Consider the following 135182-nt stretch of genomic DNA (forward strand, 5'->3'; position numbering starts at 1 on the left):
TTCAAAATGGTTACTTTCTTTTCTCCCTGCTGGCAGCATGAAGGGATTTTTCTGACATTTACCGTGAGAACCTAGTCAAGTTCCCGCAGGTTAAACTCACAAAAGTGTGGGGGTCTGTGCAAAGTTTGAGAGTATTCACACTGAGCCTCCAGCATTCATCAGCTCCTGTTTAGGTCTGCCTGTTCCCCAGGACTGGTCCCCACAGAGGTTTCTGCTCCTGGTTTTCTGCTCCAATAAGTTGTGATTTTCTACCTCTGCCTGTCTCTCTAATATTGAGGGCACCAGTTTATCTGTGACCTCACTTCTCTTACAAATCTAAGAAGAGTTATTGACTTTTCATTTTCCTCAGTTTTAAGTTTTTTTGTTAGTACAAATGACAGATTCCTAGCTCCTTGAATTTCAGATCAGAAAGTTTTATTGTTTCTTTGGTAATATTTTTACTGATGCTTCTAAATAAAAATAAATAACAATATTTTGTCCTTTCTGATCTTTTTGCACAGTGAAAAATTGTATATTGTTTTCAAGTGTCCAGCTGAATTTATTTTTTAGTTTTTAAAGATTTGATATTTCTTCTGGCTAAAACCAATATATTATCTATATTTCACAATAGCCACAGTTTTTGATTATAACAATATAAGAAAAGTGTATATCACTACAAATAATTGTGTGATATAAAGAAGTATTACAATATAACTTTTATAAAATTATTAATGGTAATCTCAGTTTACATTCTGGGAATGGTAATTACTGATCATAAATGCATGCAACTCTGTAAAAAGTCTAAGTACTATTTTCCTTTCAAATATTCTTTTGGACACAGTGTTTAAACTATTCAATCTGGTCTCCAAGTGCCTCCCAACCCTCAGCACCACCTGCTTGACCCAGCATGCTCTTGCTCCTTAATAAAGGCTGATTTTTCCCTCTCCTTTGATCTCATTCTGAGTCATCACTATTCACATAGGTTGTCCTTGGGACAGGCTGTGGCAAAATTCTATTTCCTTCAAATAGATTAAATCCTACTCACAACTTAAATCATACTTCTTCAAAGAAGACATCTTGGACAGAGAAAAATAAAATAAAATTACCTTTCTGCTAATGTCTCCTTATATAATGCCCTTAAATGTTTTATGTGTTTGTAATATATCATCAAATATTAAACTGTCTCAATTATATAGTACTGTAAATTTTATAGAGAGCTTTCAAAAGTGTTTTTATGCATTCCTGACAATAGTTCTATAGTTGGTTGGATTTCTATTCCAACAGATGTAGAAACTGAGAATGTGGAATATAGAGTAAACTACTCTGAATTACAGAGCCCCATAAAACTAGAAACTAAATATAGTCCCTATCTTCTGATGATCTGACCTCTGTAAATATCTCTTTCTTGTTTTCTTCATGTTGTATACATTTGGACCTATTTTTCATTTAACTCGATAAATGGATATTTTCATGGAATGTAAGAGGAAATCCTTGGAAAAACTCTGATGCTTTAAAAGTATCATACCACTTATCACTAGAGCTCATTCCATCACTGGGAAATATACAATTGATTAAATTAACTGACTCTGTCAGAAATCCCTTGTTCAATCACTTTGCAGAGAATTCTCATTGACATAGTTGCTGTATTTAGTTGACACTGACTAGTTACTAATTTAGCAGTGATTTGAGAGAATGGGTTAAAGGCTATGCATGTCATGATAGAGGAGAAGAAAGTTAGGTCAGGATTTGGCGATACTATTATCAGTGGCACAGCAAAGTGAGGTTTTGTGCAAGTGGCATCTAGAAAATATGAAGTCCTGGTTGGTAGAAGAAAAAATAAAGCAAAGCCATGGGAAAGGATGTTAAGAATAAAACATACACATGTTAAAAAACACATTATGTATGCAATATTTACAGGTGATTGATATATTAATATATACTTAATGAATACATTTACATGCAATTATATGTCATATGTTTTATATATTACAAAAGAATCAAAGTAACAAGATTTAGTCTGTTGTAGAATTTTAAGCAAATATTTTGAAATGAATAAGATAGTAGAAAATCGAGCTGAAAGAAATTCTAAAGGCCTTTTTTATTTTCATCATTTCCCAGAAAAGCCCCTGTTTCTGCCAAATAAAGCTAAGTACCTTTTTTTTCAAGGTGAGAGACAGAATAAGAAGCAAGGGTTACCTTATTCCCATTTATACTGTACATATTAGCCAAGTTGAATGACTTGCAGTTCATTGTTTACTTCATGATTTTCACATTCCTCTGCCTTTGCACTTGCCTCACCCTTAAATGGATGGTGTGCGTGTGGCTCCTGTCTATCCTTTATCTGTATTTGCCTATTTGCTTTTCTGTTTTTCAAGCCTACTTGAATTATGCAAGAAATGAAACTGTATCCCTTTCATTTTCACATCTCTCAGTGGCTAACTCACAGTGGATGCTTAATAAATATTTGTTTAAAAAATTGAATAGGTATCTGCTAGAACTGTCATTTTATACACTGTAGTTTTTCTCCCATTATTTATTTTAAATTCTAAGCATTTCTTTTATATGAATTGTGAAATTTAGATTACATTATTTTTTCTATAGATGCCACATTTTAAATACCTTGGGGTCAATGATTTTTCTCTTGACCATCTGTTATCAAGTAAATTTTATAACTACATTTCATTGTTTCTATTTTACAACTTTTGTAATACTTTAATTTTCATGCCCAGTAATGTCTCCGAAATGGGGAAGATATAGTTACAAGGAGGTACTATACTTTTCATATGTCATATTAAATTCCTTTATTCCAATAGCTAAACAGTGTCCAACTCTCTATTTTAACAGCTTCGGTTAAACAGAATATTTCTGGTTTCATCTATTATTCTTTTACATCTTTTAGGTGTTTCTGTAAATTCAGAGTACATCAAGAAAATTAGGCATTCTGTGTTGTTTTAGCTGTTTTGCATTGAACAAAAACATGTTAATCAAATTGTGACAGACAGTCAGAAGTAAAATGGAGCAATATGAGACTATGCAGAAAAAAAAAGAATAACTAAAATTTCATGTGGAAAGGAACATTTTATAAAAGCTTTTCCAAAGAGCATTTACTAAAAAGATATCCTAGTGCATGAGGGAATTTTAACTTTCTATCTTAACTACTTTATATAACTAATTTCACTTGGCTACTTTATATTTTTTTTTTGGTATTTGAATAATGTTTAACAATTTTATTACTGGAACATGCTATAAACCTACTTAAATATTGAGAAAAACTTGTTCCTTTTTCCACATTCTCATTATAAGGCATTCTATCTTATAAGATCATTGTCTATTTCAGATTAAATTTATGTTGTTTCATTTATTCAGAGACACAAATTCAACTTCTATCCATTTGCATCTCTATCATTTTTAAGAAAATGCTCATAAGCATCTAGATTTACACACATTTATTAGTATTTAATGATATAACATATGTAGAGTATATAAGTGTCTTTTATGCCTTTCACATAAGCACGTCTTGGGACTAAACAATATTATGAGGTTATGAGTATCCTTCTTTACTCTCTTTTTTTTTTTTTTTTTTGAGAGTTTCTCTCTGCAGCCTCCACGTCCCAGGTTCAAGCTATTCTCCTGCCTCAGCCTCCTGAGTAGCAGGGATTACAGGTGTGCACCACCAAGCCTGGCTAACTTTTGTATTTTTCATAGAGACAGGGTTTCACCATGTTGGTCAGGCTGGTCTTGAACTCCTGACCTCAGGTGTTCTGCCCACCTTGGCCTCCCAAAGTGCTGGGATTACAGGCGTGAGCCACAGCGCCCGGCCATCCCTCTTTACTCTTAATTCAAAGGGTCATTTTCAGCTAACTAAAGTAAGAGTTGCTAGGCATAAATCAGGACAGGAATTAGAGAATCAGAATTTATAGGAGTGTATCCTGGATCAGAATGTTAACAAGTAGCACAGAAAAAGCATATATATACATATATAGAAATTATATATACGTGTATATATAATTTCTATATATGTATATATAATATATGTGTGTGTATATATAATTTGAAAGTTAGTGGTTCACTAGGTCAAGTAAGCAGGATAATGACAGTAGAGGCCATAACAAGTTCTGAATGATAAAAAAAAATCTGAAGTAAAAAGAGTGGCCAACAGAATTGAATAGATGAATTAGAAAAATAGAAAAGGAACTTATTATGAATGCAAATATTCCCATTTATTCAGTGGCTTAACACTTTCTTCTATGGTGTAAACCTACTTGACAGGAAGGTAGCTTTAGCTAGTAAATAGGCTTACTGTAGCACAGCATATTTCAATAGTTTTCTGAAGAACTCTGGGACCTTGGAGAGAGGACAGAAAGAGGAAGAGATAAATGAAGGATATGTGAAAGTAATAATAAAAACTAAGTAGTAATCTGAGGTATGCAAAGGAGGCAACCAATAGAAAGAGAAATATGAATATTGCTGACTGCATAAACATGACATCATTTTTATTTCTATTTGTATTTCATCTCTGTCTATATTATCTATATGACATGGTAGGAAGTAGACACCCTGAGGAGTGAGACAGGGTAAGGGTGGGAGAGCGATTTAAATCCTTATGTGATTGATAAAATGTATTATTTGGCCAGTGAAACACTGTAGTTTGGAATAATAATTCAACTTGTGCAAATTGCTTCTAGTGTCATGTTACTTACTAAATCAAAAACATTGTTTACTATATTAATCTCTAGTGCAAAGTCTATTTGGGTTCATCATGTGTTTATTAATTTTTTGTTAAATAATATCATATTAGGATAATGTCATTAATAAATTACTGATGATAAAGAAAATTATTTAATGTGCTTAAATGATCATATTACTATAATGAACTACTTGTGTATAAACAACTGAACATATTCCTGATTTCTCTTTTATGATAAACATGTCTTAAGAAATAAAAAAGTGAGAAAATATTTAATTTTATTAATTGTTTGTTACTATGTTTTAATGCATAATTTCACCAATAACTTATTTTTTTCTCATCTGGGTATGCTTAAGAAACTGAGGAATAATGTAAAAATAACAAAAATTATCAGAAATGCCTTAATTAATTAGAATTTAAACACTGAAAATATTGATCCATTTTATGTTTAGAAAATTATTCAAAGAATAAAATCTCATATAGAATATCATTTATATTTAGATTATCTTACTTGAAACTTGAAACTGCAACATATTATATCTGACATTTTATGCTGATTATCTTTTTAAAAATGATCACACCAGACAGCTAACAGTTTTCAGGTTCAACATTATTTATAAATAAAATGAGGAAACATTCATAATAAGTTAACTTTAATCTTGGGAAAAAAAGCAACTAGGTGATTATGAACCAACATCCCTCATTAAATTAATTGGTTTACCTAATTCTTATGTTTGCTAAATGCAGCTTATTAAGCTTCATGCTCTTTTACATTTATTACAGTAACATCTTGTGAATTTTGTGTTATTTTTCTTTATAATCATCTTATAAATCATTTGATAGTTGAAGAAGCTTAACCTACTTTGCTAAGGAGAAAAATATCTTCAAATTGCTGGTTCAACAATATAATCTTGAAAATAATCTCTGCTAGGGCCTAGATGGTTTGTATGGACTTCAGGTAATGTATCAGTTAGCTTGAACTACCATAATAAAACACCACAGACTGTAGCTTAAACAACAGAGATTTATTTTCTCACAGTTTAGAGGCTGGAAGTACCATATCAGAGTGCCAGCATGATTAGATTCTAATGAAGGATCTCTTGCTGGGTTGCAGATAGCTATCATCTTGCAATGTACTCATATGGCTCTGCCTCAATCTATGTGCATGGAGAGAGAAAGAGAACAAGATCTTTGGTGTCGCTTCTTACAAGGACCATAAGTGTATCAGATTACAGTGGCATGCTTATGATCTTACTTAATCACATATGTAAAGGCCCTATGCCCATTACAGTCACATGAAGGGTTAGGGCTTCAATATATGAATTGTGGGGTAAGAAATTAAATTCATAGCACTCTACCCCTGGCTAGCCCAAATTCATGTCCTTATCATGGGCAAGATGTATTTTTTTCATCCCAACAATCTCAAGATGTTTTTAGTCATTCCATCTAAACTCTAAATTTGAAAGTCCAAAGCATCATCTAAATATCATCAAATCAGATGAAGGGAAGACTCAAACTATGATTTATTCTGATGTAAATTTCTTTCTGGCTATAAAACTGTAAAACCAGACAAAGTATGTGTTTCCAAAATGCAGTGGTTGGTCAGGCATAGAATCGACATTATTATTCCAAAAGGCAAAAATAAGGAGAAAAACGTGTGGGCGAAAGGTCTCAACCAACTCAGAAATTTAGAAAGATAATTTTCCGTAGATCTTAAGGCTTTAATAATACTCTTTGGCTTAATACTCTGCTATCCAGGACTGCTGGAGACAGAGTCACCCCCACAGCTGTACAAGGAAGCCTCACTCCTTCCGTCCTCTGTGAGAAATCTACCCATGTGGCTTCCTATGGGACAGCTCCACTCCTTAAGCCCTGGATGTGGTCCTGCTGTCCCACAGAAAAAAGGGAACCTGATCCTGCCCTTTGAAATGGAGGAGGAAACAGCCTTTCCCTCTAAGCCTGTGGCAGGAATGGTATCTCTGATGCTCTCAGAATCACCTTTAGGATTTTTTTTTTCAAAACTGTATTCTGGTTCTCATCTAATGTTCCACTTGCTCATCAAGATCTCATCCATTCCATAGCTTAGAATACTATTCATAATCTGACCATGCCTACATTTACATATTTGGAATAGAATTATGTAATTCCCTTCTATATTTTGTATTTTATTTATATAGTCATGCCCTTCATAATGACATTACGGTCAACAATGAATTGCATACATGATGGGACTCCCATAAGCTTATAAGGTTATCATATCATATTTTTACTGTACCTTTTCTATGTTTAGATATGTTTAGATACACAAATGCTTACCATTTGTTACAATTGCCTACAGAATTCAGTACAGTACTATGCTGTACAGGTTGGTAGCCTGGGAACAACAGACCATATCATCTAGCCTAGGTGTGTAGTAGGCAATACTCTCTAGGTTTGAATAAGTACACTCTACGATGTTTAAACAATGATGAAATTGCCTGATGACACATTTCTCAGAATGTTTTCCCATTGTTAAGCAACAGGACACTCTCTCTCTCTGTTTATGTACATATATGCCATCTCTATTGAATATTCTTATGTGTGATTTAAATTTAACTATCTAAAATTAAACTGAAATTTTTGCTTTGTGAGCTTAATATGTAATGAATATTTTTAAACCTCAATTCAGAATCATAACATTTTCATCGAAATCACCCCTCTCTTGACTTTTAGTTTAGGCTGATTGTTTCTCTTCTAGCTGATTTCTATAGGTTGGAGTTTTTTTGGGGATTACTTTTCCTTTCTTTGAAGAACAGTCTGCACTTCCAGCCTAATAGCTCTGTGATCTATTGTGGTAGTACCCAAAAAGCTGAAAGTTTTTCTTTGTTCTTCCCACATTCTCTGTCTTTTTTAATTCAAACTGGCAGCACTTGCCAGTGGTTAATCCCATTTCTATTCCTGGCTTCTGCTGAAATGGTTTACTCCATGAGTTGAACCCATAATGTCTTTATCAAATGATTGCTCAGCCACACCTTAGTGTTGTCTCTCAGAACAAGCTTTCTCATTTTGTTCAATATAGATAGGCTGAAACATTCCCAAATATTTTTGTTCTGTCTTTTGTTGTCATTGCTAACAATGTTCTCTTCAATTCATCTCTCTCCTTTTGCATTTTACTATTAATAGTCAGAAGGAACCAAGTTGCTCCTTCAACACTTCCTTACAAATCTCCATAGCTAACTACCCTACTTCATTGCTTGCTAGTTCTACTTCCACAAAACACTAGAACACAGTTCAGCCATGTTCTTTGCCACTTTATAACAAAGATCACATTTTCTCTAGTTTCCATAACCTATTCTTCATTTCCATGTGAGACCTCACCAGAATCACCATTAACATCCATATTTCTGGCATGTATTTCAAAACTCTTCTAGCCTCTACCCACTATCCAGTTCAAAGACTGCTTCCACAGCAGTAACCCATTTCTCAGTACCAAAACCTATCTGGGTTAGTTCAGACTGCTATCACAAAACACCATAGACTGTGTGGCCTAAACAACAGAAATTCATTACCTTATAGCCTAGAGACTGGAAGTTCCAAGATCATTGTGCCAGCCTGGTCAAGTTCCAGTGAAATTTTTCATTCTTGTTTACAGGTCACTGCCATCTTATTGGATACATCTTTGTGCATATGAGGAGAGACAGCAAGTTCATCTCTTCTGATAACGACAATCTTTATATTAGATGAAGTTTCCACCTTTACGATGCTACTTAATGTTAATAACTTTTTTTTTTTTTTGAGTTGGAGTCTTGCACCATCGCTCAGGCTGGAGTGCAGTGGTGCAATCTCGGCTCACCGCAACCTCCACCTCCCGGGTTCAAGCTGGGACTTTCTCAGTCTCCCGAGTAGCTGGGACTACAGGCACCTGCCACCACGCCCAGCTAATTTTTCTATTTTTAGTAGAGATGAGATTTCATCTTGTTGGTCAGGCTGGTCTCGAACTCCTGACCTAAGGGAATCTACCCGCCTCAGCCTCCCAAAGTGCTGGGATTACAGGCGTGAGTCACCGCGCCTGGCCTGTTAATCACCTTTTTTAAAGACCCTGCCTCCATTGTAGTCACAAAGGCGGTATTAAAGCTTCAACATATGAATTTGTCTATTCAGTCTACAGCAGATAACCATCTGACTGTATTTGTAAAATTTGAAAAATTATGTATCACATAATGACTGAGAAATCATCCTAGATGTCTTTTTCTAGGCATTCAATAAATAATGACCTCATACTATTAATTAAACAAAGAATTGTTGTTCTAGATACTGTGTTAGGGGCCAGATATAAGTGAACAAATGAGAGCTAATTGTTGCTCACTTATATTTGGTATAATAAATACTAATAAATGAAAAACTCCCAGTGTAAGAAAAAGTGTGGGATTAGCAAAGGGTTCCCTGAGAAAATTAAAGGTAAATTGAAATCTAGATGCAGAATTGAAGTCCTGGAAGGGTTCCAGGAAAGAACAGCTCTGATAGTAATCAGCATGTGCAAAGGTGAAAAGACTAAAGCATATTAAATGACCTGAAAGAACACTGAATTAGAAATGACTAATTTAATTTTTAAATTCATTACTTTGGTTTTTCAAGGAAAAATAGTTTGGAATGGGACAGCGGAAGCAAAGAAACAACTTAGGAAACCATCTCCTCGACCAGCAGAGAAGGCATGGTCACTCAAAATGGGGGAGCAGAAAGATTGGGGATATAGTAAGAATGTAGTATAATATTATATGGTAATAAATTGAATATTTATGGCATAATGGAAGTAATATTATTAATGACTTCCAGATTTATGGTACTCAAAACGTGCATGGAGTGGTGACTTACTGTATGTAAGAGGTGCAGAATTGAAACTTTTCAGTTTAATTTTAGATAGTTAAATTTAAATCACACATAAGAACATTCAATAGAGATGGCATATATGTACATAAACATAGAGAGAGGGTCTTCTGTTGCTTAACAATGGGAAAACATTCTGAGAAATGTGTCATTAGGCGATTTTATCATTGTTTAGACATCATAGAGTGTACTTATTCAAACCTAGAGAGTATTGCCTACTACACACCTAGGCTAGATGATATGGTCTATTGTTCCTCGACTACAAACCTGTATAGCATAGTACTGTACTGAATTCTGTAGGCAATTGTAACACAATGGTAAGTATTTGTGTATCTAAACATATCTAAACATAGAAAAGGTACAGTAAAAATATGATATGATAACTTTATAACCTTATGGGAGCACCATCGTCTATATAGTTCATTGTTGACTGTAATGTCATTATGAAGGGCATGACTATATAAATAAAATACAAAATATGGAAGAGAATTATATAATTCTATTCCAAATATGTAAATGTAGGCATGGTCAGATTATGAATAGTATTCTAAGCTATGGAGTAGACGAGATCTTGAAGAACAAGTGGAATGTTAGATGAGAAACAGAATAAAGTTTTGGAAAAAAAAACTCCAACTTATAGAAATCAGCTAGAGGAGAAACAATCAGCCTAAACTAAAAGTCAAGACAAGTGTGATTTAGATAAAAATGTTATGATTCTGAACTGATGTTTAAAAGTATTCATTATATATTAAGCTCACAAAGCAAAAAGTAAAATATCATATCTTTAATAGATTATTAGTTTCAAATCTATACATGTATTGAAATAATAAATTTAAGAAAAATAGTAATGCTGATACTTGTAGGTGTTGAATTGTGAGACTTTTTTTGTTTTTTTAAATTTTTTTGTTAAACTTATTTTCTTCATTTTCTCTACAGAATATACTTTTTTTTGTAATATAAACATCAAATTTATATTGAATCTAAAAATATATTAAATGCTTGTATCTCTTATGAAAAGAGGAAAGGCAAATATTGTAAGCTACTATGAAATATATAATTTAGTAAACTTTACATAAATTAGGGTCTCTCTAATTAAATATATTAATAGGTCAGTGACATACTCAGTATCTTTCTTTTAGGCTGTAATGTACATTTCTATATATACTATTGTTTATTTGAAAGGAAATACATTTTAATTAAAAATAATCAATTGTTTGCTGTCCAGTAAACTTTTTTTTATCTCCTGGATCAAGTAATACCAGTTTTAAAATACAAGATCAACACACAATTTTGGATAGGTAATGATATGGTTTGGCTGTGTCCCCACCGAAATCTCATCTTGAATTGTAATAATCCCCACATGTCAAGGATGGGGCCAGATGAAGATAATTGAATTATGAGGTAGGTTCTCCATACTGTTCTTGTGGTAGTGAACAAGTCTTACAAGATCTGACAGTTTTAAAAATGGGAGTTCCCCTGCACAAGCTCTCTTGCCTGCTGCCATGTAAGATGTCCTGTTGTTCTTCCTTCATCTTCCACCATGATTGTGAGGCCTCCCCAGTCATGTGAAACTGAGTCCATTAAAACTATTTTCTTTATAAGTTACCCAGTCTCAGATATGCCTTTATTAGCAGCATGAGAATGGACTAATATAGGTAAGTTTAAGGATTTTTACATATTATTTTTATCACTAGTCTACAATACAATGGAAAATGAGAATTTATAGGAAAAGAATGTTTTTCACATCCCTGCACTAAAAAGTATGTGCAAATAAAACACATGGTTTCAAAATGTTATTTATAATAATTATTGGAAAAAATAGAGTTTGATTCAAATATTGAATCAATATTTGAGTGTCCCAAATTTCCTCTAACCTTAGAGTTAAAATCCTTTTAGTTAAGCAGATATCAGTACCTATGGAATCCACATATGCAATAGATGGTATTGTCCCATTATTAAATTATTATATTATGAATGACTCAGGATTTCTTTCTAAATATAGTATACAGTTGTGCTATTTATTTGAAATTCCGTCTAACCTGTATAGGTAAGTTGTACTGGATTTGATACAGTTAACATTTCCCTGTTTTGGAGGATTGGATTGATAATCTTTGAGTACATGGCAAGTACCAAAGTTTCAGCTGCTTAAGTCAGATAATTACATAAAAATGGAAAAAAAATGATAAAAGTGCCACAGCCTCTGTTTGCTCCTGCTCCTGAAATGACATAAGTGTTGTAAAATATGTAAAATATTCATAATGTTTAATGTCTTACTTGCTTATCTTTAGCCAGATATGAGAACAAATCCAAATTCCAAAGCAACCATTATAAAAGGCTTCAGTTTTCACTCCAGTCAGTTATTATGAAGGATGTTGACAGTATATTATCATCATATACCTTTAAATTCTGGCAAGAACTTCATTGTGAAAAGAAGAAATTGAGTTCCACAAAACCTTTATTTAACACAGTTTACTTATATGTTAGGATGAATTGATAAAAGTAATTCGTTTACTATTATCATTTAAAAAATAGTAGACAATGATAAAATGGACACAGTTCATGGTCAAGACCTCCTTTCATCTTTTCTCTCCACCCATTAGAAAGCTAAAAAACGTCACCTGGGCATTTTTTTTTTCATGCATTAAGTTTCAAACACCATTAGAGATTAAGATGCTTGGGACAGTGGCTAAGAAAAGCTATTTGGTAAATGTATTAAAGCAGGTTAGTGAAAGATCTTAGGTTCTTATCTATACAAGGAGTGAGAGGGCAATAGTTTATGCATTCTAACAACTAAAAATACATCTTCATTTGTTTTGCCAATTCCCCAGATTTATTCCTTAGAGGAGAAATTAAAATTATATGATCTGAAATATTATAAAATACAAGAATAGCTCTTTTTTAGTAACTTTCCATTAATTTGAAGGAAGATTTCACATTAGACAGTTTTTATTCTAGAATTATGGATTCTAAACATCAACTGTAAAAATAACAGAAATGCAAAATGCAGTTTTTGTCTAAACTTAATAAAATAATAAAGTGTTTCAAAAATAAGTATTTTAAGGCACAATCAGTTATATCATAATGCTTGTTTTGAAAATAAAATTTGTTGCAATGCAATTGATATATAGGAACAATTTAAGCATAACAGATTTTACATTTGCTTCTGTGTGATTTCATTCATGAGAAACCCAAAGTAATCACTGAAAACTGTACCAAGCTGAACCCAATGGCATAGCAATATGCAAACACACACACGTACAAGCTACCTCAATTCACTGCATGTGTTATGAGCCACATCCATTCACATCTGATGTTATTAATTTCATGCAACCGAACTTCAGGTAATTTTCAAGGAAAATTGATATATTTATTATAGTGTTTATGCAGTTCTTAACCTCTTAACATATACAAAACTGTACTATCATTTTTATGGGTTTCTATTTATTCCATAAACCCAGAATATTTCCTTATTCATTTTTCACAGCTGCTAATTTTTAAGACTGCATATCTAGAGTTATAGGAGAACTGACTATAGTATATTTAACGAATTAAACCAACATCATTTGTATTTGCATAAAAAGACTGAGGATAAATAAAATTTATACTGATCTTAGGCTCTCTTGGGAATTAAAGATTAATTGGCATCATTAAACCTAGCTATAATATATGTTAAGTCCTTGAGCTGCACAGTTTTCTTTAAGTAGGGTATGCGTTAGTAAAAAAGGGCAATTTATAAAAGTTTTTAGATAATGTATAATAGGCCTGACTACCTAATATTTATTTTTGTTTTTTATGAGTCAAACTAAAAAATTAAATTTAAAATGTATTAATAAAATGAAACTTTTAAAAATATTTTATTTACTTAAAATTCTTTATCCCTTAACACCTAAATATATGTTCATATGTAAATGCCTATGTAAGTTCATTATACTCACAAATGTAATTGTCTCTTTTGGTTGGTGTGATATAGTGATATTTTTATTCAGTATTTCTGTTTTAAATATCATAAGCTGCAAAAGAAACCATTCTAAAATTAGTGGCTTAAAATAACAATAATCTATTATTTATCATGATTTCGTGGGTTAGTTGGATGACTCCTCTCCTGTTTTGCCTGCATTTATCAGAGGATGAGCTAAGAGACTCACTTGTCTGGAAATCGTTGCTGAGTTATCAACTAGTAAAGATTGGTTCTTCTTCACATGGCTTGTAAAGATCCAGTGGATTAGCCAGTTACCTTACACAACACTCTCAGTGCACCCCTCCAGGAGACCAAATACAAGTCATCATAAGACCAGGGCCCAAAAGATAGGACTTTACTTCTGCCACATTCAACTGGGTCAAAGCAGACAGAAAATCAATCCAGATTCAAGGGAGAATTAAGTAGACTCCATTTCCCAATGGAAGTGTAGCAAAGTCACATAATAAAAGGTAGTAGGAGGAAATTTTTTAACCATCTGTGAAAACAATAAACCACGAAATGCATTTCAAAATTTGTAACAGGAGAAAATTTTATAAACACCTTTTAGAAACATACAACCAGAAAGATGGATCACTGTAATTAAAATAAGTAATGTGTTGAATGGTTAATGTAAACAAAACAAAATAAAAACATGAACATCTGATCTAAACTGGAATTGTGAGAACTATGATGTGAAAGAACCAATTGATGGGTGACAATTGTTTTTGTAGGAAAACATATTTCTACAAAAATACATGTATTAAGGGAGGCATGTTAGAAAAATGACAGGTATCTAGCAATAACAAATGTCTCCTGTTGAGTTATGTGGAAGGAGAATGAAGTGTCTGAAGTAAATTAGCAAAGATAATTCTGTAATGAAACAAAAGAGGTTCAACTCATTCTAAGAATACAATTCTAAACATTTTTTAATTGATAAATTATATATGCATATGTTTATGGGGGTAAAAAATAGTGTCATAATATTTGAATACAATGTTGAATGGTTAAATCAAGTGAATTAACATATTCATCACCTCAACTATTTAACAATTTTATGATAAGAACTTTTGAAATTCACTCTTTTAGTGAAATTTAAATGTACAGTATTCAGTTATTAGCTTTATTCTTCATGCTGTGTAACTGATTTCAAAAAGAAGAATATAAATGAAATGTATTTTTCCTATCTAAGTAAGGCTTCTATCATTTGACTGTATCCTCATTCTCCCCATGCCCCAGTCTCTGATAAATACCTGTATTAGTCTATTTTCACAGTGCTGATAAGGACATACCCAAGACTGAGCAATTTACCAAAGAAAGAGGTTTAATGGACTTCCATTTCCACGTGGCTGGGGAGACCTCACAATCATGGCAGAAGGCAAGAAGGGGCAAGTCACATCTTACATGGATGACAGCAGACAAAAATAGAAAGCTTGTGCAGGGAGACCCCCAATACACAAACCATCAGATCTCATGAGACCCATTAACTATCATGAGAACAGCCCAGGAAAGACCTGCCGCCATGATTCAATCATCTCTCACTGGGTCCCTCCTATAACATGTGGGAATAATAGGAATGAAAAGATGAGATTTGGGTGGGGACACAGGGCCAAACCATATCATTCTGCACCTGGCCCCTCCCAAATCTCAGATCTTCACATTTCAAAACCAATCATGCCTTCCCAACAGTCCCCCAAAGTCTCAACTCATTTTAGCATTACCTCAAAAGTCCACAGTCCAATGTGTTTTCTGAGATGAGCCAAGTTCCTTCAGCCCACGAGCCTATAAATTCAAAAGCAAGTTAATTACTTCCTAGATACAATGGGGGGTATGGGCATTGGGTAAATACAGACATTCCGAATGGGAGAAATTGGCCAAAACAAAGGGGCTACAGGCCCCATGCAAAGCCAAAATCTAGCAGGGCAGTCAAATCTAATGCAGGCGGTGAGTACCCATGGTCTTGGGCAGATTCATCCCTGGGGCTTTGCAGAGTATAGCCTCCCTCCCAGCTGTTTTCACCAGCTGATGTTGAGTGTCTGTGGCTTTTCCATGCACACGGTGCAAGCTGTTGGTGGATCTACCATTCTGGGGTCTGGAGGACAGTGGATCTCTTCTCACAGCTCCACTAGGTGGTACCCCAGTGGGAACTCTGCATAGGGGCTCTACCCCACATTTCCCTTCTGCACTGTCCTAGCATGAGAGCTCCACCCCTGCAGCAAACTTTTGCCTGGGCATCCAGGTGTTTGCATACATCTTCTGAAATCTAGGCAGAGGTTCCCAAACCTCAATTCTTGCCGTGTGTGCACTCACAGGCTCAACACCATGTGGAAACTGCCAAGGCTTGAGGCTGCACCCTCTGAAGCCATGGCTCAAGCTCTGCATTGGCCCCTTTCAGCCCCAGCTGGAGCAGCTAGGATGGGGGCACCAAGTCCCTAGGCTGAACACAGCAGAGGGATCCTGCGTCTGGCCCACAAAACCAATTTTCCCTCCTAAACCGCCAGGACTTTGATGGGCTGCCTGAAAGGTCTCTGACATACCCTGGAGACATTTTCCCAATTGCCTTGATGATTAGCATTTGGCTCCTTGTTACTTAAGCAAATATATGCAGGCTTAAATTTCACCTCAGAAAATGGGATTTTCTTTTTTTATCAATTTATAAGGCTGCAAAGTTTCCAAACTTTTATGCTCTGTTTCCCTTTTAAAACTGCATGCCTTTAATAGCACCCAACTCACCTCTTGAATGATTTGCCTCTTAAAAATTTCTACCACCAGATAACCTAAATTATCTCTCTCCAGTTCAAAGTTCCAGAAATCTCTAGGGCAGGATCAAAATGCTGCCAGTCTCTTTGCTAGAACATAACAAGAGTCACCTTTGCTCCAGTGTCCAAAAAGTTCTGAGACGACCTAAGCCTGGATTTCATTGTCCATATCATTATGAGCATTTTGGTCAAAGCCATTCAACAAGTCTCTAGGGAGTTCCAAACTTTCCCACATCTTCCTGTCTTCTTCTGAACCCTCCAAACTGTTCCAACCTCTGCCTGAAACCCAGTTCTAAAGCTGCTTACACATTTTTCAGGTATCTTTACTGCAGTACTCCACTCCTGGTACCAATTTACTATACTAGTCCATTTTCACACTGCTGTTAAGGACATACCCAAGACTGGGCAATTTACCAAAGAAAGAAGGTTAACCGGACTTACATTCCACCTGGCTGGGGAGGCCTCACAATCATGGTGGAAGGCAAGGAGGAGTAATGTCATCTTATATGGATGGTGGCAGGCAAAAAAGAGAGCTTGTGCAGGGACACTCTCGTGTTTAAAATCATCAGATCTCATGAGACCCATTCACTATCATAAGAACAACACAGGAAAGACCCACCCCCATGATTCAATCATCTTCCAACAGGTCCCTCCCACAACATGTGGGAATTATGGGAGCTACAAGATGAGATTTTGATGGGGACACAGAGCCAAACCATATCAATACTATTCTATTCCCTGCTTCCATGAGTTTAATTGTTTTAGATTTCACATGTAAGTCAGAGCATGCAGTATTAGTCTTTCTGTGTTTGACTTATTTCACTTGGCAAATGTTGTCCGATTTCATCTACATTTTTGCAAATGACATAATTTCTTTGTTTTTAATGCTGAATTTATTACAATAAAACAGCCTCATCGACTCAGAGGATTTTAATCAAGACTCAACAGATACATGTTTATGAGACAAAGTTTGAAGCCATTATTTTGGCTCAAAACTTAGTGCTTCATAGAACTGATTGTACAATTATTTTAAAACTGCAACGTATATACAAATATACTATAATAAATATAGGATAGTATGACTACACTTTTAGTAATTTGATCCTAAAACAGAAAACCATAGTATCAGAAATATTAATGAATCTAGAAACATTAGAGAACACTTGGGAAAATATCTATGTTTTATACATTGTTTAAAAAAGTCTTATGTTATTTAAAATAGAGTTTAAAACTATGTTGGGATTGTGTCATTTGATTTTCATTTTAGTTTGTTTTTTCCAAAATAATTGGTAATTATATATTTGAAAAATAAGATTTATTTGTGACTTAATTACTTTTCTTCAAGTGACATAATCAAAGATATAGTACATATTTTCTTTGTAAGATATCAAGTTTTTGATATGTCATTCTTGTGCCTAGGTAAATTTTAATTTAAATGGGTCAAAGCTGACAGTAGAGGGTCAGAAATTTCAATTCCTAACTGACATAACTGCAAATGTTTTATTAGAAGTTCAAAGATAAAAATGTATATACTTTAGACATCTCCTTGATAGGACTTAAAATTTTTTGCCTATTGCAACAAAAATTTGTGCTGGTGTTGCAAATATTTCTATAATTTATAAATGTCATTTTAGTTATATTCTTTCATACTTTGAAAATAAAAGATGATGGGTAACAATTCACTTGTGCTTGACAGCATAGGGAAAATGGAAGAGAGGCTAAACGATTCCAAGGTCAAGGGGCTAGTGCCAGACCTGGAACAATATCTATGCTACATTTTCTGTAATTTTCCCTGAATATACATTAAAACTGACAATATTGTCAAACTTTATAAATATCATGAGCCTCTGATACAGAATATAAATAACCATAATTTTTCTACCCAACTGGGCAATTATGTTCTCCATAAAGTTATATACATATGTGTTTGCCTAAATATTTATTTTAAAGTTATTTTTTTCTCAGCTTCTCTTCCTGTCTTGAATGAATCTTCCTGCGCACTTAACAAACAGAGAATTTGGACTCAAAGACAATTTTATATCCAATAAATACAAAGAAATTTTAAAATTCACTAAAATTCTTGATAATTCATTTTGAACTTAACTGCTTTTGGATTTCTTATATTTCATTATTTATGTTGAATTGTAAAGCACTTAGTAACTTTGGTCCTTACCTAATCACTCTAGCAGGTCCTTGGCTTACTTACTGTATGTAGGTCAGTGTCAGTGTTTCAACTCTATTAAATGAAACATGTTTATCATTAATATATTCAATGGCATAAAGTTGCTAGAAACTGATTCAAGATAAATTAATCTCAAAAATAATAATGTAATGTATAAGAAGAAAATGGAATGCCTACATTTGCTTTTTAGTAAAAGGCAATTTTTAATATAAGCAATGGGTGTGTTCTCTTACCAATGAGTGATCAAGCCATTCTCTCTGCATAGGACAATCTCTATTCTTAGTTTAATGAGTATTAGTTGTTTTATTTCAGTAAACCTTGCACACATTTTATTTTTCATAACAATATTTTGAGTCCTTAAGAACATCCCACCATTTTTCTATTATTGTTAAGAGTGACCAATCCAATTTCCCAGATTCAAGAGTGAATCATTTACCTAGACTTGGACAGTAATATTTTAAATTTTATCCCTTACAAAAATATTTATGGAGTGCCTACAATGTGAAAAGCAGTTTTTTAAGATGTTTGGGGTACAGTGCTGTAAAAAGATATGACCACTGATCTCATGAAGATTATGTGTATTGTATTAGATGTGCATCTTACTCTTTTTGCCAATTTCCAACCCTAGCTGTAGTTTCCAGAATGGGCATTTGATTCAAGCTAGGCAAATGAGATGAAACCCTGAAATTTGTAATGGAAACATGGGAAAATGAGATGACCTTGGTCATTACATTTATTGTTTGTACGACAGAATATAAGCCAATGTTCTTACAGCCACACAGTAAGAGGCTGGCTAAATGGAGACAACTGGAGAACAGTCAACTGGATCTAGCTTTTCCTGAAAACTAAAATTCAGCTCTGTTCTCTAAGACATTGTTTTCTTCTCCTCCTTCTTCTTTCTTTTTAGCAAAAAGCAGTTGAATTAAACTATATTTACTTGAAACTGACACATTTGGTGAGTATAGAAGCAGAGCAAAAAGGATTTAATGACATAATTTCAGTGTGGAATGACCCCAAGTACAACAACTAAATGTGCCCAGTCTTAGAGTCTTGTTTTTTGCAAATGCCCATTGCACAGACTCTCCTCTGCACGGTACAGGAAGCAAATGCTATTATTTGTCTCTGCACACTTGCCTTTTCTATGCTTTTTTCCCTGACTGAATCCTTTCAATTCCCAGATAACTTAATCTTCATTAAGACATATAAATCATTTCATATTAAATTTGAAGTCACTTAAAGTTTTATATTTTTTAATATTTTATTTTCCCCCATACTACACAGATATATTAATGTTTTAAAGTTTCATATTTAATGTGATTTTGCACTTTATGCTCTTGTTTCTATTGTACTTATTTCTTAGTTTAACTCATTAATCGTATATATTTGTTGTCAGAGTTTGCAAGCCTTTTCAAGGGATGACATTTCCTATAACCCTTATAGCAACTTCAACACTCTTTATTTTCCAGCTTTATTGAGGTATTACAGACAAATTAAATCATATGTAAGATTTCCAACATGATGGTTTGATGTGTGTGTACATTGTGAAATGATAACCACAGTCACACTAACATGACCAACGTACCTACCTTTATATTTGAGTCAGAGACCATGGTTTAAAAGAAATTGATCAGCAATTCACATGTAGAGATACAAACAGGCATCTAGAGAGTAATATTTAATTAAATATCTTCATATAAACTCGGAATATTTGGAATAACTAGTAAAGGAGAAATCATAAGAGACATTTGTGAGCAGTTTTTTCATCTTACTGGCTATGGGAGAAAAAAAAAAAACACCAAGTCCTCTCCCACTTGTATTTATTTTAAGAACAGTGTACTACTAAGGATGTCTTTTTTTCTTCACTTGGTAAGGAAATATATTCCTTCAAGTTGGAGATGATGATGTAGATATTACTGAATTCAATTTGGTTAGTTAGAGTTTTTAGAGATAATAATATTGAGACTCTAAATAAATAATTCCACTTTGTTTTTATAAAGTGGGCATTTTCACTAGACTGAGGGAAAAACTATACACAGTGAAGAATAAACGTAATTTTATTATACAGAGTACAGAATGTAATTATATTAGAAATAGTAATTATTTATTATTGATTAAAATATGAGTTCAATTGTTATCATTGGCTTTAATTAAAATGTGAAAATTGAAATACATTATATATCATTAGTAGAGAAAAATGAACTAAAGCTGTTGAAATTCATTTTCCTGAATTAATACATAGGCTTCCCAAAATCAATGAACAGGAAACTCTGGTTACCTATTTATCTTGATAGTATTATGGTTAGTAAAGATTGGCCTGGACATGATCTTTCTTTTGAATGTAAAAAACTGATTATTGGGAGGGCTATATCTAGGTAATATATGCATATAAATATCAGTATTCAAAATATTTATGCGACCAAATTTATTTTAAAAATTGCAAGTTCTGTCTTTAGGTCTTTGAGGAATCACCACACTGTCTTCCATAATGGTTGAAGTAATTTACACTCCCACCAACAGTGTGTGAGTCCCTTTTTCTCCACAACCTCACCAGAATCTGTTATTTTTTGTTTTTAATAATAGCCATTGTGACTGGTATTAGATTGTATCTCATTTTGGTTTTGATTTGTATTTCTCTAGTGATCAGTCATGTTGAGCTTTCTTTCATATGATTTTTGGCCACATGTATGTCTTCTTTTGAGAAGCGTCTGTTCATGTCTTTTCCCACTTTTTAATGGGGTTGATTTTTTTCTGTAACTTTGTTTAAGTTCCTTTTAGATTGTGGATATTACACCTCTGTCAGATGTATAGTTATCCTATTACTGGGTAGATACCCAAAAGAATATAAATCATTATATTATAAAGACACATGCACACGTCTATTCATTGCAGCACTATTCACACTAGCAAAGACATGGAATCTACCTAAATTCCAATCAATGATAGACTGGATAAATAAAATGTGGAACATATACTCTGTGGAATACTATTCAATTATAAAAAAGAATGCTATCAAGTCCTTTGCAGGGCATGGATGGAACTGAAGGCCATTATTCTTAGCAAACTAACACAGGGACAGAAAACCAAATACTGCATGTCCTTACTTATAAGTGGGAGATAAATGATGAGAACACATGGACACATAGAGGGGAACAACATACACTGGGGCCTATCAGAGAGTAGAGGGTTGGAGGAAAGAGAGGATCAGAAAAAAATAACTAATAGGTAATAGGCTTAATACCTGGGTGATGAAATATTAATAATCTGTACAACAAACTCCTCTGACACAAATTTACCTATGTAACAAACCTGTACATGTATCCCTGAACATCAAATACAAGTTAAAAAAAACTGCAAATTATACTATTTTAAAGGTCTATTGAATAATTTAAAAATCAGGTTTGTAAAGGCAGATTTTCATTTTCATTGTGTTTTAGAAGCAGTCAAAAGCAAGCAAGTCAACACTTCAAATTTTTCTAGTAGCTAGGGAATATATCAGCACTTCATTTTGGTATCACTGATGAGAAAAATAAAAGCAAAACCAAAAAATTCTTATCACATTTCATTTAGAGACAAAATAAAGATAACTATTATGTTTTCTGTTAGAATTTATTTTACCTTGACTAATTTCCTCTTAATTCTATTCAACTCAAATCACTGGGACATCTTCAGCACTTGATGAAATGCAATAATAAGAGTCTCTGCTTACAGGAACATTATTTTAGGTTTATAATTTAATTTGTAAAATGAATTTATTTTTGCTCAATATAACTTATGTTTATATCTTGTTTTAGCAATTTCCACATTTATTTTATCCTGCTGTTTATATTTTTCTTCATAATATTTTATTTGAAAATTCAACTGTCTACTTGAAATTGATAGAATGAATACATATTGATGTATTCATGAAATTGATGGAATGAATATTTATGCCCACTTCCTCCCACTGTCACCTATATTTTTCTTCAGTACTTTTGTAGGTAAAAAACAGGTTGAGAAAGCTACTATTCATCTGGAAACATGGGTCATTTCTTTCTGAAAATGAAGGATTACTCAGAGGTCAAGCTGGTCATCTTGAAGAACAATTCTCTGGCGATAGATCTGTGCCTGAAAAAAAAAAAAAAAAAAGCTGATGACTGCTTTTCAGAATCCTTATGAACCAACTGCTACAGGTGCCCTGTTGTCTGCCATTTTGAATGGAACTACATATTTTTGTCCTTGTCACTGGCTCAACATTTTATTTTGTATTTCTGGAAGGCAGATTAATTTTCTCCTAAGTTCACTGGCCATTAAGTCAAAAGAATCTGTGCTTGAGGAACTTTCTCTGATACCTGTACTTGATTTAGATGATATCACAGGCCTCAAGCTGGAGCTGATACCATAATGAAATGGTACTTTGAGGATATTGGAAAGAAGGTAAGAAAAACATGAATCATTAGGGGCTGTATCTTAGCCTGAAATAAACTTGTTTTGTTGGCCCCTAAGAAAACATGCTTCCTGGTCTTCACACAATAGTTTAAACCATCCCCTGGATAAGTGACTTCTTTAACCAATAGCAAATAGCACAAACAATATTGTACAAGTTTCTAAAGTAAGTCTTAAGAAAGACTTACTTAGAATTACTTAGTCCAACAGCTTGTTTTTGCTTTCTATGGGCAACCACTTAATATAAGTTTAGTTATCCAGAGACAGTTATGCAGTGAGAATCTTAAATTACCCACATATATAGTCCTTGTGCAAAAGAAGCTCAGAACAAGCCTAAGGTTACATCCCACTCATCAGCCAGAACCAACTTGTCAACCGTATGAGTGAACTCACTTAGAAAGTGGATCCTATAGCTTCAGTTGAGCCACGCTTGATAAGGCAAAGTGAAGCAGTGACAAGGTAGCTCCATAGAACCCTGACACATTTCTATAATAATGAGCTAGTAGATAAAATGGTTGTTATAAAGCCATTGAGCATAGTGGTGGTTAATTACACAGCAAGAGTTAACCAAACCACTATTTTAAATTCTTTGTCTGTACTTATGTCCATTTATCTATTTGGTTGTTAATAGACAATATTTCAGACAAAAAACATGAGAAATAATTGGTAGATAGTCTATCCTCTATCACTCAATTATGACTTACAGATTATCTTACTTCTGACATACACACATGCACACACACTAATGTAGATAAATATATGCATATATATTTTTGAAAATTAAATATCTGATACTTTAAAAATAAATTTAATTATTTGTTAATTCAGTAGCAACTATGTAGTTACATAGTTAGAAGGCTAGGATATTTTTATGAAATAAGAAATGACATTTGGAATAATATACAAGTGACAAATGTAATTGGTTTTGCTACTTAAGAGTCAACACTTGTATTTATGCAAAGTGGTTTGCTGGAAATAATTTGTCACCAATATTTTCCAAAATAAAGCATCACATTACAGATTCATAGAGTTGACAGAGGACTTTGAGAGTCCTCATACATATCTGTGCTTTTTTGAAGAACTATATATAACCTCTCTACCTTCTGACAACCCAGGCAATTTAAATCCTTCAATAATGGCATTATGTAGAAGCTTACAGAATATTAATTGAAAATGATTTTGTAAATTATTAATGGGGATTTGGATATATATTTACCATATGTGATAAAAATTCTGTGAATATTTTTATTCACATAATACATGTGAGTTTGGCAATATACTTTTTTAAGACAAGACATTGAAATAAAGCATTTAATTCTGTGTAATCTTATGCCTTATTTGCCCAATTCATCTCTAAAAGATGTTTCATCATTAACTACTGGATTGCTTAGGTTTATTAGATTGTAAAATGATAGAATCCTTCAACTAATTTGAATACACATGGTGAATATTAGTTGAATATACCTTTCTACAATAAGATTGAATAAAACTACATATTCAATAAATGAACCCATCATAGGGAGATGTCCCAATTAAACTGCAGCTCTAGGTATCTGAGAAGCAAGCATTTTTTGGCAGGTCTTTATATTTGTTTTCAAATATGCCATTTTGTGTTTTCCTTTTTTCGTTTTTTAATATATTTTTATTTGTTCATATTCGGAGGGACGGCCAGTTTGTTACATGGATATACTGTGTAGTGGTAGGGTTCGGGCTTCTAGCGTACCCATCATTTGAATAGTAAACATTGTACCCAAAAGGTACCTTTTCAACCCTCACCCTTTCCAGTCCTCTTCCCTTTTGATTCCCGAGTGTCTTTTACTTCCATGTTGATGTCCATGTGGGCTCACTGTTTAGCTCTGACATAAGTCAGATGAGGTATTTGGTTTTCTGCTTCTGACTTATTTCACTTAAGATAACAACATCCAGCTTCATCTATGTTGCTGCAAAGACAATCCCATTCTTTTTTATAATTGCATGGTATTCCATAGTGTCTGCATACCACTTTTTCTTAATCCAATCATCTGTTGATAGAACATGGTTGTTTCTTTGACTTTGCTGATGTGAATAGTGCTGCAATAAACATATGAGTTCAGGTGTCTTTTTATTATACTGATTTCTTTTTCTTTGGAAATACCTATGAGTGGAATTACCAGGTTGAATGGTAGTTCTATTTTCAGTTCTTTGAGAAATCTGCATCCTGTTTTTCATAAAAGTTGTCCTAATTTACATTTCCACCAAACATGTATAAATGTTACCTTTTCTCTGTATCTTTCCTAACATCTGCTGTTTTTGACATTTTGTTTGTTTGTTTTATTTTTTGAGACAGAGTGTTGCTCTGTTGCCCAAGCTGGAGTGCAGTGGCGCGATCAAGGCTCACTGCAAACTCCACCTCCCAGGTTCAATCGATTCTCCCCCTCAGGCTTCCAAATTGCTGATATTATAGCATGGGCTACCATGTCCAGCCAATTTTTTTTTTTTTTTATTTTTTAGATGGAGTCTTGCTCTGTCACCCAGGCTGGAGTGCAATGGTGCGATCTCAGCTCACTGCAGCCTCTGCCTCCCAAATTCAAGTGATTCTCCTGCCTCAGCCTCAAAACTACCTGGGAATACAGGTGCTCTCCACCACACTCGGCTAATTTTTGTATTTTTAATAGAGACAGGGTTTCACCATGTTGGTCAGGCTGGTCTCGAACCCTTGACCTCAGGTGATCCCCCACCTCAGCCTCCCAAAGTGCTGGAATTACAGGCATGAGCCACTGTGCCTGGCCCTAATTTCTGTACTTTCAATACAAATAGGATTTCACCATGTTGGCCAGGCTGGTCTTGAACTCCAGACCTCAGGTAATCCACCCGCCTCGGCCTCCCAAAATGCTGGGATTACAGGGGTGAGCCACTGCACCTGGCCAACTTTTTAAAAATAATCATTCTGACTGGTGTGAGATAGTACCTTATGATGGTTTTACATTTCTCTGATGACAAGTGATTTTTACCATTTTACCACGTATTTGTTGACTTCTTGGATGAATGAAACCACTGGTTCTACAATATGCCATCCTTTACGCCATAGTACAGCTTTTGTTTATTTAATGATAAGTTTTGATATTTGTTAGTGTAAGTACTCCAGATTTGATGTCCTTCCTCAAGGCTGTCCTGCCAACTTTTGCCTTTTACAATGCATATTCATTTAAAAATAATTTTATAATATCTGTGAAAAAACCTGCTGAGATCTACATTGAAATTGCATTGGAGCTGAAGAACAATTATGAGAGAGTTATTACCATTATTTTACTAAATCTTCTAATTTATAAACATGGTTTATTCTCCCATTTATTTAGGTCTCTAATTTTTCTCAATAATATTTTGTGACTTTTTTTAGTGTAAATATCTTACACATTTTTGAAAAATTTAGAGGAATGCAATGTTTTAAATATAATTGTATATAGTATTTTAATTTTACCTTTTCTTATACAAACATGGAAATAATTTCAGAATTTGCTGACCTTGTTAAAGTATGGATTGATTTTAATATTGTATAAATACTTCTGTATTTAGTATGTTGAAAATCATTCAAAAAAATTGGAGTTTTTTCTTTTTTTTTTTTTGCTTTTGTTTTTGTTTTGTTTTGTTTTGTTTTCTGAGATGGAGTTTTGTTCTTGCTGTCCAGGCTGGAGTACAATGGTGCAATCTCAGCTCACTGCAACCTCTGCCTTCTGAGTTCAAGTGATTCTCCTGCCTCAGCCTCCAAACTAGCTGGGATTACAGGCATGTGCCACCATGCCTGGCTAATTTTGTATTTTTAGCAAAGACGGGATTTCACCACATTGGTCAGGCTGGTCTCGAACTCCTGACCTCAGGTGATCTGCCCACCTCTGCCTCCCAAAGTGCTGGGATTACAGGTGTGACTTTATTTCCTTTATGTTCACAAACTAGTGTTTCCAGGATACTGTAAAAGAAAAGTATTTTTGTCTCATTTTTAATCTCATTGTTAATTATTTTATTATTAAGTATAAAGTAGCTTCAAGTGTTCTGTTGTTAGTCTTTGGTAAATTAAAGGAATTTTCTTATATTACTAGGCTGTACAGTTTTTATCATAAATACTATTTGAAACTAAAATCAAGTATATTTTAATTAGATTATCAAATTTTTATCTCTTGCATTATCTTTTGAGTTTTTTAAAAATTCCTTATTGCGTAACAACTCTTGACTTTTTAGAATAAACCCAAATTAATTTTAGCATAATATAACTGTTATTTATCACTGGGATTAATTTGACAATATTTTCAACAGGATATTTGTATCTATATTTTTAAGTATTTGTTTTCTTACATAATTTTCAGATTTCAGATTCTAATGGATTCATAACAGTATTTGGGAAAGTTTCATTTTATTCAAATTCAATGTTTAACATTTGGAAGACTTTATGGGTAAAGCCATCAGGGTTTGAGATTTTTTTCCGAGGAAATATTTTTGAAATGGGTTTAATATTTTAAGAGATTAAAACAATTCTCATAGGTCAAATTTGTTATATTACGGCTTTCGTACTATGACTTTTCTATTTTTTCTGCCAGCTTACAAATTCTTATTTTATATTTTAAAAAGTAATTAAAAATAACTTTATTATGATGTAATTTATAGTTAATATATTAAGTGCACATGATGATGAGTTTGCGAAATGCATACACTTGTATAACTACCACTTAAATCAATATAGAACATTTCTATTACCACAAATCTTTCATTTTCCTCTTTGCCACCAAATATCATAAGCCTCAGGACCCACATAAACACTTTTCTGCTTTATTTCAATATAAATTAAGTTTTTCTTTTATATCATTTAATAAAAGTCAAATCACATAACATAAATTATTTAGTGTCTGCTTTCTTTTACCAAGCATATTTTTGAGATGCATTAAGTTCTTTCATATGTTGATTAATTTATTTCCATGTTTGTTTCTAATTTTAGCAATTATAAATATAACTTTTATGAATATTTCTGAGCAAATATTCCCATGGAGTTATAATTTCATCTCACTTTATAAATGCCTAGGGTTGGATGTTTATTTAACTTTACAAGAAATTGTCTAATCTTTTCACAACCGATTCCCCATTGTGCATTCTCACTAAGAAATAACAAGAATTCCAGGTACTCTACATATAGATCAGATGTTTAAATTTTAGTCATTCTAAAGTTTCTTTAGTGGTTTCTAAATAAAGTTTTAATTTGCATTTTTTCTGATTATTATTTTTATATGCTTATTATATTTTGTGTAACTTCTTTTGTAAAATGTTTAACTATTTCCCAAATTTTTGTCTTGTGATTTTTGAGTTTGAATTTTTTTTATCGTAGGTATAAGTCCCTTGCATGATACATGCATTGTGAATATTTTATAAAGATATGTTGTTGTGTCTACAATTTACTATTGGTCTTCTGAAAAGCAAAAATTGTAATTTGGTTAAAGTTCAATTTATCCACCCAAATAGATGTGCTCTTTCTTTCCTTAAAAACTTTGCATATTCCAAGTTTACAAGAATTTCCTCTTATGTCTTCTTCTAGCAAGTTTATCATTTCAGCTCTTACATAAATTCATAATTCGAGTTGCTTTTTGTAATGTCTGGGATTTTAAGATTAATTTTTTCCATTAATATAATTATTTTTTCCAGCACTGTTTCTACATTCTTCGGGATTTTTAATGACTTACTCCAATAAGCTGCAAATAAAGGAGAAACTGTATTCTTTGTCCTTACTTCCATGCTTTTAGTTTATTTTATAGCCTCATTGTTATATACAAGTAGTAGCACATTTTATATAAAGGATTCGAGCATCCATGGATTTTTATATCCTGGTCCCGGAACCAATCTCCCATGGATACTGAGGGATGACTGTAGGGCACATAGACTCTCAATTCCCTATTTGGAATCTCTCTGAAGAGCTTAAATAACTCAGTGCAAAACAATTCTTTCAGAGCTCTAAACAATGAGGTTACAGCACTCACTTAACTTCTCTTTTTGTCATGAGGCTTTTTCTTAATGGCAATATTCTAGGGTTCTCTTTGTCTTAAAGCTGTGTTTTCAGGCAAGTTTGATTTAGTGAGAAGCATATTCACTTTTTAACGCTGAAATTTGGGGAATTATTTAACATTCTATTTTACAATTATATTTGCAAACTGGTCACTTCTGAGAGCTCATCACGTTCTTTTAACACCTTATACAATTTGATAAAAGTCAACCCCCACTGATATTTTGCTTCAAAACTTACTTGTCCATTAGCACAAGCTTATTAAATGCATTTTTATTCCTTCTAAATTGTCAAGAGTAATATTTTTACCAATTGTTTCACCACTATGTAATATGAGTAATTAATTTTTCAATCTCTTATAACAGTTTCCTTGTTAACGCCCATCTAATTGCAAACTTAATATGGTATTTTTTTTTCATCATTTAAGTATCTCATTTGTAAGTGCCAAATCCTGTATTAATAATTTATTCCTGCAAAAATAATTGGTGAAATAAAGAACTTCAAGTATTGCAGTGATAAAACAAGATTTATATTTCATTCACATGTGTACAGAATTCTATCAAGTCAGTCAATCAAGACTGGGATCAGCTGAGATTCTCTGCTTAAGGCTATGTATTAATTGGAGTTGGTTTCATGCTGAAAATAAGGGTTTAGGACTGTTTAAAAAGAATTATTGTAACTTAATATAAAATACAAACAATCTAAACTTTAAGCAAAAATATGATATTCAATTAACTAAAATACAATTAACAAAAGATGATATATAAATGATTAATAGGCTAATTAAAAGGTGCTCACTATCATTAGTCATCAGGCAAATACGAGATAACACTACATGCTGTAACGGCTAAAATTTTTAAAGTCTGACCCCACTAACTATTAGTAGAATTCTCCTGTACTTCTTGTGAACATGTGAAAATGGACAACCATTTTAGCAGTTTTGAAGTTTCTTAAAGACAGAGACTTTACCCTTTTTACCCTTTAAATCAGCAGTTTGATGATGTGAGTTCCAGAGCTCACTCATGCTGGCCTTATGAGAGCTTTTTATACACATCTTCTCAACTCTGTCTTCAGGGATGTAATGTTTGTAGATTGATATCAGTCACGGTTAAAATATTTACACTGTGACAACCAGCAACCCCGACAAATCAAAGTTTTCTCTTTCTCTTGCCATCCAGAAAACTGGATGGTAAACATCTCCCATCATGCCTGTACTGCAATTTTACAATCAAGTATTTGCCTGATAAATGAAATATATATCCATAAAGACTGTTCACGAATATTTATTGCAGCTTTACTCATAATATCCAACTTGTAAAGAACCTATATATCCATCAAGCAATAAATGGATTAATAAATTCAGATGCAGTCCCCAGCAATAATAAATGAAATAATATTATGGCTTAGTACTCACAGTAATGAATAATGAACTATAGGTACTTGCAAATGTGTATATGTGTATATACACATATACTTTTTTTTCCTTCTCATCTCCTTTTCCTATCTCCCTTTCCTATGAGAAGACTCCTTCTCATAGGAGCAAAAATTGGGCAATATGAAAGAAATGCTCAGGCCAAAGTGAAATAAGGATAAAACTTAATGGGTAAACTATGCAACGAGGCCATGTCTGTCCTGAAGAACTTGGCAGAATCTTGCATTTTTAAATGTAAACATTTATATTGACATATAAACAGATATAACTTAAGGTATAAGTTATAAGACATATAAACAGATATAACTTAAGTAATAAAAAATTGGATAGCTTGTTGAATATTCACAAAGTTAATATACCCACATAACCGAGATTCAGATTAAGAAATTACACATACCACAACATGAGAAGCCCTCTCCTGCCACATTTCAGTCACTTCCTGGCTTACTGTTCCAACGACGATGACTTCCTAAATTCTAACACCATTTATTAATTTGGCTAACTGTTAAACATTATATAAAAAGAATAGTAAACCTGCACATGTACCCCGAACCTAAAATGAAAGTTTAAAAATAGAGAATTATGCCATAAATACTTTTTTTGTGTTTTGCTTATTGTATTTGTTGATATATGTGCCAGTTGTATTTGTAGTTGTAAATGCTTATTGTTGAAGAATATTGAGTTATGTGGATATATCATCATTCGTTTATCTATTCTATTAATACTGTAATGACATTTAGCTTATTTCTAGCTTACGTTTCCTTGGAAAGATGATTAATATGTGATTACTGTATATACAATTTGTTAAAGATGAACATATTCATGTGCACATGAATAGAATAGGTGTTTCATAGGCCAACATATTTACATTTGGCAGATACCACCAAGCAGCTTTTCAAAATGTTTGTATGATTTACAATCTCAGTAGCAACGTACTAGGGTTTGAGCTGCTCCATAATGGGTATTGCCTGTCTTTTTCACTTAGCCATTCTGGTAGGTGTCTACTAGTTCTTATTGTGGTTTTATTTTACATTTGTCTAATGATGAATGAAGATAAACATTGTTTCACTATGTTAATTTTCATCAGTTATCATCTTTGGTGAATTTTTTAGAAGTTATTTTGTCTATTTTTCTATTGATTTCTTTATTCTTTTTTATCGATTTGTAAGAAATTTCTCTTCATTGTGGATACCAATCTGTTGTATTCTATGTACCAAATATACATATTGCCAATACCTTCTTTCACTCTGTTGTTTGTTTTTTCATTGTCTGAATAGTCTTTTGATGAACAGATGTTCTAAATCAATGTAGACTATGATAACTTTTTTTCCTTCATAGCAAGGGTTTTGCTCATTTCAAGGTAACTAAAATATTCTTAAATATTTCTCCTATATTTATTCTCTTAACATTCATGTTTAGATTTGCAATCCATCTACAATTGACTTGAAAATAGTTATATGGGTTCCCATACTCTTTTTTCATATGAATATCAAAATGACACAAAATAATTTTTGACAGACTATCCTTACTTCACAGATATTAATGACACTTTTATCATAAATCAGGTGATTTTATATATATGATTTACCTCTAAATTTTCAATTTTGTTTGATTCACCCATTTCTCCATCTTTATTAATTATAATATATTTTAGCTTAATTTGAATTTCTTCATTCTTAATTATAGCATCTTTGAATAATAACCATTTTATCTATTCCCTGTCAATAATTTATTTCTTCCTCTTGACATACTGACTCTTTACTTAGTTTTACTACAGTAAAATACTTCTTCAAAAAGTGAGAGTAGAAAGAATATTTGTCACATGAGCAAACTCAGAGGGAAAACACTCAATAATTTGTCATTTTACCTAATGCCTACTAAAAAGTTCATGCTCAATAAATATGGAGACACAAATCTCCACAAAAGAATAATACTAACTAGAAATAAGTAACATATTCTGAATAAGAGAATGATGTGACTGTCAATCTTGTATCTATTATTTCCTATGTTTATGAATTAGAGGAAATTATTTTGATCCATATTTTGGTCTCAACATTTATAAAATAGATAATATTTACCTATTTCATATAACTCTAGCTATAAATGAAATGGTTAATGCATGTGAAATCTTTAGCTTAATAATTGTCTAGAATAAACACAGGTACATTAGTTTAAATATACTTGTTTTTTGTATATTTAAATACATAATTATTATTGGTTGAATATTTGAATATAGTAATCAACATTTCAAAAATGGATTATTTCATCATGAAACCCCTCTCTCATAAAAAAATTACTAGAGGTTTAAATAAAGCAAACCCAAACCAAACCAAAACAAAACAAAACATAATTGAGAAATGAGATTCTTGTAGATTCTGGATATTAGCCCTTTGTCAGATGAGTAGATTGCAAAAATTTTCTCCCATTCTGTAGGTTGCCTGTTCACTCTGATGGTGGTTTCTTTTGCTGTGCAGAAGCTCTTTAGTTGAATTAGATCCCATTTGTCAATTTTGGCTTTTGTTGCCATTGCTTTTGGTGTTTTAGACATGAAGTCCTTGCCCATGCCTATGTCCTGAATGGTATTGACTAGATTTTCTTCTAGGGTTTTTATGGTTTTAGGTCTAATATTTAAGTCTTTAATCCATCTTGAATTAATTTTTGTATAAGGTGTAAGGAAGGGATCCAGTTTCAGCTTTCTCCATATGGCTAGCCAGTTTTCCCAGCACCATTTATTAAACAGGGAATCCTTTCCCCGTTTCTTGTTTTTGTGAGGTTTGTCAAAGATCAGATAGTTGTAGATATGCAGCATTATTTCTGACGGCTCTGTTCTGTTCCATTGGTCTATATCTGTGTTTTGGTACCAGTACCGTGCTGTTTTGGTTACTGTAGCCTTGTAGTATAGTTTGAAGTCAGGTAGCGTGATGCCTCCAGCTTTGTTCTTTTGGCTTAGGATTGACTTGGCAATGCAGGCTCTTTTTAAACAAATTTACAAGAAAAAAACAAACAACCCCATCAAAAAGTGGGCAAAGGACATGAACAGACACTTCTCAAAAGAAGATATTTATGCAGCCAAAAAACACATGAAAAAATGCTCATCATCACTGGCTATCAGAGAAATGCAAATCAAAACCGCAATGTGATACCATCTCACACCAGTTAGAATGGCAATCATTAAAAAGTCAGGAAACAACAGGTGCTGGAGAGGATGTGGAGAAATAGGAACACTTTTACACTGTTGGTGGGACTGTAAACTAGTTCAACCATTGTGGAAGTCGGTGTAGTGATTCCTCAGGGATCTGGAACTAGAAATTCCATTTGACCCAGCCATCCCATAACTGGGTATATACCCAAAGGATTATAAATCATGCTGCTATAAAGACACATGCACATGTATGTTTATAGCTGCACTATTCACAATAGCAAAGACTTGGAACCAACCCAAATATCCAACAATGAGAGACTGGATCAAGAAAATGTGGCACATATACACCATGGAATACTATGCAGCCATAAAAAATGATCAGTTCATGTCTTTTGTAGGGACACGGATGAAGCTGGAAACCATCATTCTCAGGAAACTATCACAAGGACAAAAAACTAAACACCACATGTTCTCACTCATAGGTGGGAATTGAACAATGAGAACACATGGACACAGGAAGGGGAACATCACACACTGGAGCCTGTTGTGGGGTGGGGGGAGGGGGGATAGCATTTGGAGATATACCTAATGTTAAATGACAAGTTACTGGGTGCAGCACACCAACACGGCACATGTATACATATGTAACAAACCTGTACGTTGTGCACGTGTACCCTAAACCTTAAAGTATAATAAAAAAAAATTTAAAAAAAAAAGAAATGAGATCCTATTTCCCACTTCAGATTTAAACTAATTTGAATGTTTTTGAGGTAATACAAAATCTGGTCTCATTCTGCCAAGTTTCCTAGTAAATTCCTTGCTCTTAGAGAACCAGTTTCTTAGTATCTTCTTAAAATAAAAGTTGTTTACTCAGAAGACATTAATCCTACCTAGAGTACTTTCCTTTCTTCTTTTTACTTCTGCAATTTTTTAAGAAAATTATAGATTCAGGGGGTGTATGTGAAGGGTTGTTACATTAGTATATCAAGTAATGGTGAGGCTGGAGTTTCTAATACACCCATCACCCAAATAGTGAACATTGTATCCAACGGGTAATTTTTCAAGCCTCACTCTCGCTCCTGACTTCTCCCCTTTTGGAGTCCCCAGTGTCTATTATTTTATTTATGTCAATCTGTATCCATTATTTAGCTCACACTTATAAATGAAAATATGAAGTATTTGGTTTTATGTTTCTGAGTTATTTCACTTAGGTAATGGCCTCCAGATCCATCCAGGTTGCTACAAAAGACACCAAAATGTTGCTAATATAGAACAACTTTTTTAAAAAAATTAATTAATTAATTAATTTATTATTATTATACTTTAGGTTTTAGGGTACATGTGCGCAATGTGCAGGTTAGTTACATATGTATACATGTGACATGCTGGTGTGCTGCACCCACGAACTCGTCATCTAGCATTAGGTATATCCCCCAATGCTATCCCTCTCCCCTCCCCCCACACCACAACAGTCCCCAGAGTGTGATGTTCCCCTTCCTGTGTCCATGTGTTCTCATTGTTCAATTCCCACCTATGAGTGAGAATATGCGGTGTTTGGTTTTTTGTTCTTGTGATAGTTTACTGAGAATGATGATTTCCAATTTCATCCATGTCCCTACAAAGGACATGAACTCATCATTTTTTATGGCTGCGTAGTATTCCATGGTGTATATGTGACACATTTTCTTAATCCAGTCTATCATTGTTGGACATTTGGGTTGGTTCCAAGTCTTTGCTATTGTGAATAATGCCGCAATCAACATCTGTGTGCATGTGTCTTTATAGCAGCATGATTTATAGTCCTTTGGGTATATACCCAGTAATGGGATGGCTGGGTCAAATGGAATTTCTAGTTCTAGATCCCTGAGGAATCGCCACACTGACCTCCACAATGGTTGAACTAGTTTACAGTCCCACCAACAGTGTAAAAGTGCTCCTATTTCTCCACATCCTCTCCAGCACCTGTTGTTTCCTGACTTTTTAATGATTGCCATTCTAACTGGTGTGAGATGGTATCTCATTGTGGTTTTGATTTGCATTTTTCTGATGGCCAGTGATGGTGAGCATTTTCTCATGTGTTTTTTGGCTGCATAAATATCTTCTTTTGAGAAGTGTCTGCTCATGTCCTTCGCCCACTTTTTGATGGGGTTGTTTGTTTTTTTCTTGTAAATTTGTTTGAGTTCATTGTAGATTCTGGATATTAGCCCTTTGTCAGATGAGTAGGTTGCAAAAATTTTCTCCCATTTTGTAGGTTGCCTGTTCACTCTGATGGTAGTTCCTTTTGCTGTGCAGAAGCTCTTGAGTTTAATTAGATCCCATTGGTCAATTTTGGCTTTTGTTGCCATTGCTTTTGGTGTTTTAGACATGAAGTCCTTGCCCATGCCTATGTCCTGAATGGTAATGCCTAGGTTTTCTTCTAGGGTTTTTATGGTTTTAGGTCTAACATGTAAGTCTTTAATCCATCTTGAATTGATTTTTGTATAAGGTGTAAGGAAGGGATCCAGTTTCAGCTTTCTACATATGGCTAGCCAGTTTTCCAAGCAGCATTTATTAAATAGGGAATCCTTTCCCCATTTCTTGTTTTTGTCAGGTTTGTCAAAGATCAGATAGTTGTAGATATGTGGCATTATTTCTGAGGGCTCTCTTCTGTTCCATTGATCTATATCTCTGTTTTGGTACCAGTACCATGCTGTTTTGGTTACTGTAGCCTTGTAGTATAGTTTGAAGTCAGGTAGTGTGATGCCTCCAGCTTTGTTCTTTTGGCTTAGGATTGACTTGGCGATGCGGGATCTTTTTTGGTTCCATAAAGAGTTTTTTCCAATTCTGTGAAGAAAGTCATTGGTAGCTTGATGAGGATGGCATTGAATCTGTAAATTACCTTGGGCAGTATGGCCATTTTCACGATATTGATTCTTCCTACCTAGGAGCATGGAATGTTCTTCCATTTGTTTGTATCTTCTTTTATTTCCTTGAGCAGTGGTTTGTAGTTCTCCTTGAAGAGGTCCTTCACGTCCCTTGTAAGTTGGATTCCTAGGTATTTTATTCTCTTTGAAGCAATTGTGAATGGGAGTTCACTCATGATTTGGCTCTCTGTTTGTCTGTTGTTGGTGTATAAGAATGCTTGTGATTTTTGTACATTGATTTTGTATCCTGAGACTTTGCTGAAGTTGCTTATCAGCTTAAGGAGATTTTGGGCTGAGACGATGGGGTTTTCTAGATATACAATCATGTCGTCTGCAAACAGGGACAATTTGACTTCCTCTTTTCCTAATTGAATACCCTTTATTTCCTTCTCCTGCCTAATTGCCCTGGCCAGAACTTGCAACACTATGTTGAATAGGAGTGGTGAGAGAGGGCATCCCTGTCTTGTGCCAGTTTTCAAAGGGAATGCTTCCAGTGTTTACCCATTCAGTATGATATTGGCTGTGGGTTTGTCATAGATAGCTCTTATTATTTTGAGATACATCCCATCAATACCTAATTTATTGAGAGTTTTTAGCATGAAGGCTTGTTGAATTTTGTCAAAGGCCTTTTCTGCATCTATTGAGATAATCATGTGGTTTTTGTCGTTGGTTCTGTTTATATGCTGGATGACATTTATTGATTTGTGTATATTGAACCAGCCTTGCATCCCAGGGATGAAGCCCACTTGATCATGGTGGATAAGCTTTTTGATGTGCTGCTGGATTCGGTTTGCCAGTATTTTATTGAGGATTTTTGCATCAATGTTCCTCAAGGATATTGGTCTAAAATTCTCTTTTTTGGTTGTGTCTCTGCTTGGCTTTGGTATCAGGATGATGCTGGCCTCATAAAATGAGTTAGCGAGGATTCCCTCTTTTTCTATTGATTGGAATAGTTTCAGAAGAAATGGTACCAGTTCCTCCTTGTACCTCTGGTAGAATTCGGCTGTGAATCCATCTGGTCCTGGACTCTTTTTGGTTGGTAAGCTATCGATTATTGCCACAATTTCAGCTCCTGTTATTGGTCTATTAGAACAACTTTTTAAGGTTGTATAGTATTCCACAGTGTGTACGTACCACATTTTCTTTATCCAATAATCTGCTAATAGACACTTTGATTGATTTCATGACTTAGCTATCATGAATAGTGCTGCCATAAACATGCTAGTGCAGTCGCAGTTTTGATGTAATGATTTATTTTCCTTTGGGTAGATGTCTAGTAGTGGATTTACAAGGCTAAATGGTAGTTCTGTTTTTTAGGTTCTTTGAGAAATGTATATACTGTTTTCCATAGAGGTTGTACTAATTTACATTCCTACCAATAGTATATAAACATTACCTTTTCTTTCTATCCTTGCTAACATATGTTGTTTTTTGGCTCTTTAATAAGCCTTTCTGAGTGGTGTGAGATGATATCACACTGTGGTTTTAATTTACATTTTTCTGATGACTAATGATTTTGAACATTTTTTCATGTTTGTTGGCTGCTTGGCTATTTGTATGTCTTCTTTTGAGAATTGTCTATTCATGTTTTTTGCCCACTTTTTAATAGGGTTTTTTTTTTCTTATTTAGTTGTTTGAATTTGTTGTAGATCCTGGATATTAGCTCTTTTTCAGATGCATAACTTGCAAATGTCTTCTCCTTTTCTGTAGATTGTCTGTTGACTCTTGATGATTGATTTTGCTGTGCAAAAGCTTTTAAGTTTAATCCAGTCCCATTTGTCTAGATTGGTTTTTGCAGCATTCGCTCTTGAGGTCTTAGTCATAAATTCTTTCCATACTCAAATAAGATTAAGATCAACTTTTACTCTAAAACCTTCTGTAACACCTGTGATTCATAGTAAACTTTTCTATTTCCGACACTCCATTAGTGGTGGCGCAATCTCAGCTTACTGCAACTTCTGCCTCCTGGGTTCAAGTGATTCTCCTGCCTCAGCCTCCCTAGCAGCTGGGACTGCAGGCGTGCACCACCATGCCTGGCTAATTTTTGTATTTTTAGTAGAGATGGGGTTTTGCCATTTTGGCCATTCTGGTCTTGAACGCTAGACCTCAAGTGATCCGCCCACCTCGGCCTCCCAAAGTGCTGGGATTACAGGCATTAGCCACCATGCCTGGCCTTTCATAGTCTGATATCTGCTAGAACAGTAATCTCTTTCTTTGATATTAAACTTTTATTGACAGTAACTACACTTACGATGATTTAACAGAACAAATTTCAGATTCTTTATAGTTCATACATAGTCCAGAAATTTTAATAAGAAGTTAATGTTTTGTTCTGGCAAGTAGTGAGAGAAGTAAGAATTATTTAAAAAGAAATAAAGAAATCAATATATGAATAACAAAAAAATGGTTATGTCTTACTTTATCTGGTGATGTGTGGAGATTTAGATAAGAGTATGAGAAATTTTAATGACAAATGTTTTAAAGTAATTCATCAAAATATTTATGAGTTGAGTACCCTGAAGTCATTATGTTATGCTTCTGGAAATCGCATGGAATCTTGTACTCCACTTCAACATATTCCTTATGCATTAGAATAAATACATTTCTTATTACAATCTGGAGGAAGTGAATGCAAATGTACAGAACTTTTTTGATACAGGTTTCCCATAAGCTTTCATTTCAAAAAGTTAGTACATTTCAATCAAATGTAAAATAAAATCTTAGAAAAAAATGAGACACCTTTAAAGAAAATGTCTTCTTATGTAATTCTGTGTAACAGCTAAGTATGGATTTGATTAACAAAGAGCATATTATGTTCAGTACTTGGGAAACACACATTTCCTTTTACTAATTTGTGGCAATTAACATAAATATTCAAAGGATGGAATATTTGTGTTACTATTTAAAAGCAAGAAGGTATTCTCATTCATTTTATCTGTCTGTGTGTAGAAGATAACAGGATAGTACTTGTTAATAATGTCAAATTATCCTTTTGAAAAATAGATCAAACAGCTATCTTTCATAACTTTTTGGCTGACATCTTTAAAAATATTGAATGCTATCCGGTGACTATAAGTGAGAACATATAGTAACTAGTCTCTTTAGCAAGAAGGTACTATACTGACATGGTTTGGCTCTGTGTCTCCACCCAAATCTCATCTCTAATTGCAATTCCCACCTGTTGAGGGAGGGACTTGGTGGGAGGTGATTGGATCATAGGGGCAGTTTCCCCCATGCTGTTCTTGTGATAGTGACTGAATTCTCAGGATACCTGATGGTTTTATGTTTGACAGTTCCTCCTTCACATATTCTCCCTCTTCTGCTGCCTTGTGAAAAAGACGCCTGCTTCCCCTTCTGCAAAGATTGTAAGTTACCTGAGGCCTCCCAGCCATGTGAAACCGTGAGTCAATGAAACCTCTTTCCTTTATAAATTACCCAGTCTTGGGCAGTTCTTTACAGTAACATGGGAACGGGCTAACACATATATCATCCCGAAAGCCAGCTTTGGTCAGCATATAACCGTACATTGTTTTTAGGAGAAGCCATTTTTAAATTTCTTAGTTAATTTTACATTTTTCAGTAAATTGACATTTACATAGTTAAGGTCTTTGATTCATTTCCCTTTATGTGGAAATGTATTTATTCCATAAAAATAAAAGTATTTAATGCATACAATTTATCCACTTTTATAATTCAGATTATTTCATTTTTGATGTATGTAAAATTCAATTATAATACAAACAAATTACAAGACCACAAATCCTTGGTCTACCAAGGGCTGCTTAAATCTACCAATAGTTATATTTAATTTGCTCTGGGGATTGCTAGACTGCAGGAAATTAGATATCCATCTGTACCTCAGAATCTGTAAGTAACAGGATTATATCATTATTGTGTATGGATGCAAATACTATAATTATTGTATGATAGTTTGTGTTTGGTCTATCAATTTATCTTGAAAGAGAGAAATTGAGTTTTAAAGATATATACAAGACAATCAAAAAATATCAAGAAGGAAACATATTTTCACTGGTTATGATACACACCAAATCTGCTTCTTCTTCCACCTTAAAATTGACAGCAGATTTTTTTCTACTCTTTTTGCTTTTGCGTAACTGTATGTTTTCCATTCTCAATTCTTGCTTACTCAACTATCTTATCTATACTATAAATTGATATCTGAAAATATTGTTACATTACACAACTGATTTAATACCTCTATCATCTTTTCTATCAATGCCTTCATCTTACACCTTCACAGATAGCTTATTTATTTTGTAAAAGAAAAAAATGAGAAAAGAAAGAAGAGACAGTCATAGTCACATTTATTGAATGTCTCTGTGTATGGATTATCAAGTCATAGAAAGTAAATGTCATTTTAATGGTGCCCGTTATTGAGCTAGAGAATAGCTATAACAATGCAAATCTGTCAAAATAAAATTTACTCTGGTAATAAAAGTTTCTGATAGCTAGACTACTATTTAATTCAGGTAGTGTGAAAGATTTATTGTACTTTTCAAATTCTTTATCTTACTCTGTAAGAATAAGTTACAAATGGGGTAAAAGAGATTTCTTAAATTTTGAGGAACCACAGAAGAGACTTACCCAAGTTCTTTTGATTCAGAATATGATTATTGTATCTATAATTAATACGTATAATCTTTGGTTGTGTTTCAATATGAAATAAGGCACATTATAATTATTTGAAACTAGTTGCTTCTGTAATTAAAACTATCCAAACGGAAAAGCTTCCCTTTTATTTGGGAGCGTCCCCAGAGACAGTTCATACTTCTACAGGTCAGCTGCAGTCATTACATTATGCTAACTTTGACAATGCATTTTCTTTCTTACTACAGCTATTTCTTTGGCTCTGGGTTCTTTTAGAGCTAATATGAAAATTTGACAGGTGTAGGTTTTGAAGAAGTAGTTAAATATGAAATCTTCTGCAATCCAGCAAAACCTCTCCACAAAAATGTAGCAAATAGTAAAACAGTTTTATTGTTAAATTAGCATTAAATCAGACTGTGGTGCATATCACAGGCCACTTACTAGAGATTACAAAGAGAAAAATAAATCTTGTCCTTTTATATAATTAGGCAGATACAATCTATTATATATGTGTTAAGTATCTTTATCCAGAGAAAAAGTAAAACTTCTTGTATCTTTGTGACAAGTATCAGGTTATGACTCTGAGCCAGGCATCTAAGCTAAGCTAAAGTGACAGAAGACAGGGTGTCTATCACCTTGATGTTCATATTTAAAGAGACGACTCCAAGTCCCCCAAGTAAGACATTTCTGGGATGCAAAACTAGCAACAGTCTTATTTAGCTCTTAAAAAGATTTGCACAGATTTTAAGGTGACAGAGGAAAGATTCAGAATATCAAGTTATCTCAAGTAAATACGAAAAGGAATGGAGTGTTCTCTTTCTCTTTTAGCACCAGAAAAATATAAAATGTATTATTATTCATAGTAGAATTTTAGACTTCTATTTTCTCTCACATGGTCCTCTCACTATTCTGTGTTATACAGTATCAGTGGGAACGAATTTCCTCAGAATATTCATAAAATCATTTCAGTCAGTTTATGCCCTCAATTCCTTAAATTTAGAGAGTCAAATTAAGGTCACAACGTATACATTAAAGACATACCTTTCTGTGTCCTTCTTCCCCTCTTCCCTGCACCACATCCTCAACCAGGCCCTGAACATCAATGGGGTCAGGCTCTGTTGGTGGCCTTATCAAACATTCTGATTTATCAAAATTTTAAAACTAGAAACTGATGTTTCTTTTACTGTATTAATCCACTGTATTACAGACTTTGGAAATATTTGTGCCTAGTTTTCTAAAGCAACCTTTATGAGCAGTTTCATGGATCTAGCTGTCAAAATTTTTCAGTCTATGCGTGCACATGCTGTGAATAGGTGGCACTTAATGAAAGTGTTGAAATCACAAACAGCAACGAATTCACTGATCTTATGCTTTTTCCAATGCCTTGCTTGAGTCTGAAATAATTTTATAGCTATTTTTCCACTTCAGGACTTTGACAAAACAAAATAAATCCTTCAAAAATATTCTAGCAACAGAGTAAAAAATGGTAGTGTGATTTCATTTTTCATATCAGTATCACATGTATATGAAGAAGATAAATTTCAAGTTCTAAGAAAAGAAAAAATTGATCTGTAACCGAGTTAAACAAGTATGAAAATTCATGTTGAAATTTAAACTATGTATAATACAAATCAAAAATAATGATTGTGTATATTTTTCTAACATGAGTCGATATAAATATGATTTAATTATAATCAGAAGCACTATGGTTATAGGATGAAAAAAATGACATCATTTTTATCGATATTGATAAAATAATAGTTGTTGCTTTTCAATTTGGGCAGTATTCCTTTCAGTTGAATGTTGGTAATTCTGAGTAGACCCAAGACATAGAGAGGGAGTGGTTCCTCTTGCTGGCTTTCTTCTATGTAAGAGTTATATTGTGAAGCAAATGAAGTAATAATAACTCTAGACTTTCTCCTTAGAAACGAAAAGCAGAGTACTGGAAGAATACACCTGTTTTGAAGTCTGATAAATACCCTAATCTATTCAAGATCCAGAACAAAGGGTAAGATGGCACTAAGAAAGCATGAACAAATACAAGAGAAATAAGACTGAACACACACACATACACACACACACACAGAGACATACACACGCAACTTTCTATGTAAATCAATATAAATGTTAACCTAAAAGTTCACCTTAAAATTTATGTTTAATTTGTTTTTGGTTTACATTGATATCTGTAACACTTTTCTCAAGAGCATAACTATGTTCTATTTTACCTAGCATTCATTTCATTAGATGTGAACAGTGATCCTTCAAAGAAAGGAACCCAAAACAAAAATAACGTATACAGCAATATAAAATTAAGGTTATTAAAAAAGAAATTTCTTTGAGAACAGTATAGGCAATATAATCTGTAGTGAAGACTAACAAAGTCACCATTTCCTTTCCTTTTGTGCATTCAGTTTTCTGGACCTTTTTTTTTTTTTTGTAGCTGTATGGTCAAATCTAGTTATATTAAAGCACAACTGTTGTCATTTAAATCCTTGTACGTCCTCAATCTTTTCTCCTCACTGGCTGTCTTTTAACCACGGCTTTCAAATACTTGTGTACCAACATGGTTCTGTGATCTGATTCTGTACCTCCTGTCAGCTTTCAGACTAGACAAAGAGTTACCATTTTGGCCACCCTAATTGCTGCTGATATTGCTCTTCATTGTTGAAAGTTTATCCTTTCTCTACCTTCTTCCACATCTAGGACTCATCTTTAGATATTTTTAACAATAGTTTAAGTAATAGAAAAAATGCATATGTAATTGTCACCTCAGTATATTGTCTATGACAACAAGAAAGGGACTTTGTAGTTGAAATTTATAAAAGAACTAGTTTTCCAGCAAGGTCACTAGGATAACTGTCCCTCAAACTTGAGAACAAGCTTTCTACATATGATACTTCTTGGTTTCTGCCTTTCAAGACCCCTGTTCAACATCAATGAGGCAAAGCAGAACATTTAAAAGAAAATTATGATTTTTGGATACAGGAACATAAGTTTGCCACTTAACTCTTCAGTGTGTTTACTGTCTCCAAACGAAAGTGAGAAACAGTCCCAAATTTAAGATGAAAGTATCTTAAATAAAAATGTATAGTAAGCCTAAGCATACTAATATTTGGAAGCGCATTCACTATACTTAGACATTTTATTTTACTTCTACTGGAGTTAATTAAAACAAAAATTGAAAGTAGTCCCTCTATATGAAAGGACAATACTCATAATTTTGGCTTTCTTGTACTCTTTCCAAGAACAGATGACATTATGAAAAACAAAGGAAGAAAGCCAAACTTCTTCACATCTCATGAAAAATCATAGAAAGATAAACATTTAGTAAAAAAAAAAAAAATTAGAGTGAGAGAAGAAACCAATGATCAATAAATCTGACACTGTCCGTTGCCTATGAGGGAAACAAGCCACAGAGTTGTTTTTGATCTAACTAGTGCAGCACCCAAACTTTATCTTAGTTCTCTTTACCTGAGCTTGGGGATTAGAATTGACACTTTAAAAGCCCTCAGAGTTACCAGGGAATTCCACAAATTAGTTGCATGTTAGAATCACCTGAGAAACTATTTTATTTTTATTTTTGAGACAGACTTTCCCTCTGTTGCCAAGGCTGTCATGCACCCAGTTCACTGCAGCCTCTGTCCCCTGGGCTCAAGTGATCCACCTCAGCCTCCTGAACAGGTGGGATTAAAGGTGTGCCTGCCACACCTGGCTAATTTTTGTATATTTTTTGTAGAGATGACATCTGACAATGTTTCCCAGACTGGCCTTGAACTCCTGAGCTCAAGCAATCGGCCACCTCAGTGTCTCAAAGTGCTGGGATTACAGGAATGAGCCACTGCACTTGGGCAGAACTTTCAAAATTATATATGGTTAGCCCACATCCAGAAATTATTCTTCTGAAATAAGACCTGTATATCCATAGATTTCAAAAGCTCTCTTTAAAATTCAGCCAGTGTTGAGATCCATCAGCAAAGGTATCTGAAGCCTTTTTATACCAAAGCTGTCATCAGTTTAGAATTAGTGATAGACTGGCTCAAGTTTGATGTGTATAATAATTTTTTACAATCTTTAATACACCACAAATTTGTGGGAAACCAGTAATTCACTTTGATTTACTAAATTTCATTTTTAAAAATTTTCAATTTCCAATAGCTACATGACTCATCTATTTATTTACATTAAACTGTTATATGCTGGGTGAAGTTCAAAATATTTACCCATTGATAAAGATATATGGTAAATGAGACAGGCAAGAGTAACCCACACAGACAGTGAAGCATGCTAAGTTCTTTCTCTCTGTTCATAAGCAACACTGCTTCTTTTCCTAATAGATTATAAAGATATATCAAAACAATTTGCCAATAAAGTGTATCTGAATGATAAAATGTTGGCATATGGTCACATTATATTAAGAACCTAAATTTGGTTGAGAAAATTGTTATGTCCTATTCTTGGAACGTTTGCAGACTGTTGAACAATAATATAGGGCAATATTTCTTTAAAATAGCTAACAACAGTAAATAAAGTTAAATAATATAGTATATTCATAATCAGCTCTCCAGGAAAAATAAATCTGTCTGTCAATTTACTTCAAGGGAATAGTTTTGTCATATTTCCACTCTAGCTAACCTTTTAAAGCTTACCATATCTGAAATAAATAATCTACAAATCTGAAACTAGGTATCTTCTTAGAGTCCCAAAGTATATAAATATGGATACGGATATCGATGTGATTTCTTTCCTGACCCAATCTCTTTTCCAAAATGTACAACATAGTGCCCTTATCTTTTAAAACTGGAAAAACTTATAATTTATTATTTTTTGTAATTGAGGAATATTTTCTAAGTAATAAAATCAACAGATCTTGTGCTTACTTTGGCGAAATTGCTGATTAAATAGACTTATGTATGTAACATGTAAAACAAAATAAAGACTCTGCATCTCCCCAGAATTTTCCAGTGTCCCTGTATGGGTATTCTTCTCATCCTGGTCCCTCCACTGCCAACAACATTCTAACTTCTATCACCAATAATACATTTTACCAATTTTTTTATGTTTAGCTTTTTTTTTTTTTTTTTTTTTTTGAGATGGAGTCTCGCTCTGTCACTCAGGCTGGAGTGCAGTGGCGCTATCTCGGCTCACTGGAACCTCCGCCTCAAGTGATTCTCCTGCCTCAGCCTCCTGAGTAGCTGGGATTACAGGCAACTGCCACCACGCCTGGCTAATTTTTGTGGGTTTTTTTTTTTTTTTTAGTAGAGACGGGGTTTCACCACGTTGGCCAGTCTGGTCTGGAACTCCTGATCTCAAGTGATCCACCCACCTCAGCCTCACAAAGGGCTGGGATTACAGGTGTAAGCCACCACGCCTGGCTTGTTTAACTTATTTTCTTTCAAATTATGTCTTGAGGTAGCAAGATTCAGTCATCAGCAGCTCATTATTTTACACTGCTGAATAGTATTTTGTTGTATGAACACACACATGTCATTTATTCATTCTCTTATAGATAGAAAATTTTTTGTTTTATTGGTTTTGCCTTTGTTAGCTTTTGGGAACAAAGCTGCTATAAGTATACCTGTACAAGTGTTTTATTTATTTATTTATTTATTTATTTATTTATTATTTTTTGGTGTGGAGATTAATTGCAGAATCACTGTGTAAATATATACTCAAAAGAAACTGCCAAAAAGACAGCTCCAAAGTATAATATCACCATTATATTTTCAACTGCAGTATATGAGGATTCCATTTGGTCACATTTGGTATTGTCAATCTTTTTTATTTTAGGCCTGTGCTTCATGTGATGACAGGGAAAATTCTGAGTTGTTCTAATATGCTACATACGTGACTCTTCTGCATGTCTGCCTCTTCATTCAGGCATTTTTATGAAGTTAGTTTTTTTTTCCCCTTCAGCTTTGTCTATTGTCATTAGAATGCAGTACAAATGTAATGTATTTATTAAAGCAATTATTAGTTAAAAATAAATATTTCTGGTAGGATACAATTAAATTTTTGTGCATACCTTTCTTTTTAAAAATTATTAAACTAAATGAGATGTATTTTGTAAATATTTCAGACTTTATGATGTGGAGGTATATTTTCTCCGTTAGCTGTCTACAGCTCTTATTTAGTTGCTGTCATAGTTATTTGAATCAAAGCATTGAAATGAGCACATATTTTCAGAGCTGAAATACATATTTTGAAAAATATTTTTGCTTTTACCACATAGGCCACTAACTAACCAATAACATGACTAAAGCAAATAACTGTCAAAACTAGTTCAGCCTCCTTAGAAGACACATGTTTGCACTTAGGACCCTTCAAAGTTGCCCTGAAAAAGACTTACCTTGTGTACTGATATTTCTTGTCTCTATCTTCTATCCCAAAACTGCAGTTTTTTTCTGATGTTTCTCTTGGTCCAGTGTCTTTTGGCTTTTCCCTATGGCTTCAGGATTTACTTACATATCTTCACTTTTACTCTGTTCTCACACTTGTCTTTTCACTCCTCCTAAAAATAAATCCTTGGTCACAGATTTTCCATTTTTGCTTAACAGAGAGGTAAAGTATAGAGGTTTATTTCTGATGGCTGAGTTCTGTTTGGTTACTCAATTCATAAATGGCAAAAAAGGTGACCTTGATTTTTCTTACTTTCAACATTATTCACCATCTAAAGGTTTTGCACTTATAATAATATATAATCCACTTGGAGCTTTTTTTTTTAATAATATGATAGCTTTTAAAATCCACTTTCTGTCCACATTTTTAGCCTTTTGATGCAGTAATATTTATTGAAAAAATAACGATTGCTCCAACGCACTACACCATGTTATCACCTAGATCATAAATCAAGTGACTCTAGAAGCGTGGATATGCTTTTGGACACTTCAATCTGTCATACTGTTGAATTTCTTTAGCCTTGTGTCAAGGCATCACTGCCTTACTTACCATTGCATTAAGTCTTCAGCTGTGATATTTGTCACCTAAATTTTTAATGCAGCTTTTTAATTCCCATAGGGCTAACTGGCAGGATTTTGACTCAGATTGCACAACATTTTTGCATCAATTTATATAGAAGAAGCACATTTACAATTTCGCCTATTTTGTAAACTTGGCACACTCCTCAATTTATTTAGAATTTCTTTAATGGTTTTCAGTATTGTTGTTATTAAGGAAGTAGTTATGCACATTTTGCATTACATTTAGTATGAATTATTGATACCTTTGATGCTATTATGAATGGTATTTTTAATTCACTTTTTTTTCTCTTTCTGGCATACAGAGATACCACAAAGATGTATAGGTTGTCCTTGTATTCAACAATGTTGAAAAGTTCATTATTTAATTCTCAGTTTATGTGTAGATTATTTTATGGTTTCAGCATATGCAGTAATTTTGCCAAGTTACAGCTTTTTTGCTGTTTTTAAATGTTGATATCTTGTCATGCATTTTTGAGGGGCATGGCTATGGTGTCTAGGAAAATTTTGACTAGAAGGCATGCTAATGACATCCTGTGTCATTACCGACTTCAGGAGTATAACTCAATATTTTAACTTTAAGAAATCTATTCAGAGTCTTACATATACTCTATCAGACTAATAGACTTCCATTTTAAGGGAGATCTTTTCGAAGACTCTAAGCATAAAAATATAATGAGATTTTATAAACATGTTTTCCAAATTTATTTTGGTAACCAAAATATTTCTCCCATTTTTAAATTAAATTGTGACTTCTGTTGTTCAAGCTTTGCATATTAAATTATCCTTATATTATTTGAATAAACCTAACTTGGTTGTTGTGTATTGTTCTTTTTTGAGATGTCATCAGGTGTGACTTGCTATATTTAGTTTGGGAGATTTTTCAACAAAGAGCTCTGGCATGCAAGGTCATAAAAGAAACTGACATTTATTTTTCTTTCCTACAATCTGTTTGTCATAATACATCAAAAGAATAAATTTTCAATAGAGATCCCACAAATAAACTCAAGCATATACAGTCAAGTGATTTTTTAACCAGGGCGTCAATAAGACACAACGGAGAAAGAATAGTCTCTTCAATAATTTGAATTGAGAAAAGCGGATATCCACATGCAAAAGAATGAAATTAGACCTCTATATGACATCATACCACAAACATCAACTCTAAGACCTGAAACCATAAAACTCCTAAAATAAAACATAGGAGAGAAGCATCTTGATATTGGCCTTAGCACTGGTTTATTTTTAGATATCACACTAAACTCTTAGGCAAAAACAAACAAGTGGGACTACATCAAACAAACTACTTCTGCACAGCGAAGGAAACAGTTAACAAAATTAAAAGGCAGCCCATGGAATAAGAGAAAATATTTGTGAACTGTATATCCAGAGACTAATATCCAAAATATATTAGGAAGTCACACAACTCTATAGCAAAAATAAATAAACTGATTAAAAAATAGTCAAAAGCCCGAAATAGACATTTCTTGAAGGAAGACATAAAAATGTTCAACTGGTGTATGAAAAGGCCTACATATGCCTTTTCATACACCAGTTGAACAATTTTATGTTTTCATTTGAGAAATATCATCATTCATCATAAGAGAAATGCAAATCAAATCCACAGTTAGATACCACCTCACACCTGTTAGGATGACTGCTATAAAAATGACAAGAGATAACAAATTTTGGCAAGGATGTGGGGCAAGGGTAACCCTTGTACACTGTTGGTGTGGATGTAAACTAGTATAGTCAGCGTGGAAAAGAGTATGGAGGTTTCTTAAAAAATCAAAAATGAAATTATCCTATGACTCACAATTCCCTCTTCTAAGTTTAACCAAAGGAAATTAAATCAGCAGCTCATAGAGATTTTTGTGCTCTCATGTTCATGGCAGCATTATTTATAATAGCCAAGATATAAAAGATGATCTTGTTATTTGCATCAACATGGATGAACCTGGAGGATGCTATGCTTAACGAAATAAACCAGCCCAGAGAGACAAATACTGCATAATTTCACGTATATGTAGAATTTTAAAAATTGAACTCATAGAAGCAGAGAGTAGATGATGTTTTCCACGGCCTGGAGGTGAAGAATGGGGGTACTGGGGAGATGTTGGTTAAAAAGTACAAGTTACTCTTTAAGAGTTAGATAGGAGGAATAAATTCTGGAAATCTATTGTACAGCATGCTGACTATGGTAAAAAATAATGTGTTGTATATTTGAAAATTGCTAAGAGAAATTTGAAGAAACTGTGAATTTCTCTTCACAAAAAAAGATAAGTATGAGAGGTTATAGTTATATTAATAAACTTGATTTATTAATTGTACAATGTATACATATGCAAAATGCCACATTATTAGCCATAATTATATATAACTTTTATTTGTCAATTAAAATAATAATATATTTAAATGGTAACTATGTGGGATGATATGTTAATTTGCTTGGCTACAGTAGTCTTTTTTTACATATATCAAAACATCATGTTATACACATTAAATATATATAACAAAAGAAAGTTTCACATCAGTTTATTAATTTTATATTATTTTCTCTTTATTCACTTAGTTATTGAATACTAAACTATTTTTGAATTTACAGAATTAGTACCACATGGCCATGGCATATTCTCTTGTTATAACTTGATTAATATCTTATTTACTATTGTTACTTTTATCTGCATGAAAGATGTTATTTATTTCCTGATAAAAATCCTTATTATAATATTTAATAATCTAAATTGGGAAGGTCACTTCTTTGTTTTTTTTGAGACGGAGTTTTGCTCTCGTTGCTCAGGCTGGAGTGCAATGGTGCAATCTCAGCTCACTGCAAACTCTGCCTCCCAGGTTCAAGCAATTCTCCCGCCTCAGCCTCCCAAGTAGCTGGGATTACAAGCATGCACCACCACGCCCAGCTAATTTTGTATTTTTAGTAGAGATGGGGTTTCTCCATGTTTGTCAGGATGGTGTCGAACTCCCGACCTCAGGTGATCCATCTGCCTCCGCCTCCCAAAGTGCTGAGATTACAGCTGTGAGCCACCTCACCTGGCAGGAAGGTCACTTTTTTTTTTTATATTCTCTAAGGAGTTTTTTGAAAATTGGTGTTATTTCTTAAATATTTTAATATTGTATATATATTTACCAGAGAGGGCATTTTGTTCTAAATACATCTTTAGATTTTTTTTCAAAATCACAGTCATAGTTTCTATATTACTTATCAGACTGTTCAAAGCATTCACGTCTTTTTACAATTTTGATGAATTACATTTTTCTTAGATTTTGGGATTGCTGCTTTTCTGTGGGAAGCACAATTTTCTATGTAGATTTGTTTTTTTCTTTCATTAATTTTGGCAGATTTGTTATATGATTTGTCTAGTTTATTTGCTTTGAGTTTGCTTTTTTCTGACTTTTTGTGTACATACTTATATGATTAATTTTTTAAGTCTCCCTCCTTTTCTAGGGTTTTCTTATGATGATACACATTTCACTGCAACTATTTAGCCAAATTGCAGAGTTTTGATAGGCCATTTTTACATTCAGTTGAAAATGATTTTTTATTATTTTCTATTTATATTTCTTATTTGTCCTGTATATTAGTCTGTTTTCGCGCTGCTATAAAGAACTGCCTGAGACTTGGTAATTTATAAAGGAAAGAGATTTAATTGACTTACAGTTCAGCATGGCTGGGGAGGCCTCAGGAAACACAATCATGGCAAAAAGCAAAGGGGAAGCAAAGAGCCTTCTTCACAAGGCAGCAGGAAGGAGAATGAACACAAGACGAACTATCAAACACTTATAAAACCATCAACTCTCATGATAACTCACTCACTATCATAAGAAAAGCATGGGGGAACCACCCCCATGATCCAACTACCTCCACCTGGTCTTTCCCTTGACATGTGGGGAATATAGGGATTATGGGGAATATAGGGATTATGGGGATTATAATTCAAAATGAGATTTTGGTAGGGACCCAAGGCCTAACCATATCACCCTGCCATTCATTTGGAAATATGTTATTGTCACGTGTGTCTGTGTCATGAAAATCCACCAACAGGCTTTGTGTGAGCAACAAGGCTGTTTATTCACTTGGGTGCAAGTGGGCTGAGTCCAAGAAAGGAGTCAGCAAAGGGAGATAGGGGTGGGGCAATTTTATAGGATTTGGGTAGGTAGTGGAAAATTACAGTTAAAGGGGGTTCTTCTCTTGCGGGCAGGGGCGGGGGTCACAAGGTGCTCAGTGGGGAGCTCGGGAGACTTATTGTCCAGGAGAAGGAATGTCACAAGTTTAATTGATCAGTCAGGGTGGGGCAGGAACAAATTACAATGGTGGAATGTCATCAGTTAAGGCAGGAACTGCCTATTTTCACTTCTTTTGTGGTTTTTCAGTTGCTTCAGGGGATATGATGGCTTAGCTTGGGCTCAGAGGCCTGACATTACTTAATTGCCATGGCCATCATTTGGCTGAGTGATGAGATGTGAGGCTCAAAATAAGTGAGGTATGTACCACAGAAAGGCAACAAAAAGAATGAGTAATTTCTTTGACATTTGTCTTGCCAGGGTCCTGGGCTGATTTTGAAGGTTGCTCAAAAAACAGCATACTCATATTAACTGAGGCCACTCATCAGTTTTAAGTAGCTAATAGAAGAATATGTAGAGAGTTTTACCCAAACTGCAAAAGACTTACATGTAATGATTTTCACAAAATAGACTGAAGTCACTCCTAATACCTTTACAATTAGCTAATTAGTTTCAATTTTTGAAAATCTGTATAATAAATATAACTGCCATACTTGTTTGTAGATGCTCAATTAACAAGAGCAACAGAAAGTTGTTCCATCGTCGGATTACTGAGTTTGAAATATTTGCTTCTAAAGAACCCACAAGCCTATGTTTAACATGGATAATCTTTTCCCTATATGACGATTCAAATAATTTCTAATTTGCTTTGCAATTTACTGGGTCATCCTATTAAACTTTCAGCTTTTATTTTTAAAAATTATGACTTTTTTAAATTAAAGTTTTGCTTTATATATCGGGGAAATATCTAGGCCTTTTAATAGTTACATGTTATTTGAAATTTATTTTATGTTAGGATAATCTAAATAATATATAAACACAGTTCCCTTTTTAACATTTTAAAATGATCTGAAAATGTCTATATTTAGGAGATCAAAACCAGAATGAATATTTATCCATTTTCATCATTACTTTTTAAATACATCAAAGTATTGAATGGCATATGAAAAACACTAAGCAGGATTCATCATTATCATCTTTCTGCTTTATGAATAACTTAGCAAGAGAATTATTCAAATTAAGTTTCATGAATTATTATCAAAAGACTAGTCTGTTTCTAACAATAGGTTAGTAAATTACAGAATAAACTACAAAGGCATTGCTTTTAAATTATTGGTATCATCTATGGTATATTTAGATGCAGGAATTGGTTCTTTTTTTTTTTTTTAATTGAGATGGAGTCTCGCTCTGTCACCAGGCTGGATTGCAATGGTGCGATCTCAGCTCACTGCAACCTCTGCCTACCGGGTTCAAGTGATTCTCCTGCCTCAGCCTCCTGAGTAGCTGGGACTACATTGTGCACCACTATGCCCAGCTAACTTTTTGTATTTTTAGTAGAGATGAGGTTTCACCATGTTGGCCAGGATGGTCTCTATCTCTTGACCTCATGATCTGCCTGCCTCGGCCTAGAAAGTGCTGGGATTACAGGAGTGAGCCACCACACTCGGCCTAGGACTTTATTCTATTAATATATTTTCTCAAAAATTTATGAAATCAAATGTAAGGATTGTGGTCATATTGCTTTCTGTTGCATTATAAATTATTTTTCCACCTAAATAATTTTCAAAACATGCACATATGGTAAACTAATGTTAATGAGTTATTAGTTGTCATCAGTTAGCAAAATAAAATACATTAAATGTGGTAAAATGTGGGTAATATAGAAAAAGATCTCTGAAAGAAGAACATAAATATCTGTGATTCTAAAAGCTCTAAATTATAGGATATTTGAAAAAGTACATTTTTAATGCAATTGTATTTATCAGTAAATATATGCTTTATACATGATATGTAGCCCCCTAAAATATTTAGACTTTTGTTATTGTCCTAAGTGGTTTAATAAATGTTAATCTAAAGTGTGTTTATTTGTTAAGCAAAACTTTTTAAATACATAGAGTAAATCCTGATATCAATCAGCCTTGTAGTATTCTGTGCTAGTTTCCTGCTAGTAGGCCAAATTGATGCTGCTTGGCTATTTATGCAATGTTTAATCTATATTAACTATATTCTCTTAAAGTTGCTTTAGTTCTCAAGCTTATACCTTAAAGGTTATATACTTGCTATTTTGAGCTGTCCAATATTTCACAAGTACTTATTATTGAAACATAGAACAGATGAAATGGATGATTACTCTGGTAGCCCAGTGTCCAAGAACTTCAACTTGCTTGCTGATACGTAGAAAACAGTGCACTAGAAATACTACACTGGAGGTGTCCCTGGACTTTCATTTCCTAATAAAAGAGCCTCAGAGCATTTAGTAAGTGCCACTTAGAGGTCAGTGTGTGACCAATCACCATCTCTAAAATTAGTTTACTTTTTCTTTATTTTTAGAAATTTCAATCATGTGTTTAAGCAGAGTTGTTAACATTGTCTTCTAATAGTGGATTAATGAAATAGGAACAAAGCATTATTTTGTTTGTTGAACGCATTTCAGAAATCTTTCTTCAGCTTAACAAGCCCATAGATAATTACTCTTAACTCTATATTTAATTATCTAAACACCATACAAGAACAAATGTATGTCTAAATGACATGTTTTTCCTACATCTTCATTTTCTTTACTTAAGAAGCAGACATTTCTTTGAATTTTTGTATACATTCTGGCAGGCTTTAGGCCATGGATTTTATTGATTGACCGTGATCCAAAGCAGCAATTATGTTCTTAATTTTCTCTGAAGGTAAGAGGGTATATTTATCCAACTAGCAGAAAAACCAAAGTTCAGGTCAGGAGAAAATATTAAAGGTGATTTTTAAACTGGAATAATTAACAAGTTGAGAACAGAAGGATGGACAAAAAAAAGTACACTTAGGTATGTAAAAAGATCCATACTTTTTTTTAATGTCCAGATGGTTTAAATACAGCATCTTCTTGGCAGAGAGTATGAGTCAGTACTGGACATGTTCTTTAGAAAACTAAAAATAGGCTGGCATTTCTGCTAGTAAAGTCTGAAATAAGCCAAACTGTGCTTTAGCTGTCATGACAATTCTTAGACAGTAATGGCCTAGTTTGAGATCCTGCATTTAAAAAAAATATATATATATATATATACACACACACACATATATATACACACATGTATATATATACATACATATATAATATTTTGTAAATATAAAATATATATCATAATATGATGTATCATGAATAAGTATGTTTTGTAAATTTTAAAAAATAAAATTCAATTATGAGGTTCCACAAAAATAGTGCTTATGATTAAAGACTTAGTAAATAAAGCCTATAAGAAAGAAAAAAAGAACTAATTTTGTTAGTCTTTGAGGCAAATAAAGAAAACATATGAATGAACTCAGTATATAAGATAAATAATTGTTTTGGTGAAAAAGATATGATTGCGTAGAAACAAGAGTCAATTAATTGTGTATCACTTGTAGAAATTTATTTTAACCCCAGGAAAAAAGTATGAAAATAAGTAAAACTAGCTTTATTTTCTATAATTGAGTATAATACTTTTAATGTTCTAGTTTATCTTGTGGCCAAAACTTAATTTTATCAATGCAAATAAATCAGTGAATTCTCAGGGTTTTTATTTTGTTTTAAATAAATTTAGGGATTTGCTATTCCCTTTCTTCATATTCTTGTGCTTGAGTGGAAGTTCTGGGTGATTTGGATATAGAGGGGCAACTGACAAGTGGTCATCATCTTCTTTCACTGCTCTCTTTGATTGATATTTCTATGTGAAATCGTGTATCCAAGCAAGTCACTATGCCTTATTCTCATCCCAGACGTGAGTCCTCCTAGATTCCCTAATCATCTCTCAGATATTTCTGTTTGTTTAACAGAAATAGTTACATAATCTCTTATAGCATTCTGGGTCATGAGCAACTTGTGGAGTGTCTCAGCTACTGCTATTTTCCTGTTGCTGTACAGAAATCCTGGTAGTCTTCCAAGTTTTCTGTGAAAGGGGTGGCAGCATCTGAGTTTTGTTTTGTTGTGTGCAAATAAACTTAACAAAGATTCTCATTGTTTTCTAATCCAAGGAGTGAAATAATGAGAGGGAGCAAGCATTTCTAACAATAAAGTTTAGAAATACTTCTCAATTTCTGCAAAAGTCTGTTGTTTTGATTGACATTGAATTGAATCTATACATTATTATTGTGAAATTGACATATAGAGTCTATTCTTTCAAACTATTAACCTATTTTTGTTCATTGTTTCTCTAAACAAAGTTTTATGTATATATATTTTATATTGAGAGAATTTTTCTATTAGAAAATTAAGATTATTAAGGGTTACAATATTGTCCCTTATTTCAGGTCATTTTGGTAAAATATTCTACAATAAGTCCTATTTCTATCCAAAAGAGTTATTTGACATATGAATAAAAAAAAAGATAAGGGTTATGGAGGCCAGATTGTGCTATTGGAATTTGTTGTTAAACATAATTTCCGTGCTAATCATTATTCAGAATCACTTAACCTGTTTACTTTGGACAATCTGTTTATGCAGATGTTAAAATACAGATAGGCTCAATGACCATAATAGAACCAATATAAAACCAAGAGAGAATATGAAGTGTAAAGCCTATATGATTCAAAATATTAAGTCCTAGTAAACTTAAAATGAAGAAAGCAAAAATGATGAACTTAACCCTGCTTTAACACTGGCGGAAACTCTAAGGTGACTTTAACAAATCCCTCTTCCAAAAACCTCTTTTTCTAACTAAGGTTTTATAAACCATGTTATGATAGCCTATACAGATTGTAGAAAACTAAGAAATTAAATATTTCCATGGTCAGAATACTTTGGGGTAAAAATTATTTAGGACATTTTGGAAGTTTATATTTTATTTGGTGAATTATTAATTTTTATTTCTTTTTTAACTTTTATTTTATGTTAAGGGGTACATGTGCAGGTTTGTTACATAGGTAAATGCATATCATGGGGGATTGTTGTATAGATTATTTTATCACCCAGGTACTAACCCTAATAGGCAATAGTTATTTTTTCTGGCCCTATCCTTCCTCTCAAACTCCACCCTCAAGTAGGCCCTGGTATCTGTTGTTCCTCTCCTTGTGTCTCTGTGTTTTCATTGTTTAGCTCCCACTTACAAGTGAGAACATGTGGTATTTGACTGGCTGTTTCTGTGTTAGTTTGCTAAGGATGATGGCCTCCAGCTCCATCCATGTTCCTGAAAAGGGCATGATCTCATTCCGTTTTATGGATGCATAGTATTCCATAGTGTATATATACTGCATTTTCTTTATCTAGTCAACCACTGAAGAGCATTGAAGTAGAGTCCATGTCTTTGCTATTGTGAATAGGGCTGCAATGAACATACCTTTGCATGTGTTTTTATAATAGAATATTTTATTATTTCTTTGTAGATATACCCAGTAATGTGATTGCTGAGTCAAATGGTAGTTTGGTTTTTAGGTCTTTGAGGAATTGCCAAACTGCTTTCCACAATGGTTGAACTAATTTACATTTCCACCAACAGTGTTGAAGTGTTCCTTTTTCCCTGCAACCTCATCAGCATCTGTATTTTTTTTTTTTTTTTTTTTTTGCTATTTAATAATAGCCATGCTGACTGGTGTTGGTATCTTGTAATTTTGATTTGCATTTTTCTAATGGTCAGTGATACTGAGCTTTTTTACATATATACCTGCAGCCTGCATGTATCTTCTTTTAAGTGTTTGTTCATGTCATTTGCCCACTTTTTAATAGGGTTGTTTGTTTCTTGTAAATTTGTTTAAGATCTTTATAGACACTGAATATTAGACATTTTTCAGATGTATGCTTTGAAAAAATATTCTTCCATTATGTAGGTTTTCTGTTTACTCAGTTGATAGTTTCATTTGATGTGAAGAAAATTTTTAGTTTAATTAAATCCCGTTTGTCAACTTTTGCTTTTGGCATCTTCATCATAAAGTTTTTGTCCATTCCTATGTCCAGAACGGTATGGTCTAGCTTGTTTTCCAGGGTTTTTATAGTTTTTGGCTTTACCTTTAAGTCTAATTCATCCTGAGTTGATTTTTGTATATAGTATAACAAAAGGGGGTAATCCCAGCACTTGGGGAGTCTGAGCGGGGTGGATCACCTGAGGTCAGGAGTTTGAGACCAGCCTGGCCAACATGGTGAAACCCTGTCTCTACTAAAAATACAAAAAAATAAGCTGGGCTGGTGGTGTGTGCCTGTAATCCCAGCTACTTGGGAGGCTGAGGCAGGAAAATCACTTGAACCTGGGAGGCAGAGGTTGCAGTGAGCCGAGATCGCACCATTGCACTCCAGCCTGGACAAGAGTGAAACTCTGTCTCAAAAAAAAAAGAAAAAAAAAAAGAAAAGAAAAGGAGAAAGGTCTTAAGTCAGTGACCTCAGTTTTCACTTTAAGAAACTAGAAAAAGGAGAGGAATCCGTTCTAAGATGGCCGAATAGGAACAGCTCTGGTCTGCAGCTCCTAGCATGATCGATGCAGAAGACAGTGATTTCGGCATTTCCAACTGAGGTACCTGGTTCATCTCACTGGAACTGGTTGGACAGTGGGTACAGCCCACGGAGGACAAGCTGAAGCAGGGCAGGGCATCGCCTCACCCGGGAAGCATAAGGGGTCAGGGGATTTCCCTTTCTTAGCCAAGGGAAGCTGTAACAGACTGTACCTGGAAAATTGGGACACTCCCGCCCAAATACTGCACTTCTCCCATGGTCTTAGCAAATGGCACACCAGGAGATTATATCCCATGCCTGGTTCAGTGGGTCCCATGCCCACAGAACCTTGCTCACTACTAGCACAGCAGTCTGAGATCAATCTGCAAGACAGCAGCCTGGCAGGGGGAGGGGCATCTGCCATTACTGAGGCTTGAGTAGGTAAACAAAGTGGCCGGGAAGCTTGAACTGGGCAGAGACCACCACAGTTCTGCAAGGCCTGCTGCCTCTGTAGACCCCACCTCTGGGGGTAGGGCATAGCTGAACAAAAGGCCGCAGAAACTTCTGCAGACTTAAACATCCCTGTCTGAAAGCTCTGAAGAGAGGAGTGGTTCTCCCAGCACAGTGTTTGACCTCTGAGAATGGACAGACTGCTTCATCAAGTGGGTCCCTGACCCCTGTGTAGCCTAACTAGGAGAAACCTCCCAGTAGGGGCTGACTGACACCCCATACAAGTGGGTGCCCCTCTGGGATGAAGCTTCCAGAGGAAGGATCAGGCAGGAATATTTGCTGTCCTGCAATATTTGCTGTTCTGCAGCCTCCACTGGTGATACCCAGGCAAACAGGTCTGGAGTGGACCTCCAGCAAACTCCAACAGACCTTCAGCTGAGGGACCTGACTGTTAGAAGGAAAACTACCAAACAGAAAGGAATAGCATCAACATCAACAAAAGGGACATCCACACCAAAACTCCATCTGTAGGTCACCAACATCACAGACCAAAGCTAGATAAAACCACAAAGATTGGGAGAAACTGGAGCAGAAAAGCTGAAAATTCTAAAAGCTAGAATGCCTCTTCTTCTCCAAAGGATTGCAGCTCCTCACCAGCAGTGAAACAAAGCTGGACGGAGAATGACTTTGACAAGCTGACAGAAGCAGGCTTCAGAAGGTCGGTAATAAGAAACTTCTCTGAGCTAAAAGAGGATGTTTGAACCCATCGTAAGGAAGCTAAAAAACTTGAAAAAAGATTAGACAAATGGCTAACTAGAAGAAAAGGTGTAGAAAAGACCTTAAATGACCTGATGGAGCTGAATACCATGGCACAAGAAGTTTACGTGACACATGCACAAGCTTCAATGGCCGATTTGATCAAGTGGAAAAAAGGGTATCAGTGATTGAAGATCAAAACAATGAAATAAAGCGAGAAGAGAAGTTTAGAGAAAAAAGAGTAAAAAGAAATGAATAAAGCCTCCAAGAAATATGGTGCTATGTGAAAAGACCAAATCTAGTCTGATTGGTGTACCTGAAAGTGATGGGGAGAATGGAACCAAGTTGCAAAACATTCTTCAGGATATTATCCAGGAGAACTTCCCCAACCTAGCAAGGCAGGCCAACATTCAAATTCAGGAAATACAGAGAACACCACAAAGATACTCCTTGGGAAGAGCAATCCCAAGACACATAATTGTCAGATTCACCAAGGTTGAAATGAAAGAAAAAATGTTAAGGGCAGTCAGAGAGAAAGGTCAGGTTACCCACAAAGGGAAGCCCATCAGACTGACAGTGGATCTCTCAGTAGAAACTCTACAAGCCAGAAGAGAGTGGGGACCAATAGTCAACATTCTTAAAGAAAAGAATTTTCAACCCAGAATTTCATATCCAGCCAAACTAAGCTTCATAAGTGAAGGAGAAATAAAATCCTTTACAGACAAGCAAATGCTGAGTGATTTTGTCACTATCAGGCCTGCCTTACAAGAGCTCCTGAAGGAAGCAGTAAACATGGAAACAAACAATTGGTACCAGCCACTACAAAAACATGCCAAATTGTAAAGACTATTGATGCTAGGAAGAAACTGCATCAACTAATGGGCAAAATAACCAGCTAACATCATAATGACAGGATCAAATTCACACATAACAATATTACCCTTAAATGTAAATGGGCTAAATGCCCCAATTGAAAGACACAGACTGGTAAGTTGGATAAACAGTCAAGAACGATCAGTGTGCTGTACTCAGGAAACCCATTTCACGTGCAGAGACACACACAGGCTCAAAAAAAAGGGATGGAGGAAGATCTACCAAGCAAATGGAAAGCAACAAAAAAAGCAGGGGGTTGTAATCCTAGTCTCTGACAAAACAGACTTTAAACCAACAAAGATCAAGAGACAAAGAAGGCCATTAAATAATGGTAAAGGGATCAATTCAACAAGAAGAGCTAACTATCCTAAATATATATGCACCCAATACAGGAGCACCCAGATTCATAAAGCAAGTCCTGAGAGACCTAGAAAGAGAATTAGTCTCCCACACAATAATAACAGGAGATTTTAACACCCCACTGTAAATGTTAGACAGATCAATGAGACAGAAGGTTAACAAGGATATACAGGAATTGAACTCAGCTTTGCACCAAGCAGACCTAGTAGACATCTATAGAACTCTCCACCCCAAATCAACAGAATTTACATTTTTGTAGGCACCACATTGCACTTATTCCGAAATTGACCACATAGTTGGAAGTAAAGCACTCCTCAGCAAATGTAAAAGAATAGAAATCACAACAAACTGTCTCTCAGACCACAGTGCAATTAAATTAGAACTCAGGATTAAGAAACTCACTCAAAACCACACAATTACATGGAAACTGAACAATCTGCTCCTGAATGACTACTGGGTAAATGATGAAATGAAGACAGAAATAAAGATGTTCTTTGAAACCAATGAGAACAAAGACACAACGTACCAGAATCACTGGGACACATTTAAAGCAGTGTGTAGAAGGAAATTTGTAGCACTGAATGCCCACAAGAGAAAGTGGAAAGATCTAAAATCGACATCCTAACATCACAATTAAAAGAACTAGAGAAGCAAGAGCAAACAAATTCGAAAGCTAGCAGAAGGCAAGAAATAACTAAGATCAGAACAGAACTCAAGGAGACAGAGACACAAAAAACCCTTCAAAAAAATCAATGAATCCTGGAGCCGGTTTTTTGAAAAGATCAACAAAATTGATAGACCGCTTGCAAGACTAATAAAGAAAAAGAGAGAGAAGAATCAAATAGATGCAATAAAAATGATGAAGGGGATATCATCACTGATCCCACAAAAATACAAACTACCATCAGAGAATACTATAAACACCTTGACACAAATAAACTAGAAAATCTAGAAGAAATGGATAAATTCCTCAACACATATACCCTCCCGAGACTAAACCAGAAAGAAGTTGAATCTCTGAATAGACCAGAAACAGGCTCTGAAATTGAGGCAATAATTAATAGCCTACCAACCAAAAAAAGTCCAGGACCAGACGGATTCACAGCTGAATTCTACCAGAGGTACAAAGAGGAGCTGGTACCATTCCTTCTGAAACTATTCCAATCAATAGAAAAAGAGGGAATCCTCCCTGACTCATTTTATGAGGCCAGTATCATCCTGATACAAAAGCCAGGCAGAGACACAACAAAAAAAGAGAATTTTAGACCAATATTCCTGATGAACATCGATGCAAAAATCCTCGATAAAATACCGGCAAACCGAATGCAGCAGCACATCAAAAAGCTTATCCACCACGATCAAGTCGACTTCATCCCTGGGATGCAAGGCTGGTTCAACATACACAAATCAATAAACATAATCCATCACATAAACAGAACCAACAACAAAAACCACATGATTATCTCAATAGATGCAGAAAAGGCCTTCAATAAAATTCAACAGCCCTTCCTGCTAAAATCTCTCAATAAACTAGGTATTGATGGAATGTATCTCAAAATAATAAGAGCTATTTATGACAAACCCACAGCCAATATCATACTGAATGGGCAAAAACTGGAAGCATTGCCTTTGAAAACTGGCACAAGACACTGATGCCATCTCTCACCATTCCTATTCAACATATTGTTGGAAGTTCTGGCCAGGGCAATCAGGCAAGAGAAAAAAATAAAGGGTATTCAATTAGGAAAAGTGGAAGTCAAATTTTCCCTGTTTGCAGATGTATATTTAGAAAACCTCATCGTCTCAGCCCATAGTCTCCTTAAGCTGATAAGCAATTTCAGCAAAGTCTCAGGATACAAAATCAATGTGCAAAAATCACAAGTATTCCTATACACCAATAACAGACAGACAGGCAAATCATGAGTGAACTCCCATTCACAACTGCTACAAAGAGAATAAAATACCAAGGAATCCAACTTACAAGGGATGTGAAGGACCTCTTCAAGAACTACAAACCACTGCTGTATGAAATAAAAGAGGACACAAACAAATGGAAGAACATTCCATGCTCATGGATACGAAGAATCAATATCATGAAAATGGCCATACTTCCCAAGGGAATTTATATATTAAATGCCATCCCCATCAAGCTAGCAATGACTTTCTTCACAGAATAGGAAAAAACTACTTTATACTTCATAAGGAACCAAAAAAGAGGCCACATTGCCAAGATAATCCTAAGCAAAAAGAACAAAGCTGGAGGCATCATGCTACCTGACTTCAAACTATACTAAAAGGCTGCAGTAACTAAAACAGCATGGTACTGGTACCAAAAGAGAGATAGAGCAATGGAACAAAAGAGAGGCCTCATAAATAACACCACACATCTATAACCATCTGATCTTTGACAAACCTGACAAACACAAGAAATGGGGAAAGGATTCCCTATTTAATAAATGGTGCTTGGAAAAAATGGCTAGCCATATGTAGAAAGCTGAAACTGGATCCCTTCCTTACACCTTATACAAAAATTAATTCAAGATGGATTAAAGACTTAAACATTAGACCTAAAACCATAAAAACCCTAGAAGAAAACCTACGCAATACCATTCAGGAAATAGGCATGGCCAATGACTTCATGACTAAAACACCAAAAGCAATGGCAACAAAAGCCAAAATTGACAAATGGGATCTAATTAATCTAAAGAGCTTCTGCACAGCAAAAGAAACTACCATCAGAGTGAACAGGCAACCTACAGAATGGGAGAAAATTTTTGCAATCTACTCGTCTGACAAAGGGCTAATATCCAGAATCTACAAAGGACTTAACAAATTTACAAGAAAAAACCAAACAACCCCATCAAAAAGTGAGCAAAGTATATGAACAGACACTTCTCAAAAGAAGACATTTGTGCAGCCAACAGACACATGAAAAAATTCATCATCACTGGTCATCAGAGAAATGCAAATCAAAACCACAATGAGATACCATCTAACACCAGTTAGAATGGCAATCTTTAAAAAGTCAGGAAACAACAGGTGCTGGAGAGGATGTGGAGAAATAGGAACAGTTTTACACTGTCAGTGGGAGTGTATACTAGTTAAACCATTGTGGATGACAGTGTAGTGATTTCTCAAGGATCTAGAACTAGAAATACTATTTGACCTAGCAATCACATTACTGGGTATATACCCAAAGGATTATAAATCACTCTACTATAAAGACACATACACACGTATGTTTATTGTGGCACTATCCACAATAGCAAAAACTTGGAAACAACCCAAATGTCCAACAGTGATAGACTGGATTAAGAAAATGTGGCACATATACACCATGGAATACTATGCAGCCATAAAAAAGAATGAGTTCATGTTCTTTACAAGGACATGGATGAAGCTGGAAACCATCATTCTGAGCAAACCATCCCAAGGACAGAAAACCAAACACTACATGTTCTCACTCAGGTGGGAATTGAACAATGAGAACACTTGAACACAGGGTGGGAACATCACACACAGTGGCTTGTCATGGGGTGGGGGACAGGAGGAGGGATAGCATTAGGAGAAATACTTAATGTAAATGATGAGTTAATGGGTGCAACAAACCAACATTGTACATGTATACCTATGTAATGAAACTGCACGTTGTGCACATGTATCCTAGAACTTAAAGTATAATAAAAAAATAGAAACTAGAAAAAGGAGAGTAAATTAAACTCAACATAAGCCGATAAAAGGAAATAATTAAGATCAGAGCAGACATAAATGAAATGTAAGACAACAATAAAAACCAAAACAATAGAGAAAAATCCAATGAAATCAAATGCTGCTTCTTTGAGAACAATGAAATCAATAAATCTCCAGCCATAGTTACCAGGAAAAAAAAAAAAGAGAGAGAGAAGAGAGACAAATGATAAATAAATTAAATGAGAATGGTTTCATTACTAAAAATTCTACAGATATTAAGTGCATAACAAGAAAATATTATAAATAAATGTATGCCCATAAACATAACAACTTAGATAAAATTTCCAAAGTTTCACCAGTTATTAAATGTGAATCCTTCAACAAGTTATTTTAAGTGTCTAGACCTCAGTTTCTTTGTATTAAAATCGTAGAGTTTGTGAAGAGTAAATGTACCTGAAGCTATTAGCCATTATTATTGCTACTATTGTTATCTTGGATTCAGACTTACAGAGCAAATGAGGATCTGGATGGGACTGAGAAAAAAGCATGTGATTCACAAATAGCTACTGTAGGAGCTAGCTGATTTGGTAAAATGCTCTTAATTGGACCTCTGATTTTGTTCAATCTCATCGTTTTTGTTTTAAAAGTTTTTCTGCTCACTAGAGAGTACTAATTGGTGCCTTGTGCATTAAAAACCTCCTGATTGATCACCATCATTAACTTGTGCTCATAAAAGAAAGAAAAAAGGGGGACAAGTTTCAATATTCTGCTTATGGCTAGCTGGTTATCCCAGCACCAGTTATTGAATAGAGAGCCCTTTCTCCATTTCTTGCTTTTGTTAGCTGTATTGAAAAATCAGATAGTTGTAGGTTTGTGGCCTTATTTCTGAGCTCTCTATTCTGTTCCATTGGCGTATGTGTCTGTTTTTGTAACAGAACCTTGCTGGTTTGGTTATTGTAGTCCTGAAATATAGTTTAAAGTCAGGTAATTGATGCCTCCAGTTTTGTTTTTTTTGCTTAGGATTTCCTTGGCTATTTGGGCCCTTTTTTTGGTTCCACATGAATTTTAAAATAGTTTTTTCTAGTTCTGTGAAGAATGTCATTGGTAGTTTGAAAGGAATGGCATTGAATCTGTAAATTGCTTTGGGCAGTATGGCCATTTTAATGATACTGATTTTTCCTGTCCATGAGCTTACAATGTTTTTCTATTTGTTTGTGTCATCTCTGATTTCTTTGAGCAGTATTTTTAAAATTTCATTATAGAGATCTTTTACCTTTCTGACAAGCTGTATTCCTAGATATTTTATTCTTTTTGTGGCAATTGTAAATGTGATTGCATTCCTGATTTGGCTCTTAGCTTGCCTGCTATTGGTGTATAGGAATGCTTGTGATATTTGTATGCTGATTTTGTATCCCAAAACTTTGCTAAAGTTCTTTATCGGGTGAAGGAGCTTTTGGGCTGAAACTATGGGTTTTGTAGATATAGAATAATGTCATCTGCAAACAGGGATACTTTGACTTCCTCATTTCCTACTTGAATGCCCTTTAGTTTTTATCTTGCCTGATTGCTCCAACAAGGACTTCCAATAGTATGTGGATAGGAGTTGTGAGACAGATAGCATCCCTGTCTTGTGCTGGTTTCAAATGGAATGCTTCCAGCTTTTGCACATTCAATGTGAGGTTGGCTATGGGTCTTCAAGAGGCCCATCTCACACTCAATGACACTCATATGTTCGAAAAAAGGGATGTAGGAAACTCTACCAATCAAAAGGGAATCAGAAATAAAGAAGGGGTTGCACTCCTAAATTCAGACAAAACAAACTTTAAACCCGCAAAGATAAAAAAGGACAAAGAAGGACATTACATAATAGTAAAGGGTCCAATTCAAAAGGAAAATCTAACTATCTTAAATACACATGCACCCAATACAGGAGCACACAGATACATAAAGCAAGTTGTTAGAGACCTACAAAGAGACTTAGACTTCTGCACAATAAAAATGGGAGTCTTTAACACTCCACTGACAGTATTAGACAGATTATTGAGGCAGAAAATTAACAAAGATATTTAGAACCTGGACTAAACATTGGACCAAGTGGCTATAATAGACCTCTACAGAACTCTCCATCCAAAAATAACAGAATATATTTTCTTCTCATCACCATATGGCACATGTTCTAAGTCAATCACGTAATCATACATAAAACAATCCTCAAAAATTGCTATATAAACTGAAATAATACCAAACACACTCTCAGATCACAATACAATAAAAAAATAGAAATCAAGACTAAAAGTATCACTTAAAACCATGCGATTACAGGGAAATTAAACAACCTGCTCCTGACTGACTTTTGGACAAATAAGGAAATTAAGGCATAAATCAATAAATTATTTGAAACTAATGAGAACAAAAATACAACATACCTGAATCTCTGGGACACGTTGAAGGCAGTGTTAAGAGGGAAATTAGTAGCACTAAATACCTACATCAATAAGTTATAAAGATCTCAAATTAACAACCTAACATCACAACTAAAAGAACTAGAGAAGCACGAACAAACCAACCAGAAAGGTAGAAGAAGAAAATAAATCAAAATCAGAGCCAAACTGAAGGAAACTGAGATGCAAAAGTCCATTCCAAAGATCAACAAATCCACGTTTTGGTTTTTGAAAAAAATTAAAGAGAAGCATAGGCCACTAGCTAGATTAATAAAGAAGAAAAGAGAGAAGATCCAAACAAACACAAAGAAATAACAAAGGGGATGTTACCACTGACCCCACAGAAATACAAACAACCAGGAGCAACTACTGTGAACAGCTCTGTGCTTACAAATTTAAAAACCTAGAAGAGATGGGTAAATTCCTGGACACATAAACTCTACCAAGATGGAACAAGGAAGAAACTGATTCCCTGAACAGACTAATAATAATAATGAGCTCCAGAACCGAATCAGTAATAAATAGCCTACCAACCAAAAAAGCCCAGGACCAGATAGATTCACTGCCAAATTCTACCAGATGTGCAAAGAAGAGTTGATGCCATCTATACTTAAAATATTCCAAAAAATTGAGGAAGAGGGTCTCCTCCCCAACTGATACCAAAACCTGGCAAAGACACAATAAAAAATGAAAACTTCAGGTCAATATCCTTGATGAACATTGATAAGAAATTCTCAAGAAAAGAACTGGCAAAACAAATCTAGCAGCAGATCAAAAAGCTAATCCACCACAATAAAGTAGGCTTTATGCCTGGGATGCAAGATTGGTTCAACATACACATGTCAATAAATGTGATTCATCACATGAACACAGTTAGAAACAAAAATCATATGACTATCTCAAAAGATGCAGAAAAGGCTTTTGGTAAAATTCGGCATCCTTTTATGTTAAAAATTCTCAATAAACTATGTATTGAAGGAACACGCCTCAAAATAATAAGAGTTATCTATGACGAACTTTTCTTTCTTTAACACTTAACACAGATTTGTCTTTAAAAACTGATGCCCAATATGAGGAGACAATCAATATGACATTTTGAAAGACAGGTAAGCAACAATAAATTAATGGTGAATATTAACTGAGTGCTTACTAATGCTCACCTATAGTTTTGGGTCCTAGATTTCAGCTAGTAGAGAACATAGTGTAAATAAGATGAACCTTGTTTATTCTTAAACATAAGCATGATTAATTTATTAACCAAGTAGTGATTTTTTTTTTTTTTTTTTTGAGAAGGTGTCTGGCTTTGTCGCCCAGGCTGGGGTGCAATGTTGCAGTCTCAGCTCACTGCAACCTCTGCCTCCTGGGTTCAAGCGATTCTCCTGCCTCAGCCTTCCAAGTGGCTGGAACTATAGGCATGCACCACCATGCCTGGCTGACTTTTTGTATTTTTAGTAGAGACGGGGTGTCACCACGTTGGCTACGCTGGTCTCAAACTCCTGACCCCAGGTGATTTGTCCTTCTCGGCTTCCCAAAGTGCTGGGATTACAGACATGAGCCACTGTGCCAAGCAGCTATTTTTTCCAGATGAATTATTCAAACACATTTTTGTAATATATTTAGTCATAAATTTAAGCATGAATTTAAGCATGGTATAGCATTCAGACAATTTGAGGCATATAAACAACCCCCCCAATAAAATTTCATCTTGGGACATTTATGCAACTATCTCTCACTTAAAACATCTAACATTTCTGTATTTTCAACACTCTAATACTTCAGGACACAGGTTTAATGTTTGCTTGACTGACTAGATAAACAACTTTAAAAATTCAAATTGTTTTGTTTCATTCATTAAATATGACATTGAAAAATTATAACTGAGCAAAAGCTTCTTGCAAATATAAAAGAGTAATGATAATTTGAAGTTACTAGAGCTCAGAAAGACAGCAAATTTAGAACAAAAATTCATGCAAACTGTTTTTTTACTTTAAGTGGAGATAACACATGTAGTTTCTTTCAAACTTTTCAATAATTTTATGTAATTTGAGTAAATACATGTCTAATAAAAGATGTGTGCATAAATATGAAGTTTAATTTCATATTGTACTGCTTGATTGCCCTTGACTGTTCTTGTGATCACTTGCTCGAGAATTTCTAGTTAGTTCATTTGAGAACTTTTGACCTATGAAATTTATTAAAGAAAAATTGGATCATGTAGCCCAAAGTGGCAGATTTAATTAATGTTCTTATATTGATCACTGAATTAATCACATCTATAATTTAACTTCAGAAAATCTTGATGTCAGCTTTTGCCAAGGTGTTGAAAGTTATCACAGACACAGTCTTTCATGCAATGTTTACTTAGTAATATTTAAGAAGCTCTTTTTATTCTTTTCTTTTTTTGTTTTCGTGTACTATCAGACATTTGGAGTTTCTTGCAAGACTAAAAGGCAAAAATCTCTGTGAATATAATAACGGGAGATAAATGTATTTTTAATATTTGTGCCTATGTTTTGTGTCAGCTAAATGTATCCATCATGAATGAATGAATAAATAAAATACATTTGCACATATATGTCAATCTTTAATCATAAAACTAAATATACAAAGAAATTTTTAGTGCCATTTCTCAAGTACATACTAACGTGCCAGGTACTCTCTGTTGGGTGATTATATACATTATGTTTAATTCTTACAGCAACACTTTAAGAATAATGAAAATTATCTCAGCATACAAGAAAACATAGGTTAAGAAAAATGCACGTGAGCTCACAGTTAACATAGAAAATAAGCCATTTTAAAACCAAGTCTTTCTGGTCCAAAATGCAGTTCATTCTCTTGTGCTATGTTACTAACAGGTGATAAGAGTCAGAAGATGTAATGAATGTTTTGTTTTAGTTTCTTTTGTTGTAAACAAGCTTTCCAAAGTCTAGTATATGTTTACAGAATTTAGAAGCTATATTCTCATTTTTAGAGTGACATAAGTACAGTAACCCGGACACTCTTTTCTTTAGCAGTGTAAACATTATGCACAGCTACTTGGATTCCCAAAATTGCTAGTTTTATAACTCTTCCTTTGTCTACAAGTCACCAAATAAAAAGTCTTGACATTTTTTCCTCAATTTCAAATTATACTACATAGAACTGCCCCATTCCGATAAAAAAGACCTTCATAGGAAACACATATATTAACAAATGCATTTTCCTTTTTTCTATTGTCTAAACTGTCTATTCAGTTTCTTCTATTTTGAACTATGCTAAGGAAATTTGGGCTTAATGTGGTGCAGAAATGGAAGAGAAATGAAAGGAAGATAAATTAAAAAAGAGTATTGGTATGTTCTATAAAGAAAAGTTGAGTGAGAAAAATAGCTACAGATTCTTGAAATAAGGGTGGTATAGGAGTGAATCATGTTTAGTGGGGTGAGATGAAACTGTTTAGATGTCTGGGATAACATGGATGGGAATGTAGATTTTCTAGACATGGAAAAGTGAAAATCTGAGATATTTGGAAGGAGGTAATAATTTATGAGTTGAGAAAAACTGATTTTTCTAATGTCTATGGATTATACATATGACTCTCTAGGTTTCATCGCCTCTGTGTAACTGTTTGCTAGGCCAAAAACTTATTCATTTTTCCTGTGGCAGTGCTTACTTTATCTTTGTATACATGAACTAGTTAACCATCACTCAAAGAGCCTGTTTAACAAGTCTACATTGTAATAACTCTGGAGTAAAAGATACCTCCCTCTCAAATTCCATGTGAAAAGAGAGATTGTATCTAGTTATAATTCCTGCCAATTGCACAATATAAAAAGAAGGGAGGCAAGTTACCTCACATACAGGGGGAAAACCAATTAAATGTATTTGACAATCCTACATAAGCACTATGGTTAGAGCATAACAGAATTTCTAAAAATCACTGCTCAGATTTATTTTTAACTGTTGAAGGAAAGTGGCCTGATAAATAACTAAATAAATGTGCAGGTTAAATCTGATAGTTATTTAATACATGTTTGACATGGTTTGGTTCTGTGTCTGCACTAAAATCTCATGTTCATTTGTAATCCCCCAGGGTGGAGAGGTTGGATCATGGAGGTGGATCCTTTATCAATGATTTAGCACAATCCCTTTGGTGCTGTTCTTGAGATAAGGTTCTCATGAGGTCTGGTTGTTTAAGTGTGTAGCACGCCTCCCATCTTCCTACTGCTTTGGTCATGTTAGACATGCCTGCTTCCCCTTTGTCTTCTGCTGTGATTGAAAGTTTCCTGAGGCTTCCCCAGAAGTCATCATGATTCCTAAACAACCTGTGGAACTGTGAGAAAATTAAACCTCTTTTCTTTATAAATTATCAGTAGTCTCAGGCACTTCTTTATAGCAGTGTGAGAAAGGACTAATATAGAAAATTGGTACCAGGAAAGGGTATTGCTATAAAGATACCTGAAAATGTGCAAGCATCTTGATAACTGGGTAATGGGCAGAGGTTGGAACAGCTTAGGAAATGGTGCCCCAGGAGATTATAGCCTGCACCTGGCTCAGGATCCTACACCCACGGAGTCTCGCTGATTGCTAGCACAGCAGTCTGAGATCAAACAGCAAGTCTGCAGCGAGGCTGGGGGAGGGGCGCCCGTCATTGCCCAGGCTCGCTTAGGTAAACAAAGCAGCTGGGAAGCTTGAACTGGGTGGAGCCCACCACAGCTCAAGGAGGCCTGCCTGCCTCTGTAGGCTCCACCTCTGGGGGCAGGGCACAGACAAACAAAAAGACAGCAGTAACCTCTGCAGACTTAAATGTCCCTGTCTGACAGCTTTGAGGAGAGCAGTGGTTCTCCCAGCACGCAGCTGGAGATCTGAGAACTGGCAGACTGCCTCCTCAAGTGGGTCCCTGACCCCTGACCCCCGAGCAGCCTAACTGGGAGGCACCTCCCAGCAGGGGCAGACTGACACCTCACATGGCCAGCCAGGTACTCCAACAGACCTGCAGCTGAGGGTCCTGTCTGTTAGAAGGAAAACTAACAGAAAGCACATCCACACCAAAAACTCATGTGTACATCACCATCATCAAAGACCAAAAGTAGATAAAACCACAAAGATGGGGAAAAAACAGAGCAGAAAAACTGGAAACTCTAAAAAGCAGAGTACCTCTCCTCCTCCAAAGGAACGCAGTTCCTCACCAGCAACGGAACAAAGCTGGACGGAGAATGACTTTGATGAGCTGAGAGAAGAAGGCTTCAGATGATCAAATTACTTTGAGCTATGGGAGGATATTCAAACCAAAGGCAAAGAAGTTGAAAACTTTGAAAAAAATTTAGAAGAATGTATAACTAGAATAACCAATACAGAGAAGTGCTTAAAGGAGCTGATGGAGCTGAAAACCAAGGCTCGAGAACTACGTGAAGAATGCAGAAGCCTCAGAAGCCGATGCGATCAAATGGAAGAAAGGGTATCAGCCCTGGAAGATGAAATGAATGAAATGAAGTGAGAAGGGAAGTTTAGAGAAAAAAGAATAAAAAGAAACGAGCAAAGCCTCCAAGAAATGTGGGAATATGTGAAAAGACCAAATCTACGTCTGATCGGTGTACCTGAAAGTGACGGGGAGAATGGAAACAAATTGGAAAACACTCTGCAGGATATTATCCAGGAGAACTTCCCCAATCTAGCAAGGCAGGCCAACATTCAGATTCAGGAAATACAGAGAACGCCACAAAGATACCTCTCGAGAAGAGCAACTCCAAGACACATAATTGTCAGATTCACCAAAGTTGAAATGAAGGAAAAAATGTTAAGGGCAGCCAGAGAGAAAGGTCGGGTTACCATCAAAGGGAAGCCCATCAGACTAACAGCGGATCTCTCGGCAGAAACTCTACAAGCCAGAAGAGAGTGGGGGCCAATATTCAACATTCTTAAAGAAAAGAATTTTCAACCCAGAATTTCATATCCAGCCAAACTAAGCTTCATAAGTGAAGGAGAAATAAAATACTTTACAGACAAGCAAATGCTGAGAGATTTTGTCACCACCAGGCCTGCCCTAAAAGAGCTCCTGAAGGAAGCGCTAAACATGGAAAGGCACAACTGGTACCAGCCACTGCAAAATCATGCCAAAATATAAAGACTATAGAGACTACAAAGGGACTGCATCAACTAACGAGCAAAATAACCAGCTAACATCATAATGACAGGATCAAATTCACACATAACAATATTAACTTTAAATGTAAATGGACTAAATGCTCCAATTAAAAGACACAGACTGGCAAATTGGATAAAGACTCAAGACCCATCAGTGTGCTGGATTCAGGAAACCCATCTCACATGCAGAGACACACATAGGCTCAAAATAAAAGGATGGAGGAAGATCTACCAAGCAAATGGAAAACAAGAAAAGGCAGGGGTTGCAATCCTAGTCTCTGATAAAACAGACTTTAAACCAACAAAGATCAAAAGAGACAAAGAAGGCCATTACATATTGGAAAAGGGATTAATTGAACAAGAAGAGCTAACTATCCTAAATATATATGCACCCAATACAGGAGCACCCAGATTCATAAAGCAAGTCCTGAGTGACCTACAAAGAGACTTAGACTCCCACACATTAATCATGGGAGACTTTAACACCCCACTGTCAACATTAGACAGATCAACGAGACAGAAGGTTAACAAGGATACCCAGGAATTGAACTCAGCTCTGCACCAAGCGGACCTAATAGACATCTACAGAACTCTCCACCCCAAATCAACAGAATATACATTTTTTTCAGCACCACACCACACCTATTCCAAAATTGACCACATACTTGGAAGTAAAGCTCTCCTCAATAAATGTAAAAGAACAGAAATTATAACAAACTATCTCTCAGATCACAGTGCAATCAAGCTAGAACTCAGGATTAAGAATCTCACTCAAAACCGCTCAACTACCCTCAACTACATGGAAACTGAACAACCTGCTCCTGAATGACTACTGGGTACATAACGAAATGAAGGCAGAAATAAAGATGTTCTTTGAAACCAACGAGAACCAAGACACAACATACCAGAATCTCTGGGATGCATTCAAAGCAGTGTGTAGAGGGAAATTTATAGCACTAAACGCCCATAAGAGAAAGCAGGAAAGATCCAAAATTGACACCCTAACATCACAATTAAAAGAAGTAGAAAAGCAAGAGCAAACGCATTCAAAAGCTAGCAGAAGGCAAGAAATAACTAAAATCAGAGCAGAACTGAAGGAAATAGAGACACAAAAAACCCTTCCAAAAATTAATGAATCCAGGAGCTGGTTTTTTGAAAGGATCAACAAATTCATAGACCGTTAGCAAGATTAATAAAGAAAAAAAGGGAGAAGAATCAAATAGATGCAATAAAAAATGATAAAGGGGATATCACCACCGATCCCACAGAAATACAAACTACCATCAGAGAATACTACAAACACCTCTATGCAAATAAACTAGAAAATCTAGAAGAAATGGATAAATTCCTCAACACATACACCCTCCCAAGACTAAACCAGGAAGAAGTTGAATCTCTGAATAGACCAATAACAGGAGCTGAAATTGTGGCAATAATCAATAGCTTACCAACCAAAAAAAGTCCAGGACCAGATGGGTTCACAGCCGAATTCTACCAGAGGTACAAGGAGGAACTGGTACCATTCCTTCTGAAACTATTCCAATCAATAGAAAAAGAGGGAATCCTCCCTAACTCATTTTATGAGGCCAGCATCATCCTGATACCAAAGCTGGGCAGAGACACAACCAAAAAAGAGAATTTTGGACCAATATCCTTGATGAACATTGATGCAAAAATCCTCAATAAAATACTGGCAAACCGAATCCAGCAGCACATCAAAAAGCTTATCCACCACGATCAAGTGGGCTTCATCCCTGGGATGCAAGGCTGGTTCAATATACGCAAATCAGTAAATGTAATCCAGCGTATGAACAGAACCAAAGACAAAAACCACATGATTATCTCAATAGATGCAGAAAAGGCCTTTGACAAAATTCAACAGCCCTTCATGCTAAAAACTCTCAGTAAATTAGGTATTGATGGGACGTATCTCAAAATAATAAGAGCTATCTATGACAAACCCACAGCCAATATCATACTGAATGGGCAAAAACTGGAAGCATTCCCTTTGAAAACTGGCACAAGACAGGGATGCCCTCTCTCACCACTTCTATTCAACATAGTGTTGGAAGTTCTGGCCAGGGCAATCAGGCAAGAGAAGGAAATAAAGGGTATTCAATTAGGAAAAGAGGAAGTCAAATTGTCCCTGTTTGCAGACGACATGATTGTATATCTAGAAAACCCCATTGTCTCAGCCCAAAATCTCCTTAAGCTGATAAGCAACTTCAGCAAAGTCTCAGGATACAAAATCAATGTACAAAATCACAAGCATTCTTATACACCAATAACAGACAAACAGAGAGCCAAATCATGAGTGAACTCCCATTCACAATTGCTTCAAAGAGAATAAAATACCTAGGAATCCAACTTACAAGGGATGTGAAGGATCTCTTCAAGGAGAACTACAAACCACTGCTCAAGGAAATAAAAGAGGATACAAACAAATGGAAGAACATTCCATGCTCATGGGTAGGAAGAATCAATATGGTGAAAATGGCCATACTGCCCAAGGTAATTTACAGATTCAATGCCATCCCCATCAAGCTACCAATGACTTTCTTCACAGAATTGGAAAAAACTACTTCAAAGTTCATATGGAACCAAAAAAGAGCCCGCATCGCCAAGTCTATCCTAAGCCAAAAGAACAAAGCTGGAGGCATCACACTACGTGACTTCAAACTATACTGCAAGGCTACAGTAACCAAAACAGCATGGTACTGGTACCAAAACAGAGATATAGATCAATGGAACAGAACAGAGCCCTCAGAAATAACGCCGCATATCTACAACTATCTGATCTTTGACAAACCTGAGAAAAACAAGCAATGGGGAAAGGATTCCGTATTTAATAAATGGTGCTGGGAAAACTGGCTAGCCATATGGAGAAAGCTGAAACTGGATCCCTTCCTTACACGTTATACAAAAATCAATTCAAGATGGATTAAAGATTTAAACGTTAGACCTAAAACCATAAAAACCCTAGAAGAAAACCTAGGCAATACCATTCAGGACATAGGCATGGGCAAGGACTTCATGTCTGAAACACCAAAAGCAATGGCAACAAAAGCCAAAATTGACAAATGGGATCTAATTAAACTAAAGAGCTTCTGCACAGCAAAAGAAACTACCATCAGAGTGAACAGACAACCTATAAATTGGGAGAAAATTTTTGCAACCTACTCATCTGACAAAAAGCTAATATCCAGAATCTACAATGAACTCAAACAAATTTACAAGAAAAAAACAAACAACCCCATCAAAAAGTGGGCAAAGGACATGAACAGACACTTCTCAAAAGAAGACATTTATGCAGCCAACACACACATGAAAAAATGCTCACCATCACTGGCCATCAGAGAAATGCAAATCAAAACCACAATGAGATAGCATCTCACACCAGTTAGAATGGCAATCATTAAAAAGTCAGGAAACAACAGGTGCTGGAGAGGATGTGGAGAAATAGGAACAGTTTTACACTGTTGGTGGGACTGTAAACTAGTTCAACCATTGTGGAAGTCAGTGTGGCGATTCCTCAGGGATCTAGAACTAGAAATTCCATTCGACCCAGCCATCCCATAACTGCGTATATACCCAAAGGACTATAAATCATGCTGCTATAAAGACACATGCACACATATGTTTATTGTGGCATTATTCACAATAGCAAAGACTTGGAACCAACCCAAATGTCCAACAATGATAGACTGGATTAAGAAAATGTGGCACATATACACCATGGAATACTATGCAGCCATAAAAAATGATGAGTTCATGTCCTTTGTAGGGACATGGATGAAATTGGAAATCATCATTCTCAGTAAACTATCGCAAGAACAAAAAACCAAACACCGCATATTCTCACTCATAGGTGGGAATTGAACAATGAGAACACATGGACACAGGAAGGGGAACATCACATTTCAGGGACTGTTGCAGGGTGGGGGGAGGGGGGAGGGATAGCATTGGGAGATATACCTAATGCTAGATGACGAGTTGGTGGGTGCAGCGCACCAGCATGGCACATGTATACTTATGTAACGTACCTGCACATTGCGCACATGTACCATAAAACCTAAAGTATAATAATAATAATAAAAAAAAGAAAAAAAAGAAAAAAGAAAATATACCAAGCTATAAATATTTCCACGGTATAAATTACAGTAAAAAATGTTCAAAGTGTGGAATGTAAAAAAAAAAGAAAAAAAAAGAAATTTTAAAATATAACAAATTAAGCAATAATTAATAATAAATATTAATTTTATTGAATTAGGAGACTTTATTGAATGTTTATTCTCTCTAGAAAATGTGAACATTTTATGTACTGACTTATTTTAAAAATACTTATTATTGGTATATGTTATAGCAGGCAAAGGTAATTTCTTTTAACTCTTATTTTAAAATTTGCCCTAAGCAATCCTTTCAATGGTTTTTAATATAATGTATTTATTAGCTCATTTAAAGTCAAAGTTATTAACTTTGGGAATTATGATTCAGAATTGTACTTTTAGACAAAACACCTGACATGGAGTAGCTGGAGGGTGCTACCAATGAATTAAAAAAAAAAAAAAAACACAAGCAGCCAGGGTGCCCATATGGTCAGAGTTGTAACATTTGTTTTGTCTCAGCAAGTTTGGCCTATTTAATCACTGTCATGTAAGTGATGATCAAAACTTAGTATTCATTTATTTTCAGTGAAGACAAAGAAAAAAATTTGAATCATTCAGATGAATGGGAATAATATATTAACCTGATTCTCAAGACTGGTAAGAGTAAAATATAATCAAATCTTGCCTAGAACACTCAGAAAAGCACAAGTTTTATGAAAATAGTTGATAGCAATAACTCTCTGTTTGCTGAAAGGAATATAAAGTGGTGCAAACAGAATCATGTTTTTAGTCCGTTAAAATACACAAACACTTTGGTTCATTCAACATCCTGTATTCAGCCAATTAATTGGGACAAACTGCTTCAGGAAAAAAAACAGCATTCTGAAAATTATTTTATTTCCTTAGTTCTGCTTCAGTGACAGACTGCTTGCAAAGACACTGCTTGCTCACAAAGCAAGGTGGTTAATTGCTAGGGTTATTCTGCTCTGAGATAACATTTAAAACGCAATTATTCTAAAAGCAAGATGGATAGTTACTTCAGTTGCCTAGTTTTAAACCTACATCAACAGAAGTTTTTATGAATGTTAAGTAGATTGTGACTTCTTCACTGTTTCCTCTAATTATTTTGTTTATTTGAGAAAGCTAATAGTCATAAAATTGAATGTCTAATATCATTGACTAAACTGACAAAGTGCTACTAAAATATTTTGTAGACTAAAACAGTTTACAAATGCACTATTGTCCTAAAATAATAATGTGTCTGTTGTGTCACTCAGAATTCATTGCCATTCAAAAGCAAAAGAAGGTTGTCTTCTTTAACAAAAGGAAGAAATATGGATGTAGTTAGTAAATTTTAAAGGTGCTCAGCATGCTCTGTGACAGACTGCACTGAATTCATGAGGTAGTACATCACAGATGCATAAAAATTTCTCTCACCTGAGTGGAAGCATAATATGACATTTATTAAAAATTCAGAATATCTGAATATTTTCTTTATGACATACATCATGTCAACATACATAGAAAAAAATTTATTTTATGAAAATGTCAGTATCCTCCCTCTATCCTTTTATGGTGTGTGCGCCATAAAAACTTAAAAATGTAAAACACAGCAAAACTAACACTTCCACATATTACTAAAACTTAAGCTCCCTAATTCGAATTATTTTACTACATTTTAGTATAGTTTAATTGTAACCATTTTCTTATTTATATTTATTGTATATGTTTGGTGGAACTATGATGTTTGTTTGCTACTGCACTTATCTTTGCAACACCATGGTCAATGACATCATGTCTGCTTTGACATCATCTTGAAATCTTCTTCAGTAGGGTATTTATGTCACAAAAATTACCAAATATACAAATCACGGCTGAATTGATTGTGTTGTTGATTTTCCAGGCATTTAAAAGTGACGATAATGCAAATTCAACTGAAGTGTGGCAATGTTTTGAAAAAAAAATGTTCTTCCAGTATTTAAAACTACCATTAGATTGAAAAAGAAGATGCTCGCTATATTGAAAAATAAGTAAAATTTTGATGTATATCTTTATTATTTCACTTTTGTCTTTCTCAGAACATAAACAAAAAGATGGTAGAACAATACTCATTTATCATTCAAAATCATAGTTTGACCGCAGAAAACAACAGTTTGACAAACATTAATGAAGGCATTCAGTAAGATTAAATTGACTATATGAAATTTATTATACTGTACCGTTTAGTATTGTAATTCATTAGTATTTTTAAATTATATGCTGCACATTCTGCCTATCAGTAAAGTTTATAAAAAATATATGTTTGTATGTGTATATATATATTTATATGTATATGTACACATAATGTTTTGAAGAGGTTATTGTTTAGCATTTACCAGCACAATGATGACTAAACCCAACTATGTTAGTAGATACATAAGATGTGAAAAAACACCTCAAAAGTTAAAGGTGATGAGAGTCAATTAAAAAATAATGCAGAGCCTATTATATTCTACTTCTAAGAGATTAATTTTACAAATTGAGATACAGAAATATTTAAACACATATGTATATATATGGTCAATACATATCATATGAATATTAAAGTATAATAGTGTTAGAGTAGACTTGAATGCAAGATGTATTATTTGAGAAAAAGAGGGAATTATTATAATTTGGAAAAAGTCCATCTTCCAGAAATTAAATACACAATGAGTATGCAATGAATAACATACACTTCAAATATATTTAAAAATTTGACAAAACTAAACAACAATAATGACAACAAAATAGAAAATCCTCCAAAAAATATGGAGGTATTTCGAGATATTTTTCTCAAAAAATAGTCATTTAAAAAGTGAAAGAATATAGTAAGAATGTAAGACATTTGAACAATAACAGGGACAGAATTGACACAATGTCTGTACAAAGGGCACAGAATTTATCAATAACAGAATAAACCTTATTTAGGTATATATGGGACACTTAATATTGTTGACTATACCCTGGGCTAAGAAGCGTGTCTCATCAAAAGGCAAAGGATGAACATTTATAGAACATTTTTTTTACCAATACAATTAATTTGCAAATTTGTAATAAGAATTTTTAAAAACTCATCAAATACTTGGAAATTTAAGAAACACAATTACATATCAGGGGCTAAAACATGGAAATTATCTAGAAAAAAACTAAATAAATGATAATTAAATCACAGAAGTAAAAATTTGTGAACTTTAGGTTAAGATTTGACCAAAGGAAAAAATTATATTGCAGAACATAAAAGTGTATTTAAAAGAGTTGGGAGTACATAGCCTCAGGGAATGAACTCTTCCCACAGCTGAATCTCACAGACCCTTTCCAAGATCCATCCATGGCCCTTCATGGATTTCCTGATGATTAGTAGCTACCTGTCTGGTTATTGATATATGACCCTCCATGAAGTATTAAAGTAAAATCATCATGACCACAAAATTGTTGGTTGCTTTCATTTAAGAATAAAATTTAATCTTATAGGTTGACACTGTATATTGTGATGATGATGACTTGTTTATTAGTTCAAATGGCAGATTTGGATACTTTGTTTGCATAGTTCACCCCCTTGGAAAGAGCAAAATAGTGTGTAGAGAGTCACACTTTGAACTTCTATCTGAGAAGGAACATGGGAGCTCAACAGAAAAATTGAAAGCATATTTGAATACTTTGAAAGGAGTGGCAGGCAGCAGCCAGGTGGAAAATTGCAAATTTTCAGAGCATGAAAGTGGAGAGGGACTGTCTTCATCCTACACATTCCCACTGGGGAGCCAGGCAATCCAAGCCACAGGGAACTCCTTGACCCTACCCAGCACTTGATCTGACTTGATGAACAGAGGATAGTTTTTAAGATGTAATGGTATCAGGAAATGTTTTGCATGCACTTCCAGGCCCTTGTGTCAATAAAAGGAAGCCATTCCTGATCCTAATTCACAGGAGAGACCTCAGGGAACTTTGCCAGCCACCTCAGGAGGTGGTCACATTAGATCCCAACTGAGATTTGCAATCTAATTGTTAGTGAGGATGAATCTGCACAGCCAGATAAAATTAGCTAAAAATAAAGAAGAAATAAAGTCTTTCCCAGACAAATGCCATGGGAATTTGTGAATACTAGATCAGCCCTATGAGAAATACTCAAGGGAGTTCTAAATATGGAAATGAAAGGCTGATACTGACAATCATAAAAACACATGAAAGTATAAAATCACAGGTCTTATAAAAATTACACAAATTAGACTGCAAGAAACCAGATTACAGTTAACGTTATGACAGAAACAAAACTTCATGTATCAATATTAACCATTAATGTAAATGGATTATGTGCTCTACTTAAAAGATATAGGTTGGCAGAATCAATTGCAAAGTGTGATCAAACCATATGCTGCTTAGAAGAAACTCACCTAACTGGTAAAAAATTAAAAAAAAAATAAAAAAAACAAACAACAATAAAATAAACTTATAGACTCCAAGTAAAAGATGGAAATTGAAATGCCTCACAAATGAAACCAAAAACAAGTAGACGTAGCTATAATTGTGTTGGATAAAACAGCCTTTAAATCAACAACATTTTAAAAAAAGACAAAACAGGTCATTATATAGTAATAAGGGGATCAGTTAAATAAACTTATTTGGACTCAACACTGGAGCACACAGATGTATGAAACAAATACTACTCAACCTAATAAATTAAATAGACAGTAATACAATAATAGTGGAAAATTTAACAGCCCACTGACAAGACTAGACAGATTATTGAGAAAGAAAATCAACAAACACAGAACTTAAATTGGACTTTAGTCCAAATAGACCCAACAGTAATTTACTGAACATTCTACCAACAACCTCAGAAAATACATTCTTCTCATCAGTACATGAAACGTTCTCCAAGATAGACCATATGTTAGCCCGCAAAATAATTTTCAGTAAATTTAAAAAGTGAAAATTATATCAAGTATGTTCTCAGACCACAGTGAAATAAAATTCAAAATCAATTCTAAGAGAAACTCTCAAAACCATAAAGTAAATAACCTAGAATACATGGAAATTAAACAACCTGCTTCTATGTGATCTTTGGATCAATGATGATATCAAGATGAAAATTTAAAAATTTTTAGTAATAAATGAAAATTGAGACACAACAGATAATATAACTTCTGGGACACTGCGAAAGCAGGCCTAACAGAAAAGTTTAAAGCATTAAATGACAACACTTTAAAAAAAAAAGCAAGTAAATAAATTAGCAACTTAATGTCACACCTTAAGAAACTGAAAATGAAAAAAACAAACAAGATCCCAAATTGGTAGAAGAAAATAAAAACAAAGACCAGAACAGAACTAAATGAAATTGAGACAAAAATATACAAAGGATCAATTAAAAGAAAAGTTGGTTCTTTGAAAAGTTAAACAAAATTGTTAGACCACCACTTAAACTAACCAAAATAAGAAGAGAGAAGATTAAAATAAGCACAATCAGAAATGAAAAAGGAGACATCATAATTGATACCACAGAAACACTACATATTATTAGTGACTGCTATGACCATATCTATGCTCACAAACCAGAAAACCCAGATTAAATGAATAAATTCCTTAATACACACAATCTCCCAAGATTGAATCAGAAAGAAGTAGATACCATGGGCAAAATGATAACAAGTTTTAACACTGAACCAATAATTAAAAATTATCCAATGAACAAGGAGCCCAGGACTAAATGGGCTCACAACCAAAATCTGCCAGATGTACAAAGAAGAACAGGTACCAATCCTACTGTAAATGTTCCAAAAAATCAAGGAAATGAGACAATTCTCTAATTTGTTCTACAAAGCCAACATTTCCCAGATATTAAAGCCAGACAAGAACATAACTAACAAACAAACAAACAAACAAAACCACAAACCAATATTCCTGATGAACATAAAAACAAAAATGCTCAAGCAATCAGGCAAGAGAGATAAATGAAATCCATACAAATTGGAAAATAAAAAGTCAAATTATCTGTTTGCTGACAATTTCACATTGTGCCTAGAAACTATTAAAGACTCCTCCAAAAATTCCTAGAGAGATTTTACCAATGAATCCATTAAAGTTTTAGAATACAAAATCAACATACAAAAATCAGTAGCATTTCTACACACCAGTAATGATCAGGCTTAGATATAAATTAAGAAAAAATCTCATTTACAACTGTTAACAAAATGCCTAGAAATAATGTAACTAAGGAGGCGAACGATTTCTACAAGAAAAACTACAAAATACTGGAAGAAATTATAGATGACACAAATGGTAAAATATCCCATTCTCCTACATTAGAATAGTTAATATTATTAAAATGACCATACTGCCCACAGCAATCTACAGATTCAATGTAATTCTTATGAAAATACCAATGTTATTTTTCACAGAATTAAAAATTAGAAAAAATAATTCTGACATTCATATGGCACCAAAAAAGAGCCTGAATAGGCAAATATATTATTGCCACAAAAGAACAAAGTTTGAGACATCAAACTACCTGACTTAAAATTATACTATTATGTAGTATATAAATAAAGATGCATAGACCAATGCACCATAATAGAGAAAACCAAAATAAAGGCTACATCTAATTGATCTTTGACAATGTCAACAAAATCATATACTGGGGAAAGGGCACACTATTCAATATATGGTGCTGGGAAAATTGGATACTTATATGCAGGAGAAAAAAACTGGACCCTTCTCATTATATTAAAAAAACTAAGATGGATTAAATGCAGATGCAGGACTTGAAACTGAAAGTTCTAGAAGAAAACCCAGGAAAAACTCTTCTCAACAATGGCCCAGGCAAATAATTCATGATTAAAACCTCAAAAGCACATGCAACAAAAACAAAAATAGGCAAATAGGACTTAATTAAACTAAAAAGCTTTTGCACAACAAAAATTACAGTCTACAGAGTTAAGAGACAACCTCAAGCATGGGAGAAAATATTTGCAAACTATGCATCTAACAAAGGACCAATATCTAGAATCTTAAAGAACTCAAACAATTCAACAAGAAAAACCAAATAACCCATTTAAAAATGGGCAAAAGATATGAACAAACATTTCCCAAAAAAGAAATACAAATGACTAAGCGACATATGAAAAAATATTAAATATCACTAATAATTGGAGAAAGGCGAATCAAAACCACAATGAGATACAACTTCATACCAGTCAGAATGGCTATTATTAAAATGTGAAAAAATAACAGATGTTGGTGAGAATGTGGAGAAAAAAGAATACTTATACACTGTTGGTTGCAATGTAAATTAGTACAACCTTTATGAAAAACAGTATGGAGACTCCTTGACTCCTTAAAGAACTAAAAAGCCATTTAATACAGCAGTTTCACTACTGCGTATCTATGCAAAGGAAATCAAAGTTAGTACGTAAAAATGATATGTGTAACCCTATGTTTATCACAGCACTATTCATAATAGCAAACATACAAAATCAAACTAAACGTCTATAAATTAATTACTGGATAACTAAAATGTGATACAGACACACAATGGAATACTACTAAACTACATCAACGAATAAAATGATGTCTTTGACAGCAACATGGATGGAACTGGATGCTATTATTTTAGTGAAATGACTTGGAGAGTCAAATATCACGTTTTCACTTATAATTGGGAATAAAGAATGTGTTCACATGGACACAGAAAGCAGAATAATAGATTTTAGAGATTTAGAAAGGTGGGAGGCTGGTAGGAGGGTGAGGAATGAGAAATTTTCTAATTGGCACAAGGTACACTATTCTAGTAATGGTCACACTAAAAGCCTGTACTTCCCCACTATGCAATATATCCATGTAACAAAACTACACTTGTACTCCCTAAACCTATATAAGTATGAAACAAGTTGACAAAAAGCAATCATCTAAGTATCTGTCTCAAAAGCTATAAGTATCAAAGCAAATCCAATGGAAATATGATGAAATTAAACAATATTGAGCAATTAATGCAACAGAAAAAAGTTTAAAGAACGTACAAAAGTGAAAACTTAGTTTATTTTGAAAAAGTAAAAATGTTAATTTTCTAACAAGGTTTATCAACTAAGCAGAATGAAAGAACAATTAATATTTATAGAAATGCAAAAGATGACAAAGCAAGTGATTTTACAGAAATAAATAAAATTAGAGTGTATAATTATGAGATTTATACTTAAAAATTTAGTATAAATATATAAAATACAACTTACCAAATTGATAACAATATGAATACCTATGTATGTATTTATGTACATATTATTATGGATGTGTGCATGTGTGTGTGTATTGCATACTTCAAATCTCTAGATTTTAAGGAAGGACTTACTGATTTCTTTTATAATTTAATAATTACACAACAATTTTTTTAAGTTTGGCATGATATTTATCTCAAAATCTTAAAAGAACATTATATGAAAAAAACGAAAAATCTATCCCATAATTATATAATATATACATATATATTATATATATAATTATTTAAAAACCCAGCTCTATTTGTTAATGTTATTATGTTGGATATTTATTTGGTAATAAAAGATTCGTTTTTCATTAAATAACTAACTAATATATTAATATCAGAATAAAGAAGAATGTGTGATTTACTCAGTGGATGTGGAAAAACATTTGATAATGTTGAAAATTAATCCACAATAAAAGCTTGTAGCAAATAAAGCATGGATGGGAAATTCCTATACAATTCAGAATATCTACAAGATACTTACAGCCATCATTACACTTAAGGTAAATTTTCAAAGCTTTCCCCATGAGATTCAGGAATGAGGCAAGTGTGCATATTATCTCAGCTTCTTTTCATCGTTTTATTGTAGAATCCAGTCAGTGCAATAAGAAAAGCTCTCCCTACCCCATTCCGAGTAGAAAAAAAGATAAGAATTGAAAAGGAAGAAAGATAACTTATTATTTACATGACATAATTTTGAATGCAGAAAATACATGATGTTCAAAATTAAATCACTGCAATTAATGGGTGTATATAGCAAGAACACTGGAAACAAATTCCATATAAAATTCTATGGAATTTCATACATAAGTGATTAATTACTAAAGTCAGATGTATAAAAATAATTAAATTTACACTAGTATCACAAAATATTAAATATCTAAGAATAAATATACTGAAAATCATGCAATTAATTTTTACTTAACAATTAAACATGGGGATAAATTTAAAGACATATGAATTGAGGGCAATAATGTATTCATGGAATGGAAATAAAATGTTTAAATTCTTCCCAAGTTAATCTATAATTCAGTGTAATAAAAAATAAAAATTAAAGCAGTTATTTTCATGACAATCACAAATTTTATAAAAACGAAAAATTACCAAGAATAGCTAAGATATAAGAATTTTACATTGGCTATTGAGTTACTACAAAGATTTATTAATCCAGGGAATGTGGTATTGTCACAATGACAAATAGACAAATGCAACTATTAATAAAAAAGATGAAATTGAATCTATATAGAGAATTGAGAAACCGTGTACAAATAAATGGTACTTGATTTACAGAAAATAAATCTGTTTATAATAGACATTCTACACAATAATAGTGTTGGATTCACTACACAGCAGCATAAAAAAAGAAACATTTTCTCATACATCACAGAATACATAAAAGTAAATTCCAGCTGAATTGTAGATTTTAATCTAAAGGGAAAAGCCATGACAAAAATATAAAAGTATCTTCACTACTTTGAAGTAAGAAAAACTTTTTTACATGTGCTATGATATGTAAATTATGGTATGTTAAAATTAAAAAGTTGTTCACCATTAGTTGCATGCAAGGACAAAAATTGTCGTGGTAAAAGATATTCCCAAATATAAAAAACCCAACATAGAATGCACACATTTTACATGCAGACAACACACACACACCAAACATACATGCACATATACATATGGTTATATCTACTAAAGTTGAGCAGATGAACTTTCTATGACCAAGCATTTCTACTTTTAGGGTATAGGTGATAGAATGCATATATACCTACCTACATACATACACACACACACACATACACATATATATGCACTTAATTTATATACAAGAATATTCATGAAGAACATACAAAATGATTTTTGTCATTATGATATATATTAGTATTATGACACCAACAAATCTTCATGTCTTAGCAGAAAATGGCTAATGTATGGCAAATAATGGAGTATTCCATAAGCCTGAAAATGATGGAATTTTACAGGAAGAAGTAACATGGATCCATATACAAAATACTATGAGTAAAAAAATATATATACTGTATGTGATCTTATTTATTTATAGTTTTAATACAATGAAAGTAAACTTATGGCTTTGAAATTCAGGATATGATTATTTTAGGGAAGGAAAGAGGTTGTAATAATTGAAGTGGGAAAGAAGACAAGGTTCTAGGAAGCTGATGATATTATACTACTTATTTTATGTTCACTTAGTGATACTGTATTGATTTTTGCACTTCTGACGTGACTTTTCTAGAAATGTATTTTAAAAGTATGTTTTATAAAACACAAAATCTACAGAAGATAATAGCTTCTGAATTCCATTAATGTATTAGAAATAGATCATAATAAATTAGAAATGTCAATTGTTTTGCATTTTATGAATGCAATTTTTTTCAACTTTAGTAATCAAATGATATATTTTGTTAGTTTACCAAATGACATCAACAAAAATAACAAATATACCAGTTCTCAAATATATAAAGTAAGAACAAATAATGGTGTTTAAAAATGGTAAAGTCTCTGGCAAAACAAATAATCAATTGCAAATTAAATGAGAAAAAGCTAAAAATATTGTCATTATAATTATCTACAAAATAGGAATATACACTATCCCCATAGTTATTCAATATTTTAAAGATGTTTAACAAAATATGTGATAAATATTGGTAAAGTATTCATCATTTCTAAATTTAAATATGATCTAAAAATTCAATGATATCCTAATAAGCATATTAAAATTATTAACAAAATTTGATAAAGTGGCAGTTATAATGTAAAAATTAAAAAGTCATAAACTTTCATTCTAGGTAAGAAAATTTAATTATGTTACTCTTGTGTTATTAACTTTTTAAAAACAGATTGTGATATAGTTTTTTAAAAAAGAAAAGGAAAACATATATGTAAGCCCCTAAATGACATAGTATCTACATATAGAAGTAAAAAAATATAAAACACAGGTTTGTTGAGCTCTATGTTTAGAAATAGACAGTGGAGGTCTAGAGTTTGTTTTCTGCTAGGTAAAGTGGAGTGGTAGTGTTTCAGCCTCATGCCTAAAGCAAGGCACTGTGGAATGAGAGCTTCGTTACTATCCAAATACTGTGCTTTGCTTCTTTCTGCCGAGTATTTTGACAGAAGAAAAATAACAGGTTAACAAACAAAAGGAGAAGATATTCATGCACTGAATGTGGACTGTTTTTTTGGTTCAATAGATATTAAAAAGTATAGACATGGGCTTGTGACCAAGAGCTGTGCCGAAGTATCTGGCTTTTGAATATCTCCTGGATAAGCAAAGACAGAATATCTAAACTTTTTATTACCACACTGGAGTGTGGAACGAATGGTGGAGGCAACCAAAAATGATAAGAGAGCAGCCAACATAAGCAACAACTGTAAAACAAATTCATTTTGGACAAAGTTGTCACAATGGAAGATATTTAGAGATGATATTACATTAAGTTAATTTGGGATGTTCAAAGTACTAAGAAAAAAAAAAGGCCCAAAACAAAAACCAGCATACAAGTATGCAAAAAATTTTATACACATATACAAGCTCATTCCAGAGAATGGACAAATACGCAAAATTATCAGTCACAGACTTTCCTAATAGAACTATAAAATCATGTTAATTCTAGCAAACCTCTTAGATTTACTAAAAAGCATTTTTAATCAAGAGAATTCATGAATTAAAAAAATTAGAAACCACAAGTGAGTACAAAAGTTGAAATAATAGTAATAGAAATATAATTAATAAACCACCATATAATATAAAGTTAATTTATCCCTAAGAAAAAGCAATTCTAAAATAAATAATAATGGGAGAGTTGTGCGTTCTAAGTTTTTTTCCTTATGTGGGGAGGAAAAATGGAAAGAATAAGTACATATTTAGTTAGCAAATCAATGTATAAATAGCAATGTTAATAACTTAAAATTAACCATTAAAGAATAAAGTTGAATATAAGGTTTCTAAACTAGCAGAAACAAAAAATAAAAAATGAATATTTTAAAATTATGAATTTAGTGAATGGAAGATAATAATAGAAGGAAATAAAATATGATATTAAACATAACATAAAAAGGGCATGGTAGAAATAAATTCAAGAAAAGTATGCTTATGCAATGAAATACTACATGCCAGTCAATATGAAAAATATGTATAGATAAGAATATAGCCAAATATTCAAAATAATATTATAAATAAGAGTATCAAAAGTTTAGAGACAGTATGACAACAATTTTATAGAGATAAAATTTTAAAATGACAAATAGAAACATCAAATTTACCAAAATAATTACATCTGAGGACAAAATATGAGGAGGAATTAAAAATAAGAGGAGAAATTCAAACAGAAACTTCACCATACTTAATGTTTTATATTTCTATAAAATTTAAAGATCTAAAGACTAAATGACAAAGTTGTTGAGATTTAATAATGGATGATGAGTGTTTTAGTGTTAAACATATTATTTTTATACTAATATTGATAGCGAACAAATATTAAAAATAATCATTAGATTTCTCTATTCTAATAACAGCTAATTCTAGAAAAAATAATTTATTCAACTACTAAAATTTATTTTTAAATATTTTGATATAAATAATTATTTAACTTTTGTTGACTCTTATATGAATTGTCTATATTTCTTTTTCTTAGGTGGATATAATTGTTATGCCAAAACCAATTAAGAAATAATTTTCTCCCATTAGTTTTGAATGGTATTTTAAATGTGGTATACATAATTCTTATACATTCTTGAGTAAATTAGGAGAATATTTTTCAAATCTTTAGCATGGTTTGGCCTTTCTAGCAAGAGAAGAAACCAGAAAGACCTTAAGAAAAATAGCACCAGCATGGCACATGTATACATATGTAACTTACCTGCACATTGCGCACATGTACCATAAAACCTAAAGTATAATAATAATAATAATAATAATAAAAGAAAGAAAAAAAAATCAGAAAATAAAGAGCAATTTTGAAGGCTTTCCTTCAAAAAAAAAAAAAAAGAAAAATAGCATAATTAATTTCATAAAACATACTATTTTTAATATTAAAATAATCTATGAAGTAAAAAGAAAAAATTTCAGAATAAGTGAATTATATTTTATAGTACAGTCTAAGGTTTCATATTACTAATTTGGAAATAATCCTACAAAATGGTAAGAAAAAAACAAGCAATCCATTAGAAAAAAAGGCAAATGCAAAAGCAAACAATGAACATAAAGGGCTCCCTAAGAAACACCTGAGAAGCTGTCCTATCTAGCTAGTACTTTGAGAAAAGCAAAAGGAATTAAAATAAAATAAAGATTTTCATTCATACGCTTGCTAAACCTTTTAAAACTCTACAACAATGGGAATTGTCAAGAGTGAAAAAATTGTACATTCCATACCTGCTTGTGGGAATGTGAACTGCTGTAAAATTACTAGGATATTACCTGGCAATATCTATTAAAAGTACAAATAGTTTTTTTTTTAATTTCTTAAAATTTAAATTTGTTTTGGAATCATCTCAAGTATTACAGGAATTCTATTGGTTATGATTCTTACATTCCTTTTTCTATATACTTTAAGTTCTGAGATACATGTGCAGATTGTGCAGATTTGTTACATAGGTATGTATGTGCCACAGTGGTTTGCTGCACCCATCAACCCATCACCTAGGTTTTAAGCCCCACATGCATCAGGTATTTGTTCTAAGGCTGTCCCTCCATTTGCCCCCCACCCACCGACAGGCCCCGGTGTGTGATGTTCCCCTCCCTGTGTCTATGTGTTCTTATTGTTCAACTCTCACTTATGAGTGAGAACCTGCGCTGCTTGGTTTTCGGTTCCTGTGTTAGTTTGCTGAGAATGATGGTTTCCAGCTTCATCCATGTCCCTGAAAAGGTCATGAACTCATTCTTTTTTTATGGCTGCATGGTATTCCATGTTGTATATGTGCCACATTTTCTTTATCCACTCTATCATTGATGGACATTTGGGTTGGTTCCAAGTCTTTGTTATTGTGAATAGTGCTGCAATAAACTTATGTGTGCAGGTGTCTTTATAGTAGAATGACTTATAATCCTTTTAATACAAAATTCTAACTTTAGGAAATCTATGCTGTCAAAATAAAAGCAAGAATGCATAAATAATGAAAATAATGTGCACTTTTTTTCCATTTTTTGTCCAAAATGGCAGAACAAAAACATCTGAAACTATTTACAGATATCAGTATAGCGCTTTATGTTATTATGAACACAAAGAAATATATAAATGACAATGTACCAACTTTTTAAAATTAATTATTTATGAGTATGTGTGTGGTTCAGGAATAAAAGTAAATGTCAGAAAAATTGCTAATACATTCTTTACATATCTGTATTTTACTTATTTTAGCAACTTTAAAATTTTTATACAAGTGAATAAAGTAATTTTTAAAACTTTAAATACATATTAAAATAATAACATTAAATTACGGTGAATATTGATGTTGTTTTGTAGATACCAAATCATTGTGGATAACATGAACATAATTCTGATTCATGTTTCCATAGGTTGTCTACAACTGGCATGCCTGTACTACTATGTGTGTTTGTGATGACTTAATTCTCCCAATGATTTTCTGTATTTTAACTATTGAGATACCTTTAATTTCAGCATATAGTGACATCACTATCATTTAAGTGTTAGAGGCTGACTTGTCTATTAAAACGATTCTTGTTGTTATTTGCTTGCAGTAACGAGAAGTTATACTTGGCATCAATGTAGTTATATAGAAAAATGAATACACAGGTACTAAAAGATAGGAGAAAACCTAGGGATAAGATAGTCTTCTAAAACATTTGTAGAATGTTGATATTATTATTACATATTTCACTATAGAGTAAAAAAAGTACACAAGTATCAAAAAACAATCTCGTAGAATGTCTCAGACCTCTACAATTCATTCATTTTCTGTGTTCTGTTTACCATTTGTGATTTCGGAAACATCTTTTCCAGTGGTGCGATCTTGGCTCACTGCAAGCTCCACCTCCTAGAAACATCTTTTACAGAAAATTATTTATGCAGACCAAGCTTCTTGCTTTGTGTAAACAGGTTCAATTATGCAAAAAAGTGTATCTATCTTACTAAGAATTTTTATAAAATTATACGTGAAACTTTTTGTTGTGTTGTTTTTAAATTTCCTCAAAAGTTAAAGACACTTTTAACTTTGCCTCTTGTCCAAACTCTCCTTTTTAGCACCTTGGGTTATTAAAATGACCTTAAACATTTTTTTAGGACTAAATTCAATCTATTTTTAATGATTCTGTCTTCACTCCTAATACACTGTTAGAGCTCACTGGATAGCAAGAGAGACATGGTTAGTATTTGAAATTCATCTAATCAGCTCTCTTTAATGTGTTAAATCCACTAGTATTGAGGGGCATAAGAGGGAAAGTGAAAAGGATAAAGGTTCCTTTACTTGTATGGCAAATAGTTAATCCTTTTTAAGGCTGTTGCTGCTTTGTGACAAGGGCTGGCTTTCAAAAATCTGTAAGGGCTGGATTCTGAATTTGTTTTCACTTTCAAATGTATTTGTGAGTACTTTGGAAGACCCTATGTGGGACTCCACTTTGCACAGTTTTTGATGTAGAAGAACTTGCTTCGACTCATCTTCTCTATGCCTACCTCAGTTCTGTACAGATCGAAATTCCTCTTCAAAATGTGACTACCTTTCTTCTAGCCTTCCTTTCTACTGATGGAGGAGTGTTTATGATGATGATGGTAAAACTAGCATGAGCACCTTTCAAACGGGACCTCTATGAAAGTGGCTGAGCCCAATGGTTAGAGAATTTCCAAATGTTGATTTTGGCTATTAAGAACTTTTCTCTCAACATAGGGCTTCAGTCACAACCCTGTTATAATGGATAAAAAATCCTGGTTATAAATCAGAATTGGTATTAACATTACCAAATTCTTCTGACAGTTTACAGTAAGTTTTCTCAATTTAATTGGTTTTAAGATCACATATTGTCTAATTCTCTCCTACTGTCCTACTCTCCATGGAACATAAAGTGAATACAACTAATATTTCTTAGTGAATACACTTCTAATCATGTTCCACACTCAGCCATTTGATTTGTGCAGTATTAAATGCATTTTAAAATGATAATTTGCTTTCTAACTTTTTCTGTGTTTTTGAATGATATTTATCTCTCTCACATCTTTTAACATACAGGTGGTGGTATTTAATTATTAATCAAAATTTATCTGTCTCTTCCACACTACCATGTACTGGCTTAGGGAATAGAAAATCAACAATGAGCAAGATAGACACAGTCCCTGTCTCATGGTATTATTTTTCTACAATTCTAGAGACTATTATATTAATTTGGTATTAGCATTGTTTCAGAGAGTGCTCGTATCAGGTAGCTAAATGAAAATATAAGAGTATTAAAATGAGAAGTTTATAGCTAGCACAATTTTTAATGTCCAAGGATAAATAAAAATATAACTTTATGTATTGTATCTCTTATGGCATTACTATTAAAAATGGCTTATGCCATTTTAATTTTAGAAAATAGAAACGTTTGGACTGTCATTTATAGATAGCACTCTCTGTTCTATCATTTATCTGTACCAGATCAAACGTTTACCTTCCTTGTGCTTTGTTAACATAAAGTGATGAAGAATACTTCTGATGAATATAGGCTTGCAGAAATGTTAAATCATTGTCATAATGTTGTACTGTAAATACAATTCCAACAGGGCAAAAAAAAAAAACAAAAAAAAACCTGTATTCCACCCTTAATTAACAGAAAGGCACACAGTGGCAAGAGCAAGTGCATAAGGCTGGTAATATGAGCAACTGTGGAACGCTAACAAATATGTTGGTAGTCTGAACACAATACAATGAAGAATATCTGGAACAGAGTCAGCTAAATTAAAATATTTGTTCATTTATATCCCACATAGAACTGAGTACTGCTTAAGATTTTTGAAATCATACAAAAATAGGAACTAATGTATGTCACAAACTTCAAAGAGATGCTCTACACCAATGCACACATTCACAGAGTCCCATAAATGTATTACATTGTAGAGAGTTATTATCAGTTCCTAATATTTTTGTTTTTATTCATTATATGGACCATACGAGCTAAATATTTATTTGTTTCAATTATTTAGAATATCAGTTGGATATAGTGATACAAATAGTTACCTAATATTAAGCAATAAATTACTTTAAAACTTTTTGAGAAGTGTTTTTCAATATGCATAAAAATGCTTTCATAATTACAGAATAATCATATGAAAGTTAGAAACCATAATTTCTAGCACATTGTGAAATTTTCCCAAGTCAAAGAGTACTTTTTATGCTAATATTCTTAATGATTGTGTCTAGTTAAACAATATTATATTTATACCCTAACCTGCAGTCCTGAGGTTATAAAAAAAAATCAAATCCATGTGCTTAATTTTTGGTTATAACAACCTTAATAAATATTGCAAATAAACTAAGCAAACAAAAAATATCCTTTCATAGTTAGAATGGAACAAATCTTTACCATTAAACAACTGGTCATGAGAGGTATTCAGAAGGGGAAGGCAGCCCACCACAGTGAATGTAGCAAAATGTAGGGAGTACCGTTTTTTTTTGTTTGAAGGGTGTGTTACCTTTTAACATTTTTGTTGATTCCTTAGTAATATCATAGATTTAAGAGGCCTTTGAAAAGTAACGCATACAGTGAACCATACATCCATAAATTTCGATTACAATTACCATTATTTCTGCTAGTGCATAAATTATAAATGAGTAGAAATAATTTTCAAATATTTTACCCTCTCTAAGCATTAACGTTCCCTCACTAAGACTCCTTCATACAGATTTCTATGGCGTAGTCATAATGTCTTAAAATAATTTCTTTATAAAACAAGTGTGTATATTATATATGTTACTCACTACTTGAGGCAGTGCTAATTTACCAGTAATCATGTAAAGAAAAACGTTTACTCACATGAAACATAAATTATATTAAATTAGATAGGAAACTAATACAACACAAAATCAGCAAAATATGTAAGTTTTCAAAAGAGTAATAAATACAAAGAAATTAAACAAGGAAAGGAGAGCAAGAATAATCAAGCAAAGGAGAAAAATAGGATACCTAGAGAAAGATATATTAAAGAAATGACATTTCAGTGGCAACATAAAGTAAGTATGTGACCAGGCCATAATAATACCAGGAGAAATAAAATCGCGGTGAAGGAAAACAGCAAGTATAAAGCTCTGAGGTAGCAGCTTGCCTGGTATGTTTATAAACCAGCATGTAGGCCACTATGGCTTCAACAGAAAAAGGAGAGATAATAATAGAAGATGAGGTCAAAGAGGTTACAGAAGACTAGAAAATATACTTGCTTATGGATCATTTTTAGGATACTGGCTTTTGCTCTTAGAGACATGGAAGCTGCTAGGTTTTGAAACAAGAAATCTCAAGATCTGACATATTTTAGCAGACTCACTTTGGTGGCTGTATTATGAAGAGACTAAGGATGATGAATAAAGGAAGGAGTAGAGGTACTATTTTGAAGTGTATTCGAGTAACACAGGAGAAAGATTTTGATAGGTTGGACTACAGTGGTTGCAGAGTATCAACCAAGAGAATGTTTAAAATGCTGAAGTAGAGAAAATACTTTCAGCAACAGTTTTGAGGCGCTGTCTCAAATACTGTTGACAAGTCATCACTGTCATTTATTTGTCATCAATCCATCTATTCATCATTTATTACCTTGCCAAGAGCAAAAACTCATGCAGAGTAAATGTTTCCAGAAACCAAACTAGTAGTTTAAAAATCATGTGATTAGTCACTGCTTTTAATACATTGTGTTTCATCAGGAATTTTAAGAATTAGGATTTTCATTAAAATTATCACAAAGTAATTTCTGAAGCTATAATTTTATAGCTGATTTTGTATCAAAATAGCTCAGAAATGTGATTTGTATCATCGAAATTAGCTCATGCAGTTTAGTCTTTCAAAAATGAATTTTCAACCTGATTTTTCATCAAAAATGATCAGAACCTTAATTTTTAATTTAAATGATCTCAAATGTAGTGTTTCTTATAGGTGAAATTTATAGAAGATTTTTATTCAAGAATAGCTCAGACACTAACAACCCATGAAAGACTTGGCTGATTCCATCTTTTTGGTTTCTACCTTTGTGCTCAGATAGGTATAATTTGCATTTTCATGGATTAACATGTATGGAGTCATTCAAAATACATATTTGTGGTTTTCCCACAGAGGTACTTAAGTTCACTGGTATACTATCATAATATAGTATTGCAGAATGAAGAGACTAATAACAATTATGGGTAATTCAGTGCACTTATTGATGGTATTATAATTTTCTCCTCAAGAAATATATATGGAGTAGATAAGGAGTACAGCAACCTATAAATGAGGAGAGGTCAGCTAATGAAACCAGCAAGACCTGGCTCAGTGGAAAATTTTTGGAATTATGTGGACCAGAGAAATGAGAAATATCCTTCAAATTAGAAAAATAAATTATTTTTTACTGATATTTCACTAAAAAGGAAGCCTAGAAACTCGTGATATTCATTTTGATAAAACCTCATTCTTTCCCATGAGTTAGGCTGCTCCATTCATTAATTCACGAAAATTTAAAATTGAAAGATTGATGAAGCAAAAATAAGCATTAAAGGACTTACAATGGTCTATGGCCTTGGCTATAAACTAACCCTCAGATGATTTTACATTGCATATAGAATCAAGTCATTAGCAAAACTAGAATGCCACTTGATATGGTTTGACTCTGTTGCCCCCCCAAATCTCATCTTAAATTGTACCCCCATAATTCCCACATGTTGTGGGAGGGACTCTGTGGGAGATAATTGAATCAAGGAGGCTGTTAGCTCCATACTGTTCTCATGGTAGTGAATAAGTCTCACGAGATCTGATGGTTTTACCAGGGTGTCCCACTTTTGTGTCTTCCTCATTCTCTCTTTGCCTGCTGCCATTCCACGTAAGATATGCCTTGCTCTTCCTTGCCTTCTGCCATGATTATGAGGCCTCCCCAACCATGTGGAACTGTAAGTCCAATTAAACCTCTTTCTTTTGTAAATTGCCTAGTCTTGAGTATGTCATTATCTGCATTGTGAAAACAGACTAATACAGGAAATTGGTACCAGTAGAGTGGGGCACTGCTGAAAAGATAACCAAAAATGTGGAAGCAACTTTGGAACTGGGTAAGAGGCAGAAGATGGAACAGTTCGGAGGGCTCAGAAGAAGACAGGGAAATATGGGAAAGTTTGGAACTTCCTAGAGACTTGTTCAGTGGCTTTGACCAAAAGCCTGATAGTAATATGAATAAAGTCCAGGCAGAGGTAGTCTCAAATGGAGATGAGGAACTTGTTGGGAACTGGAGCAAAGGTGACTCTTGTTATGTTTTAGCAAAGAGATTGGCAGCATTTTGCCCCTGCCCTAGAGATTTGTGGAACTTTGAATTTGAGGAAGATGGTTTAGGGTATCTGGCAGAAGAAATTTCTTAGCAGCAAAGCATTCAAGAATTGACTTGGGTGCTGTTAAAGGCATTTAGTTTTATAAGGGAAGCAGAGCATAAAGGTTCAGAAAATTTGCAGACTGTCAATGTGATAGAAAAGAAAAACCCGTTTTCTGAGGAGAAATTCAAGCTGGCTGCAGAAATTTGCATAAGTAGTGAGGAACTGAATGTTAATCCCCAAAACAATGGGGAAAGTGTCTCCAGTGCCCATCAGAGGTCTTCATGGCAGCCCCTCCTATTGTAGGCTGGGAGGCCCAGGAGAAAACGGTTTTGTGGCCCAGGCTCAGGGTCCCTGTGCTGTGTGCAGTCTAGGGGACTTGGTGCCCTGTGTCATAGCTACTCCAGCTGTGACTAAAAGGGGCCAAGGTAGAGCTTGGGCTGTTGCTTCAGAGGATGGAAGCCCCAAGCCTTGGCAGTTTCCACCTGGTGTTGAGCCTGGTGGTGCATAGAAGTCAAGAACTGAGGTTTGGGAACCTCCACCTAGATTTCAAAAGATGTATGGAAATGCCTGGATGCCCAGGCAAAAGTTTGCTCTAGGGAGATCCCCCTCATGGAGAACCTCTGCTAGGGCAGTGTGGAAGGAAAATGTGGGGCCGGAGCCCTCACACAGAGTCTCTACTGGGGCACCGCCTATTGGAGCTATGGGAAGAGGGCCACCATCCTCCAGACCCCAGAATGGTAGATCCACCAACAGCTTGCACCGTGCACCTGGTAAAGCCACAGACACTTAATGCCAGCCTGTGAAAGCAGCCAGAAGGGAGGCTGTACCCTGCAAAGCCACAGGGTTTAGCTGCCCAAAACCATGGGAACCCACTTCTTGCATCAGCATGACCTAAATGTGAGACATGGAGTCAAAAGAGATCATTTTGGAGCTTTAAGATTTGACTGCCCTGCTGGATTTTGGACTTGCGTGGCCCTGTAGCCCCTTTATTTTGGCCAATTTCTCCCATTAGGAAGGGTTGTATTTACCCAATGTCTGTACCCCCATTGTATCTAGAAAATAACTAGCTTGATTTTGATTTTACAGGCTCATAGGCAGAAGGGACTTGCCTTGTCTCAAATAAGACTTTGAACTGTGGACCTCTGAGTTAATGCCGAGATGATTTAAGACTTTGGGGCACTGTTGGGAAGGCATGATTAGTTTTGAAATGTGATAACATGAGATTTGGCAGAGGCCAGAGGTGTAATGATATGATGTGTCTCTATGTCCCCACTCAAATACCATGTGGAATTGTACTCCCATCATTCCCACCTGTTGTGGGAGAGAACTGGTGGGAGATCACTTAATCATGGGGGAGTTTTCCCTCATAGTGTTCTTGTGGTAGTGAATAAGTCTCATGAGAACTGATGGTTTTATCAGGGGTTTCCACTTTTGTATCTTCCTCATTCTGTTTTTGCCTGCTGCCATTCCAAGTAAGATGTGACTTGTGGCCAGGTGCGGTGGCTCACACCTGTAATCCTAGCACTTTAGGAGGCCGAGGCCAACATGGTGAAACCCTGTCGCTACTAAAAATACAAAAAAATTAGCTGGGCATAATGGCACACACCTGTAGTCCCAGCTACTCAGGAGGCTGAGGCAGGAGAATCACTTGAACGCAGGAGGTGGAGGTTGCAGTGAACTGAGATCTCACCACTGCACTCCAGCCTGGGTGACAGAGTGAGACTCCATCTCAAAAAAAATAAAAAAATAAAAAATAAAAAAGATGTGACTTGCTCCTCCTTGCATTCTGTAAGTCCAGTTAAACCTCTTTCTTTTGTAAATTGCCCAGTCTCGGGTATGTCTTTATCAGCAGCATGAAATGGACGATTACACCACCACTTGGAAGAGACTTTTGTGGTTCTGTAATTAAATGCTGCCTTGCGGATTACTTAAAAGACAATCGCTATTGATTACTGAATTTTGCTTGAAAGTGTGTCACCATGGAAAGACATCAATTAATCTTGAGAATGAAAATAGCTATTATATCTTGAGTATGCAGATACAATTTTGGATAAAAGGAGAAGCTTAAGAGAGATCATCTATAAAATGGAACAGGTGTGTTATATTACATGCATCAGAGGGCAGCTTAGGGGAAGGTACAGGTAACAGTACATTGCTTCATTCCCCACAATGCCAAACATGAAGCATTCCAGTTCTCCCTTGCTTTGTTTCCCAGAATTCTTTCCTAGCCATGACAGAACACACTGCTGAATCACCATCAAGAGTTCCTGGATTGAATGTGACATTGTTTGGAGACAGCTGTCATATGCCCTAAAGGAATAAGGTAATAGAACATCTGCACAATGGGCAAAGCTGAGTAATATTTAGATAATGATTTTAAAAAGTGCTTAGTGACACTCCTTCGAGGGTGTTTTTTGATATTTTCTGAGTCTTGAGCCTTTGTCCTGGCCTTGCACTAGAGTGAAGAAAATGGGCCCAACATAATTGGAGAAAATAGTCATCTACGGACTACTCTGAAAGTCTTTATGATAATTTAAAGAAATAATTGAAGTGAATCATACAGAGGCTCACTCAAAGACCCACTGGCTACCTTAAAAGAGGATTTGAATTATGAAGTACATACCTTAATCAGATACCTAGAATTGCCCATGTTGGTTAATGAAACAAGGGAATCTGTGGGTTTCCTGGCTATGTACAGATGTACTAAACAACAACATACTTCCTTCACATACAATACAACCACAATTGTAGGAATAAAGTGTACCCAGTGGCAACAGAAAAGTTACTACCTGACTTGAACCAACACTTCACCAAAAAATATACACAGATGACAAATAAGCACATCAAACTATATTCAACACAATAAATCCCTCAAGGAAATGCAGAGAAAAATCAAGGGGAGTGATATGGTTTAGCTCTGTGTCCTCACTCAAATCTCAACTCAAATTGTAATCCCCATGTGTCGAGGGAGAGACTTAGTGGGAGGTGATTTGATCATGGGGGTGGTTTCCTCCATGCTATTTCCATGATAGTGAGGAAGTTCTCACGAGATCTGATGGTTTAAAAGTGATAGTTTCTCCTGTGCTCTCTCTCCTGCCACTATATAAGACATGCCTTTCTTCCCCTTCACCTTCCACCATGATTGTAGGTTTCCTGAGGCCCCTTCAGCAATGCATACTGTGAGTCAATTAAACCTTTTTTATTTATAAATTACTCAGTCTCAGGTTATCTTTATATCAGTGTGAAAACAGACTAATACAGAGAATTGGGACTGGAGGTGGGGCACTGCTATAAAGATAAACTGAAAATGTGGAAGTAACTTTGGAATTGGGTAACAAGAAGAGGTTGGAACAGTTTGGAGGGCTTAGAAGAAGATCGGAAGATTTGGAAAAGTTTGAAACTTCCTAGAGACTTGTTGAATTGTTTTGACCAAAATACTCATAGCTATATGGACAATGAAGTTCAGGCTGAGGTGATCTCAAATAAAGATAAGAAACTTATTGGGAACTAGAGAAAAGGTTACTCATGCTATGCTTTAGCAAAAAGTCTATTGGCATTTTACCCCTGTCCTAGAGATCTGGGGAAATTTGACCTTGAGAGAGATAATTTAGGGTATCTGATGGAAGAAATTTCTAAGCAGCAAAGCATTCAAGAGGAAACTTGTTTTTTTCTGAAAACATGTGGTTATATGGGTTCACAAAGAGATTTTTCTGAAACTGGATCTTTTGTTTAAAAGGGAAGTAGAGCATAAAACTTTGGATAATTTTCAGCCTGACCATGAGGTAGAAAAGAAAAACCAATTTTCTGGGGAGAAATACAGGCCAGCTGCAGAAATTTGTATAAGATGAGGAGTGGAATGTCAATAGCCAAGAAAATGGGAAAAATGTCTCTGGGGCATGTCGGAGATCTTTGTGGCAGCCCCTCTTATCACAGGTCTGGAAGCCTAGGAGGGAAAAATGGTTTCATGGGCCAGACCCAGGGCCCCCCCTACTCTGTGCAGCCTTGGGACTTGGTGCCCTGCTTCCCAGATGCTCCAGCTCCAGCCATTGTTAAAAGGGGCCAAGGTACTGCTTGGGCCATTGCTTCAGAGGGTGCAAGCCCCAAGTCTTGGTGATTTCCACCTAGTGTTGAGCCTGTGGATGCATACAGGTCAAGAGTTGAGTCTTGTCAGCCTCCGCCTAGATTTCAGAGGATGTATGGAAACACTTGAATGTCCAGACAGAAGTCTGCTGCAGGGGCACAGCCCTCATGGAGAACCTCTGCTAGGGTAGCACAGAAGTGACATGTGGTGTTGGAGACCCCTACACAGAGTACCCACTGGAGCACTGCCTAATGGAGCTGTGAGAAGAGGGCCACTATTCTTCAGACCCCAGAGTTGTAGATCCACCAACAGATTGCACAATGCACCTAGAAAAGTCAGACACTCAACACCAGCCCATGAAAATAGGCATAGGGGCTATACCTAGCAGAGCTACAGGGGTGGAGCTGCCCAAGGCCTTGGGAGCCCACCCCTTGCACTAGTGTGCCCTGCATGTGAGACATGGAGTCAAATGAGATCATTTTGGAGATTTAAGATTGAATGACTGCCCCACTGGGTTTTGGACTTCCGTGGGGTCTGTGGCCCCTTTCTTTTGGCTAATTTCTCTCATTTGGAATAGGAACATTTACCTAAAGTCTGTGTCACTATTGTATAATGTAAGTAACTAAATTTTTTTTTTTTTTTACATGCTCTTAGGCAGAAGAGACTTTCCTTTTCTCAGATGAGGCTTTGGACTTGGACCTTTGGTTAGTGCTGAAATGAGTTAAGATTTTGAAGGACTGTTGGGAAGGCATGATTGGTTTTGAAATGTGAAAAGTACATTATGTTTGGGAGAGACCATGGGTAGAATGATATGGCTTGGCTCTGTGTCCCCAACCAAATCTTATCTCAAAGTGTAATCCCCATGTGTTGAGGCAGGGACCAGGTAGGAGGTGATTGGATTATGAGGGTGGTTTCCCCCTGCTGTTCTTGTGATAGTGCAGGAGTTCTCATGAGATCTGATGGTTTAAAAGTGGTAGTTTCTCCTGTGCTTTCTCCTTTTCTCCTGCTGCCATGTGAGATGTGCATTGCTTCCCCTTTGCCTTCAGCCACGATTATAAGTTTCCTGAGGTTTCTCCAGTCTTGTGTAACTGTGAGTCAATCAAATCTCTTTTTATTTATAAATTACCCAGTCTCAGGTAGTATCTTTATAGCAGTGTCAAAATGAACTAATACAGGGAGATATTACTACACAACTATCAGAAGAACTAAAATACAAAATTCTAACAATTTAAAGTGCTGACAAGGATACTGACTAACAGAACCCTCGTGCATTGTCAGTGGGAATTAAAAATGGCACAGCCACTTGGGAAAACAGATTGGATCTTTTGTGTAATGTTATCATTATGAGTTCAATATGATCCAGCAACCCTATATCTTACGGTTAGGGTTAGACATAGAGTTGCTGGATCATATTTTACACATTATGTTAACTTTACACAAAAATATAAATATTTATCTTATAGAAATGAAAATATTTGTGTACACAAAATCCTGTACACAAATGTTTATAGCAGCTCTAATCATAATTACCAAAAATCATACATGATACAGATGACACTCGAGGGTGAGTGGATAAACAAACTGTAGAATATCCATACATGAAATTCTAATCAAAAGAGAAAGAAATAAACTAATTTGGAGCCAGTCTCAAAAGGTTAATACCATATCATTCCATTAACGTGGTATGCTGGAAAAGACAAATCTATCGTATCAGTTGCCAGGGAATGAAGTGAGAGTAAGATATGATTAAAAGGGGTAGCAGGAGGTAGTTTTCTGGGGGAGATACAACTGTTCTGTATCATGATGGTGGTGGTGTTTATACAAATCTGTACTTGGATCAAAACATACAGATCTGTACAACAAAAAGTGTCAATATTACTTTATATGTTTGCTTTAAAACAACATACTTTCTGTAGTCTTCTGAGCATTATTATTCTTATTATTTTATATAAAATATTACAGAAAATGTTCTAAAGCAAATTATGAAAAAAATCTGAGAAGTCTTTTGCAAGGAGATATTTTCTAAATTCAGAAGGTAACCTAGTGGTCAGGAAGATCACAAAACAGAAAGCCTCAGAGCCTCTTCCATCCATGGAGACTCTTAATCAACAACAGTACATGGATCAATTTACTTTTTGAGAAATCTACAAACAAATTAAGAGGCTTCTCTACCCGAGGTGTGTTTGGAACAAGTCACATCAAAGGTGGTAGGCAAATTCAGGGGACTCACTCACGATAGCCCATTCCCTCTTTCATATCACAGTATAATTTGTAAGTGGAAAAAAAACCCCTTTCTCCCAGCTACACAATGGGGAGAGAAAGAAAAAACTAGACTATATGTCCAACATTCTGACTTTTCTAGGGGGATACTTGAAAAGGTAGTTTCTACCTTGCTTTCATTTCAGCACTGACAGCAAAGGATATATGTTTAAGGCCCACTGAGAGCAAAAGCAATGAGTGGTTTAGATTAGCATTTACTCACTAGCCATATTCCTTCCCCCCAGCTCACTACAGAAGTAGGAGAAGAAAACTCCCAACTCCTGTATTTTTTTTTCCTGGTGAAAGAAAGAGTTGAAGCATAATTCTAACATTCTGGCTTTTCAAGATGGTTCCCGAGGGACCGTTTTCTATCTCACTTGTCTTGGAGTACTAAGTCCCAGCATACTCTAGTTGCCTGAGGGTCACTGAAAACAAGAGAGAGGTAAGCAGCTTGCTGCTGCTCCAGAGGACCTGTGTTATAGCAGACAGAGGCTGACACATCTCAGAAGACTCCTTTTTGAAGGAAAGAAGAAAGAGAAGAATTGAGTATGTGTCCAATATTATAAGTTGTTAGAGGACTGCTTGACGGACTAGTTTTTGCCTTGTCCAACTTAGAATGTTGTTGGAGTCTGGCACACTCCACAAGCCTGGAACTCTCTGAGACCAAAGGGGAACTGAGCATCTTCCAGCAGATTCAGAGAATCTGCAGTACTACAGACAGACACCAGAGAAAGCAAAAAAATTATCAGCTCCTGAGAAAAAGAAACTGGCAAAACCCTCTACTTGGAATTTACAAGCACAAGTTAAGAAAAAATACATTCATAGAAAAAATTTGAGAAGCTCTCAGAATCTTGAGCCAGGCTAATAGGTGAAGGTGTTTCAGTTTTGAAGTTGGTTTGTAGCACTGGGAGAAGTGTTTTTTGTTTGTTTGTTTGTTTTTTGTTTTTTCTTAAATGTGTAGTGTCCAACACAAAACACAAAAAGAAATAAGGAAAAGTTACTCACATAGAGGAAGATAATAAACCTCTAGAAACTGAGCCTCAAGAAACAAGAAGTTCAAAGTTACCGCCAAAAGATGCTCAACAGGTTCAGAAAAACAATACATGAACAAAATTAAAATATCAACAAAGAGACAGAAAATATTAAAAAATAACTAAACAACAATTTTGTAACTGAAAACTGTAGTTATACTGTTATTACTAAATTTAAAATTTAACTAGAAATTTTAACTAGAAATTTTCAATTTCTTCTGCACGTTTCAAGAGGCAGAAGAAAAATCACAGATCATTTCAAATTATCTAGTCTAAACAACCAAAAGAAGAAACAATGGAAAAGAGTAAAGAAATCCTAAAGGACTTATGGAACACCATAAATCAAAATAATTATACACAGTATAGTAATTCCAGAAAAATAAGAGAGATAAAAATGAGTGGATAGCTTTTTTGAAGTAATACTGGCCAAAAACTTTTCGAATTTGGGTAAGGAAATGGGTATCCAGATTGAACAAGGCTAATGGACAACTAGTAGTATGTACCTAAAGAAGTCTACATCAAAACACATTACAAGTAAACTGTCAAAAGTAGAAAGCAAAAGGAGAATTTTGAAAGCAGCAACAGTAACTTTTCATATAAAAGGGATCTCCCATAATATTACCAGTAGATTTGTCTGCAGAAACCTTGAAGGCTAGAAGGGAATGAGTGACACGTTCAAAGTACTAGCAGAAAAAAAAATAACTCAAAACTGTCAATTCCAAATTCTTTATCTGACAAAACTGTCTTTCAAAAATGAAGAAGAAATAGAGCTTTTCCAGATTAACAAAAGCTGAGAGAGTTCATCATCACTTGTTCTGCCTTGTAAGAAATGCGAAAGGGAGTCCTTGAAGTTAAAACTAAAGATGCACTAGACAGCAAGACAAAATCATACAAAAATAAAGCTCATTGGTAAATATAAATATATGGACAAATACTGAATACTGTAATACTGTAACAGTGGTGCATTAATCAACTTTAATTCTAGTATAAAAGTTAAATATAAAATTATTTAAAATAACCATACCTATAAAAATATTAATAGATATATTATTATAAAGATATGACTTATGACATCAATAACATTAAGTATGTGAGAAAGAGAAGCAACACAGTAGAGGTTTTGAATGTGTCATGGTTAATATTCAGTGTTAACTTGACTGGATTGAAGGATGCAAAGTACTGTTTCTGGATGAGTCTGAGAGGGTGTTAGTTTCCTCTGCCAGAGGAGATTAACATTTGAGTCAGCGGACTGGGAGAGGAAGACTCACCCTCAATGTGGGAGGGGGACACCATCCAGTCAGCTGACAGCATGGCTAGAAAAAGCAGGTGGTAGAAGGTGGAATAAGCTGGCTTGCTGAGTCTTTGGGCTTTCAACTTTTCAGCAGTGCTGGATACTTCCTGCTATTTAACATCAGACTCCAGGTTCTTCAGTCTTTGAACTCTGGGACTTAAACCAGTGGTTTGCCGCGGATGGGGGCAGGGCGGGGCAGGTCTTGGGCCTTCAGTCACAGACTGAGGGTTACACTGTCGCATTCCCTACTTTTGAGGCTTTGGGATTTCAACTGAGCCTCTACTGGCTTCCTTGCTCCTTAGCTTTCAGATGGCCTATCATGGAACTTCACCTTGTGATTGTGTGAGTCAATTCTCCTTAATAAAGTCCCCTTCGTATATATTAATACATATATCCTATTAGTTCTGTTCCTCTGGAGGACTCTTAATACAGTGTGTGACTGAAGTTCAGTTATTATCAGTGTCAAATAGTTTGTTATATTGTCATAAATTATGTTTCATGAAAACTTCATGATACCAGAAAGAAAATTCCTATAGAAGATACACAAAAGAATATGAAAAAAGAATCAAAGCATACTGTCACAAAATATCAATTAAACACAAATGAAGCTAGTGAGAGAGGAAAAGAAAGGGGAAAAAAATCCCTACAAGGTAGACAGGAAATGGTGATCAAAATGACAATAATAACACCTTCTTTAAAAATAATTACTTCAAGCGTAAATAGATTGACTTCTCAAACAAAAGACATAGAGTGGCTGAATGAATAAAAAGAAATAAGACCTAACTGTATGAGATACATAAGATTCATGTAAGATTTAAGGACATACAGAGACTGAAAGTGATAGGAGGGAAAATAATACTTCATGCAAATAGTAAACAAACAGAGCAGGTGTGGCTGTACTTATATGAGGCAAAATAGACATTAAGTCAGAACTGCCATGAGAGACAATGGAAGGATGAAAGGTATTATAGCAAAAATATCAATTCACAAAAAAGGCATAACAATGATTACGTGTGTGTGTGTGTGTGTGTGTGTGTGTGTATACCCAGCTTTAATTAAGGTACCCACACACATAAAGAAAATATTGACAGAACTGAGGGGAGAAATTGACAGCAACACAAAAATAGGAGATTTCAATGCCTCACTTTCAAAAACAGATATAACATTCAGATAAAGGATTAATAATGGGACAAATGACTTGAACAACACTGTAGGCAAAATGGACCTTAGAGACATATACAGAATATTTTATCAATATAAGGAGACCATACAGTCTTCTCAAACACACATAGAGCTTTTTCCAGGATATATCATGTTAGGTCACTAAACCAGTCCTATTGAATTTAATAAGACCTAACTGAATCCTATTTGGTATTATTTCAATCACACCAAATATCTTCTATCTGACAACAATGGAATGAAAGTAAATCAATCAATAACAGAAGAAAAACAAGAAAACTTGCAAATATGTGAAAATTAAACAAGACACTCTTTAACAATCAATGAGTCAAAGAATAAATCCATTATTTGAATGCTTTCCTTTTCAGAATGGAAATTAGAAAAATCCCGAAAAAAAATGAAAAGAAAACATAAAAATCAAAATATATGGAATTCAGCAAAGACAGTGTTAAGTGAGAACTTTATTACAGTAAATGCCTACATTAAAATAAAAGAAACATTTTAAACAATGTAAATTTATATCTCAACTAGAAAAACAGAAACAAACTGTGTGGAAAAACAGTAGAAAAATCAACTAGAGGTTTCTTTTTCTTTCTAAAGATGTACAAAATTGGCAAACCTTGAGGTAGAAAAGATAAAAGAGAGAAGGTTCAAATAAATAAAATCAGAAATGAAAAAGGAGCCATTATAACTGATGCCACAGAAATATAAAGGATTGTTAAGAGTCTACCAGAAAGAATTATACACTAACAAACTGAGTAACCTAAAAAATGGATAAATTGTTGGAAATATACAGCCAACCAAAACTGAATTATGAAGAAATATGAAATCTGAACAAACCTATAGCTGTTTTGGAGATTGGATCAGCAGTCAAATTCCTTTCAGTAAAGAAAAACTCCAGCCAAGATGGCTTCCCTGAAGATTTCTACCAAACATTTAAAAAATAATTAATGGAGCCAACATTACTGTGATATCTAAGCAAAATAAAGACACTGTAACAAAAGAAATGTACAGGCTGTTATCCCTGATAATTATAGTTACAAAAATTCTCAACAAAATACTAGAAAACTGAATTCAATCGAACATTAAAAGAATTATAGACTATGACCAATTAGAATTAATTACTTAGACACAAAGATGATTGAACATATAAAAATCAATCAAGGTAATATACTACATTAACAGAACAAAGGATAAAAATCAAGTGATCATCTCAATAGGTGCAGAAAAATCATTTTACAAATTCAACACCCTTTTTGGATTTAAAAAACTTAAACCTGGAATAAAAAAAGAATTATTTAAGATAGTAAAGGCCATGTAGGAATTGCCCACACTAATATTACTATAAATGATGAAAAACTGAATATTTTTTTCAGCATAAACAGCAAAGTAAGAATACCTCATTCTTGCCAGTTCTATTCAATGTGGTAGTTGAAGTCCTTACTAAAGTAATTATACAATAAAAACTTTAAAAAAGACAAATCAGAAAGGAAGAACTAAAAGTATCTCTGTTAGCAGATGCAAATGCGAAAGATTCATACATGCACACATACATAAACATACTGTCAGAATTAATAAATGAATTCAATGAAATTGCAGAAAACAAAACCAGCATGCAAATATTGGTTGTATTTCTAGATGCTAACAACAGAAAATCTGAAAAATATGACTTTCAAATGGGCAACATATATATGAAAAAACGCTCAGATAACCAATTATCAGGAAAATGAAAATCAAAACCACAATGAGATAGCACCTCACATCTGTTAGAAGAGCCATCAAACAACAACAAACAAACAAATAACAAATGTTTGCAAAGATATGGAGAAAGAGAAACCTTTGTGCACTGTTGGGGGGGATGTAAAATGGTGCAGCTATTTGGGCATGTTTGGCTAGACCCTTTCATGTAAGTTGTATATTTAACAGGATAATTACAGGAATATGTTCATCAACAAAACATCTCTCTATGTGAAGGTAATATTCTGCATGAATTGCTTAAATATAGCACTTTAAATCACATTCAGAATGCATTCTAATACAGAACAGAAAGAATCTTTATAACACCTTGTTGACAGTCTTGAACTTCCTCAAGAAAATATTGTTTTACAAGCTCAAATGGCCTGTATATCTTGAAATAAGGGTAAAGGTTGGTACTGGGTAGTATCTATGATTAAATTAATTCTGGTTTGGCAATGAGATGCTCTATGTTTTCTCAAAGTGTGAAAAATCCTTCCCCAAATGTCTCTATTTTCACTTGTGTTTTGATTTGTTTTTAATTGAAGTTTAATTGTACAGATTAAAATGTGTAAATCTTCAGTGAACATTTGAAAATGTATACACCTACGTAAGTAACACCCAAATAAAACATGCTCATCTGTCAATAAAGCTCTAGCTTCTAACTATATGGTTTTCATTTGCATTTCTCTAATGATGAGGATGTTGAGCACTCTAATGTTTGCAGGGCTATTTACATTTACTTTATTTAAATTGTTGATTTATCTTTTTCCCTTTTTTCTATTATGTTATTGTTAGTGCATCCCATATTTTAGATATTTATATATTAATGATACTGGTTCTTTGCTACATTTTTCCTAGTGTTGTATCCTTTGTTTTTGCTTACAATATTATTTTTTTCATGGAGTTTTTCTTTTTGTATGTTGCAAACTTATTTATATTTTCTATTATTGCATGGGGTTCAGTCATAACAATAAATGATTTCCTCACTCTTGTCTTACAGTGTTTTCTTTTAGATTTTGCATGATTTCCATTTAAATATTTGATTGATTTTCCTACAAAACATGTTAGCTATTTTGTATATTTACATTAGGATGTTATATTGAACATATATCTGTCATGAAAATTCAATTCTTACCTCTAGAGCTACAAAAGACTACTATGGCCTTGATTTTTATGATGTAAATGAGCATGCATTCCTACTTACAATTAAAGATGACTTTAGAGAACTACATGGGGCATCAGAGATTCTATATAATAAAATCCATTCAAAACAAACTGTTGTCTTAATCTATTCAGGCTTCTATTACAAAATATAATAAACTAGTTAACTTACAAACAGCAGAAATTTGTTTCTCACAATTCTGAAGGCTGAGAAGTCCAAAATCAAGTTTCCAACAGATTCAGAGTCTTGTAAGGGCTTGCTTCCTGCTTTATAGATGATGCCTTCTCACTGTGTTCCCACACAGAGAAAGAAGGGAATAAGCTCATTTGGCCTGTTTTATAAAGCCATTAATCACATTCATAATAAATCTGCCCTCCTGACCCAATCACCTCACAAAAAACCTCATATCCTAATACCATCACCTAATAGCACCCACCTACCCCACAACATAAACCTTAATGAACATTTCTAACAATATAGAAATACTATTTCAAAAATATTACATTCCATTATTGAAAACATCACAAATCTCTTTCTTTAATGAAACAAACTTTACTAGCAGTTGTGTACTTTTGATCTTCATTCTTGTTTTTCCATAAGATTGCAAGAATAAACCCACCATTTGTTTTAACTAACAAATATTGCAGTTGGCTGTATATAGCTCATAATTTTCTCTTTTCCAAAGTATATATTCTCATTAATATAGTGACTTCTCATATATGATTATTTCCAGTCACTTGCCATCGCAATTACTCTAACCTTGGACATTCCAGTTTACCAATGTGCTATTTATAATACGTTGCTGTATCTTTGCCTAATTCAGTGTAACAATTACTTTTATTAATTAACATTGTCTGAAAGTTTATTCATCTTTCTCATTCTGTGGCCTTTTTGCTGTACCTAATTTACTTTGTCTTTTCTTGATGAATTATGGCCTATTTGTGAATTCTACATTTTATGTTTTTGAAAATAATCACATAACTGTTAGTTATCTGGCAAACTCATTTAAACAGTTTCTTGATTTACATATACTAAACTATGGTCCCCTGTGATCTATGCTTCTATCTCAGGGCTTTAGCTTTTTTTTTTTTTGGAAAATTGATGGTAACTTTAATACATAAATACACTTCTTTTCTTGAATGAGAATCTGATTTTGTTTCAGATGCTTATTTCAATATCTGTCCTTGGAATAATATAGACTAATTCTACTACTTTCCCACATTATTATCTTTTAAATATTTGAAATTATCTTTCAGGGTAAAATTTGCATATGAAACAAAATTAGATAAAATATGAGGCTAAAATTTACTGAGATCAGTATCATAGTTTCTTTACTTCCCTCAGAAAATCAATGCTTATGATGATATTATATTTGGATGTCATACCATCAAATTTTGTATTCATATATTTATATTTATTTATATTGACCAAATAATTTTAACTGCATTCAAATGACTGATTAGAAGTTGAGATAAATATTTTTATGTTCATGATGTTTAAGATAAATGGAAATAAAAACACTTATTTTCTTCCTATCTTCTAAAATATTAAACTACTTTGTTCATTATTCTCTTTAATTTCTCTGATGCAGGGTCATCCTAAATTTATATATAGATAAGTGATCACTAGGACAAGAAACATAGCTCTGCTTTCACTTATAGCAATACAGACTACATCTATAAATATTAAATATTAGATGACTCTATAAATGTGGTCTGCAGAGGAATGTGTGCCATCAGGAACTTGTTTTTAAGAAAACAACCGTGCATGAGTAACTTCATTTTAACTCATCAATTTTAATTAAATTGAGTCTCCTATGTAGCCAATTTTTAAAATTGTGTGCTAAGTAAATGGCAACATATTTAGCTGGAGTTTTGATTAGAGTATTAATAAATTGATAACATTCTCTTCTATGATCAAAGCTTAAATTTTCTAATAACTGGTGCCTAAATGAATAAAGAGCCCTAATAAAGATATTAGAAAATAAGCAACACTATATTAGTTGGTACAAAATTTAAATTAATTATAATAATTGTATAAAATTGAAAAAAATAACAAATTCCCCTGTAAGGTAATTAAGAGGGAAAAACTGAAACAAACAGACTGAAAAAAAAAAAAAAAAGCCAGCACAAATGCACATGTCTTGCCTACTTTGTAAAATGAAACTGCAATGATTGGCAAGTTCCCTTGGGAAAAGGAAATTAATTCTTTCTATTATATTATATTCTAAACATAATCAGTTAACTCTAGATAATCAATTGATCAATCATTTTCATTACATCATTCTCCATTTGTGATTTTTAAGATTAGCGCCATTTATTATTCTTTCATAGCAAGAATCTACGTGTGTACATCAAAACAGTCACAATTAATAGTTACAAAAAGTATGTATAAAAATAGAAGTTAAAATAGCCTGCTTATTGGGATATACCCATTCAGTCTAGACTATTGACAACATCTAACATGTAAATGGACCCTCTGCAAAAATAGTGATTTTTTTTGCTAGTCATATGGTATAATAAAAAATTAAACATTAGAAATCTTAGAGAATCTACATTCACTGGCAATGTAATACTATTTTTAAATAAATACTTATCTAAGTCTTATTCTGAGCTGCTAAGGATATGCACGTGTGTGTGGGTATGTTAGAAAATCCACAGTAAAATATTTTCCTTAAATCTACAGTAAAACTTTGTTGTTAAATTAACTAGGATATATTTTTTTTGAAATTCATATGCTAGGCAGACATTCCAGATGAAATACAGAGAATTGTTAAAAACCCAAATTGTTAGATGATCTCTCACCTTTTTGAGGTTAGAAAGGGCACTTTCTATTTTGAATTTTATTACGTAGCATTGGGGACATGGATAAATTATTTAATTTTATTGAGTCTGAATTTTTCACTATAAAATGAAGATGTTTCAGTAATTTCTGTAATATCTTGCAATTCTAGAACTCCACACTTTTATAATATATCACTTGCATAACTTATTTTAATTCACAGTATGTAATGGAATTAATTGTTTGTAAACATGCCTATTATTATATTTTTAGGTCACAAAGATAAGGACTTGAAATTTACCTTAAGTGATTTCTTGATTTATTATGATGAATCAAAGTGCTTATTCACTGGAATAAAGGGAGACATGCAGGTTTTCTCAAACACTTTAGACAGATTAAATATATTAAATGTAAATACTTCCTTTTATTTAAAATTTTCTTTTAATCCACTTAATTTTGTGTTTATCTAGTGTCTAGTGGGAGTCAGAATAATAATAAACTACTAAAATTGAGTCAAGTAAATATCAAAAAATAATAAAAATTTAATTTCTAAAACTTTGGTACTGAACCAATTCTCATTGTTATAATATTTTCACAAGTATTTTACGGTGACAAAATACTAAACTGTAACAAAAGAAGAAATATTTTTTGTAGGTTTCAAAGTTATTTTTCTTTTTTTCTGACTGAAATTCCACTTATATCGTTTATATGATATTAAGTCTGAATGTTTTTCCCACTCCAAATGATTACTTTTATTGAAAGAGTTCAACACACCTGATTACTGAAATGCTGATGGCTAAAGGTTTTCAGAAGAGATGTCAGTAACCAACAGTGAATGCCTACATCTCTGTCTCTTGTTACCTGCAATCTATCAATGATTTATTGGGCATCTTTGAATTCAGCTTTCTCACATGTAAAACAAGGATAAATTTTGTGGCAAATAAATATAAAATACATTACAAAGATTTTTTATCAGAAGCATAATAAACATGCAATATTTCATCCTCATCATTTTCATAACTGTTATCTTTATCCTAACAACTTCAAGGATTGAGATTAGTTTTCTTCACATCCCTGAACCTACTTATTATTTTTTTAAAAAAACTATTCATTTATTTATATACTTTTGTTTTTTTGAGACAGCATCTTGCTTTGTTATCCAGGCTGGAGTGCAGTGGCACAATCATAGCTTGCTGCAGCCTCAAATCCTTGGGGTCAAGCAATCTTCCCACCTCAGCCTCCTGAGTAGCTGAACTTCAGACACATGCCACTATGCCCAACTCCTGAATCTCCCTGTAGCAATGTTTTTCCCCTATAATTATGAAAAATATCAGATATCATGTTCAAAGTTAAATAAATTTGCAGAATTATTTACTTGTAATTTTTGTGTTATTATGTATGCTAACTAAAATCGATGGTATCAGGGCTAATGACCCTGTAAATTAGAAAATATTTGTTTTTTATTGGCTCTTTTTCTTATTCAGCATGCTTGAGAATATGAAACAATTTAGTTACATAGTGACATTTTTACTAGGAAGTTAGCAATTATTATGAAATATGAAATCAAAAATATATTAAATATTCAATATCTAAGCTCTTGTCCTCTATAATTTGTCAGAGAAAAGAAGGACATTTCAGTAACTATAGAAAAAGCATTTAAATAAGATCTTACATAACATACTATATTTATACTTCATTCTCTTTTTTATTTTTTTGTAAAAAAACTTATTGATCGGCTTATATATTATTCTGTTTCACATTTCTTTTTTCTGATCCAGTTTACCTACAATATCTGTTTTAGCATAGTATACTTGACATTTGTTTATTTTTTTACTTGTCAAACGTTATAAAGAAAGCAAAAATGACTGGAAATTCCTGTTGTTTTATTAAATGTTTGTTGCAGACAGTTCTATCCATCTTAACTCTATCCACCTCTATTTTCTTCTTAAATACAACATTTTGATATAGTTTATTGTGGCAAAATGTACATCCATCATGTTAAGCCCACTCTGATTTCACACTTTATAGCAAAGGGTGGACATGAGGCATGGATTTGTCCGATGAGAACAAATGAAAAGTGATATCTGTCAGGAAAATCTTTTATTTTTTCTTAGAAAAGAAAAAGGTGTATTCATCAAGGTTCTCCAGATAAACAGAAGTAATAGGAGAGAGAGAGAGATGAATTAATTATGGAGGCCAACAAATCCCATGATCTGCTAACTGGGGAACCAGGAAAGCTGGTGGTATAATTTACTTCAAGTCTGAAGACCCAAGAAGGAGGAATGCCAGTGTCCAAGGACTGGAGGCGATGAATTACCCAGATCAAACAGAGAGAGCAAATTTGCCCTTCCTCTGCCTCACCAGATTGGATGCCAGTGAGGGGGATCATCTTTGCTCTGTCTACCAATTCAGATACTAAGCTCTTCCAGAAACACTCTCACAGACACAAGTAAAAAGTGTTGTACCAGCTATCTGAACATCCCTTAGTCCTTTCAAGTTAACATAAAATTAATCATTATTAAAGCTAAGGCACACTGGCATCATTATCTGTATTTCCCTTTTTCTCCAGCTGTGCATTCTTATATACTGACTAAAGCTGCAGAAGACATCTTGCAGTCATGGGAGAAATGCCCAGTTAATTAGACACATTGGCCCTACATATTCTAGTGGCCTCCTGATTATTGGGCAAGATAGATATATTTCTTTCTTTTCTTTTTCTTTTTTTTTCTACTTTCTTCTATGTAATTTACACAATGAGGTGTTAAGAATGTATCCCATTGTATGAAACCATTTATTGTTAAACTATCTATTCGTTAAGAATGCATCCCATTGTATGAAACAGAAAACCCTATTGACTATGTCTTAAAAAAACAAGCATTTATTTGTCTACGCATGACCAAATATTCCTGGAGTAAGGGAGTTACTTCTTTTGATTCAGGTCCTCAAATGTACTACTGGGGACTCTGTCTTATATTTGTTTTTTACACAATTTATTTATTTGCATATGTAAAACATTCACATAATTCCAAAGCCAGAATTATATAACAAGACAGAATTGAAGAAAGCTTGTTTCGAAGCCCATCCCCTCCACGCTTCTCCTCCTTTTCTTCAGATGTAATAACTTGTATGTTTTTAAACATCTTAAAAGTATAATATGGCCGAGCGTGGTGGCTCATGCCTGTAATCCCAACACTTTGGGAGGCCAAGGTGGGTGGATCGCCTGAGGTCAAGAGTTTGAGACTATCCTGGCCAACATGCTGAAACCCCGTCTCTACTAAAAAATATTAAAAAATTAGCTGGGCGTGGTGGCAGGCACCTGTAATCCCAGCTACTTGGGAGGTTGAGGCAGGAGACTTGCTTGAACCCAGGAGGCAGAGGTTGCAGTAAACTGAGATTGCACTCTTCCACTCCAGCCTGGGTGACAAGAGCAAGACTTCATCTCAAAAAAAAAAAAAATTATAATATACTTACAATGATGGAAATTACATCATAAATATACAGTTTGGTGAATTCTCATAGGTTGATCATATCTGTGTATCCACCACCACCAAGGTACAGAAATAGAATATTACCAGCACCCCAGAAACTATCTTTATGTCCTCCTTGGTTGGTACTCCCTATGATCTCCAGAGACAACCGCTCACTTAAAACACTATGGATTAGCTTTGCCAGATGTTGAACTATGTATAAGTGGGGTAATACATATGTGTTCTATTGTGCTTGGTTTCTTTCACTTGACAGTATATTTATGACATCCATCCATGTTGTGTGTAATAAAAACGTTCCTTCTTTTTTATTCCTGTTAACATAATCTATTCTATATAATATACAGTATATCATAATTTGTTTATCTCTTTTGGGAGCTGAGCAATGAGAACACATAGACACAGGGAGGGGAATGACACACACTGGGGCCTGTTGGGGTAGAGTGGGGAAAGGGTGGGAGAGCATTAGGGAAAAGAGCTAATGCATGCTCTCTTACACTTTTTTACCACATGGCCCACCTACCAACCTCAGAGGAATGACTTTCTTTCTCGTACTTTATACAACACAATTGCTGCCCTAGTTTCAAACGCCATATCTGTTTATAAGGCAGGAAGAAAGGCAGATATTGGCATCAGTTGTCACTTTCCCTATAATAACGAATTCCACAGGAGAACGTTTTATATGTCTTACTGCTAGAAATTAGTTACATAGAAAATTGTAGCCAAAAGGGAGTGTAAGAAAAACAAAACAAAACAAAAACCTTGCACCAATAAACACAATAAAGGTTTCATAGGAGCCATTTTCTGCCATGTTTTGAAATTAAACTTATTGGAGTTAAAGGGAGAAGAAACATATAACGCACAAAAATAGTATTTTTTTTGTTTGTTTTGTTTTGTTTTTGTTTTTTGCTTTGTCTTGAGACGGAGGTTCGATTTTGTTGCCCAGGCTGGAATATAATGGCGCAATCTCAACTTGCAACCTCTGCCTCCTGGGTTCAAGTGGTTCTCCTGCCTCAGCCTATCGAGTAGCTGGGATTACAAGCAGATTTTGGAGAATTTCAGATTTAAACTCTCAGAGTTTCACAGATATGTCTTGTTATATTCATAATACCATTTTGATTATCTAACTCCTGAAAACATCCAACAACACAAAGAAAAAATTTTTCAAGAATATATTAGTATTTTTCTATCTAAAAGACATTCTGAAAACTAATAAGTAATATTTTCTTTTTCTTAAATTATTTATTCACAAAAAGACAATGCAGTTCAGAAATTCTGCATAATTAATTAAAGAAGTATATTAACATTGTAAGTAATTTACACATGTCTGTTTATAGGAAATAGTAATGTCATAATACTGGAGGCCATTCAAGGGGTGAATTGAAATTTCTTAATTGCTGAATGAGTCAACACTTAGCCTACTTTTTACTCTTGGGTTGCATAATATTAATAACCTACTAACTCAAAATTATCCCTGTTTTAAAATTCTATTAACAGAAATTAAGTCAAAAAAGCAAAATAGCATTTTCTCAGAAAATCCCTTATATTTAATCATAGTTCGTAGTAGTTAACCATTTTATAACAACTTAATCATCTAAACCTCTCATATTAATGTGTTTTGAACTCACACTACAAAACAAGACTAACAAATTGATGAAAAATATAGTAACACTAGACTATTTATAACCAAAGGCCTTTAGAATCATCATGTACTCTTTCAAGGTTTTCATACATTTAGAAGAGAGGTCACAATGAAATTTGTTGTAGTTCAAAATGGTAATAATAAAGGGAACCCTGAAAATATTTTAATCTTATTATGTAGGTCAATAAAAATGTGATTAAATGGGACTAGAATCTAAATATCATATATATTCTGAATTATTTTTGTCTTATCAGTGAGACCTAGATATCCCAGGACTAACTCAAGTGAAATAATTCCATAAATTTGAAAAAAAAATGTTGTATAAACTACATAATTTCCAGAATTGTTACTAAAGTAATAGAGACATTTGTTAGAATGACTGTGTTATGGGCGAAATTGTGTTTTCAAAAATGTGTATCTTGTAGTCCTTACCCTCATTATCTCAGAATGTAACTGTATTTTGAGATAGAGTTTTTAAAAGAGGTAATTATGCCAAAATAAGGTTAGTAGGGTAGGACCTACTCCAGTATGACTGGTTTCTTTTCAAGAAGAAGACATTAAGACACAGAGGAAAGCCTACGTGAAGGCACAGGCAGAAGATGGCCATCTACAAGCCAAGAAGAGAGGTCTCAGAAGAAACCAAACCTAATGGCACCTTGATCTCAGACCTGTGACTTCTAGAATTATGACATAATTAATTTATGTTGTCGATGCCACCCAGCTGGTGCTAATTTGTTGTGGTAGCCCTAGCAAACAAATACAGATTGTAAAAACAAAGCATTTTAATAAGTCAAGAAAAAAAATACTTACCATATTGGTAATATTCCCTTCTGACCTAAATTCATCACTCTCCTTGATGTGGATCTGCTAAAATGATATTGTCAACCAACAGACCTCAATTCTAGGCCCAATTTTGTCATATAATTAAACTCTGCACTAGCTCAATGTTTTGTTAGAGGAAAATGTATATAAAATAAAGAGCAATTAGGCAAGATATGATAATTCATTGACTTTTAGTTTCAATTTTTAGTTTATTATTAGCAACTTAACATTTCTTGTCAGTCTTTATTTGTGCATGTTATCACCCTTATTTTTTTAATTATTATTTTTTATTTTGATAGTTTTTAAGGTACAGATGATTTTAGGTTACATGGATGAGGTCTATAGTGATCAATTATGAGATATTTAGTGCAACTGTCAACTGGGCAGTATACACTGTACTCAGTATGTAGTCTTTTATCCCAAACCCCCTTCCCAGCCTCCATCCCTGAGTCCCCAAAGTTTATTATATTACTCTGTATGTCTTTGTGTCATCATAGCTTAACTCCCACTTATAAATGAGGACATACGGTATTCGGTTTTGCATTCCTGAGTTACTTCACTTAGAATAATGGGCTCCAGCTCCATCCAAGCTGCGGCAAAGACATTATTTCATTCCTGTTATGGATGAGTAATGTTCCATGGTATGTATAAACCACATTTTCTTTATCTACCTTTTGGTTGATGAGCACTTAGGTTGGTTCCATTTCTTTGCAATTGTGTACTGTGCTGCTACAAATATGCGTATGCATGTGTCTTTTCATATAATGACATCTTTTCCTTTCAGTAGATATCCAGTAGTAGGATTGCTGGATTGAATGGTAGATCTATGTTTAGTTCTTTAAGGAATGTCTATACTGTTTTCCATAGAGGTTGTACTGATTTACATTCCCACCAGCAAAGCAAAAGTGTTCCCTTTTCACCACATCCAAATCAACATCTATTGTTTATTGACTTTTAAATTATGGCTGTTCTTGCAAGAGTAAGGTGGTATCTCATTGTAGTTTTAATTTGCATTTTGCTGATGATTAGTGATGTTGAACATTTTTTGTATGTGCATTGGTTGTTTGTATATCTTCTTTTCAGAAATGTCTATTCATGTCCTTTGCCCATTTTTTTCATGGGATTATTTTTCTTTCTTGCTGATTTGTTTGAGTTCATTGTATATTCTGAACACTAGTCCTTTGTCTAATGCATAGTTTGCAAATATTTTCTCCGTCTCTATGGATTATCTGTTTACTCTGCTAATTACTTCTTTTCCTATGCAGAAGCTTTTTAGTTTAATTAGGTCCAATGTATTTATTTTTGTTTTTGTTGTATTTGATTTTTGGATCTTAGTCATGAATGCTTTTCCTAGGCCAATGTCCTGAAAAGTTTTTCCAATATTATCTTCTAGAAATGTTATAATATGTGATGTATCACATTTATTGACTTGCATATAGTAAAATATCCCTGCATTCCTGGAAAAAAACCCAATGGATCATGATATATTATCTTGCTGTTGGATTCAATTAGCTAGTATTTTGTTGAGGATTTTTGCATTTATGTTCATAGTTTGAACATCGGGCTGTAGTTTTCTTTTTTTGTTGTTATGTTATTACGTCTTTCCCTGCATTTAGCATTAGGGTGATATTGGCTTCATGGAATAATTTAGGGAGGATTTCTTCTTTCTGTATCTTTCGGAATAGTTTCAGTAGGATTGGGACCAATTCTTCCTTTAATGTCTGATAGAATTTAACTCTGAATCCATCTGGTCCTGGACTTTTTTGTTGGCAATTTTAAAATTACAGATTAAATTTCACTGCTTGTTTTTGGTCTGTTTATGGTTTCTATTTCTTCCTCATTTAATCTAGGAGGGTTGTGTGTTTCCAGGAAATTATCCATTTCCTCTAGATTTTCTAGTTTGTGTGTGCAAAGGTGTTAATAGCAACCTTACATGATCTTTTGTATTTTTGTGGTATCAGTTGTAATAGCTCCAGTTTCATTTCTAATTGAGCTTATTTGGATTTTCTCTTCTCTTTTCTTGTTTAATCTCACTAATGGTTTATCTTTTTTTTTTTTATCTTTTCAAAGAACCAGTTGTTTGTTTCATTTATCTTTTGTATTTTTTAATTTTAATTTAATTTAGTTCTGCTCTAATATTTATTTTTTTCTTCTACTGGATTTTGGATTTAGTTTGTTCTTGTTTCTCTAGTTCCTTGATGTATGACATTAGTTTGCCAATTTCTGATTTTCAGACTTTTGATGTAGACATTTAACACTATGAACATTTTTCTTAGCACTGCTTTTGCTGTACCTCAGAGGTTTTGATGACTTGTGTCACTATTATCATTCATTTCAAAAATTTTTAAAATTTTCATCTTGATTTTATTATTTACACCCAAATGATTCAAAAGCAGATTATATAATTGTCATGCATTTTTTGAGGTTTCCTTTTGGAGTTGATTTCCAGTTTTATTCCACTATGGTCTGAGAAGATACTTGATATGATTTCAATTTACTTAAGTTTGTTGAGACTTGTTTTGTGGCCTATTGCATGGTCTATCTTGGAGAATATTCCATGTGCCAATAAGAAGAATGTATAAGCTGCAGTTGTTGAGAAGAATGTTCTGTGAATATCTGTTAACTTCATTTATTCTAGGGTATAGTTTAAGTCCATTGTTTCTTTGTTGACTTTCTGGTTTGATGACCTATTTAGTGTTCTCAGTGGAGTATTGAAGTTCCCCACTATTTTGTTGTTGTTGTCTATCTCATCTTTTAAGTCTGGTAGTAATTGTTTTGTGAATCTGGGAGCTCCAGTGTTAAGTGCATCTAATTTAAGATTGTAATATCTTCTTTTTGGACTGATCCTTTTATTATTATATAATGTTCTTCTATGTCAGTTTTTTGTTTGTTGTTTTACTCTTGTTGCTTAAAGTCTGTTTTATCTGGTATAGGAATAGCTAATCCTGCTCACTTTGCTTTCAATTTCCATGGAATATCTTTTTCCACCCCTTTACCTTGAGTTCATATGAATCCTCATGTTAGGTGAGTTTCTTGAAGACAAGTAATAGTTGGTTGGTGGTTTTTAAAATTCATTCTGCTATTCTGTATCTTTTAAGTGTTGCATTTAGGCCATTTACATTCAACATTAACATCCAGATGGTAGGTACTGTTCTATACATGTTAATTTTTACCTACTTTATTTTTTCATTGTGTTATTGTTTCATAGGCCCTGTGAGTATTATGCTTTCAGGAAGTTCTATTTTGGTGCACATGAAGCTTCTGTTTCAAGATTTGGAACTCCATTTAGCATTTCTTGTATTGCTGGTTTGGTATTGGAAAATTCCCTTAGCATTTGTTTGTCTGAAAAAGACTTCGCTCTCCTTTATTTATAAAGTTTAGTTTTGCAGGATACAAAATTCTTGGCTGACCATTATTTTGTTTAAGAAGGCTAAAGTTAGGACTCCAAGCCCCTTCTAGCTTGTAAAGTTTCTGCTGAGAAGTCTGCTGTTACTCTGATAGGTTTTCCCTTGCAGGTAACCTAATGATTTATCTCACAGCTATTAGAATTATTTCCTTCATTTTGACTTTAGATAGTCTGGTGACTGTGCCTTAGTGATTATTATTTGCAGTCAATTTCCCATGAGTTCTTTTAGCGTCTTGTATTTGTGTATCTAAATCTCTAGCAAGGCCAGGGAAGTTTTCCTCAATTATTTTCTCAAGTAAATGTTGCAGACATTTAGCCTTCTCTTCTCCCTCGGGAACATCAATTATTCTTAGGTTTGGATGTTTAATGTGATCCCAAATTTCTTGGAGAATTTTTTTTTGCCTCTTTATTTTTATCTTTGTCTAATTAGGTTAATTCAATAGACTTGTTTTGAGCTCTGATATTTTTTCTTCTACTTCTTCTAGTCTATTGTTTAAATGTTCCATTGCATTTTTAAAAATTTGTCTATTTGCATCTTTCATTTACAGAAGTTCTGATTGGTTTTTCTTTATGAATTCTATCTCTCTGGAAAATTTTCATTCATATCCTAAATTGCTTTTTAATTTCTTTATGTTGTTTTTCACCTTTCTCTGGTACCTCCTTGAGTAGGTAGCAGAGAAAGGTGAAAAACAACATAAAGAATAATCAGCCTTCTGAATTCTTCATTTGGTATTTCAAATATTTAATCTTGGTTTGGACACGTTGCTGAGAAGCTACTGTGATCATTTACAGGTATTATGGAACCCTATTTTGTCACATTACCAGAATTACTTTTTTTTGTTTCTTCTAATTTGAGTAGACTATTTCTTCAAATTATTCTTGAATTTATTTTTTATTTGACTATGTTTTTTTTTTCTCTCTCTTATGGATGTGACTTTAATATTTATAATTTATTATAGCTCAATTTGGTTCTTGGTGCTTTTAGGGTTGAAAACTCTTTATGATTTCCTGGGTTATGTAGAGTATTTGTGTGCTGGCTTTCTCAAATGTTGATTGTAGTAGTTATGTACTTGATGTACGGGCAAGCTTATTGTCTGCTGTGAGGTTAGAATGTCAAGGATCTCTTGAAGCTTATATCATTCCTCCATTATGTACACTTTTAAATTTATTTAATATTTCCTCAGTTTTCTGTTTACTAACTTGATGCTTCAGGCTTCATACCAGTAGGGGATGTACCCCTGGGTAAAAAAACAGTTGTAGCTAAAGCACATGGGTAGATGCAATACCCAATGGTGGGCAGAAGTCCCAGCCTTGATAAAGGTGTCTGTGGGAGCTCAAAATTAGATGCACTGAGGTTTTATCAGAAAGAAGGGTGAGAGTTACCACAGCTCCCCTGCCTGGTCAATAGGAAAGCTATCCACCTCCCTCCTGTCCAGTGTTACAGCTATTCAAGTCAGACAGACACCTTTTTTTTTTTTTTTTTTTTTAATGTGTAGGAATGTTGATGTTCCAAGTAGAGAGAAATTGTGACACAGTCCTTGTTTGAGCCTTAAACTGAGGCATGCTCCTCTTGTGGGGATACAATCACCCTTAATTCTTCCAGGAAGGCTGTCTACAGTTGCATCCATGCTGACTTGCCATGAGAGTATCCCCAGCTGTGCCTGCAGTGGTGGAAAGAGGGGAACAAGGACCCCTTCACCAAGACCCTTTGTGAGCATGAAGACTGCCTGATTATTGGGATAGAGGTGCAGACTTTCTCTCCTGTTTCCAGCCTGTCATTGAGCCTCTGCTGAAAGAAACTTCCCACCAACGGAAAGATCTGGGACTCAAGAACTGCTGTCCATATATTTTTGTTCTGCAGAGTGTTCCCTTGATGTGGTGCTCTCCCTCTTCCCCTAGGAGTAGGAGCTAATGAGAGCCAGACTACATTGATTGCTATTGTTTTTCTGGGTTTAGCCACCCAGTGGGGCTTCCACACTGTGGGCTGTTGCTGGAAAATATCTGCAAGGGATCCAGTGATGTGACCTGCCTTCAAGTCTCCCAGCAGTGGATACCAGTACCAGCTCCAATGGGGGTGGTGGGGATTGATATAGACTCTGTGAGATTCCTTGCTGGTAGCCAGTCTTGGTGTGCTGGGTTACTCAAATGCTGCTTATAATTGTAGTGAACTTGTCATGTGCACAGAATCAGGATCTCTGGAGATCCAGGGTGTTGTGGGTGGTGGTGATAGCTAAGGCTATGCAGTCATTTTCTCTTTCCTGAGTGCCATGTTATTCTACCTAGAGATATTTTAATGGACAGCATTGGTTGGCCTCAAGCTAGGAGGTGTTACTTGCAAAAGAGCACCAGCTGCAGTAGCAACAGTGGGATTTGAGCCTGCCCTAAGTTGCCCAGGGTAAGTATTCTGGTTTCTTTTTTTTATTTCCCATTTTTATTTTAAGTTCAAGGGTACATGTGCAGGATGTGTAGGTTTGTTACGTAGGTAAAGGTATGCCAAGGTGTTTTTTGCACAGATCATCCCATCACCTAGATATTAAGCCAAGCATCCATTAGCTATTCTTCCTGACGCTCTCCCTCCCCTGACTCCCTGCCCTCCAGTAGGCCCAAATGTGTATTGTTCCCCACCATGTGTTGATGTATTCTCATCATTCAGCTACTGCTTATGAGAACATGTGGTATTTGGTTTTCTGTTCCTGCGATAGTTTGCTGAGGTTAATGGCTTCCAGCATCCATATTCCTGCAAAGGACATGATCTCATTCCTTGTTATGGCTGCATAGTATTCCATGGTGTATATGGACCACATTTTCTATATCAAGTCCACTGTTGATGAGAATACAGGTTGATTCCAAGTCTTTCCTATTGTGAATAGTGCTACAGTGAACATATTTGTGCATGTATCTTTATAATAGAATGATTTATTTTCCTTTGTGTATATACCCAGTAATGGGATTGCTGGGTCAAATGGTATTTCTGCCTCTAGATCTCAAATTTAGATTCCCACCAACAGTATAAATGTGCTCCTTTTTTTTCACAACTTCTCCAGCATCTATTGTTTCTTGACTTTTAAATAATAGCCATTCTAATTGGTGTGAGATGGTATCTCATCATGGTCTTCATTTGCATTTCTCTAATGATCAGTGCTGTTGAGCTTTTTTTCATATGTTTGTTGGCCACATGTATGTATTACTTTGGGGAGTATCTGTTCCTGTTCTTTGTCCATTTTTTAAGGAGATTTTTCTTCTTGTAAATTTATGTAAGTTTATTGTAGATGCTGGATATTAGACCTTTGTCAGATAGACTGCAAAAATTTTCTTTTGTAGGTTGTCTGTTCACTCTGATGATAGTTTATTTTGCTATGCAGAAGCTCTTTAGTTTAATTACATTACATTTGTCAGTTTCTGCTTGCGTTGCAATTGCTTTTGTTGTCTTCATCATGAAATCTTTGTCCGTGGCTATGTCCTGAATGGTATTACCTAGATTTTTTCTAGGGTTTTCATAGTTTTGAGTTTTACATTTAAGCCTTTAATCCATCTGGAGTTGATTTTTTATAGGGTGTAAAAAAGGAGTCCAGTTTTGATTTTCTGCATATGGTTAGCCAGTTCTCCCAGCACCATTTCTTAAACAGGAATTTTCCCTGTAGCTTGTTTTTGTGAAGTTCATCAAAGATCAGATGGCTATAGGTGTGTGGTCTTATTTCTGGGTTCTCTATTCTGTTCCATTAGTTTATGTGTCTGTTTTTGTACCAGTACCATGCAGTTTTGGTTACTGTAGCCTTGTAGTATTGTTTGAAGTCAGGTAGCATGATGCTTCCAGCATTTTTCTTTTTGCTTAGGATTGTCATGACTATTCAGGCACTTTTCTGGTTTCATACAAATTTTAAATTAGTTTTTTCTAATACTGTGAAGAATGTCAATGGTAGTTTAATGGGAATAGCATTGAATCTATACATTTCTTTGGGTAGTATGGCTATTTTCATGATATTGATTCTTCCTCTTCATGAGCATAAAATGTTCTTCCATTTACTTGTGTCATCTCTAATCTCTCTGAGCAGTGGTTTGTAGTTCTCCTTGAAGAGGTCCTTTATTTCACTTGTTAGCTGCATTCCTAGGTATTTTATTCTTTTTGTGGCAATTGTGAATGGGAGTTCATTCATGATTTGGCACTTGACTTGCTGTTGTTGGTGTATAGGAATGCTAGCAATTTTTGAACATGAATTTTGTAACCTGAGACTTTTCTGAAGTTGCGTATCAGCTTAGGAAGCTTTTGGGCCAAGATGATGGGTTTTTCTAGATATAGAATCATGTCATCTGCAAAAAAAGATTGTTTGACTTTCTCTCTTCCTATTGAAATACACTATATCTATTTCTCTTGCCTGATTGCTCTGGCCAGAATCTCCAATACTATGTTGAATAGGAGTGGTGAGAGAGGGCATATTTTTCTTGTGCTGGTTTTCAAGGGGAATGCTTTCAGCTGTTGCCCATTCCTTATGATATTGGCTGTGGGTTTGTCATATAGGGTTCTCATTATTTGGAGGTATGTTCCTTCAATACCTAGTTTATTGAGATTTTTTAACATGAAGAGCTGTTGAATTTTATCAAAGGCCTTTTCTGCATCTATTAAGATAATCATGTGTTTTTTTATCTTTAGTTCTGTTCAAATGATAAATCACATTTATTGATTTGTGTATGCTGAACCAAACTTGCATCCCAGGGATGAAGCCTACTTAATTGTAATGGGTAAGCTTTTTCATATGCTGCTGGATTAGGCTTGCCAATATTTTGTTGGGGATTTTTGCTCACCAAAAATCTTAGCCTAATTTTTTTTTTAATCTCTGCCAGGTTTTGGTATCAGGTTGATGCTTATCTCACAGAATGAGTTAGGGAGGAGTCCCTTCTTTTCAATTTGTTGGGAATAGTTTTAGTAGAAATGGTATCAGCTTTTCTTTTTGCCTCTGGTAGAATTCAGCTGTGAATCCATCTGGTCCTAGGCTTTTTTACATTGGTAGGCTATCTATTACTGGCTCAATTTCAAAACTCATTATTGATATATTCAGATATTTAACTTCATCCTGGTTCAGTCTTGGGAGGGTGTATGTGTCCAGGAATTTATCTATTTTTTTCTAGATTTTCTAGTTTATATACATAGAAGTGTTTATAGTATTCTATGTTGGTTGTTTGTATTTTTGTGGGGTCAGTAGTAATATCATCCTTATCATTTCTGATTGTGTTTATTTGAATCTTCTCTCTTTTCTTCTTTATTAGCCTAATTAGTGGTCTATCTATTTTATTGTTTTTCAAAAGAGCAGCTCCTAGATTTATTTATTTTCTAAAGGATGTGTTTGTGTGTGTGTCCTTCAGTTTAGCTGTGATCTTGGTTATTTCTTGTTTTCTGCTAGCTTTGGGGTTTGTTTGCTCTTGGTTCTCTAGTTCTTTTAGTTGTGATGTTAGGTTGTTGACTACATATCTTTCTGGCTTTTTGACATAAGCATTTAGTGCTATAAATTTATCTTTTAACACTGCTTTAGCTGTGTCCCAGAGATTCTTGTAAATTGTCTCTTTGTTCTCACTAGAACTTCTTGATTTCTGCCTTAATGTCATTATTTACCCAAGAGTCACTCAGGAGCAGGTCATTCAATTTCTATGTAGTTGTGTGGTTTTGAGTGAATTTCTTAACCTTGAGGTCTAATTGGATTGTGCAGTGGTCTGAGAGACTGTTTTCTATGATTTCAGAATTTGCATTTGCTGAGGAGTGCTTTACTTCCAAATATGTGATTCATTGTATGTCTATTTTTTTATGGGCTACTTTTTTTTTTTTTTTAATACTTTAAGTTCTGGGATACATGTGCAGAACGTGTAAGTTTGTTACATAGGTATATATGTGTCATGGTGGTTGATTCACCCATCAACCCGTCACCTACATTAGGTATTTCTCCTAATGCTATCGCTCCCCTAGCCCCCCACTCTCCAACAGGCCCCGGTGTGTGATGTTCCCTCCCTGTGTCCATGTGTTCTTATTGTTCAACTCCCACTTAGTGAGAACATGCAGTGTTTGGTTTACTGTTCCTGTGTTAGTTTCCTGAGAATGAAGGCTTCCAGCTTCATCCATGTCTCTGAAAGGACATGAACTCATCCTTTCTTATGGCTGCATAGTATTTCATGGTGTATATGTGCCACATTTTCTTTATCCAGTCTATCATTGATGGGCATTTGGGTTGGTTCCAAGTCTTTGCTCTTGTGAATAGTGCTGCAATAAACATATGTGTGCTTGTGTCTTTATAGTAGAATGATTTATAATCCTTTGGGTATATACCCAGTAATGAGATTGCTGCATCAAATGATATTTCTGGTTCTAGATCCTTGAGGAATCACCACACTGTCTTCCACAATGGTTGAACTAATTTACACTTAAACCAACAGTGTCAAAATGTTCCTATTTCTCCACATCCTCTCCAGGAACTGTTGTTTCTGAACTTTTCAATGATCATCATTCTAACTGGCATGAGATGATATCTCATTGTGGTTTTGATTTGCATTTCTCTGATGACCAGTGATGATGAGCTTTTTTTCATATGTTTTTTGGCCACATAAATGTCTTCTTTTGAGAAGTGTCTGTTCATATCTTTTGCCCACTTTTGGATGGAGTTGTTTGTTTTTTTTCTTGTAAATTTGTTTAAATTCTTTGTAGATTCTGGATATTAGCCCTTTGTCAGATGAGTAGATTGCAAAAATTTTCTCCCATTCTGTAGGTTGCCTGTTCACTCTGATGATAGTTGCTTTTGCTGTGCAGAAGCTCTTTAGTTTAATTAGGTCCCATTTGTCAATTTTGGCTTTTGTTGCCATTGCTTTTGGTGTTTTAGTCTTGAAGTCTTTGCCCATGCCTATGTCCTGAAGGGTATTGCCTAGGTTTTCTTCTAGGGCTTTTATGGTTTTAAGTCTTACATTTAAGTCTTTAATCCATCTTGAGTTAATTTTTGTATAAGGTGTTAGGAAGGGGTCCAGTTTCAGTTTTCTGCATATGGCTAGCCAGTATTCCCAACACCATTTGTTAAATAGGAAATCCTTTCCCCATTGCTTGTTTTTGTCAGGTTTGTCAACAATCAAATGGTTGTAGATATGTGCTGTTATTTTTGAGGCCTCTGTTCTGTTCCATTATTCTATATATCTGTTTTTGTACCATTACCATTCTGTTTTGATTACTGTAGTCTTGTAGAATAGTTTGAAGTCAGGTAGTGTGATGCCTCCAGCTTTGTTCTTTTTGCTTAGGATTGTCTTGGCTATACAGGCTCTTTTTTGGTTCCACTTGAAATTTAAAGGAGTTTTTGCTAATTCTGTGAAGAAAGTTAATGGTAGCTTGATGGGGATAGCATTGAATCTATATATTACTTTGGGCAGTATGGCCATTTTCACAATATTGATTCTTCCTATCCATGAGCATGAAGTGTTTGTCCATTTGCTTGTGTCCTCTCTTATTTCCTTTAGCAGTGGTTGGTTGTTCTCCTTGATCAATTTTAGAGTTATTGCCGTGTGGTGAGGAGAATAATGTATATTCTGTTGTTTCTGGGTATAGAGTTCTGTATATATCTGTCGTGTCCACTTTATCCAGAGGTGAGTTCAGTTCCTGAATATTTTTGTTAATTTTCTCCCTCAGTGATCTGTCTAAAATTGTCAGCATGATGTTACATTTTCCCACTGTTATTGTGTGGGAGCCTAAGTCTCTTTGAAGGTATCTAAGAACTTGCTTTATGAATCTGGGTGCTCCTGTATTAGATGCATATATATTTAAGATAGCTAGTTCTTCTTGTAAATTAAACAATTTATCATTATGGAATGCCCTTCTTTGTCTTTTTTGATCTTTGTTTGTTTAAAGCCTGTTTTGACAGAAACTAGGACTACAACCCCTGCTTTTATTTCTGTTTCCCGTTTGCTTGGTAAATTTTCCTCCAACCCTTTGTTTTGAGCCTATGTGTGTCTCTGCATATGAGATAGGGTCTCTTGATTACAGCATAGTAATGGGTCTTGATTCTTTATTCAGCTTTCTATTCTGTGTCTTTTAATTGCAGTATTCAGCCTGTTTACATTTAGGGTTAGTATTGTTATGTGTGGATTTGATCCTGTCATCGTGATCTTAGCTGGTTATTATGCAGATTTGTTTATGTGATTGCTTTATAATGCCACTGGTCTGAGAAATTCAGTGTATTTTTGAAGTGGCTGGTAATAATCTTTTCTTTCCATATTTAGTGTTTCCTTCAGGAGCTCTTGGAAGGCCAGTCTGGTGGTAACAAATTTCCTCAGCATTTGCTTGTTCAAAAAGGATTTTAACTTTTTTTTTTTTTGGCTTATGAAGCTTAGCTTGGCTGCATATGAAATTTGGGGTTGGGAATTTTTTTTCTTTAACAGTGTTGAATAATGGTCCCCAAATTCTTCTGGCTTATAGGGTTTCTGCTGAAGGGTGCACTGGTATTCAAATGGACTTCTCTTTGTCGTTGACCTAGTCTTTCTGGCTGCCTTTAACATTTTTTTTTTCTTTTGGATCTTGAAGAATCTAATAATTATGTGTCTTAGGGATGATCTTCTCATGGAATATCTTACTGAGGTTCTCTGCATTTTTTGAATTTGAATGTTTCCTTGTCTTGCTAGGTTGTGGAAATTCTACTGGATAATATCCAGAGGTATGTTTTCCAACTTGTTCCATTCTCCCTATCTGTTTCAGGTACCCCAATTGGTTGTAGATTCAGTCTCTTTACATAATACCATATTTCTCAGAGGTTCTGTTCTTGCCTTTTCACTCTTTTTTCTCTCTTCTTATCTGCCTGTCTTAATTCAGAAAGCTGGTTATCCAGCTCTGAGGTTCTTTCTTCTGCTTGGTCTATACTTCTACTAATACTTGTGATTGCATTGTGAACTTCTTGTAATGTGTTTTTCAACTCTTACAGGTCAGTTATGTTTCTCTTTAAACTGGCTATTTTGACTGTCAGCTCCTGTATTGTTTTATCATCATTCTTATCTTCTTTGCCTTAGGTTACAACATGCACTTATAGCTCATTGAAGTTTGTTATTATCCACATTCTAAAGCCTACTTTTGTCATTTCAGCCATCTCAGACACAGCCCAGTTCTGAGCTCTTGCTGGAGAGGTGTTGCTGTCATTTGGAGGAAAATAAAGCATTCTGGCTTTTTGAGTTTTAATTGTTTTTGCTTTGATTCTTTCTCATCTTTGTGGGCTTATATACAACCTTCAATCTTTGAGTTTGCTGACCTTTGGATGGGTTTTTTTGTGGTTTTGTTATTGTTGTTGTTGTTGTCCCCTCCCTCCAGGCACTCTGTCCCAGAGAGAGATCAGAACTTTCTCCATAATACCTGCAGATGGGTATGGCTAGAGGCCTTGGCTGGGAGGTCCTTCCCAGTGAGGAGGAATGGATTGGAGTCCCACTTAAAGAAGCAGTCTGTCTATGATCTGGCAAAGCCACTGTGCTACACTGCTGGGGGGACCCTTTCTTGTCTGGACCATCTGGACTCTCCATAGCCCACACGTTGGAATGGCTGAGTCAATCAAACAGCAGAGATGGTGCACCTTCCCCCTCAACCCAACCCCGGGGGGCTCGGTCTGATCTCAGGCAGACTCCATCCTGTTGCCAATGCCTGACTGGAATTCCAAAACAGGTTTTCTTATCCCATGAGGTGTCATGTAAGTGGAATGATGCTCAGCTCTCTAAATTCTACACTCTTCCTAGGGTTGTATGCAGACCTCCAGCCTTACATGAGTTGCAGACAGGTTTGTTGGGGATCCCTGGGCTGGAGTATGTAAAGCTACATGGTCTCTGTGTGTGCATGAGCAGCTGATCTGAAGACTCCACACAGCTCTGTGTGTCAGACCCAAGGTCCTGGTGGCATGAGCTCACAAGGGGATCTCCTGATCCACGGGTTGCAAAGATCCATGGGAGAAGCAAGGTTTCCTGGAGTTACACAATCACTCCTGGTTTCCCCGGCTAGGGCTGTGGGTTCCCTTGGCTCTGTGTCACTCCAGAGTGGGCCATCACCCTACTCTGCTTTTCTTCATTGTCCACAGTCAAATTGTTTCCCTAATCAGTCCCAATGTGAGAACCTAGATATTTCAGTTGAAGGTACTGTATTCACTCTCCCCTTTCATTCTTCTCCATTAGTATCTTGGATCACAGCTGCTTCTAAGTAGCCATCGTGGCACCTCTTCAGTATTCTGGTTTCTTAGGCAATAAGCAGGGCTATAAGGCTCCCAAAAGTTTATGTTGTTTGTGCTAAGCTACCAGGGTGGGTGGATGGGCACAACCAGGTAGAAGCAAGGTTAGTCGAGCCTGTACTCTGACTCTTCTTGAGCAGGGCAAGATGTGACCCCTGTGAGGGTCAGGGGGTGGTTCTATGGTCACTGGAGCAGTGTTCCCAAGGTGAGTATAACTGCCTCTGCTTCACAGAAAAGTTTGCAAAGGGAGTGGGGAGTTACAGGTGGCTGTAAGCTTCACCCAGCTTCCATGTAGTTGGCAAGGACAATCTCACTCCCACAGTGTTCCACTAACATCACCAGGTTAAGACCCAGGCTGTCTGTGCACAGAACTCAGACCTGCCCAGGCCATAAGCTTACCCTTCAGAGATAGCAACCATGGCCTCTCTGTCTCCTCACTAGGCTGGGTGCCCAGCTCCTGTGCTTGTTTCTGGAGCATACTTCCCATCCAGCCTCTGGGTTCTGGTCAAGGGAGTTCATCCCCACTTGAGATTATATTATGAAATTCAGTTAGGAGCTTCATTCTCATCATAGTGACCCCTCCCTGAGCTAGTTGACTGACTTCCCCAAAGTCTCTTATGAGACATAATCAGGAATGGCTTCCTTCAGTCCACACTGGAGACTGGGAATACTTGCAAAGTATTTCCTGCTGCTGCTTCTACTTTCACATTTCTTGTCATTCCCTAAATCAGTCCCAGCTCTGGGTAGGTTTAATGTCTCCTGTGAGCTGGATTTTCAGATTCCCAAGTGGGAATGTATATCCTGGAGGCAGTCTGTCTCTCCTCACACTCTGTGGACTTACAGTTTTTCTCTTGTCTCAGAGAGTAGGCTTCAGACTGTTACTTCTTTCAAAGGGTCTATGGATTATTTAAGTTTTCCTATTAATTTCCTGCATTGCTCCTTGGAAAACAGTTCACAGTGTGAATTTCTACACACTATTCTGTCCTTCCAAGTGGGAGAGACACACTGACAGTTCCTCCAATCTGCCATCTTAGAAAAAAAATCACCCTTATTTGTATTATTTTCTTGGTCTATCTACATTTTCATGAAGTGAATGTCTTATTAAAATGACTTTATGGGAGATATCAACAAAATGGTGGAAAAAGAGCTTTCTGACTCACACTCCAAGCATGGATGTACCAAATAAACATCTATTCATGTATCAGTTCCATCTGAGAGAAACTCAGAAATAGTTGAGAGACTCCTACTCACTGAGCAGCTAAGAAAACATCCCCATGGAATGGGTAGTAAAAGCTGAGGCACACCCAGGCACAGGCCCTGTTCAGATATTGCACCACGTAGACAGGAAAGAAATCCCAAACACTCAGCTCTGCCTGTGGAGAAGAGGGCTTGGACCTCACGTGTAATGCCCTCACTCTAAGCTTCCTTTTAATTTGGTTCTTAATTCACTAACTCTGGGAGTGAAGGAGATTAACCATGTAAAAGTCTATCTTTTCCACAAGAAAAAAAAAGGAGTGGTTTTATATACATGTGCAAGCACTTCTAGGGGCTCTATCCTCCAGCAGTAGTGCAGAGAAGGGGCTTGAAAAAACAGCTCCTTGTTTCTCCCCAGAAGGGGTTTATGACACATTGTTCCAGTGGATACTTAGTAGCCTGGCTTCTACCTAACATACATTGAGGACTTAAAGATCACACAAACAGTGACCCTCCAGCAGTCTGAGAAGCAGATCAGCACTTTCCAAGCCTTCTACTCCTGCTTGCCCCAGTGATAACATCAAGTGTATCAATTCATTCTGGAAAGAGTTTGTCCAAATATCAAACACTCCAACTTTTACAGTTTCCACCCAAGGTATTGAATTCTAATCCTCCTAGCTGTGGGAGCAGAGAAGACTAGGCATATGTAAGTCTCTCTAGAACACAGAAGAAAAAGTACGGTTGTGAGCA

At 34.4% G+C, this 135182-nt stretch overlaps 1 long non-coding RNA gene across 1 annotated transcript; it reads right to left on the bottom strand.

Moving 5' to 3' along the window:
* Window positions 1-19495: 19495 nt before the first annotated feature.
* Window positions 19496-111175, bottom strand: LOC129036995 (uncharacterized). Its single transcript, XR_008502712.2, has 4 exons — window positions 111063-111175; window positions 86156-86291; window positions 47298-47459; window positions 19496-22529 (listed from the first exon to the last, which is right to left on the bottom strand). It is a non-coding gene; the product is annotated as an uncharacterized LOC129036995 (long non-coding RNA).
* Window positions 111176-135182: the final 24007 nt, after the last annotated feature.

The sequence above is a fragment of the Pongo pygmaeus genome, chromosome 4, assembly GCF_028885625.2.
Source record: "Pongo pygmaeus isolate AG05252 chromosome 4, NHGRI_mPonPyg2-v2.0_pri, whole genome shotgun sequence".
Classification (NCBI taxonomy): Eukaryota; Metazoa; Chordata; class Mammalia; order Primates; family Hominidae; genus Pongo; species Pongo pygmaeus.